This window comes from Oncorhynchus nerka, linkage group LG2, assembly GCF_034236695.1.
Source record: "Oncorhynchus nerka isolate Pitt River linkage group LG2, Oner_Uvic_2.0, whole genome shotgun sequence".
NCBI classification, from domain to species: domain Eukaryota; kingdom Metazoa; phylum Chordata; class Actinopteri; order Salmoniformes; family Salmonidae; genus Oncorhynchus; species Oncorhynchus nerka.
This window is the reverse complement of record NC_088397.1, coordinates 63,005,634-63,132,039: the sequence shown is the minus strand read 5'-3', so window position 1 is coordinate 63,132,039 and position 126,406 is coordinate 63,005,634. Positions and strand designations below refer to the sequence as shown.

The following is a 126,406-nucleotide window of genomic DNA, read 5'->3' as shown; positions in this document are numbered from 1 at the left end:
AAATGAGGAAAAGGTCATTGGGTCTGAATACTTTCCAAATGCACTTTATATGGATATCAAAACGTCATGCCCGAGTAAGCCTACACGAAACAGTGTTTCGAAATGGGAAAAAAATAGTTTGAAAAACAGTTGGAACCATTTTCCTGTTTGACCGCTAGGTTTCTATGGCTATTATGACACCTCAAACTGTGGGGCTCTATTATGTGACTTGTTAAGCAAATCTTTACTCCTGAACTTATTGCCATAACAAGGGGGTTGAATACTTATTTCAGCTTTTCAGTTTTAATTAATTTGTAAATAGTTCGAAAAACTGTGTGTGTAGGCCAGTGACAACAAATCTCAATTTAATCAATTTAAAATTCAGGCTAACACAACAAAATATGGGAGAAGGGTGACGTGTCTAAGCTGGGTTATCACTAGACCAAGGGCTCTGCATGACTTGCATTAATTATTATTAAGGGTATGTTTTGGAACTAGCTGGCCGACTGGCCGGACCTATTTTGCCGGCCGGACCTGCCTGGCTGGTCAATTAGTAGGTCAGACCAGCAAGATAGGTCCAGCTAGTTGGCCAGCTAGGTCTGCCAGATAAGTCCAGCCAGGTAGGTCCAGCTGGCCAGCCAGGTAGGTCCAGCTGGCCAGCGAGCTAGGTAGGTTGGTCGGGCCAAGTAGGTCCGACCAACCAGGTTGGTAGGGCTAGCAGGTCAGCCAGGTAGGTCTGGCTAGCCAGATAGTAAGGTCATGCTGGCCGGGCAGCCAGGTAGGTCTGGCTAGTCAGATAGTAAGGTCATGCTGGCCGGGCAGCCAGGTAGGTCTGGCTAGTCAGATAGTAAGGTCATGCTGGCCGGGCAGCCAGGTAGGTCTGGCTAGTCAGATAGTAAGGTCATGCTGGCCGGGCAGCCAGGTAGGTCTGGCTAGTCAGATAGTAAGGTCATGCTGGCCGGGCAGCCAGGTAGGCTGTGAACTTCTGTGAACTGTAACTCAGTAAAATCTTTGCAATTGTTGCATGTTGCATTTATATTTTTGTTCACTATATCAGAATATACACTATAACAATTATCCGGCCATGTAAAATCCTAATTCAGCCTACACAGATATTGCACATTTCATTAAAAAACAGACATGCTTGAGAGTAGCACAATCACCAGATGGTGTCGCAAAGTATTGGAAAAGTAGTATGGGTTGCACCTCCATCACTCGGTCACGTCATTGCAATTGTTATCAACACAGGCACATTGATGTCCAAAAGTAGAAAGGGAGCTGATAACTGTTTCGCCCAGTGATGTAGTCGAGTCACTAAACCTCGAGTCTGAAATCGAGTTCCAAGTCCCCTGTGTCCGAGTCCATGTAAGAGTCAACAATCATCGAGTCACATGTCCCTATGGCTGAAGTCCCCGTGCTCAAGTCCTGGTCCAAGTACTGAAGTCTGAGTCGTTGGGTCTGTAGAGGACTGCTAATTCCTATGTAGGTGACACTACATTACTATTAATTCCTATGTAGGTGACATTACACTACTATAGCTGAGACAACGTATTTTCATAGTAAAACAGGTCGGGCTCCATACAGGATATTTCTCACACACACACTCACTGTAATCATCCAGAACACTGTCACAACAGGATACTCCTAGCCACAGGTGCTAGCCGGCAGTTCGGCCACAACTCCCCTGAAGATAGGGACGCACACACATTACACACTGACCCCAGAAGATAGGGACGCAAATACAGTACACACATAGCTGCCGAGGACACCCAGATAAGACACCCACAGATTGGCAGAAAGCCTAGACTTAGTGACTGAAGATAGCGCACACACCAGATCTCCTTTTCAGCTGAACATGGTGTGACGACCAAGAACAGGCATGGCAGGATTCTACGATGACGGACAGGCAACAGAGCCAATGCCGGATGACTACACCCCAGCCTGATCCAATCCGAAGATCCGATCTCCTAGAAATCAACCTACTTTCTGTTCTGTATATGAAGCTTGTACCCACTGTTAGCAAGTGCCTTTTTGCTAGTCTCTGATGAGCTAACAGAGGGGCCCGTATATACGCCGTACCAGATATCTTCACTCTGAATAAACCTGTCGCTTGTCGTACAATCTACCACCTTGTCTGCATCGATCCTTGACCGACTCACCCTTTATCATATCCCATTATTAACAGGTCCACATGAACTCACCGTTTTCTCAGAGGAAAAGAGGGAGACTTGGCTAGTTCATTGGTTACAGAACCTCGCTATGACAAGCGGTGGGGAAACTACACAAGCGACAAGCGATAGAGACTACACATTTTTAAACGTTTCTACACTCAAGGGACAGAGACATAGTTAGACTGTTGTTTTACTCTTAAACTTAATGCTATTGTTTTTCATTTCGTAAAACAGCTTGTGTTTCATAACCAGGCTGCTGGTGACTGTTTAGCTACAGGTGAAGCAAGAGAGTCGCCTAAGTGATGTGTATAATAGGAGGCAGAGCCTGTCTGCTCACGCTCATCGCTTGCTCCCCAGCAGCTCACAAGCTGATATAGGCTAGGCTGTGTCCTTCCCACTGCTGAACGGAACTGTGTTGCGCATCTGTGCTGCAAATAATAATTGTGCTTATCACTGGAAAGCTCTCAATCTCTCCAAAAACTATTGTCCTGTCCACTCAGTAGTCAGATTTTAGTCACAGATCATTTAGTCTCCTCCTGTTTAAGTCAAATGAAAGATTTTTCTGGGTTTATTTAGTCAGTTATAACCTCCTCAATTGCAGCTGAAAAATAGGTGTTTGACATTTTTGTCACTATTATGTTTACAAAATGAACACTGCCCATAGATCTGGGAATAGTCATATGACACGCCATCATCCTGGGCATGGGGCTGCCACACAACACTGACAAATAAGGGGAAAAAACATTGTTACAAACAAAGGTACATAATCCATAAATGTGTTAACACTGGACATTTTACACATGCAGCACAGCTGGAAAACTGCAGCTCGCAGTTACCGCTTATTTTGCTCTGGGATAGACAAGAGGTGGGGGAGAGGTTGAGGGTAGGAGAAAGAGGTTGAAGGTGGCGTGGGAGCGAAGCAGCGAGCAGGGTGTGGGAGTGGAGAAAGAGGTTGAAGGTGGCGTGGGAGCAAAGCAGCGAGTAGAGTGTGGGAGTGGAGAAAGAGGTTGAAGGTAGCGTGGGAGCGAAGCAGCGAGTAGGGTGTGGGAGTGGAGAAAGAGGTTGAAGGTGGCGTGGGAGCGAAGCAGCGAGCAGGGTGTGTGAGTGGAGAAAGAGGTTGAAGGTGGCGTGGGAGCGAAGCAGCGAGCAGGGTGTGGGAGTGGAGAAAGAGGTTGAAGGTGGCGTGGGAGCGAAGCAGCGAGTAGGGTGTGGGAGTGGAGAAAGAGATTGAAGGTGGCGTGGGAGCGAAGCAGCGAGTAGGGTGTGGGAGTGGAGAAAGAGGTTGAAGGAGGCGTGGGAGCGAAGCAGCGAGTAGGGTGTGGGAGTGGAGAAAGAGGTTGAAGGTGGCGTGGGAGCGAAGCAGCGAGTAGGGTGTGGGAGTGGAGAAAGAGGTTGAAGGTGGCGTGGGAGCGAAGCAGCGAGTAGGGTGTGGGAGTGGAGAAAGAGGTTGAAGGTGGCGTGGGAGCGAAGCAGCGAGTAGAGTGTGGGAGTGGAGAACGAGGTTGAAGGTGGCGTGGGAGCGAAGCAGCGAGTAGAGTGTGGGAGCGGAGAACGAGGTTGAAGATGCCGTGGGAGCGAAGCAGCGAGTAGAGTGTGGGAGCGGAGAACGAGGTTGAAGGTGGCGTGGGAGCGAAGCAGCGAGTAGGGCGTGGGAGCGGAGAAAGAGGTTGAAGGTGGCGTGGGAGCGAAGCAGCGAGTAGGGTGTGGGAGTGGAGAAAGAGGTTGAAGGTGGCGTGGGAGCGAAGCAGCGAGTAGGGTGTGGGAGTGGAGAAAGAGGTTGAAGGTGGCGTGGGAGCGAAGCAGCGAGTAGGGTGTGGGAGTGGAGAACGAGGTTGAAGGTGGCGTGGGAGCGAAGCAGCGAGTAGGGTGTGGGAGTGGAGAAAGAGGTTGAAGGTGGTGTGGGAGCGAAGCAGCGAGTAGTGTGTGGGAGTGGAGAAAGAGGTTGAAGGTGGCGTGGTAGCGAAGCAGCGAGTAGGGTGTGGGAGTGGAGAAAGAGGTTGAAGGTGGCGTGGGAGCTAAGCAGCGAGTAGGGTGTGGGAGTGGAGAAAGAGGGAACGAACTTGGGAGTAAGGGAGCAGTAGAGGGTAGGATGGGGAGAGTGGTTTAAACGGTGGAGTGGTGATGGGATTGGGCATACCTACTAAATGTATCAAATCATACTACATAGCTGAAATGCGAGACTGTCAGTCGGACGGACAGATACTGAGGGAGAGAAAGAGAGAAGAGGAAATACAGGGTTTTGAATGAAACACATGGACCTTGACTAAAGAATATCAATCAAATGTATTTATAAATCCCTTTTTACACCAGCCGATGTCTCAAAGTGCTATACAGAAGCCCAGCTTAAAACCCCAAACAACAAGCAATGCAGCTGTAGAAGTACGGTGGCTTGGAAAAACTTAATAGAAAGGCCGGAACCTAGGAAGAAACCTAGAGAGGAACCAGGCTGTGAGGGGTGGCCAGTCCTCTTCTGGCTGTGCCAGGTTGAGATTATAACAGTACATGGCCAAGATGTTCAAACGTTCTTAGATGACCAGCAGGGTCAAATAATAATAATCACAGTGGTTGTAGAAGGTGCAACAGGTCAGCACCTCAGGAGTAAATGTCAGTTGGCTTTTCATAGCTGATCATTCAGAGTAAGAGACGGCAGGTGCAGTAGAGAGAGAGAGGACCGGGACAAGGTTGCACGTCCGGTGAACAGGTCAGGGTTCCATAGTCGCAGGCAGAACAGTTAAAACTGGAGCAGCAGCATGACCAGGTGGACTGGGGACAGCAAGGAGTCATCAGACCAGGTAGTCCTGAGGCATGGTCCTAGGGCTAAGATCCTCTGAGATATGGGAAAGAGAGAGCGAGAAAGAGAATTAGAGGGAGCATACTTAAATTCACACAGGACACCGGATAAGACAGGAGAAATACTCCAGATATAACAGACAGACCCTAGCCCCGGGCACATAAACTATTGCAGCATAATTACTGGAGGCTGAGACAGGAGAGGTCGGGAGACACTGTCTGACTATAACCCCAGACAGGGCCAAACAGGCAGGATATAACCACACCCACTTTGCCAAAACACAGCCCCCACACCACTAGAGGGATATCTTCAACCACCAACTTACTACCCTGAGACAAGGCTGAGTATAGCCCAATAAGATCTCCCCCACACCACGAACCCGAGGGGGGGGGGCAGGAAGATCACGTCAGAGAATCAACCCACTCCAGTGACGCACCCCTCCTAGGGACGGCATCGAAGAGCAACAGTAAGCCAGTGACTCAGCCCCCGTAATAGGGTTAGAGGCAGAGAATCTCAGTGGAGAGAGGGAGAGACAGCAAGGGTGCCTTTCCGTTCACCTTCACACTCCTGGGCCAGACTACACTCAATCATAAGACCTACTGAAGAGATGAGTCTTCAATAAAGACTTAAAAAGGTCGAGACAGAGTCCGCGTCTCTCACATGGATAGGCAGACCATTCCATAAAAATGGAGCTCTATAGGAGAGCCCTGCCTCCAGCTGTTTGCTTAGAAATTCTAGGGACAATAAGGAAGCCTGCGTCTTGTGACCGTAGCGTACGTGTAGGTATGTACGGCAGGATCAAATTGGAAAGATAGTTAGGAGTAAGCCCATGTCATTTTTTGTAGGTTAACAGTAAAACCTTGAAGTCAGCCCTAGCCTTAACAGGAAGCTAGCACTGGAGAAATATGATCAAATTTTTTGGTTCTAGTCAAGATTCTAGCAGCCATGTTTAGCACTAACTGAAATTTATTTTGGGCTTTATCCAGGTAGTCAGAATGTAGAGCATTGCAGTGGTCAAATCTAGAAGTGACAAATTATGGACTAATTTTTAGACAGAAAGTTACTGATTTTTGCAATGTTACGTAGATGGAAAAAAAAGCTGTCCTTGAAACAGTCTTGACATGTTCGTCAAAAGAGAGATCACGGTCCAGAGTAACGCCAAGGTCCTTTACCGTTTTGAGACGACTGTACAACCATCAATATTAATTGTCAGAGCCAGATCCAACCGGTGGTTGTCTTGCAAATAGGTTAGGCCTTAATGTCCTTTGGGGCACTCTTTTTAGAACGTTGACATGCTGTATGTTTAACAATATTAACACTGGATGGCGCTGGAGGGGATAGCTGTCATTTTACAGGCTCCTGACTAAGCGGGGCGGCAGGGTAGCCTAGTGGTTAGAGCGTTGGACTAGTAACCGAAAGGTTGCAAGTTCAAATCCCCGAGCTGACAAGGTACAAATCTGTCATTCTGCCTCTGAACAGGCAGTTAACCCACTGTTCCTAGGCCATCATTGAATATAAGAATGTGTTCTTAACTGACTTGCCTAGTAAATAAATGAAGTGTGGTATTTTGTGTTTTTCGCATTGATAAAAAAAAAAAAATGTACATAATGTTTTCTGCCATTGTTGCCTATGACTGAAAATATCTTCTGGACATCAGAACAGTAAGTACTCACCTCGATCTGGACAAGGATTTTTTCTTCAGTGATGCAGATGCGAAGGACGTACTGCTCTTCCTGGACCAGGCCCAAATCCCCATCATTAGTAAGAGAACGGTGAGTGGGATACCTGACGAGTGGATAATCTGCCTTCCTCTAATATTAGGGAAGTCTCAAGGTTTTGCTCGCCTGAGCTAGAGTACCTCATTAAAGGCAGTAGACAACACTATTTCCCAAGAGAGTTTTCATCAAAAATTTTCATAACTGTTTATTTACCAACCCAAACCGATGCTGGCACTAAGACTGCACACAACAAGCTGTATAGGGCCATAAGCATATAATAAAAAGGGATTTTAATGCAGGAAAACTGAAATCTGTTTGACCTCATTTCTACCAGTGTGCAACTAGAGGGAAAAAACTCTAAATCCACTTTACACAGAGACGCATTTGTAGAATAGTGAAGACGTCAAAACTATGAAATAACACATATGGAATCATGTTGTAACCCAAAAAGTGGTAAGCAAATAAAAATATTTTATATTTAAGATTCCATAAGTAGCCACGCTTTGCCTTGACAGCTTTGCACGCTCTTGGCATTCTCTCAACCAGCTTCATGAGGTAGTCACCTGGAATGTTTTTCCAACAGCCTTGAAGGATTTCCCACATATGCTGTGCACTTGTTGGCTGCTTTTCTTTCACTCTACAGTCCAACTCATCCAAAACCATCTCAATTGGGTTGAGGTCAGGTGATTGTGGACTCCGGGTCATCTGGTGCAGCACTCCATCACTCTCCTTCTTGGTAAAATAGCCCTTACACAGCCTGGAGGTGTGTTTTGGGTCATTGTCCCTCCCTTTTATAGGTTAAATGACAAACTGACCATTTGCTTCTACACTTTTGTTCTTGTTTTGTTCACTTCTGTAAATTATTTTAGTTCAACATGCTTTTTACAGGTTTACATGCTACTTGTCGGAGTGGTGCAGCCGTGTGTGTATGTTTGAGAAGTAGGAAACGTTTATAACGTGAGACTTAGCCCTGGAAGACTAAGCTTCTTATAAGTCAACAAGAGATTTGGAAGGCTGGCCCCGTGACACAAGTGTTTGAGGTAGCAGGGCCGGCCCTAGCCTTTTGGGGGCCCTAAGCAAGATTTGGTTGGCTAATTGAGTGACTGACATAACCAAATTTCAAAATTGCACCTTGTGTATTCATTCTACTAATCTAACTCAACAGTAAATTGAGACCCTGACGGAGTTCCGCCAAAAAATGCACACTTTTTATCTAGCAATGGCCCCGTGAGGTAACAACACCCACACCTTGCTCACATAGCATAGCAACACCATTTCTCCTCATGTCATTGCTTCACCTGAGTCACAAGGGTCATTGTCTACATTAAAGCTCTTTATAAGACACTGGGATTAGTCAAGGATCCAGCAGGATACCAGCTGACGTGAGTTTATAGAAGCAGCATGTCAATGGAGGAGGCTTTGGTCTCATGCTGTTCATGGCTTTACACTGTGTCATGGTCAGACAGCATTTAGAAAGACAAAGACATGAACAAGCACTGCTTTATCAATACACAAACAAGCAAACTTAACATCTACTCTCCAACTCCTAGTTTATGAATGCCACAGTCATTCAGACAGCTACTGTATAACATTTCCCAGTTCTAACATACAAAAATAACTCCAAACAGCTGATTTCTGGGTGGATAGACTATTGTAAGTATCTAAAGTCAGCTAAATCTGAATCAACCATCTGAGTTTGTGTTTGATCTGATCTGTCTTCATCTCTCTGTCCCTTGTTTCATCCTCACGGCCTCCATCACTAGCTTGAAGGCTTCTCTGTCATGGCGATTTCCTTACTAGCACCTTTGGCTGTAGAGAGAAATAAATAAGACCGTTTAAGTTTTTTACGAAAATAGTTTCCTCATAAACTGTATGTGTGTACCTGCTTGGGAGCTCCTGTGTAGGTGTTGAATGTAGAGTAGGTTGAGGAACACAGTGAATCCGATGTAGGATGAGATCATACTAACCAACAGGAAACTATGACTGCCTTTGCTGTGGATCAACTGAAGAGAGAAACACATTACACAGTGTACACCAGGGTTCCCCAACTAGTGGCCCGTGGGACAAATTTGGCCTGCGTGTGGTTGTATTTGGCCCGCAAGAGTTCAATCATTATTGAACATAAAAGACTAAAACCAACAAGAAATCAGCTCTGAGTGATTTTAATTTTGGAAACCCGTTCCTAAGTATTCCCACGCATAATAAAGAAACAAGTGATTGTATTCAAAAATGTAAGAAAAGTTTGAAATGATTGTTTTAGTAAAATATTATACATGTTTGGGCTTCTTTTGGTCACTTTGCAATCGACAAATGATTTGTCATTATGTTCTGGCCCCCTAACCATCTGCTCAATAAAGAATCGTCCCGTGGCGGATGGTCGTCGATGATCCCTGGTATACACAGTCTATTCATAAAAAGCAGTCAAACACACGCCCTCCTGTGTTCCTTACCTGTCCTGTGAGAAGCTGCAGAACCATCTCTCCCGTACCAGCACTGGTCACCAGGACTGTAGTGACACAACCTGAGGCAGGGAGAGGAGACCATCTATATTATCTCAAATATAAGCATTTTTACTGTGTGTGTACCTTTATAGTTGACCATATCTTCTGTGAGGGCCACCATGCAGGTTAACACACTGCTGATGAAGAGGCCCAACACACACGTCCCCATGAAGATAAACACATGGCTGGAGTACAGGATCAACAGCAGACACTGCACCACTATCATCCCCACTTGAAATAGAGGGAAGGGCAGGAGAGCAGGAGAGAGGTACAGATATTTATTTTGGTTATCATATGTTCATGCCCTTCTCTCTAAATACAGTTGTAAGGAGGACATCAGAATATTTACCATGTGTAATCTACCTCTAAATGCTTGTTTGACTTTATTTGAATTCAAACTGGGTTCCGTGCTCTTCACATTGTATGTGTGTGTGTTGTACGAGTGTGCAATGAAGACCTCTATGTAACCACCTGACTGTTTTAAAATATACACCAATCTCAAATATCTGATAATCTCTCCAATAATGTCTTTCTCAGACGCGTCATATAAAGCCGTTTCACTTCTCACTTCAACACTCAAACACTACTAGTTTACAAAAACAGAAGTGTGTCTGTACCAGGCTGACATTGATTAGTCGTTGTTGTGTGTATCTGTATGACAGATATATAGATGCCAGTCTGCCCGCGGTGACAGATGACCAGAACACATGGGTCAGATTGCCACACAAGATGGCTGGCTGAGAGAGGGGAGGAGACACTGCGTAGGTGTAAATGAATCCTGTGTAGGAACCCTGGGTTAAACAAACAGGAATTAGCAGGTTGACAGTGAGCAGTCGTGTGTGTGTGTGTGTGTGGCAAAGTTCAGTCTCACAATGATGCCGTCGGTGATGAAGAGCACGGCTCCACCCAGAATGTAGAGGAGGAAGTAAGAGGCGGGGCGATCCTTCATTTCACCATAGCAGCCAAGCAAACCACAGTGACCTGGATATACAGTACAGAACTACATGTTTAGTTCAGGGTTCTTCAACCCCATCCCTGGACAGCTACAGTGTTCAGGCTTTTATGCCAGCCCAGCACTAGCCATGTTTTAGTTGGAGAGACATTTGGAGTTGGGGCTGTAGTGTCTATGGGGTTCTACCCTGGCAGCTGTTGTGGATATTTTAGGGGGGGGGGGTCTTACATTGGGTTGGGTGAATGTGTGAGGTGTCTTACCCTGTGGTGGTGTGAGGGGAGAATTGTTAGACTTACCCCTGGGTTGGGTGAGAGGTGTCTTATCCTGTGGTGGTGTGAGGGGAGTATTGTTAGACTTACCCTTGGGTTGGGTGAGGTGTCTTACCCTGGATGTTGTGGTCCTGTTCGTTCTTCTCTGAGTTTTTCTCCTTGTCCAGCAGACGAGGGCTTTGGTTGGAGCAGGGAAACAGCCGCTCAAGGTACATCAACAAATACACTGCTACAGGTACAGGCAGCTAGAGAAAGAACATACACAATTGAAAATAAAAAAGCTGTGACTCGCTGGTTATTTATTATTTAAAAGAGCCATCTATCTCAGTGATCTATAGGAAGCTTGCCCCGCGGTACAATGTCCCTTTGTTTTGTTATTCAAATCAACCAGCCACTACTGCTAACCTGCAGCTACTGTATCAACCACAGCTACAACACAACATTCTAACTGCTAACAAAGTGCTTATACACTTACATTAATAAAAAGACATGATCCAGAATGAGTAGGAGATGTTGGTGGTGATGATGATGATGCCCTCTGTGTGGAGGTGGAAGTGGTGGGATACATTGTGCAGTGGGGTTGTCCCTTTGCCTGCCAGGGAGCTGCGAAGGTGATGGGGGTCAGTGGAGGAGTTGGCTGTCATGTCCCCCCAGAACACAACTCCCCTCAGACAGGAAAGGGTCTGCTACGAGGGGACTCACCAACGCACCCAGCCCTATGAAGAAATGCAGGACCTGAGGAGATAGGAGGGGAAAATTTGTGATTAAAATACCATTGACCCCGCTCACTTTCTCCTCCCCTCCCCCTCTCTGACCTGTAGGAACACTGCTGAATCTTTCTGGTAGAGTTTCACCAGCTACTGGTTGGCAATGGTGTCAATCACCCCCATCGCCATGACAGATATTGCCATGGCAACGTCAAGCATCAGCACATGGTGGCATAGTGGGATTATGGCAAAAACCACATCTCACGCCCTGTCATAAATTTAATGAGAAGAGGATTCTCTTTTCCCCTCCAGTATTGGTGAAAGGAATGTCCTTTGTTAACAGACTGAATGGGGAACTATAGAAAACTAATGTCATGCTGTTTTTTATTTTTGACGTCATTAAAAATTATGGACGAAATACTGTAACTTGGAAAGTATATCCCCTTTATCTGTAAAGTTTCCATCCAATACATTGTGCATATAATATGAAAAAGGATTAAAGTATTTTTGTTCAGAGATTCTCTTATACCTCCTAAAATCACATTTCTATCTACTATAAACTGTGCATAAGTAAGTAGCCACACCCCAATAAGGTCAGATACCCTGTCAGACTGACAGAACCGCTCCCTTCGGCCAGAGGGCATAAAAGGATTGTCAACAGAAATAAACATTAGACCAGGAAACGTGATGCAGGAGCTACACATTTCAAATGGGTAGAACTTTGAACTTCAACACAAGGTGAAGAAATACCTCACCTCTGAGACCAGAACATTGCCAGATTGCAGCTGTATGTGTAAAGTGGTCTGAATCCTGAACCCTGAACAATCAACACGAGGTGTAGGCGAGGATCAACTCCCAGACAATCACTGGTACGGCTGATTAGCTGTCCTAAGTCAGATTGAGGAAAGCGAATCGAAGAGGACCATTCTACAACGTTTCAAACCCTCCCATCCTATTACGAGTCTCAAACGACAAAGAAATACATTAATGATTTCTTATTCCAAATGGGCACCGGTTTGTGTGCAAAGTATTTGATTAAATGTGAGAATCGTTCTAAAATGTATCCACGATAAGTGTCCCTTTTTATCTCTCCCTCTCTTTCCCCCCCTCTGTAACAAGCCGTCATTTTCAGTCCGCTAGGGGCCTTCTCATGTATTAAGTGTGTATTTTATTCTGTTTTCTAATTTTAGTTAACTAGTAAATAAATAATTAAACCAATTGATGTAGTACTGAATCATGAGTAAGGCTGTGGTGTTTGCAGATGTATGAGGTTACGACTGTTCAGAATGATATAATAAGAGGTTCTGATTAATATGTTGACTGTTTTATGGGTGTTATAGGTAAAGACCTGAGTTTAATTTGGGAGATGGTAACTCTTTAAATAACCTCTTCCATGGTGCCCCAAATTTCTAATGAGTTAATTGTTACATCATTAATTTAAAAATCAGGTAACAATTAAACATACTTAGTGGATTAAATGAATAAACAGTCATCAGATTAATGAATGTAAAGTTACAACAAGGTAATTGAGCCCCCTTGCTGGCCTTCTCTCCACTTCTAGACACATCTGGTCTCCCATCCAGGAAGTGACTGTGCCCAGGCCTGCTTAGCTCTCCCTCTCTGGCCTTAACCCAGGGCTAGAGGTAGGGTAGCTGAGGGTTTGTTTCTCCAGCTCTACTAGCGTGGGCAGTATTGTAGCAGGAATGTCCCCTTGACCCAATCCCCACTGATAAATGCTACAGTCGTATTTACCCTGTTTGTCAGAGTTTCCGACCCCCGAGGCACCTAGTGTCCAGCAAGCCCCGCCTCATCAGCCACCTCTGCCCTGCCAACTTTCCACTCTCTCGCTCTGTGAGCTGGTTTGAGAACTAACGTTCCATTAGACTGGGTCCCTAATAAACACAGCAAGTTGCAATTAACACCAGAATATGTACATCTCTTTTTTTCCCTCTCTCCCTCCCCAACACCAGAATATGTTCTCTCTCTCTCTACCTGCCAATCGCTCTCTCTTCCCATCGCTCACTCTCTCTCCCTTCCTGTTTCTCTCTACTCCCCTTCTCCCTCTGTTTTTATGTTTTCTCTTCAGTGCTCAGCTCTGATACAGGTGTATGTGTAATTAAACCCCAGTCATGTGGCAGTGGCACTAACTTAAAAAAAAGTATCAGAGCAGAAAGATTGGACTGGAAATCTGTCAATGTCACACAAGGATAGACAGATACATTTGGTTCAAACAAACTTAATTGGTATGGGAACAATATTGGCAGTTCTTAGAGGGCAGTCATTTGTTATGTTCTGGGGTGGTGACTGAAGCAAAATACTCAACTTCCCAATTCATGAGCATCACTGAGACAAATTCACACTCAGCCTCCACAAGGCATTGTTGGCATCTTGGCAACCCATCCCATATCCTGAACACTAAATACACCCTGATGCCATCCAGTCAGCGCTTTGCCTAATGCAAGAACCAATGGAGCACTCAATTAATTTGTGCCAAGGAGTATCACACTTTTAAACAAAAGCAAAGCACTTTAAGCCTTGTCTGGTCTATCAAGTCTGTGGTATAATTGTAGATTCTTGACTTGGGCAATTCCACGGCAACAGAATTTTGGGGGGAATCTCAGATTGCGCTGGTAATTCTCATATAGGAACGTCATTGGGAGGAAAGAGTTTAAACAACTTAAGGATCAGACCCCCCCCACACACAATTTTAGCCAAAAATGACATACCCAAATTTAACTACCTGTAGCTCAACACCCGAAGCAAGGATATGCATATTCTTGATACCATTTGAAAGGAAACACTTTGAAATTTGTGAAAATGTGAAATTAATGTAGGAGAATAACACATTAGATCTGGTAAAAGATAATACGAAGAAATAAAAGTGTTTTCAATTTTTTATGTTCCATCTTTAAAATGCAAGAGAAAGGCCATTATGACTTAGGACTCTATGTGTAATTTTGGCCACTCGATGGCAGCAGTGTATGTGCAACATTTTAGACTGATCCAATTATCCATTGCATTACTGTTCAAAATGTTGTATCAAGTCTGCCCAAATGTGCCTAATTGGTTTATTGATACAGTTTCAAGTTCATAACTGTCCACTCTCCTCAAACAATAGCATGGTATTCTTTCACTGTAAATAGCTACTGTAAATTGGACAGTGCAGTTAGCTTAAATTCTTGTTAATCTTTCTGCCCATATCAGATAGGTCTATGTCCTGGGAAATGTTATTTTTTACTTAAAACATGCTAATCACATTAGCTCAACCATCCCGTGTGGGGGGTGGACAACATTTGTCACAAACCTTTGAGAAAATTATGAAATTGGCAATTTTAGGCTCTTTTTTAGACCTCTCCATGCCTCCTGTAAGACCCTATGATCTGTGAACAGTACAGTCATGGCCAAAAGTTGAGAATAACAAATATTAATTTTAACAAAGTCTGATGCCTCAGTTTGTATGATGGCAATTTGTATATACTCCAGAATGTTATGAAGAGTGATCAGATTAATTGCAAAGTCCCTCTTTGCCATGCAAATGAACTGAATCCCCCAAAAACATTTCCACTGCATTTCAGCCCTGCCACAAAAGGACCAGCTGACATTATGTCAGTGATTCTCTCGTTAACACAGGTGTGAGTGTTGACGAGGACAAGGCTGGAGATCACGCTGTCATGATGATTGAGTTCGAATAACAGACTGGAAGCTTCAAAAGGAGGGTGGTGCTTGGAGTCATTGTTCTTCCTCTGTCAACCATGATTACCTGCAAGGAAACACATGCAGTCATCATTGCTTTGCACAAAAAGGGCTTCACAGGCAAGGATATTGCTGCCAGTAACATTGCACCTAAATCAACCATTTATCAGATCATCAAGAACTTCAAGGAGAGCGGTTCAATTGTTGTGAAGAAGGCTTCAGGGCGCCCAAGAAAGTCCAGCAAGCGTCAGGACCGTCTCCTAAAGTTGATTCAGCTGCGGGAAGATGGCACCACCAGTACAGAGCTTGCTCAGGAATGGCAGCAGGCAGGTGTGAGTGCATCTGCACGCACAGTGAGGCAAAGACTTGGAGGATGGCCTGGTGTCAAGAAGGGCAGCAAAGAAGCCACTTCTCTCCAGGAAAAACATCAGGGACAGAATGATATTCTGCAAAAGGTACAGGGATTGGACTGCTGAGGGCTGGGGTAAAGTAATTTTCTCTGATGAATCCCCTTTCCGATTGTTTGGGGCATCCGTAAAAAAGCTTGTCCGGAGAAGACCAGGTGAGTGCTATCATCAGTCCTGTGTCATGCCAACAGCAAAGCATCCTGAGACCATTCATGTGTGGGGTTGCTTCTCAGCCAAGGGAGTGGGCTCACTCAGAAATTTGCCTATGAACACAGCCATGAATAAAGAATGGTACCAACACATCCTCTGAGAGCAACTTCTCCCAACCATCCAGGAACAGTTTGGTGACGAACAATGCCTTTTCCAGCACGATGGAGCACCTTGCCATAAGGCAAGAGTGATAACTAAGTGGCTCGGGGAACAAAACACCGATAATGTACACTTTTTCGCGTAAGTTGTGTTTCCATCGCATTTTCAACTCTACCGATAGTGATCACAAATAAATAGCAAAATGTGCCTTCTCTGGTCTTGGAAAGTGTGCTCTAGCCAACAGCTTGCAGATACAGTGCGGGTAGGCTGAGCGGGTAAGCTAGTCTACAAGATGATTATTGTGGATAAGAGCCAGAAAATTTGCATTTGTCAAACAGCAGTCAGGCATCGACAATCATGTCACCAGAATAAGACCCTTGATATTTATTGGAAAGGAGCATCAAGATCACCATCCTGTTTAGTTCATCATAACTTGTTTCAGCTGTAGCCTAATGAACTGCATGGTTTCCTGAGTCATGGAGGGAGGACCACACACCATATTATGACTCCAAGTCTACTTCGATATGGTAGATATTAAATCAATATTTGCGCATAAAGGAGTTTGTCATTTCTCGCATAATACAGACACAAGAAGATCCCAGGACCTTGTCCAGTGTATTTTGTCGACATCAGGAAAAATTTACAGAAAAAAATAAAATAAAAACGCTGTTTCCATCAGGCCTGTCATGACATTTGTTTTTATCAGACATGTGGTTGGTTGCGCAACCTTCTCCCCGAGCATTTCGTATTATTCGGTACTTATATCTGAGACACTCCATTTCGTATGCTACGTATTAATTTGTGGCTGTCCATCACATATTTCATATGATATGTTATGAATTACAATTAGTGTTATATGTTACGAATTTGCTAAATGTATGATATATTACGAATTCTAGCTAGGTGGCTAACGTTAGCTAGTCTAGGGGTTATGAGTTGGGTTAAGGTTAGGGAAAAGCTTAGCTAAAAAGGTTGAGGTGAGCGTTAGGTGAAGGGTTAGCTAAAGGGTTAAGGTTCGGGTTAGGAAATGGGTTAGCTAACATAGTAAGTAGTTGTAAAGTAGCAAGTAGTTGTAAAGTTGCTAATTAGCAAAAATGGTCGTGGTGAGATTAGAACTCGCTACCTTTGGGCTGCTAGACCTTCATATTATACGCCTACTGTTATACTTTTGATTTTGCCTTAAGTAACCATCTGTCTTATGTAACGATACCATACGTAAGATAATGTATCATACTAAATGGAGTGTCTCGGATTCTCGTACAGAATAACATGAAATGCTCTGAGACCACTTTACATTCATAAAAATGTTGGATGGAAACCAAGAGTTTAGCACAACTGTCTTACCCTATATCATAAACCACAATATAAAAAGTGTTTTTACTCCATCCGTTGTTCACAAATAACTGGAACTTGAAGGACAAAAATATATAGCTTCCAAACTAAAGATGTTTCAAAGTAGACTATCATGTGGATGTTATGACTGCCAATCCCTCTGCTGCACACCAAAACTAGTGGAGGGGCTGCTGTTAAAATTGCTGTTGCCGAAAAACAAATCCCAGGTTATAGTTTAAAAATCACTTGAAACTAAATTTACCCCAACCCTGGCTGGTACACATTGGCCACACCAGTAGCCAGACATCTGACACTCACATCTTCTTGAAGATTCCTCCCAGGGCGCCTGTTGGGCGAAGAAGAAGATCTCCTGCAGAGTGGACTGGGTCTGACACCTCAGGTCCAGGATGGTCGGCCCCAGGAACGCAATACACAGCCCGCCAGTGGCGCTTGAACAAAGCCCAGACCAGATCATCTACTAACATCTCGTTGTTGCCGTGACGAGCACTGGAGCTGTTTATCTAATTGAAACCCTCTAATTGAATTGAGACGAAGGTTATAAGGAGACCTTGACGTGCGCCGACAACAAGCCCCCTGAAGTTATTTAAATTTGGCTGGCGGAGTTGGGATGCCTACACATCGTTAGTAAATTGAGCTGTTAACCTGTTGTTTGTCTTCCAGTTACGTCACACTTCTAAACCTGTCAAACTCGCAGTGCCCTCCCCTGGCGACTGATGTCCATCACTGAACTCAACTGTGCCGCTCCGTAGGAGAGAAGGGCAAAAATATGATTTGTCCCCCCCCTCCCCCCAATATATCACTGAAAACATAACTATGTAATTTCAATAATATTAATAATACCCAATGAAAGCACTTGTGCTGTTATAGACACTTAATAGCGCGTTTTTAAGTTTCAAAAGATTACGACCCCCCCGCCCTTTGCCTCACAATGGTTTGATCCACTGCCAGTTCTTTAGCTGGCAAGGTGATAGACTCTATCAGATAGAGGGTTCGTATCCTACTGTCCGAAAGTCACGTAATTGACGTGAGGTTAATCCAGTCAATCGCGCCATATCAGTGCCGTGAGGTTAATCCAGTCAATCACGCCATATCAATGTTTTTTAAATGTTTTAAATGTTGGCAGGGTTCACACACTAGCTGAATTTGCAGAGCTAGCGTGCAAACTAAAGCAAACATTGACTATCAAGCTAGCTAGTACCTATTCCATTTATGTGGCGTTGTCAAAGATGGAATCTTTGCTATCGTCAATTTATTCCAAGATCAGCATGCAGCTGTAGTGCTTCAAAGTCCCTGTGATAAGGTTAGCGATAAACTTAACATAACTACACCCTCTTCTACCATTGTCTAAAATATATTTAATGGTATCGTTGCAAAAGCTAAATTGTCGCCAGGGAACTTTTAATTTTTTTATTTCACCTTTATTTAACCAGGTACATACTGGACTGATAAGGAACAGTGCTATAACTATTATTATTATTAGTAGTATTATAATGATTTAAACATTTGAACAAGTTGGGACAACCCTTCAGTTAACTACTGTACCTATCAATTATCCAGTAGTAGTGATTATGGTTCCTCAATATACATTTAACATATTACAACGTAGGCTGTGTTACAGCACTACTTTTGGTGTCCCCCTCAGGAATTGCTCTTGAGAAAATTTGGTGTAATTGTCCCCTCCAAAGTTGGTATCAGATTTTCGCGCCTGCATCTTCCACGCTAGATTTGACTGTTTAGCAATGATCTATGTTATGTGAAGTGCCCTTGTCGTTATTTTCCGTGTAATGCATTTTTATGGAATAGTTTTAAGCGTGCTGGGTTTGTCCATTGACTAGTGGTCTGTGTTGCGACTCCTGTTGGTTTTCCTCAATCGCATTATGACCACGAGATTCATGATCTTAATAAATAGGTTATGGTCAATATCTTAAAGTAGATCATGAGTGACGAAATATGGATGATTAAATGTCCAAATTAGTATGAAATGGTAGATTTGGAATTGTGACACCTATTGAACACTACATTTTCTTGCTTTCTATTTATTTTCCGTCATGATTGAAGACGCTCAGTCATAGACCGTATTGTGTATAAGTACTGAATCAGAGACGGTCATTGTGCTACAGAATGATATAATTTATTAATTTATCAGTTATTTATTATTTGATCACTTTTGGCTTCTTGGCAGTCACAATACATTCAGTTTCTCTTGTTTTAATAATAGTGCTGTAGATAAATCACACAAAATATTGAATATCACATTGTATACAAAATCTAAATATACTTTATCTTTTATAAAACATTTAGACATCATCTACAGTCATTTAATACAGTCATCACTTGTATCATCTGGCATAAAATTCACTGAGAAAGAAGAAAAACATCTCTTAAAGGTCCAATGCAGATGTTTTTATCAGACATCAAGTCATTTCTGGGTTACAATTAAGTACCTTACTGTGATTGCTGTCTATTCAAATTGTCAAAAAGAAACTAATATCTAAATAACCAGATAGCTTCTTAGCGAAGAGCAATTTCTAATTTTGCTAAGACTATATGGGAGTGGTCTGATTGAGGGGAAAACTGAAAACTATCTGTTATTGCCAGAGAGGTTTGGAACTCTCTTATTTGACTATTAACTAATGTACCGCCTGGCAGTAAACAGGTGGTATTTTCAAACAGCGCTTACACTAAAAGGGCATTATCATAATTTTCACAGTATTACTCAAACCTCAGTGTGGAAATATACATAAAACACAGGAATATCACATTTGACTGCACTGGGCCTTTAAGGTACATATATATGATTTATTTTCATTACAGTACAGTATTTAAAATATCTTTATTTACCACAGCAAAACATATACAGTAGGCTAATACTTCTGCCCCAGAGGTTGCTAAAATAAACAGAGGGGAAGTTTTAAAGTGTAATACACAGATCGCCATCTCTCCCAGTGGGTCCCAATGCTTTTGGCTTCCCATCCTTACCTTATTTCCTTCATGGCCACTGATAGGACTGGAGAAGTGTCCACCATATTGCTTTTACCTGTCCGTTTTTTCAGTTAGGTGGTGAGGAAGTAAAGGAGGCAAGGAAAGTTATCTCTAGAAGATTATTGGCGTTGTCTCCAGTGTGGGGTAGAGAGAACTGCATCTGAGTAGTCTATAGTGGCTCCCTCTCCTTGTTCCCTTTCTTTCATCAGATATAAATGTGCTGGACACACAGAGGTGTAAACAGATTGAATCCTAGTAGGCTTACCCCAAGTTGCTTTTCAGTGACCCTGTCTTTTTTTTTTATAACAGTTTAGATGAATGAGAGGAGAAGAGGAACCCCCTCAAGACTAGATGCACCCTAGGTTAGGAGAGAGGTAGGTGAGAGGTTAGGCGAGAGGTAAGGGGAGACTATGTTAAAAGAGAGGCTCGGTCCAAGCATAAAATGGAGACAGATTAGACAGTGATGTCCAGATTATTTAGGGAGTATCCTATACCTGCTCTGGGAGCCAATTGGAATCCCCAAGCCCATTTCACAGGGGGAGGAAACAACTGCACACTTCAGAGAGAAGTGGGGAGATCAGAATTTGTGCTCCAGTGAATGGAAGTGAATAAACCAATTGGAATAGTCAGTTTCAATTTGCAATTCCGGGTTCATTATGTAATGGTCTTTGTCTAATCCTTCTTCATCTTAATCTAGAGCCAGTCCAGGAACACTCTTCAGAGGTGATTTCAGGCTTGTGCAAATAGGAGACTCAGTGATACAAACACTAAATGTGTGTTATTCACTAATGCAAAGCAAATGCCCATAGGTTTCTTTATATCATATTTTGAAGAAAGAAATCTCAAGCACATTTTTACTAAGGCCATTTCAAAAACTGTAATACTGATTTGAATGAAATCCCCACTAGGTGAAATCAAGGGGTGGTTATGTAGAGGCAGGTTTTCCCAACCATTCAGATTTAGTTTGGATTTAGAGTTTTGGTCTCAGATGGTGGTTGTGTTGCAAGGTGCTAACTCTGTGTTATTTTATTACAAGGGGACATGAACAGAAGGAGAGGAGGAAGGGAAAGGGAGAAGTGGAGATCATTGAAACATGCAGAGTGATTGGTTAGCTTGGGTGTCTGCAGGGGGCTGAGTAGGAAGGGGATTGGGTAGGAGAATGGGAGATATTTCCTGGTCAGTCTCAGAATCATGACAGTAGAATGCTCATATACAGGGAACTCGGCTCCAAGACGTTTGAGGTGTAGTGCTAGTTTATTCTCAGAAACCCTGTCTGTATCCATCCTCTGTTGTGGGGAGGGAGAGGATTAGATGTGTGTGTGTGTGTGTGTGTAAATTTAACTTGAACCTTTATTTAACCAGGAAATATCTTTTAGGTTAGACTGATGTGACCTGGATGTTTGTGTTAGCATTTGTATTTCTGTTTGTATGAGGGATTGGAGTGTGTTTGTCTTCAAAGCCGATTCCTCCTTGAGGGTTTCTCTCGCCCTGTCTGCACTCCATCGGCTGGTCGTCCTTTAGAATATGCTCTGCCTTCTGTTCTTCCCCCGACCTGGGTTTGGTAAAGAGAACAGGAGGATCACATGAATGAACTGAACATGTTTCATGGTTTATTTGCAGTAGTTGTTATTTGTGTTATTGTGATGGTTCATGGGAGTAGTACTGTATTTGTTGTACTGTATTGTACCTGGAGGCTGGAACACTGAGCTGCGGTGGCCTGGGTCTTTCTGTAGTTTAATTTCTCTGAGAGAAAACACAGAGGAGGCTAGAGAAAGGTGAGATAGAGAGAGAGGTGAGAGAGAGAAAGTGAGAGGGAGGGAGTGAGATAGAGAGAGCATGAAGCACAAAACATAAATTGCAACTTAATACATCATTCTCACCACATGATTGAAGTCAAATACATTTAATGTGTGTGTCTTACTGTCTGCGAGGCTGTGGATGTTCTCTCCCAGGGTGAGGAAGTAGGGGTGTCTAAGAGATGCTTCAGCTGAGACTCTGGTCCTAGTGTCATACTGAAATAACACGGACATGCACACAACGCCAGAATAAAGGTTTGGTATTGAACACTATTGGTTACAGGTTGGTGTAAGTGTTTTTCTTACCAGGAGTAAAGCAGTTAGCATGTCAATCCCCTCAGTGTCCAGCCTGGAGAGGACAGTAGATTCTGGTTATGTTACTGGGTTGTGGTTTGTGTTACCTGAGCTAGTGGTTGGTGAGTGGTCTTATTGCGGTAATGCTGTGGTTGTGTTACCTAGGCACATGGTTGATGAGTGGCTGAGGTCTGTACTCGGGGAACATGTAGGATCTGAACTCATCATTATTGGAGATACCTGGCCAGCTGTCTTCTTTTGGGGTACCTGAGAGAGAGCGAGAGAGAGAAAGGTTCATGTAAATGCTTCATATTCTATGTCTGTATGGGGGGGTTGTCTGTATGTCTTTGAATCTACCGTAATTGCTGGACTATTAAGCGCACCTGAATATAAACCGCACCCACTGAATTATTAAAAAAATATGTATTTTGTACATAAATAAGCCGCACATGTCTATAAGCCGCAGGTGCCTACCGGTACATTGAAACAAATGAACTTTACACAGCCTTTAAACGAAACACGGCTTGTAACAAAAATTAAAACAGTAGCCTACCAAGAAAGTCATTGGTCACTATCTTCCTCCTCCTGTGCACTGAAACCACTGAAGTCATCTCCTTCGGTGTCGGAGTTGAATAGCCTCAGAATTGCTTCATCCAATGTTGGATCGTTTTCATTGTCGCTCTCGTCACTTTCATCCGGAGGCAAATACCCCGCTGAGCTCATGCTGCCCCTTCAACACACAGCAGTCCAGCCTTTCGAAAGACGTTGATGATAGTGGATTTTTTGACAATGCTCCACGCTGTCAGGACCCACTGGCAGACTTGACCATAAGATGCTCTTCGCCTGCGGCCCGTTTTAGTGAAGGATTTCTCCCCACTTGTCATCCAAGCCTCCCACTGAACAAGGAGCGCCACCTTAAATGCACGATTTACACTGATGTCGAGTGGCTGCAAATACTTTGGGCCATCTGCTTTTCTTCCCTCTGAAAGCTTTTGTTGTCTTTCTGCACTGAGTCAGTTCCTCACGCTGCTGTTTCCAACGTCTTATCATCGACTCATTAAGGCCTAGCTCCCATGCAGCAGCTCTATTTCCAACAGCCAGATTTATCGCCTTCAACTTGAAAGCTGCATCATATGCATTTCTCAGTTTCTTTGCCATGATGAGGGTGACAAAATTACTACCGTAATCAGAATGATGGGAAGTTTGAACGCGCTCGATTTACGTCACATTATGTGACGGTGCTCAGTTTTTTGGCGGCATGAATCTCGTGAAAGCAGGAAAAATCCATAAATTAGCCGCGTCATTGTATAAACCGCGAGGTTCAAAGTGTGGGAATAAAGTAGCGGCTTATAGTCCGGAAATTACGGTAGTTCCCAGCACAATTGCCCAGTGGTATAAATGAAAGAGTAGAATTACCAATGATTCTGAAGACTAAGTGCAGCTCCTCTTTCACTGAGGAGCCGGGGAACATGGGACGACCTGTCGCCATCTCAAATAGAATACAGCCCACGCCCCTTTAACACATACACAGGAAGCACAGACACAGAGGATTGAAATGGAAAGTAAAGGGTGCGTTTGACATAGCATATTATTTGTAGATCAGTCAGTCATTCACAATTGACCCATGATACATCACAGTTTTGATGTTCTGGAACATGTCCAGAGTGATCTTTGGAGACTAATGCCTGAAGGGAGGTGGTAATGCTTCACAGTGTGTATGGAAATAACAAACCCCTGGAGCCGCACACACACTCACACTGATGGACTCACATCACATGGTCTAGACCACCATGTACACACACCACACACGCACACAGACACATAAGTAAATATTTCACTGTTAGTCTACACCTGTTGTTTACAAAGTATGTGACAAATAAAACTTGATTTGATTTGACACAGAGCAGGAGATTCGTCAGTAGAACAGAGACACACACACAAATCTAAGAGCAGGCCTGTGTACAAGCCAAGGTGTAAGAGAGTACAATGATGTCCTCTGCTCTGATGGAGACCCATCCACTGATGAAAATAATGTGTTGCGAATTAGTTGCTGTATTGTGTTGTTGGATAACAGCATTTGAAGATTCAAGGTAAATTCATGTGATGCAGAAATGATCACCATGGTGATTACTCATATCAGGAGTGATGGCTTATATGCGAGTTAAGTGAAGGAACAGCTTAGCTATGTTGCTGTGATCATGTATAGTGTGGACAAGACATCTGATCAAAACATGCTTTCTCTCATTTAGGTTTCCATTGTTGTTAATGAAGGTTAATCAACGTGACGGACATGTAGAGGTTTTCTGAAAGGATTCTGTCTCTCTGAGTCAGAATGGAGGTCTGTGTGTGTGTGCATTTTTGTGTGTACCTGTGTAGTGTACTACTCACCACATGTCGATGGGTGTAGAGTACTCTGTGGTACCCAGAAGTACTTCAGGGGGGCGGTACCATAGAGTCACCACCTCGTTGGAGTAGGTCTTAGTGGGGACAGACTTGGCCCGTGCCAGACCTGACCAATCAAACAAACAGTCATGAGCTGGATCTCCGAGAGGGAACGTTATCTACTGATCTGGTCATCTACATGCCGAATGGGTGTTGAAAAGGTTGCTAAGTTACCAATGTCTGTGTATCTATCTGTATGGGGAGACTATCTGTATGTGTGTGCGTGTGTGCATGTCATACCAAAGTCAGCTAGTTTGAGCTCTCCCTTGTCGTTGATGAGCAGGTTCTGAGGTTTGAGGTCTCTGTGAAGGATCTTCCTCTTATGGCAGTAGGACAGACCACGTAACAACTGGAACATAAAGATCTACAGAGAGAGAGAAGAAGAGAAGATGAACTGTTTTCAGTAGGGGTGACAATAACCATATATTTAGAGTTAGGACATTGAGGTTTCTGCTTTATGATGCATTTACATGATACAATACAATCAAATAATTCCACACGTCCCCATGAGAAGTATTGACCAATAGCAATTCCTGCAATTTTTCTTAATTTTAAACAATGCTACAGAATGTTACTGAACTTCTAAAATTAGAATCCAAATTCTTGTCATGAATGGATAAATGGACTGCTCCTTGGCAACTACATGGCGTCTGTTTCTAAAAGGTGGCCAAACTCTCTTTTGCTCTGGGGACTAACCTTGACGTTGTTCATGCTCATCAGGTTTCCACAGTTGTCCAGGTACTGTTTCAGATCACTGTCCTGAGAGACACACCGACAAACACACACAATATTTAAGAACATGAAGCTATGTAAAAAAAAAAAAAAGATACTGATTATTAAACTGCTCAAAGTATTTGAAAGATGTTTGAACTACTCACCAGGTACTCAAAGACAAGAGTGAGGGAGCGTTCTGTGTGTATGATGTCATGCAGTGTGACAATGTTGGCGTGTTTTAGGTTCTTCAGTAGAGACACTGCAGAGAGACAGAGAAAATGGTTGGATGTACCTCTGGCTGCATGGATGACATGGTAATTACATTTTAGCTCCACTGGGTGGCGTCACATCCATTTCTATGGGCACAAGCACTGTTCATGACACAAACTGTTCACACTTCTTGTTGGCAGAGAGAAAATGAGCTACAGTAGTAAATCTCAGCCCTGTTGAAACACGTTTGTGGGTATGTGTGGTGTGATGAGGGGTGAGCAGAGGTTAGGAGAGAGGTTTGATGGTTGTATAGGGTGCTGTGTGTTACCTTCTCTGATAGCTGTACAGGGCGCACCCTCCTCGTGCTCTAGCCTAATCTCTTTCAGCGCCACCAGGTTCTCTGTCAGTTTGCTCCGACCCTTAAAAACGGTGGCATACGTCCCCTACACGGGATCAGGAAATAGGAAACAGGAAGGAATAGTCAATGCCAAATGTCTAACCCTGACCCTTTTAACTACTGAGTCTAACCCTATCCCATAACCTTACCCCTAACCATAACCTATTAAGAATAAGGTTCATTTTGCTACCAGGCAGCTTTATGTCATTGCTGTCTCTCTTGAAACAATGACTTGTTTCATGGCAGGATGTAAGGTATTTAAAGAGGACCACATTGTTATGTGGAGGAGCAGTCATGGTTGGCCATTCATTGGTTCTGTTAGTTTACTGTAAACACATGTTTTAACTCCCCCCTCTGGTTTGAGATGACCTAGACTGCAATACATTCCAGAACACTGCTCCCACCCTGATGCGGCCCATGTTCACTCCCCTTCACAGATTTGGCAGGACTGAATAGGTGTAAGACATATGAAGAAAACTAAGTAGGGGGATTGCTTACACCTATCCAGCTATTGTAGATTGGTGAAACCCAGTATGTCCCCAGAGAATGTGTTGACTCACTTGAGGTAAAAGGGAAGGTGAATACCCACACGCTGATAACACCCACACGCTGATAACACCCACACGCTGATAACACCCACACACCCACACGCTGATAACACCCACACGCTGATAACACCCACACGCTGATAATACCCACACGCTGATAATACCCACACGCTGATAACACCCACACACCTTTACTTTCAAGTTTCTCCTTTATTTTCACATGTTTTCTCTGTATCCTGCACCTATTCCATCAGCTGGATGTGTGGCTTGAACTGCAGCTGAAAGAGCGTGACCATAGCGACACACACTTACCTCTCCCAGTTTGCCCAGTTTCACGTACGTCTCCAGCTTTCCAAAGCCAATGTCAGACTGCATGGAAAAACACATTAGGTAGCCTACTATGGTTAGGGCAATAGGGTATTATTACAGTATTGGGATATTGGTTAGTTATGTGTAGGGTAACTGTGCTGTAGGGTTATGGATGGTAAAGGGATATATTTATGGTTATGACCATATGATTTAGGGATCATGGTATTGGGTATAGGCGGTAGCCTACTGGGTGTTGTGGTATGGGTATATTAGGCTATTGGGGTATAGGGAGGGTACAGGATACTGACCAGTGATGCCCGTAGGGACATGCGTCTGAGTGGTTTGATTTAGTGTATTGGGGTATGGGTGTATTATGGTATATAGTGGTACAGGTATGTGATACTGAACAGTGAAGCCCGTAGGGACATGCGTTTGAGGGGTTTGATTTAGGGTATAGGAGTATGAGGTATGGGGTACTAACCAGTGAAGCCCGTAGGGACATGCGTTTGAGGGGGTTGATTTAGGGTATAGGAGTATGAGGTATGGGGTACTAACCAGTGAAGCCCGTAGGGACATGCGTTTGGGGGGGTTGATTTAGGGTATAGGAGTATGAGGTATACAGTAGGGGTACGAGGTATGGGGTACTAACCAGTGAAGCCCGTCGAGACATGCGGCTGAGGGGTTTGCAGGGAGGAGAGTTGTTCTCACTCTCCATCTCTCTCTCCATCTGCAGCTTCTTGAGGAACTCCGGAGGAAGGCGGATGTCCATGGGCAGAGACATACGCTTACTCACATCCTGCAGACAATCAATAATCCGTCATCAATATGCAACACTCACACATAATCAATCAGTATTCGTCAATATACATACCATCATAAATGGGCAATATTCTCATATTATCAATGACACATTGCACCAGAATGTTCATTGCCAGAGGTGAGGAGGGATTGTGGCTATTTAAAGCTAGGGATGAATAGACAACTATTGGTTTGAGAATGTCATCTTCTCTCTGTGAGTCTATTCTGTATGAATGGAGACCTGTTTGAATATAGGCCGAGATTAATTAAACCTCTGTTCATTTAATCACTTCCCCCAGTCTCTCACCCTCTGACACAGTTTCTCCTGTGAGTGACTATCTCACACTTCCCCCTGTAATACACATCTGGAACTGTCTAAAATAACGTTTTTGTGTGTATGTACATTTCCCCAGGGTGTGTGTGTGTGCTCGTTTGTGCGTGCGTACACAAACATATGCATTTGTGACAGTCGCTCTTTGCAGTTATTTTTGTTGAAAAGTAATACGGCTGAATTCTCTCACTAAAGGGATCTGTCACGGCTGGGTTTAGTGGAAGCAAAAAAGAAGAAGAAATAAAGCGAGAGACGGTAAAGAAAGAAAATTCAGATGATTGTAATTCCCTGTGGGCTGTGTAGCAGCTACTGCTGTTCTGAGGCTGAGAGGAAGTTATGGCCACTCAGCCTGGAGAGGGAGGAGAGGAAACCACTCACTTATGATATCATAATGGTGTTATGACTGGTTTCATAACGGTTTTATGAATGCCTTATGTATACCCCCTTCAAGTAATGTGTTACCTGACTTGTACAGGAGGCTATATTTACTTAGTGTCTCTCTCAGTATAGCAGTTCCTTTCAGATTGGTGTTTTGAGCTATACTATACTAATCGGTCTGTCAATATGAACTTTATCACATCTAAACTCTCTATATTTGATATACATTTGTCTTTCTTCCCAACTCTCCCTCCCTGTCTCACTTCCATAGAGAAGCGTTGGTGGGGTGCTTTGCTGCGGTACTGGAGCTGGGAGGGGGACTGTGCTCCGGGTATGGCTGGCTCAGGGCTCACTGGACTGGGACTGGTCTCAGGGTGCAGAGACGGCAGAGTCAGGCTGTCTGGAGTCAGTGCTGCAGGTCAGACAGAGAGGGAGACAACATACACTTTAGTGTTATAGAAAACGTAACACACAGATACTGATAAATACATATTGTAGCCTCACACACACACACACACACACACACACACACACACACACACTTGCTTTAACAATCTATCCTCTTCAGTTTTGTACACAACATATTGAGTGGACAATTACTCTTTATGAAACAACAACACAGCACTCTTTCAGTCTGAACACTACACAAGGCTGTATCAGCTGTACCGTGTGGAAGTGTGTGAATGTGTAACTGTGTCAGGCCGTTGAACAGCTCAAGGTGGAGTGTTTCAGCCTTGGTTTGACCCTGTATGTGAATGGATTGTTGGTCTCACTGCTTTTGGATGTGTTTGGAGTGGATATGTGTCTCTTCCATCACACCGATTGAAACCTCTATGTATGTGTGTCTGTGCGCCTATGTGTGTATAGTGATTTGATGTGTGTGTGTGTGTGTGTGTGCGTACAGTAGCAACGCGCATAACCCACCCACTTGAGGATCTGTCGTTTTCAGCCATTTATTTTGATGGTTGTTCATTTTTTTGTAATTGAAAAAAGTAATGATTTAATACAGTTGAAATGTTTACAAATTAGATGCACTGAAATGAAGGCAAGTTCCGAAAATGAACACTTGGATTATAGTGTTATTGTAGTATGTCTGATCTCGCAAACAATGAAAAGTTTGTATAGGTACTGTCACGTTCTGACCTTAGTTCCTTTGTTTTAGTATGGTCAGGGCGTGAGTTGGGGTGGGCAGTCTATGTTTGTTTTTCTATGTTGGTTTTTGAGTTCGGCCTAGTATGGTTCTCAATCAGAGGCAGCTGTCAATTGTCGTCCCTGATTGAGAATCATACTTAGGTAGCCTGGGTTTCACTTTTGGTTTGTGGGTGTTTGTTTCGGTAACTTCACGTTGTCATTTATTGTTTAGTGAGTTTTAATTAAACATCATCGTGAACACTTACCACGCTGCGCTTTGGTCCTCCTCTCTTTCTCCCGACGACATCCATTACAGGTACAGTTGAAGTCAGAAGTTTACATACACCTTAGCCAAATACATTTAAACTCAGTTTTTCACAATTCCTGACATTTCATCCAAGTAAAGATTCCCTGTCGTAGGTCAGTTAGGATCACCACTTTATTTTAAGAATGTGAAATATCAGAATAATAGTAGAGAATGATTTATTTCAGCTTTTATTTATTTTATCACATTCCCAGTGGTTCAGAAGTTTACATACACTCAATCAATATTGGTAGCATTGCCTTTAAATGGATTAACTTGGGTCAAACGTTTCGGATAGCCTTCCACAAGCTTCCCACAATAAGTTGGGTGAATATTGGCCCATTCCTCCTGACAGAGCTGGTGTAACTGAGTCAGGGTAATAGGCCTCCTTGCTCGCACACACTTTTTCAGTTCTGCCCACAAATGTTCTATAAGATTGAGGTCAGGGCTTTGTGATGGCCACTTCAGTACCTTGACTTCGTTGTCCTTAAGCCATTTTGCCACAACTCTGGAAGTATGCTTGGGGTCACTGTCCATTTGGAAGATCCATTTCCGACCAAGCTTTAACTTCCTTCCTGACTGATGTCTTGAGGTGTTGCTTCAATATATCCACATCATTTTCCTCCTCATGATGCCATCTATTTTGTGAAATGCACCATTCCCTCCTGCAGCAAGCACCCCCACAACATGATGCTACCACCCCCGTGCTTCATGGTCAGGATGGTGTTCTTCGGCTTGCAAGCCTCCCCCTTTTTCCTCCAAACATAACTATGGTCATTATGGCCAAACAGTTCTATTTTTGTTTCATCAGACCAGAGGATATTTCTCCAAAAAGTACGATCTTTGTCCCCATGTGCAGTTACAAACCGTAGTCTGGCTTTTTTACGGCGGTTTTGGAGCAGTGGATTCTTCCTTGCTGAGCGGCCTTTCAGGTTATGTCGATATAGGACTCATTTTACTGTGGATATCGATACTTTGTACCTGCTTCCTCCAGCATCTTCACAATGTTCTTTGCTGTTGTTCTGAGATTGATTTTCACTTTTCGCACCAAAGTACATTCATCTCTAGGAGACAGAACATGTCTCCTTCCTTAGCGGTAAGACGGCTGTGTGGTCCCATGGTGTTTATACTTGCATACTATTGTGGCAAACCTCAAGGTTAGGAGCGTTTGTCACAAACTAAGTGGTAAACTGTCACCAAATCACCCAAGAATGAGAGTTCTTTCGAACAGGACAGTACCTGTGTGTTTGTTTCTCCGTCCTGGTCCACCCAGGCCGTAGGCGAGGTCAAGGATAGCAGGGTTCGGTACACGAATCGGGTTCTCGGTAGGTCCAGGTCCAAACGCCAACAGGTAAGTCCAAAACAATCCAGCTCATACACGGTAAATCCAGCCAATCTCTATAGTCTCTTTCTCTATTGTTCATAGCTCCTTCCAGCACTCTCTCTTCCTCTTCCTGGTTTTTCTTGACCCTTTATCTCTGGGTCGGCTCCACCTTCTGAGGGTTCCCCTTGCTTCTGGGACTTGTAGTTTTGGCGGTCGGCCATTTTGTGATCTGTAGTTCTGACAGGGGTGGCCATTTTAGTGATCGGGCAGAGCCCGTTTATTAGTTCTGCTCTCACATATCTGCCACTTATCACTCGACCCCCTTCTTTGCCACACTATTGTTTGTACAGATGAACCAGATTTGTGGAGGTCTACAATTTTTTTTAAATCTGAGGTCCTGGCTGATTTCTTTTGATTTTCCCATTATGTCAAGCAGAGGCATCAAATTTGAAGGTAGGCCTTCAAATACACCCACAGGTACACCTCCAATTGACTCAAATTATGTAAATTAGCCTACCAGAAGCTTCTAAAGCCATGGCATAATTTTTTTGGAATTTTCCAATCTGTTTAAAGGCACAGTCAACTTAGTGTATGTAAACTTCTGACCCACTGGAATTGTGATACAGTGAAATAATCTGTCTGTAAACAATTTTTGGAAAAATGACTTGTGTCATGCACAAATTAAATGTCCTAACCGACCTGCCAAAACTATAGTTTGTTTACAAGAAATCTGTGGAATGGTTGAAAAACGAGTTTTAATGACCTAAGTGTATGTAAACTTCCGACTTCAACTGTATACTCCGCACACAGAGACGCATAAAGTTCTCCCTGTTATTAGCTTCATCAATAAGTGCATCGATGACGTTGTCCCCACAGTGACTGTACATACAGACCCCAACCAGAAGCCATGGATTACAGGCAGCATCAACACTGAGATAAAGGCTAGAGCTGCCGCTTTCAAGGAGCAGGATTCTAACCCGGTAGCTGATTAGAAATCCCGCTATGCCCTCCGACAAACCATCAAACAGGCAAAGCGTCAATACAGGACTAAAGTCGAATTATACCACACCGGCTCTGACGCTCGTCGGATGTGGCAGGGCTTGCAAACCATTACAGACTACAAAGGGAAGCACAGTCGAGAACTGCCCAGTGACATGAGCCTACCAGACGAGCTAAACTATTTCTATGCATGCTTCGAGGCAAATAACACTGAAACATGCATGAGCACCAGCTGTTCCAGAAGACTGTGATCACGCTCTCCGCAGCCGGTGAGTAAGACCTTTAAACAGGTCAACATTCACAAGGCCACAGGGCCAGACTGATTACCAGGACGAGTACTGCGAGCATGCGCTGACCAACTGGCAAGTGTCTACACTGAAATGTTCAACCTCTCCCTGTTCGAGTCTGTAGTACCAACATGTTTTAAGCAGACCACCATAGTGCCTGTGCCCAAGAACACTTAGGTAACGTGCCTAAATGACTACCGACCCGTAGCACTCACGTATGTAGCCATGAAGTGCTTTGAAAGGCTGGCCATGGTTCACATCAACACCATTATCCCAGAAATCCCTAGACCCACTTCAATTTGCATACCACCCCAACAGATCCACACATGACGCAATCTCTATTGCACTCCACACTGCTCTTTCCCAGCTGGACAAAAGGGACACCTATGTGAGAATGCTATTCATTGACTACAGCTCAGCGTTCAACATCATAGTGCCCTCAAAGCTCATCAATAAAATAAGGACCCTTGGACTAAACACCTCCCTCGACAACTGGATCCTGGACTTCCTGGGTAGGTAACAACACATCCGCAATGCTAATCCTCAACACAGGGGTGCTTGCTCAGTCCCCTCCTGTACTCCATGTTCACTTATTTGACTCCAACACCATCATTCAATTTGCCGATAACACAACAGTGGTAGGCCTGATCACCGACAACAACGAGACAGTCTATAAGGAGGAGGTCAGAGACCTGGCCATGTGGTGCCAGGACAACAACGTCTCCCTCAACGTGACCAAGACAAAAGAGATGATTGTGGACTACAGGAAAAAGAGGACCGAGCACACCTCCATTCTCATCGACGGGGCAGCAGTTGAGCAGGTTGAGAGCTTCAAGTTCCTTGGTGTCCACATCATCAACAAACTAACATGGTCCAAGCACACCAAGACAGTCGTGAAGAGGGCACGACAAAACCTATTCCCCCTCAGGAGACTGAAAAGATATGGCATGGGTCCTCAGATCCTCAAAAGGTTCTACAGCTGCACCTTCGAGAGCATCCTGACTTGTTGCATCACTGCCTGGTATGGCAACTGCTCAGCCTCTGACCACAAGGTACTACAGAGGGTAGTGTGAACGGCCCAGTACACGGGCCAAACTTCCTGCCATCCAGGACCTCTACTCCTCTACTGCCATTCAGGACCTCTGTTGTCATCTAAGCATAGTCACTTTAATAACTCTACCTACATGTACATACTACCTCAACTAACCGATGCCCCCGCACATTGACTCTGTACTGGTACCCCCCTGTATATAGTCTCGCTATTGTTGTTTTACTGCTGCTCTTTATTTACTTGTTACTTTTATCTCTTATTCTTGTCCGTATTTTTGGTTGGGAGCTTGTAAGTAAGCATTTCACTGTAAGGCCTACACCTGTTGTATTTGATAATAATAAAATATATAAAGTAACAGTCAAAAGTTTGGACACCTATTCATTCAAGGGTTTTTCTTTTTTTTTAAACTTTTTTCTACATTGTAGAAAGTGAAGACATCAAAACTATGAAATAACACATATGGAATCATGTAGTAACCAAAAAAGTGTTAAACAATTCGAAATAGTAAATATATATGTAGAAAATAGTAAAAATAAAGAAACGCTGGAATGAGTAGGTGTTTGTGTGTGTGGACAGGTGTATGTATAGTTTGAGAAACAGACTCCTCACAATTCCTCAACTGGCAGCTTCATTGAAGAGGTGACTCCGGGATGCTGGCCTTCTAGGCAGAGTTGCAAAGAAAAAGCCATATCTCAGAATGGCCAATAAATATAAAATATTAATGTGTGGAAAAAAACGACACTGGACAGAGGAACTCTGCCTAGAAGGCCAGCATCCCGGTGTCACCTCTTCACTGTTTACATTGAGACTGGTGTTTTGCAGGTACTATTTAATGAACCTGACAGTTGAGAACTTGTGAGGCGTCTGTTTCTCAAAGTAGACATTCTAATGTACTTATCCTCTTGCTCAGTTGTGCACCTGGGCCACCCACTCCTCTTCCTATTCTGGTTAGGGCCAGTTTGTGCTGTTCTGTGAAGGGAGTACTACTCAGCGTTGTACGAGATCTTCAGTTTCTTGGCAATTTCTCGCATGGAATAGCCTTTATTTCTCAGAACATGAATAGACTGACGAGTTTCAGAAGAAAGTGCTTTGTTTCTAGCCATTATGAGCCTGTAATCTAACCCACAAATGCTGATGCTCCAGACACTCAACTAGTCTAAAGAAGGCCAGTTTTATTGCTTCTTTAAATCAGCACAACAGTTTTCAGCTGTGCTAACATAATTGCAAAAGGGTTTTCTAATGATCAATTAGCCTTTTTAAAATGATAAACTTGGATTAGCTAACACAACGTGCCATTGGAACACAGGAGTGATGGTTGCTGATAATGGGGCTCTATACGCCTACGTAGATAAGCCATTAAAAAAAATCAGGTGTTTCCAGCTACAATAGTCATTTACAACATTAACAATGTCTACACTTGTACGGGTTTCTCCTCCTCTGAGGAGTAGTAGGAAGGCTCGGAGGACCAAAGCGCAGCATGGTATGCGTTCATGATGTTAATATTTAATGAATCAAACTGAACACTGCAATACAAAACAACAAAGTGAACGAAAGAAACCGAAACAGTTCTGTCTGGTGCAGAATACAAACACTCAACAGAAGATAATCACCCACAACTCAAGGGTGAAAACAGGCTACCTAAGTATGGTTCTCAATCAGGGACAACTATTGACAGCTGCCTCTGATTGAGAACCATACCAGGCCAAAACAGAAATCCCAAATTATAGAAAAGAACAGACTGCCCACCCCAACTCACGCCCTGACCATACTAAGACAAAACAAAGGAGCTAAGGTCAGAATGTGACAACACCTTATTTCTGATCAATTTGATGTTATTTTAATGGACAAAAATGTGCTTTTCTTTCAAAAACAAGGACATTTCTAAGTGACCCCAAACTTTTGAACGGTAGTTCATATACACACACAAGTACATACATTTTTTTTGACAATATAATGCCTGAACTCCATTCATAAACATTTGAAAAATGTAGTGCCACAAGGCTGTTGGTAGAGCATGGTAATGTCAGGGTTGTGGGTTCGATTCCCACAGAGGACCAGTACGAAAAGGTATGAAAATGTATGCACTCAGTACTGTAAGTCACTCTTGATAAGAGTATCTCCTAAAATACTAAAATGTTTTTTTTTTTTAAGTGTTCATCCATTGTCCAACTGTTGCATTTATTAAAATAGTTTAAAACCTTTTAACAATTTCAATGACCGTTGCTAGGGTGTGTTTGTGCTTCTGCGCGTTCTTGTGTGTGTTCAGCCAATTGCCTCCTGAGGTGTTTGATGTAGTCTGCAGTGAGCTCTTTAACTCCTTGTTTCCATGGAGACACTGATTGCTAACAAAAGCATGTGAGGATAGGGCTAAACAGAGGGAAATATTCTCTCTTCGCACCCCTCCCCTATCTCGCTCTCGGTCTCCTCTCCCCCCTCTTTCTCTGTTTCCTTCTCTTGTCTCCTCTCTGACAGATAGCTCATCCATTAATATTTATTCCTGCACCCACAGTCTTCCTTTTATTAGTAGATACACTTGTGTCTGCAAACACAGATACCATTTCTGGTTTACATGCACGCAAATGATGATGATGGAAATTTAGATGGTAGATTTTAGTTTAAATAAAAGTGAATCATTCATAGGCAGAAGGCAAGTATCTAACCAGCTCACTTAAGTTTTAGAAAAATAAGGTGAAAAATTGATTGGGCAAAAGAGCGATAGAGAGATGGAATAGAGATCGAGAGATCAACGAAGGCGAGAGAGGGAATTGGATGGAATGAAGTAGAGGTCGACCGATTATGATTTTAACGCCGATACCGATAATTGGAGGACCAAAAGAAGCCGATACTGATTAATCGGCTGATTTAAAAAAATAAAAAAATGTTTTGTAAAAATGACAATTACAACAATACTGAATGAACACTTATTTTATCTTAATATAATACATCAATAAAATCAATGTAGCCTCAAATAAATAATGAAACATGTTCAATTTGGTTTAAATCGTGCAAAAACAAAGTGTTGGAGAAGAAAGTAAAAGTGCAATATGTGCCATGTAAGAAAGCTAACGTTTAAGTTCCTTGCTCAGAACATAAGAACATATGAAAGCTGGTGGTTACTTTCAACATGAGTCTTCAATATTCCCAGGTAAGAAGTTTTAGGTTGTAGTTATTATAGGAATTATAGGACTATTTCTCTCTATACCATTTGTATTTCATTAACCTTTGACTATTGGATGTTCTTATAGGCACTTTAGTATTGCCAGTGTAATAGTATAGCTTCTGTCCCTCTCCTCGCTCCTACCAGGGCTCGAACCAGGAACACATTGACAACAGCCACCCTCGATGCAGCATTACCCATGCAGAGCAAGGGGAACAACCACTCCAAGTCTCAGAGCGAGTGACGTTTGAAACTCTATAGCACCCCCTGCTAACTAGCTAGCCATTTAACATCGGTTACACCAGCCTAATCTCGGGTGTTGATAGGCTTGAAGTCATAAACAGCGCAATGATTGAAGCACAACGAAGAGCTGCTGGCAAAATGCATGAAAGTGCTGTTTGAATGAATGCTTACGAGCCTGCTGCTGCCTACCACCGCTCAGTCAGACTGCTCTATCAAATCATAGACTTAGTTATAACATAATAACACACAGAAATACAAGCCTTAGGTCATTAATATGGTCGAATCCGGAATCTATCATTTCGAAAACATTTATTATTACAATTCTGGCAAATTAGGCGACCCAAACTGTTGCATATACTCTGACTCTGCGTGCAATGAACGCAAGAGCAGTGACACAATTTCACCTGGTTAATATTGCCTGCTAACCTAGATTTCTTTTAGCTAAATATGCAGGTTTAAAAATATATACTTCTGTGTATTGATTTTAAGAAAGGCATTGATGTTTATGGTTAGGTACACATTGGAGCAAGGACAGTCCTTTTTCGCGAATACGCACCGCATCGATTACATGCAACGCAGGACACGCTAGATAAACTAGTAATATCATCAACCATGTGTAGTTAACTAGTAATTATGATTGATTGATTGATTTTTACAAGTTTAATGCTAGCTAGCAACTTAGCTTGGCTTACTGCACTCACACTGCATTCACGTAACAGGCAGGCTCCTCGTGGAGTGCAATGAGAGGCAGATGGTTAGAGCGTTGGACTAGTTAACTGTAAGGTTGCAAGATTGAATCCTCGAGCTGACAAGGTAAAAATCTGTCGTTCTGCCCCTGAACAGGCAGTTAACCCACCGTTCCTAGGCCGTTATTGAAAATAAGAATGTGTCCTTAACTGACTTTCCTAGTTAAATAAAAATTAAATGGAGGTGTAAATAAATAGGCCAAATCGGTGTCCAAAAATACTGATTTCCGATTGTTATGAAAACTTGAAATCATCTCTAATTAATTGGCCATTCCGATTAATCGGTCGACCTCTAGTATGAAGTGGTGATAGATTAATGGTGAGAAAGATAGCTATGATGATATCTTAGTTTGATTAATACTTCTGCTATGGGTGGGCACAGAGCGAGAGGGGAAGAAATAAAGGGAGCAGGCTGGTCATTTAAATATCACAGTTACAGAAACCCTTTGATCTGTCTGCTTGTAATTGGGGTCAGGGCAGGTGAGACACGTGCGCACACACACACACACACACACACACAAAAGGTATAAGACCGCCTGTTTGGAAAAGGACAATCTAATCAGTGGACCACAAGATGTCTTTATGTAAGGCCATGTCCACAAAGAAGGAGAGTTAGTGAGTGTGAGAGTTTGTCGTCGTGTTTTTGTTGCTGTGCGGGTACAGGAGGAAGAAAAGTGTTCACAATAATATTGTTCTTTATAATGAGAGGGTACAGAGGCTTCAGCCTATGTGTATATTTAAAAGACTGTGTTATAGTCCTATCCTATCTAAATTGGGAGATAATATAGACATCTGATGAAGTGAATAATGTATTAAAGGGCAGACAAAGGCTCTCACATGGCCAGGTAGGAAACTCAAATTCAAGACAGGAGCTGTCTGCTGATTGTTGGTTCCTCTCAGAGTTGCATTTCTAATGAAGCTTACTGTTGTAGGCTACTACGATGTTTTCTACCGATGGGGCATCCATTCTTCTCTAGCTGGCTCTGGTAAAAATTTGTATGACAGTGTTTAATGTGATGACCTGAACTAATTCAATTATTTCATTATGTTTATCTTTCCATCAGCATATAAAACTATTATTTAATATAGTGAAACTATACCCCTTGACTTTTTCCACATTTTGTTATAGCCTTGTTCTAAAATTGACTAAATAAATAATCCTCAGATATCTACACACAATACCCCATAATGTCAAAGCTAAAACAAGTTTTTAGAAATGTTTGCAAATGTATATAAAAAAAAACCAGATACCTTATTTACATAATTATTCAGACCCTTTGGTATGAGACTCGAAATTATGCTCAGGTGCATCCTGTTTCCATTGATCATCCTTGAGAACCTTTTTAGAAAACCTGCTTCCGAGCCCTCAGGACCTCAAAGTGGGGCGAAGGTTCACCTTCCAACAGGACAACGACCCTAAGCACACAGGCAAGACACCACAGGAGTGGCTTTGGGACAAATCTCTAAGTGTCATTGAGTGGCCCAGCCAGAGCCCAGACCGGAACCCGATCAAACATCTCTGGAGACCTAAAAATAGCTGTGCAGCAACGCTCCTTATCCAACCTGACAGAGCTTCAGAGGATCTGCAGAGAAGAATGGAAGAAACTCCCCAAATACAGGTGTGCCAAGCTTGTAATGTCATACCCATGAAGACTCGAAGGCTGTAATCGCTGACAAAGGTGCTATAGCAAAGTACTGAGTAAAGGGTCTGAATACTTATGGAAATGTGATAAGTTTTTGCTTTGTCATTATGGGGTGTGTAGATTGATGAGGGAAAAAACTATTTAATACATTTTAGAATAAGGCTGTAAACTAACAAATTGTGGAAAAAGTCAAGGGGTCTGAATACTTCCCGAAGGCACTGTAAACTAGGTTGCTCTATTCGATTGGCTTAAAGATTAGACTGGCAGGTGGATGGGTGGCCTCCCTGGTACACACACGTTAGCCTGTAAGGTTTGCTAATGAATTAATCTCTCACTCAGACGCGACTAATTGACTTTTTTTGCTTACCTACCGAGACAGGCGACTGAAGGAGATATTATGTTGACAAACTTTTTGTGTGTTCTGGTATTTCAGTGTCAGGGAATATGATTGAGCTGTATCTTGATGTGAAAAAACATTATTTGAGTCTAGGAAAGGTTGTGTTGCTGATGTTTTATCCCAAACTCATTAGGAGTTGAAAGGAATGTTAGGTTATGTGGTTAATTCTGGGAAAAATGTCAGCCAAGTCCGTCATTCCAAACATGGACAGAAAGTTGGACAGCATCGCCCTGATTCACTGTTGCAGAAATCAATGATTATTTCATGAAATCTTTGTTCAGTTGTTGTCTGAAACAGGCTGTGGTGGAATAAGGGGTTGCGAAGGGTAGAATGTCTGGATTGACAGAGAGCCTAAAGAACACTATGAACACCAGAGCACAATGGTTAAAAGGTTTTCTTTCACTGCTGCAGGGCAGACTAGTGCCAGATGAGAGGATGGTTGTTGCTCTGACCCAGTGGCCTACAACAAGGGAGATTGGCTTGTATAAATGTGTCTTGAACACTGCTAATCCCCATCAGCCTCAGCTCCCAGCACCCCGTCTCACTCTTCCACCCCTCCCTCTCTCTCTGTCTTTCTCTCTGTCTGTCTTTCTCCCTCTCTCTCTGTCTGTCTTTCTCCCTCTCTCTCTGTCTGTCTTTCTCCCTCTCTCTCTGTCTGTCTTTCTCCCTCTCTCTCTGTCTGTCTTTCTCCCTCTCTCTCTGTCTGTCTTTCTCCCTCTCTCTCTGTCTGTCTTTCTCCCTCTCTCTCTGTCTGTCTTTCTCCCGCCCTCTCTCTCTCTGTCTTTCTCCCGCCCTCTCTCTCTGTCTTTCTCCCGTCTTTCTTTCTCCCGCCCTCTCTCTCTCTGTCTTTCTCCCGCCCTCTCTCTCTCTGTCTTTCTCCCGCCCTCTCTCTCTCTGTCTTTCTCCCGCCCTCTCTCTCTCTCTGTCTTTCTCCCGCCCTCTCTCTCTCTCTGTCTTTCTCCCGCCCTCTCTCTCTCTCTGTCTTTCTCCCGCCCTCTCTCTCTCTCTGTCTTTCTCCCGCCCTCTCTGTCTTTCTCCCGCCCTCTCTGTCTTTCTCCCGCCCTCTCTCTCTCTCTGTCTTTCTCCCGCCCTCTCTGTCTTTCTCCCGCCCTCTCTCTCTCTCTGTCTTTCTCCCGCCCTCTCTCTCTCTCTGTCTTTCTCCCGCCCTCTCTGTCTTTCTCCCGCCCTCTCTGTCTTTCTCCCGCCCTCTCTGTCTTTCTCCCGCCCTCTCTGTCTTTCTCCCGCCCTCTCTGTCTTTCCCGCCCTCTCTGTCTTTCTCCCGCCCTCTCTGTCTTTCTCCCCCGCCCTCTCTGTCTTTCTCCCGCCCTCTCTGTCTTTCTCCCGCCCTCTCTGTCTTTCTCCCGCCCTCCTCTGTCTTTCTCCCGCCCTCTCTTTCTCCGTCTCTGTCTTTCTCCCGCCCTCTCTGTCTTTCTCCCGCCCTCTCTGTCTTTCTCCCGCCCTCTCTGTCTTTCTCCCGCCCTCTCTGTCTTTCTCCCGCCCTCTCTGTCTTTCTCCCGCCCTCTCTGTCTTTCTCCCGCCCTCTCTGTCTTTCTCCCGCCCCTCTCTGTCTTTCTCCCGCCCTCTCTGTCTTTCTCCCGCCCTCTCTGTCTTTCTCCCGCCCTCTCTGTCTTTCTCCCGCCCTCTCTGTCTTTCTCCCGCCCTCTCTCTGTCTCTCTCCCGCCCTCTCTCTCTCTCTCCCTCCCTCCCTCCCTCTCCGTCTTTCTCTCTCCCTACAGATGACTGGGCTGGTGGTTTGATTACAAACAGATCAAAGAATGGCCTGATCCATTAATAAAAGGATGAATAAATGAATGTATGGAGGAGAAAGTATAAGATCTGGGATCAGGATTTTGAGCTTCCTGTTTCTAAATATAGTCCCAAAACGCTGTCATCCATTAGCAACACTCATAACAGCAAGACCCACCGGATACAAGGAGGACAGAGGAGATGATTTGCTGTGTGTCATTGGACAGTGTTAGACAGGCAGTGCAAGGTAGTTAGAGGTCTTACCCTGAGTGTGTTGGATGTTGAGCTGGTTGATTTGCTCAGTGAACTCGTTTTCCTCGATGGTCTCAGTGCGAGGGACAGACAGAGAGAAACGTCGCTTAAAGTTCTTCATCTTGTTCATGGTGCTGAGAGAGAGAGAGAGAGAGCACAAGGCATACATGTATGTAAATGACTGGGTATCGAACTCTGTTTTTTTGCTGTATATCACTTCAGACTCATACTACACCGGCTCCGATGCTTGTCGGATGTGGCAGGGCTTGCAAACTATTACAGACTACAAGGGGAAGCACAGCCGCGAGCTGCCCAGTGACACGAGCTAAATCACTTCTATGCTCGCTTCGAGGCAAGCAACACTGAGGCATGCATGAGAGCATCAGCTGTTCCGGACGACTGTGTGATCACGCTCTCCATAGCCAACGTGAGACCTTTAGCACATTGGCTAACCGGGCTATCTGCATTGTGTCCCACCACCCGCCAACCCCTCTTTTTACGCATCTGCTACTCTCTGTTCATCATATATGCATGTCACTTTAACGATACCTACATGTACATACTACCTCAATAAGCCTGACTAACAGGTGTCTGTATATAGCCCTGCTATTTTTTTTTCAAATGTCTTTTTACTGTTTTACTTTTTATTTCTTTACTTACCTACACACACACACACACACTTTTTTTCCACACCATTGGTCAGAGCCTGCAAGTAAGTCATTTCACTGTAAGGTTTACACCTGTTATATTCGGTGCATGTGACAAATCAACTTTGATTTGATGTAAGCCCACTGACGTAAAAGTCATCCCAGCTTACAATTGGCTCATTCATCCCCCCTCCTATCCCCTGTAACTATTCCCCAGATCGTTGCTGTAAATTAGAATGGGTTCTCAGTCAAAGTACCTGGTAAATTAAGGGTTAAATAAATAACACAAGTTTTCAGATCCAAGGCAAAGTTACTCAAACAACACCATGTCCTTAACATTTTACAGGCTACGACCACATTATACAATTTGAACCACTAACCATAATCCCCGGGGTGAAAGAGCATAACGATCAGACTGTCTGGACAGAGGAAAGTGAATATGTAACTACCCTCTGCTGAACCAATGTTCTCTAACCTAACTGCACACCCTCCCATGGCACACCAAACAGAACAGCTCCCGTTAGTGATTGGGTTGTGGTCTTTGGTCAGAAACAGAGAGACAGAGAGGCAGTCTCTGTGTGTGGTGCTCCCTGGCTGTTAAAAATGCTAACATCAGATCACTGATTGACGGAATAATGAGGCAGCGAAATAGCAGGAGAGCATTTAATCAATACAGTCACCTCTCTGTCATGGCCCAGACACTGCTTTGTCAATACATCACATAACCATATAACCCTCTCCCCCCCACTCATTATATCGTTCTCCACTCTCACTCACTGAGCAGCAGTGCAGGTTGGTTGCTATGGTCTCCTACTTTCTAATTAGTTTCCTTTCAGACTGTGTGTGTGATGTCATTATTTTAAGACCTAAGAGTAGGCAGAACTATGTTCCTCAGTCGTACACATGCTTGTGCGTGCATGTGTGTAACGGACATCACACTGCTTGCTTAGAGTGCCACGTCCTCCTAATTTGGCTCACCCTGAGGCATGAATCCAGGACCTCTGCATTTCTAGCACACGTGACCACCCTCCTGAAGCATCTTACCAGTCGGTGCCACTACAAAATGTACAATTCGTCTGTGTAATTTCTTATTCCATTTTTCAATCCTTTGAACCTGAAGATGCACACTTCCCTTTAAAGTGACAATCAACAGTAGAAACAATATCAGCTCCTGTTTAGGTAAAAAGGCTGAGGGATGGGCCTGGAGAAATGTAACCACCATCCATGATATCAACATCTTAGTTCTGACCATGTTGAGGCTACATAGTGTTTGTTTACATTTACATCATTTACAAACATTGGAGTAAAACAAGCTTGTATTTTGGGTTCTGATGGGGTACAACAGTTGAACTAAGCTCATGAGAATAAGAATTCTGTTCATTGACTACAGCTCAGCATTCAACACCATAGTACCCTCCAAGCTCTTCATCAAGCTGGAGGCCCTGGGTCTTAACCCCACCCTGTGCAACTGGGTCCAGGACTTTCTGACCGGCCACCCCAGGTGGTGAAGGTAGGAAACAACATCTCCACTTCGCTGACCCTCAACACTGGGGCCCCTCAAGGGTGTGTGCTCAGCCCCCTCCTGTACTCCCTGTTCACCCACGACTGCGTGGCCATGCACGCCTCCAACTCAATCATCAGGTTTGCAGATGACAGCATTAGTGGGCTTGATCACCAACAATGACGAGACAGCCTACAGGAAGGAGGTGAGGGCACTCGGAGTGTGGTGTCAGGAAAACAACCTCTCACTTTACGTCAACAAAGCAAAGGAGATGATTGTGGACTTCAGGAAACAGCAGAGGGAGCACCCCCCTATCCACATCGAAGGGACAGCAGGGGAAGGTGGAAAGTTAAGTTCCTGGGCTTACACATCACAGACAAACTGAAATGATCCACCCACACAGACAGTGTGGTGAAGAAGGCACAACAGTGCCTCTTCAACCTCAGAAGGCTGAAGAAATTTGGGTTGTTAACTTCTTGCTCCTACCCTCTACTTTTTTAAACATTTTGTTAAAAATCGCGCAACATTTCAGCGCCCTGCTACTCATGCCAGGAATATAGTACGTTCATATGGTTAGAATGTGTGTATAGGAAACCCTCGGACGTTTTTAAAACTGGTTAAATCACGACTGTGGCTATTACATAACGTGCGTTACATCGGAAAGCGCAGGAAAACCTGATCACAGAAAATGGAAATAAATATCCTTGCGCCACTTCCAGCACTTGTTAACAGTGAGCCGAATTAGATAAGACCGAGCATTCAACTCCCACAGCATCCCCATGTAGTCGAGTATCTTGTGAATTTAATCCTCTTTGATTCTTGGTTGAACCGAAAGAGGGGCACGACGTACCTCCGGTCTCCGCCCAGATCATTCCGGAAGAGCTCTCTCCTGAAATTTTTTCCAAGACGACAGCTAATGATATGTACATCGCCTACGGATGAATTTTATCGCTTATTAACATTTACTAATACCTAAAGTAGCATTACAAACGTATTTCGAAGTGTTTTGTGAAAGTTTATCGTCTACTTTTTGAATTTTAAAAAATGACGTTACGTTGTGAAATCGCTGTTTTTTTTCGATTATCACACAGTCTACATATAACGATATCTTGGCTTTATATGGCCCGATTTAATCGAAATAAAGACCCAATAGTGTTTATGGGACATCTAGGAGTGCCAACAAAGAAGATGGTGAAAGGTAATGACTGTTTTCTATTTTATTGTGCGGTTTGTGTAACGCCGAAATGCTAATTATTTTGTTTACGTCCCCTGCTGTGCTTTTCTGTTGTAGTGTATTGGTGCATGCTATCAGATAATAGCTTCTCATGCTGTCGCCGAAAAGCATTTTAAAAATCTGACTTGTTGCCTGGATTCACAACGAGTGTAGCTTTAATTTGATACCCTGCATGTGTATTTTAATGAACTTTTGAGTTTTAACTAATACTATTAGCATTTAGCGTAGCACATTTGCATTTCCAGAGCTCTAGTTGGGACGCAAGCGTCCCAGGTAGAGGTAAGAGGTTAACCAAAACCTTGACAAACTTTTACAGATGCACAAACAAGATCATCCTGTAGGGCTGTATCACAGCCTGGTACGGCAACTGCACCGCCCTCAACCGCAAGGCTCTCCAGAGGATGGTGCGGTCTGCACAACACATCACCGGGGGCAAACTACCTGCCCTCCATAACAAAAAGATCATCAAGGACAACAATCATCCAAGCCACTGTCTGTTCACACCGCTATCATACAGAAGGCGAGGTCAGTACAGGTGCATCAAAGCTGGGACCGAGAGATTGAAAAACAGGATCTATCTCAAGGCCATCAGACTGCTAAACAGTCATCACTAACACAGAGGCTGCTACTGTATACATTGTGACCCAATTACTATTAGTTTTATTTCACCTTTATTTTACCAGGTAGGCTAGTTACACATGGAATAAACAAACAATACAGTAGAAAAGGTCTATATACAGTGTGTGCAAATGAGGTAAGATAAGGGAGGTAAAGGCAATAAATAGGCCATGGCGGCAAAATAATGACAATATACCAATTAAACACTGGAGTGATGGATGTGCAGAAGATGAATGTGCAAGTAGAGATACTGGGGTGCAAAAGACCAAGATAAATAAATAAATAAATACAGTATGGGGATGAGGTAGTTGGATGGGCTATTTACAGATGGTCTATGTACAGGTGCAGTGATCTGTGAGCTGCTCTGACAGCTGGTGCTTAAAGCTAGTGAGGGAGATATGAGTCTCCAGCTTCAGTGATTTTTGCAGTTCATTCCAGTCATTGGCAGCAGAGAACTGGAAGGAAAGGCGGTCAAAGAAGGAATTGGCTTTGGGGTTGACCAGTGAGATATACCTGCTGGAGGGCTTGCGACAGGTGGGTGCTGCTATGGTGACCAGTGAGCTGAGATAAGGCGGAGCTTAACCTAGCAAAGACTTGTAGATGACCTGGAGCCAGTGGGTTTGGCAACGAATATGAAGCGAGGGCAAGACAACAAGAGCGTACAGGTCGCAGTGGTGGGTAGTATATGGGGCTTTGGTGACAAAACAGATGGCACTGTGATAGACTGCATCCAATTTGTTGAGTAGAGTGTTGGAGGCTATTTTGTAAATGACATTGCCGAAGTCGAGGATCGGTAGGATGGTCAGTTTTACAAGCATGTGTTTGGCAGAATGAGTGAAGGATGCTTTGTTGTGAAATAGGAAGCCGATTCTATATTTGATTTTGGATTGGAGATAGTTAATGTGAGTCTGGAAGGAGAGTTTACAGTCTAGCCAGACCCCTAGGTATTTGTAGTTGTCCACATATTCTAAGTCAGAACCGTCCAGAGTAATGATGCTGGACGGGCGGGCAGGTGTAGGCAGCGATAGATTTAAGAGCATGCATTTCGTTTTACTTGTATTTAAGAACAGTTGGAGGCCACGGAAGGAGAGTTGTATGGCATTGAAGCTCGTCTGGAGGTTAGTTAACACAGTGCCCAAAGAAGGGCCAGAAGTACACAGAATGGTGTCGTCTGCGTAGAGGTGGATCAAAGAATCACCAGCAGCAAGAGCAACATCATTGATGTATACAGAGAAGAGAGTCGGCCCGAGAATTGAACCTTCTGGCACCCCCATAGACTGCCAGAGGTCCGGAACACACGCCCTACAATTTGACACACTGAACTCTATCAGAGAAGTAGTTGGTGAATCAGGCGAGGCAGTCATTTGAGAAACCAAGGATGTTGAGTCTGCCGATAAGAATGTGGTGATTGATAGAGTCGAAAGCCTTGGCCAGGTCGATGAATACGGCTGCACAGTAATGTCTCTTATCGAAGGCGGTTATGATGTAATTTAGAACCTTGAGCGTGGCTAAGGTACACCCATGACCAGCTCTGAAACCAGATTGCATAGCGGAGAAGGTACGGTGGGAATCGAAATGGTCGGTAATATGTTTGTTAACTTGGCTTTCGAAGACCTTAGAAAGTCAGGATAGGATAGATATAGGTCTGTAGCAGTTTGGGTCTAGAATGACTCCCCCTTTAAAGAGGGGGATGATGGCGGCAGCTTTCCAATCTTTGGGAATCTCAGACGATACGAAAGAGAGGTTGAACAGGCTAGTAATAGGGGTTGCAACAATTTCAGCAGATCATTTTAGAAAGAGAGGGTCCAGATTGTCTAGCCTGGCTGATTTGTAGGGGGTCCAGATTTTGCAGCTCTTTCAGAACAACATTCCAATCACTGGACACTTTAATAGATGGATCACTAGTCACTTTAAATAATGCCACTTTAAATCATGTTTACATATATTACATTACTCATATCACATGTGCAGTATATACTGTATTTTATACCATCTATGCCGCTCGGCCATCGCTCATCCATATACTTACAGTTGAAGTCGGAAGTTTAAATGTATTTGGCTAAGGTGTATGTAAACACAGTTTTTCACAATTCCTGACATTTAATCCTAGTAAAAATTATGTTTTAGGTCAGTAAGGATCACCACTTTATTTTAAGAATGTGAAATGTCAGCATAATAGTAGAGTGATTTATTTCAGCTTTTATTTCTTTAATCACATTCCAATTGGGTCAGAAGTTTACATGCAATCAATTAGTATTTGGTGGCATTGCCTTTAAATTGTTTAAGCTTCCCACAATAGGTTGGGTGAACTTTGGCCCATTCCTCCTGACAGAGCTGGTGTAACTGAGGTTTGTAGACCTCCTTGCTCACACATGCTTTTTCAGTTCTGCCCACACATTTTCTATAGACTTGAGGTCAAGGCTTTGTTTTGGCCACTCAAACACCTTGACTTTGTTGTCCTTAAGCCATTTTGCCACAACTTTGGAAGTATGCTTGGGTTCATTGTCCATTTGAAAGACCCATTTGCGACCAAGCTTTAACTTCTAACTCCTGACTGATGTCTAGATGTTGCTTCAATATATCCACATAATTGTCCTGCCTCATGATGCCATCTATTTTGTGAAGCGCACGAGTCCCTCCTGCAGCCAAGCACCTCCACAACATGATGCTGCCACCCCCGTGCTTCATGGTTGGGATGGTGTTCTTCGGCTTGCAAGCGTCCCCCTTTTTCCTCCAAACATAACAATGGTCATTATGGCCAAACAGTTCTATTTATGTTTCATCAGACCAGAGGACATTTCTCTAAAAAGTATGATCTTTGTCCCCATGTACAGTTGCAAACCGTAGTCTAGCTTTTTTACGGCGTTTTTGGAGCAGTGGATTCTTCCTTGTTGAGATGAACGTGGTACAGATGAACGTGGTACAGATGAACGTGGTACCTTTGGAAATTTCCCCCAAGGATGAACCAGACTTGGAGGTCTACAATTTGTCAAACAAAGATGCACTGAGTTTAAGGTAGGCCTTGAAATACATACACAGGTACACCTCCAATCGACTCAAATGATGTCAATTAGCCTATCAGAAGCTTCTAAAGCCATGACATACTTTTCTGGGATTTTCCAAGCTGTTTAAAGGCACTGTCAACTTAGTGTATGTAAACTTCTGACCAACTGGAATTGTAATACAGTGAATTATAAGTGAAATAATCTGTCTGTAAACAATTGTTGGTAAAATTACTGTGTCATGCACAAAGTAGATGTCATAGAACTATAGTTCTAGCAAGTCAGTTAGGACAAGAAATTTGTGTAGTGGTTGAAAAAATGAGTTTTAACCAATAAAATTAGATTGAGTCATTTATAAACTATATTCTTTAAGAATTGATGGGTATATGCCATTCATTTATAAAAAGATGTAGCAACTGGTGATTGCCCCTTTAACCTCTTCAGTCGACCCTCTACTTTTTTGAACATTCTGTTAAAAATCGCGCAACATTTCAGCGCCCTGCTACTCATGCCAGGAATATGGTATATGCATTTGCTTAGTCTGTGTGGATAGAAAACACTCAGACGTTTAAAAAACTGGTTAAATCACTGCTGTGGCTTTACCAGAACGGCATTTACATCGAAAAGCACAGGAAAAACTGATCACTGAAAATGGGGAAAATATATCCATGCGCTACTTGAACCCATTGATAAACGTGAACCACAATTAATTGACTGAGGTTGCAGTACCTACAGCTTCCACAGGGTGTCTAGAGTCTTTTTATTTTATTTTATTTTATTTCACCTTTATTTAACCAGGTAAGCAAGTTGAGAACAAGTTCTCATTTACAATTGCGACCTGGCCAAGATAAAGCAAAGCAGTTCGACACATACAACGACACAGAGTTACACATGGAGTAAAACAAACATACAGTCAATAATACAGTAAAAAAAAAAAAAAGTCTATATACAATGTGAGCAAATTAGGTGAGAAGGGAGGTAAAGGCAAAAAAGGCCATGGTGGCAAAGTAAATACAATATAGCAAGTAAAACACTGGAATGGTAGTTTTGCAATGGAAGAATGTGCAAAGTAGAAATAAAAATAATGGGGTGCAAAGGAGCAAAACAAATAAATTAATTAAATACAGTTGGGAAAGAGGTAGTTGTTTGGGCTAAATTATAGGTGGGCTATGTACAGGTGCAGTAATCTGTAAGATGCTCTGACAGTTGGTGCTTAAAGCTAGTGAGAGAGATAAGTGTTTCCAATTTAAGAGATTTTTGTAGTTCGTTCCAGTCATTGGCAGCAGAGAACTGGAAGGAGAGGCGGCCAAAGAAAGAATTGGTTTTGGGGGTGACTAGAGAGATATACCTGCTGGAGCGTGTGCTACAGGTGGGAGATGCTATGGTGACCAGCGAGCTGAGATAAGGGGGGACTTTACCTAGCAGGGTCATGTAGATGACATTAGGGTCTTGTCATTTCCCTTCGAGTTTTTTCTTGGTCAAACACATACAGGACACCGTATCTAATCCGGTCTAGGACCGGATATTTTCGTTGAGTTTCTAGCCGGACATTTTTCCAGACGGACAGCTAATGATCTTTACATCGCCTCCTGATGAATTTTATCGCTTATTAACGTTTACTAATACCTAAAGTTGCATTACAAACGTATTTCGAAGTGTTTTGTGAAAGTTTATTGTCGACTTTTTGAATTTTAAAAAATGACGTTACGTTTTGAAACGATGTTTTTTTCGTTTATCACACAGTCTACATATAACGATATCTAGGCTTTATATGGACCGATTTAATCGAAATAAAGACCCAAATAGTGTTTATGGGACATCTAGGAGTGCCAACAAAGAAGATGGTGAAAGGTAATGAATGTTTTCTATTTTATTGTGCGGTTTGTGTAACGCCGAAATGCAATTTATTTTGTTTACGTCCCCTGTGGGTCTTTTGGGGTGTTACATGCTATCAGATAATAGCTTCTCATGCCTTCGCCGAAAAGCATTTTAAAAATCTGACTTGTTGCCTGGATTCACAACGAGTGTAGCTTTAATTCGATACCCTGCATGTGTATTTTAATGAACTTTTGAGTTTTAACTAATACTATTAGCATTTAGCGTAGCGCATTTGCATTTCCAGAGCTCTAGTTGGGACGCAAGCGTCCCGAGTAGAAGCAACAGGTTAAAAGCAACGTCTGTTAGGCAGATGACCAGCAAACCTGGTGTTGCATTAAATCTTTCCCCCAAAGGTTGGGAGAGACAAGAGAATGATAGTTCTAGGTCCTTTGGATTCAACCTCTCGATTCATTGCTCTTCTCAGAGATCTGTATTCAATGATGAGATGCTCATGTCTCCGTGCCCTAACAATGGGAGTCATTGTCCCAAAGGCGGGAAGACAGGCGACAAGCTTAGATCCAAAATAAGCCCATAGAAACGCATTTGGCTTATTTTGCAAAGATTTGGGCAAGAGTGAAACATCTCGCTTCGCCTTTTCCTCACTGCTCTCCTCCCCCTTTCTCTTTCCAGCTCTCCAAAGCAGCTTGTGTGTCGTAACGTAAATATTTTGTATTTCTTACAGATCGCCATTAGTACCTGCCAAAGCAGCAGCTACTCTTCCTGGGGTCCAAAAAAGACTAAGGCAATTACAAATCACACTACTTTACCACATCATATTGTAACTGAATTCCTCTTCTTCAGAGGAGGAGTAGCAAGGATCAGACCAATGTGCAGCGTGGTAAGTGTCCATAATGATATATTTAATAAATCAACAGAACACTGAACAAAAATACAAACAAACAACCGAAACAGTCCCGTATGGTGAAAATACTAACACGGGATACAACCACCCACAAAACACAATAGAAAACAGGCTACCTAAATATGGCTCCCAATCAGAGACAACGACTGACACCTGCCTCTGATTGAGAACCATACAAGGCCAAACACAGAAATATTACAACAGAACAAAACATAGAAAAACAACATAGAATGCCCACCCCAACTCACACATGTTATTGATGTTAGCTCTCCGTGTACATTTAAGGGCCAGCCGTGCTTCTCTGTTCTGGGCCAACTGTTGTTTGCTTGTCCCTTTTTGTGGCACTTGACCATATGACTGGGCAGTAGTTCAGGTGCGACAAACCTAGTAGGACTTGTTTTGTTGATAGCGATACGAAGCGACCTCTCCCCATCTTAGCTACCGTTGTAACAATATGTTTTGACCATGACAGTTTGCAATCCAGGGTTACATCAAGCAGTTGTCTCCTCAACATGCTTGATTTACACATTAGTCATTACATGATTTAGTTGAGGTTTAGGGTTTAGTGAATGATATGTCCCAAATACAATGCTTTTAGTTTTTTTGCCACACATTCTAAAAATGACTGCAGCTCTTTGTTAAGTGTTGCAGTCATTTTATTTGCTGTAGTAGCTGTAGTGTTGAGTAATCAGCCTACGAAGTGTTCCTGAGCACAGAGTAAGTATGTTTGTGTGTTGTCAGGAAAGTGTTACCAATGGTGGTGTGCTACAAGAATCTTGTTTACAGACAACATATCCCTCTGTTTGGAGCAGGGTGCATTCTGGGAGCTCTATGCTCTGAGCCAATAGGATGGCTTTAACACTGTCAAAGAACATGGCGTCAGGCTCAGTAAATGTACAGTATGACTATGTGTGTGTGGGGGTGGGTGGGTGTTCAATGCAGGATACACAACTACAGAAGACCAGAAGATGCAGAGAAGATTGAGAAAAATAAGTTATGAGTGTTCTATGTTCAACACATGAAGGCTCAGTGGGGTTTGGTGTATTTGATTGGGAACACAACCCCCCCCCACACCACACACAGATAATGAGACGATTAACACACACACAATCAGAGGGCATCTGGTCATGTAGGGGTGCCAGCAAGGCTCAGTCCCGCCATTCATTCCCTCTGATCAGTCCTGGACACAGATAGCCTTAATGGTGCATCTTTCTCCTGAGAGAGCACTAATGGTCTCTGCTCCACTCCAGCAATACTCTCTCCTGTAAAGTTTAGAATGCATTAGAAGAGTTATAAAAGGAAAGTTGAGTCTATTAGCTGCTTGTTGTGTTTATCACTTCTGTCTTAGATGGATCATGATGATTCATTCAATTAACTATTGTTCAAATAGTCTTTCTAGCAAAAAGGACTTCCATAATAACTCCTGTCATATACTGTAAATCCACAACCCAAATGTCTGTAGAAATCAACCATTGTCCTGGATTAAACTTCTCTCAAGAATACAGCCTACTGAGGTAGATGATGTGTTGCTTGTTCACTTTGGCTTCATGGGTTTATGCAGGTCAGTGCACATCAGGAACATGACACACACACTCTCCAGCCCACAGAAATATCCCAAAACCACATGAAATAGGCTGAAATGTGTGCCTGGGCTCAATGGTAGGAAAATCCATTACAGTAGGAAGCAGTCTAATCTGACCAGTGTGATTTTCCAATCAGACCTCTGAACCTGGCAGGAGAGGAGACAGCAGTCACAAACAAACAGATACACAGATATTTCAATGGAAAAAGAAAGGATGAGAACATTGAAAAAAACATTCAAAGTACCATGGCAAATGTGCATCACAATCCTAAATACCAATACCTTGCCCTTGACATGGTTTGATGGGTTTTAAAAAGGAAGTTGTGGAAAGCAGATGAGCATGCAGTAAGAATGGCACATGCTGTGAGGAGAGGGGGATGTGAGAGGAATAGAAAGAAAGATTGAGCTGGTGTTTATTTTGTATAAATGGATTTAAGGAAGAACAATGCATGAGTGTGCCTTTGTACTGTGCAGACTTTGTTACTGCTCAGTAGTGAGGCCAACTCTGGGCCTGTGGTCATATTACCTCTCGCCCCAACAGTTCACACGCACCGAAAGACTGCTCATTCAAGCGCTGCCTGTGTAACCGGCGGTAGCTCTCCAAAACACACACAAACATACATACACACACATTGCACATGCACACTCTTTCATCCACACAAACTCGTTGTCTACGAATACACACAAATACAATGTCTCTACACACATCCGACAACATTCTCCTGGAGAGAATGTCCCGACAGGACTACAGACAGAAGGCACACAGGAACATTGAACATCTGTCCCCCATATACCAGAGTACAGAAGCACCATTGCACACAAGCAGGTACACGCACAAGCAAATTCACATCCAAACACAGCCGTTGACCAGTCCAGTGGAAAGTTTGTTATTTCCAGGTGCAAGAGACTAAAAGACAAGCTACTTTCAAGACACAAAACAATCCATTATACACAAAGAAAACAGAATTGGAAGCACTTATGTTCTTCAGTGAAATGTTAGGGCTGTTGTGGTAATTGTGTGTGAGTGACTGCAGATAATATAAGTACAGTACAGTGGTGAAGGACTGTTGTTTCTCCTCTGGTCATGTTCCAAAGGGACTACTGTTGTGTTCAACATTACAATGACACGTCTCATGGACTCAGACTCACCATGCATGGTGGGAGTTTTCCCCTGACCTGTCCCTCCTCCATCCATCCCTCTCTCCTCATCTGTGGTGAGACAATAATAAAGATAACCTTTTGTATTTTTCCTCGCCAGCAGCAGAGAGATGACTCGTAAGACAACAAATGCTCCTTTCTTTGGGCTCTGTCTTATCCCCCCTCTCGGTCTCTCCATCTTCGGTGTGTGTGTGTGTGTCTGGTGTGTGCATCTCTCTCGCTCTCTCTCTGAACAGAAGGCCGACTGTACATCATGGGCCTAAGTGAAAAACAAATATCTCACTCTGCTGGGTCAACATTAGAGTGCTCCATTGTGTTCCAGGCTTGGCCATGCAGCTTTATGTAATAGGACATTTATGTTATGCATTCTTATCTTGTTTGGTCATTTTCCTTTTGGTTGTAGTCATAATATGACATTGTGCTTGCAATTACAAAGTCTGTGTGCACTCAGTGTTTGCAAGTGTATATTGTAAAAAAGAAGTGTGTGTGTGTGTGTGTGTATGCTTGTTAATGTGCTTATGCAGGTGCATGTGATGTGATTGTACCTGGAACATCAGATGTCGACCTTGGCTGTGTTGAACTAAGTGTGCTGGAGAGTGTATGATTGCAGAGTGTCAATTACTATGTACTGTACTCACTCACACAGGTGATTTTGGCATATATACAGAAAACAGAGCAGGCTGGGCACTTTCCTCTGTCTGTACTTACAGTAAACACTCCTGCACAGTTATTGAATGATAATGTCTGTTTTGTCTCTACACATAACCTTTGGAAGGTATCTCAGTGAGCTAGATATCTAAAGGAAGAGTGGAGAATCAGGACATATTTAATCTGCTGCTGAGGTCAAGTTATGGTTAAGATAAATGTTATTTACATAATGTACAGTCATAGCCGCAGGAAGTAGGGAGGGGGGATTATTAAAGTAGTGCACTGGGCCTTTAATAGTCCTGTATAAGCGGAACCACACACCGACAAAACACACACGCACTACCCTCTGTAGTGCCTTGCGGTCGGAGGCAGAGCAGTTGCCATACCAGGCCATACCATACAACCAGTCAGGATGCTCTCGATGGTGCAGTTGTAGAACTTTTTGAGAATCTGCGGACCCATGCCAAATCTTCATAGTCTCCTGAGGGGGAATAGGCTTTGTCGTGCCCTCTTTACAGCCGTCTTGGTGTGTTTGGACCATGATAGTTTGTTGGTGATGTGGACACCAAGGAACTTAAAGCTCTCAATATGCTCCACTACAGCCCCGTCGATGAGAATGGGGGTGTGCTCGGTCCTCCTTTTCCTGTAGTCCACAATCATCTCCTTTGTCTTGATCATGTTGAGGGAAGAGGTTGTTATCTTGGCACCACATGGCCAGGTCTCTAACATCCTCCCTATAGGCTGTCGCATCGTTGTCAGTAATCAGGCCTTCCACTGTTGCGTCATCGGCAAACTTAATGATGTTGGAGTCGTGCCTGGCCATGCAGTCATGAATGAACATGGAGTACAGGAGGGGACTGAGCAAGCACCCCTGGGAGGCCTCTGTGTTGAGGATCAGCATGGCAGATGTGTTGTTACCTACTCTCACCACCTGGGGGCGTCCCGTCATGAAGTCCAGGATCCACTTGTAGAGGGAAGTGTTTAGTCCCAGGGTCCTTAGCTTATTGATGAGCTTTGAGGGCACTATGGTGTTGAACGCTGAGCTGTAATCAATGAATAGCATTCTCATATATGTGTTCCTTCTGTGGGAAAGGGCAGTGTGGAGTGCAATAGAGATTGCCTCATCTGTGGATCTGTTGGGGCGGTATGCAAATTGGAGTGGGTCTAGTGTTTCAGGGGTAATGGTGTTGATGTGAGCCATGACCAGCCTTTCAAAGCACTTCATGGCTACAGACGTGAGTGCTACGGGTTGGTAGTCATTTAGGCAAGCTACCTTAGTGTTCTTGGGCACAGTGACTATGGTGGTCTGCTTGAAACTAGAGGTCGACCAATTATGATTTTTCAACACCGATACCGACTATTGGAGGACCAAAAAAAGCCGAGACTGTCCCTCTCCTCACCCCTACCTGGGTTCGAACCAGGAACACGTCGACAACACATCAACAACAGCCACCCTCGAAGCATCGTTACCCATCGCTCCACAAAAACGTTTATTATTTCAGTGAAATACGAAACCGTTCCGTATTTTATCTAATGGGTGGCATCCCTAAGTCTAAATGTTGCTGTTACATTGCACAACCTTCAATGTTATGTCATAATTACATACAATTCTGGCAAATTAGTTCGCAACAAGCTAGGCGGCCCAAACTGTTGCATATACCCTGACTCTGTGTGCAATTAAAGCAAGAAAAGTGACACAATGTCACTTGGTTAATATTGCCTGCTAACCTGGATTTATTTTAGCTAAATATGCAGGTTTAAAAATATATACTTTCTGTATTGATTTTAAGAAAGGCATTGATGTTTATGGTTAGGTACAGTCGTGCAACGATCGTGCTTTTTTTTCGAAAAATGCGCTTTTGTTAAATCATCCCCCGTTTGGCGAAGTTGGCTGTCTTTGTTAGGAAGAAATAGTCTTCACACAGTTCGCAACGAGCTAGGTGGCCCAAACAGCTGCATATACCCTGACTCTGTTGCAAGAGAAGTGACACAATTTACCTAGTTAAAAGAAATTCATGTTAGCAGGCAATATTAACTAAATATGCAGGTTTAAAAATGTATACTTGTGTATTGATTTTAAGAAAGGCATTGATGTTTATGGTTAGGTACACGTTGGAGCAACAACCTTTTTATAATAATATGCAATGCAGGACACGCTAGATAAACTAGTAATATCATCAACCATGTGTAGTTAAACTAGTGATTATGATTGTTTTTATAAGATAAGTTTAATGCTAGCTAGCAACTTACCTTGGCTTCTTACTGCATTCGCGTAACAGGCAGGCTCCTCGTGGAGTGCAATGAGAGGCAGGTGGTTAGTGTTAGACTAGTTAACTGTAAGTTTGCAAGATTGAATCCCCAAGCTGACAAGGTAAAAATCTGTCGCTCTGCCCCTGAACAAGGCAGTTAACCCACCGTTGCTAGGCAGTCATTGAAAATAAGAATATGTTCTTAACTGACTTGCCTAGTTAAAAGGTGGATAAAAATGTATACAATTTAAAAATATATATATATTTTTAAATCGGCCAAATCGGTGTCCAAAAAATACCGATTTCCGATTGTTATCAAAACTTGAAATCGGCCCTAATTAAATCGCCCATTCAGATTAATCGGTCAACCTCTACTTGAAACATGTTGGTATTACAGACTCAGTCAGGGGCAGGTTGAAAATGTCAGTGAAGACACTTGTCAGTTGGTCAGCGCATGCTCGGAGTACAAGTCCTGGTAATCCGGCTGGCCCTGCGGCCTTGTGAATGTTAAACCTGTTTAGAGGTCTTCCCTTTGTAGTCTGTAATAGTTTGCAAGCCCTGCCACATCTGACGAGCGTCTGAGCCGGTGGAGTGCGATTCAATCTTAGTCATGTATTGATGCTTTACCTGATTGATGGTTCGTCAGAAGGCATAGCGGAATTTCTTATAAGCTTTGGGGTTAGAGTCCCGCTCATTGAAAGCGGCAGCCTGTAATCCATGGCTTCTGGTTGGGGTATGTACGTACAGTCACTGTGGGGACGACGTCATCTTATGCATTTATTGATGAAGCCAGTGACTGATGCCATCGGAAGAATCCCGGAACAAATTCCAGTCTGTGCAAGCAAAACAGTCCTGTAGCTTCTGCTTCATCTGACCACTTTTTTTATTGAACGTGTCACTGGTGCTTCTTGCTTTAGTTTTTGCTTGTAAGCAGGAATCAAGAGGATAGATTTAACATGCACATTTAACATGCTGGTAGAAATGAGGTAAAACGGATTTAAGCTTCTCTGCATTAAAGTCCCCGGCCACTAGGAGCGTTGCCTCTGGATGAGCGTTTTCCTGTTTGCTTATGGCCGTCTACAGCTCATTGAGCGTGGTCTTAGTGCCAGCATCGGTTTGTGGTGGTAAATAGACAGCTACGAACAATATAGATAAACTCTTGGTAAATAGTGTGGTCTACAGCTTATCGTGAGATACTCTACCTCAGGTGAGCAAAACCTTAATTAGATGTTGTGCACCAGCTGTTGTTTACAAATATACATTGACCACCACCCCTTGTCTTACCAGAGGCGGCTGTTCTATCCTGCCGATACAGAATAAAAACCCGCCAGCTGTATGTTACTCATGTCGTCGTTCAGCCACGACTCGGTGAAACATAAGATATTACAGTTTTTTATGTCCTGTTGGTAGGATTATACGTGATCGTAGTTTGTCTATTTTATTATCCAATGATTGTACGTTGGCTAATAGGACCAATGGTTAAAGGCAGATTACCCACTCGCCGTCAGATCCTTACAAGGCACCCCGACCTACGTCCCCGATATCTCTGTCTCTTTCTCCTGCGAATGACGGGGATGAGGGCCTTTTCGGGTGTGTGAAGAAAATACTTTGTGGCCAACTCCTAAAATAAAAAATCTTCCAGTACGCGGTGAGTAATCGCTGTCCTGATATCACAAAGCTCTTTTCGGTTATTAGAGACGGTGGCAGAAACATCATGTACAAAATCAGTTACAAATACTGTGGGAAAAAACACACACAATAGCACAATTGGTTAGGGGACCATAAAACGGCAGCCATCTCCTCCGGCGCCATTAATACTAGTCCCATGCGAATCTACATCCCTGTGTTTTGAGAAAAATGTCTGAGTTTGACAGGTGTTGGTCACAGTTTGAGCACGAAAACAATAACTGATTCGATAAATTGAATGTTCTGAGCATAGCCTATATATTGTTGTATGTCCTACGTGGAGTTGATCAGCCGTCTCCTGTTGCAATACCACAGTTGTTAGCTAATGGTAGCTAGCTACTGTACTGTAGTTCGATCAATGATCCTGGACCCCTGTCAACTACTCGTTGTTTGGAGGCGTGGAAAGAAGGCCACAACAACATTCTCTCTTTGGGCGTTTTATTACCAACTTGTAAATAATATAATGCACTAGACCAACTAGCTCCAACACAAGAACTAGCTTGGTTCCATTAAGGGGAAATATGTCAAGACACTTAAACCGGTGCGCAACAAATATAGCTGAATAACTCTCACATGATTGGCTGGTAAGCCATCACTCATACAATAACTATGTAGGTGGGATCTTCACTTACAACACCACCCCCCTCCAGCAGTGCCGAGTCCCTTGGGCACCCACAATAACTAACCATTTTTCCCACTATGAACAAACATACTGGTAAAAGTTAAATGCAAAGTTAAATGCATTTCAAACATTTGAGTGTCATCAGTAGTAACAGCAAACAAGGTAAGTATCTCTTTTCTCTCTTTTTTTACTGAACAAGTGACTACCTTGTTCAGTAAACTAAAGGTGAGTGTTAATGTCCTTTTCACAACTTCACTTTTCAGGATGACAGTAACAGTTCCCTTTCACTGAAAAACATCAGTAACTAGAGTCAATATTTGCTTGTTTGCTTGTTTTTTTCCAATGTGTCAGTCCTGATAACAAGTGGACTACTCGCCCTCTGTGTTTTATTCTTGGCTGATGGTGTTTGTGTTTTCTTCAGCAGCGACTGCGTGCAGCCGGACAGAGCTTTCTTTTTCTTTTCTCCAGTCATTTTCACTCTGTTCCACAGCTGTGGAAATTGGGTCTTGGTTGTCAGGGGTGTCTAGGCTTTGTGTGGGTTCAGTTGAGGTACTCCGGTGTTGTATGGTGACCTGATGTCTGAGTCGTTTCATCCGTCCTGGGACCACCTCCCCAGTGTATGGAGACAGGTGGTCATGTTGGAGGACCTTCTTTCCTCGCAGACCACTGATTTCGTACAGGACTGGTCCAAAACATGCACCGATGACAAAGGGGCCTTTCCTATGGTGCTTTTAGCTTAGGGCATAGTCCTTATTTTTTGGTGCTGTCCCGCATGTACACCAAGTCTCCCAGTTGGTAGGTTCACTCCATAGCACGTAGGTCATATGCTTTCTTCTGCCGGACCTGTGCTGCGCGAAGATGCACAAAGGCAGGTGTCTCTTTGTTTGTTTTGCAGTTCTGCTGTGCAAAGCCAGATGTCCTGCGGTTGATATAGCTCTGCCCAGCATCATTCTGTTGGGTGTGAACCCCATTGTGGAGTGTGGGACGCTGCAGTACTGAGTAGGGGTAAGTGCTGGTCCAGGTTCTTTTGATTCTCATCAACATAGAGGCAGGTCATCTACATGAGCGTGCGATTAAACCGCTCTACCATTTGAGGATGGATGGTAAGGTGTGGTACTTGTTTTTGTTATCTGTAGTAGGCGGCACACTTCCTAGAACAGAAAGCTGTGGAAATGTATTCCTTGATCTGTGTGGAGTTCGAGGGGACTACCAAAGCGAGCAATGAACTCCATGACCAGGGCTTTTGCTGTGCTCTCTGTACCTTGGTCTGGGAGTCGGTAGGCCTCAACCCAGCGTGCAAATTGATCAACCCCATTAACTGGGATTTGAAGGCTTGGGCCTCGGCTAGCAGCTCGCCCTATTCTCAGGACTTGTTCATGGTGGTGAGGTCTGGAGTTGGGCGTCTGTCTAGAGTTCTGGATGGGGTGGGGCTAGGAGACCTTGAGCAGTGTCTTCTGAAATGCCCCTACCGACACTGGAAGCAGGTGGTTTTGGCACCTTTGTTTGGGCTTGGGGACTGGAACGTGACTCCGCCTTGGCCGGACCTCCTTCTCCCCCGCTCAGTAGACAGCTCTAGGTAGCTGATGGGGCCGGACATGACAAACTTAGGGGGTGCAGGGGGTTGTTCGAGGCTTCTCAGCTCCACCCGTAACGGTTTAATTTCTTCCAGTAGAGACTCAAACTTATGTGGGCTCTTGAACCATGTGTGTCACTGGTTGTTCGTCTGAGTCAGAACCACGATAGGCTTCGAGCCCTGTGCCTTGATTTGCTGTCACGACCAACAGTTGCCTTTAAGTTGTGCTCGTGCACCTCCACGAGTTGCTGTGCTTGAGCCAGGGTCACAGGGGCACAGTTTATCACCTTGTATGCCACCTTTTGTTTTTTGAGTCCATTAAGGAAAGCGTCAGTGGCAAGCTGATCCTGAGGCACCAAGCTAACCCCAGGATAGGCAAGAGAAACCAGGCAATTGACCTCCTCTGCAAACTCAGCAGATGTTTCCATACCCTGCCTAATCTCCCCCAGTTTCCTCCTCACAGTCGTGGGTGGTTCCTTCTGACCAAACCTGGTCTGCAGGTGCGTGACCAGCTGGTCGTTGTCCTCCCTAACGTACTGTGGGAGGGAGCACACAAAATCAGGCACTCGTGCATCCTGTCAAGTTTCTCTGAGTTCCAGTAGTATTTCCGTGCTAGACATTCAAAATGAATGAATGAACCCCAATCCTCCTTCCCCTCAAACATAGCCAACTTGGTCTTCAGGCCATCACCTTCATAGAAGCGGCCCTCCTTATTAAAGTCAGTACTCATGGGGGTGCTGTGCATGGGCCTGTGCCTCTCCTCTGTGTTTCCTTCCCCTACCGGACGACTGGCCACGGAAGATCTGGACGTGGGCCTATTGGCAGTTTCATGGGTGTGTCCAGATATGTCATGTTCGAAGGCCATGGGAGAATTCTATACAAGCCTACAACCAGTTTCCCTCGGTCTGACTGGGTGGTTGGGGGACCTGAGCTGTGGGCATACTGGTCAATGACATGAAGTTCTGCTGCAAAGGGTGATGTGTTTGATGGAGCCCCATTGAAAAAGAGACCAGATGCAGAACCATGATAAGTGAGCAGAGCGGAGCAGACTCACATGAGCTTAGGATGACGTCTATCTTCCTGTCGATTCTCTTCTCCAGTTGGTCACATCTCTTCTCTGATTTGTCGCTTAGCTGCCGCAAAGTAGGAGAACAGCACATGCCTTTAAAATTACACTGTGATTATGAAAAATACTGTATATTCTGAGCTAGAAAAGGAAAAACTATATCTCAATCTGTATCCTGATGCACTGGTTCCATGCACTGACAGCGTCCTGCCACAGTGTATCACTTTCCAAAGTTGAAATGGTCCTCCTCAAGATGCAACATCTTATCAGGTATGAAGGTAAGAACTAGATGCAGACCACATCGAATAAAGAATAGTGTAATATTCCAACAGGGGCAGGCAATAGACCGGTCAATGCAGGCAGGGGTCAGTAAACCAGAGGTGTGGAAACGGTACCGGGTAGAAGGCAGGCTCAGAGTCAGGGTAAGGCAGAGGTCGGTAATCCAGAGGGGGGGCACAGGTACAGGTTGGCAGGCAGGCTCAGGGACAGGCAGAGTGGTCAGGCATGCAGGCTCGGAGTCAGGACAGGCAAGGGTCAAAACCAGGAGGGTGAGAAAAGAGAGACTGGTAAAAACAGGAGCTGAGACACAAAATGCTGGTTGACTTGAACAAACAAGACGAACTGGCAACAGACGAACAGAGAGCACAAGTATAAACACAGTGGATAATGGGGAAAATGGGCGACACCTGGAGGGAGGTGAATACAATGACAAAAACAGGTGAAACAGATCAGGGTGTGACAGTACCCCCTCTCTAGGGGCGCCACCTGGTGTCCTACCTCGGCGCATACCTGGTTGACCGGGGTGTCAGTGCTGAAAGTCCGCAATGAGGCCTGGGTCCAGGATGTTCCTGGCGGAACCCAGGACCTCTCCTCCGGGACATAACCCTCCCAGTCAACCAGGTAATAGAATCCCCTGCCCAGAGGTCGAACCTTCAGTAGACTCCTCACTGTGTAAGCCAGTTGGCCGTTGATGAGACGGGGGAAAGTAGTGGGCTTGGAAAGGGGAGACCAAGGGCTGTGAGATATGTGTTTGACTCTGGACACATTAAAGGTGAGATGTAGCTGGGGTCCGATGGCGATCCACTTGTCGTCGATACCTGGAGGTGGTCTTGAGGAGTGCCGACCGGGCTTTCCTCCATGTACGATGACAAAGGCGGACAAACATCTGGGCAGAAGGTATGCCGACTTCCTCTTGCTCAGGGAAGAGCGGGGGCTGATACCCCAGGGAACACTCAAACGGTGATAGGCCCATGGCAGAGCAGGGAAGGGTGATGCAGGCATATTCCACCCACACCAGCTGCTGGCTCCAGGTGGTGGGACTGGAGGAGAACAGGCAGCACAGGGTGGTCTTGAGGTCCTGGTTGGCTCGCTCCGACTGGCTAGTTAGACTGGCGGTAGAACCCGGAAGACAGGCTGGCCGACGACCCAATGAGGGTGTAGAGCGCCTTCCAGAACCGGGATGAGAACTGAGGGCCGCATTCGGAGACCATGCCCATGGGCCCGGAAGACGGCCCAGCTCATGGTGCAGCACGTCTCCTTGGCAGAGGGTAACTTGGGGAAAGGAATAAAGTGGACGGCCTTGGAAAAGCGATCCGCCACGGTCAAGATGGCGGTTTTGCCATCAGAATGGGGGGGCCCCTACTTATAGAGTGTCCAACCAACACTCTAATATCCACGAGAATGGAGAGGGGCTGAGTGGGGATGTTCAGCTCGGAAGCCAGCATGGCATTCAAAAAGCTCTCATCGGCCTCAGTCAATGAGGACCCGGAGAGATTTGGACTGGTTTCCCCACAGCAGAATGACATGAAAAATGGTGCGAGTAAGGGAAGGAAAAAAGTTCCCCATATGGCCACCAGAGTACTCGCTCTTATCGGTGAGCCTGGTCTTTTTTCCAGGCACGAGGACACAAAATTACCAAAAGTCCCGCAATACAGACAGCTCCTTGTTCTGATCCGGTGTTGCCGTTCCGCTGGCGACAGCCCAGCCCTGCCTATTTGCCTGGGCTTGGGAAACAGTGCCTTGGCCATCCTCGGTGACTCTCGAGGAAGGTCGGGAAATCTCGGGTGCTCTCGGTCATGGGACCATCGGGGACTTCCTGGATGACTCGGAGGCGAGGTGGAATCCCTGGACGTGCTAGTGAAATCGAATTTCCTCTCCATCCGTTGTTCCCACAATCACGAATCAATGCGGATGGTCAAACCGATGAGGGAGCCAAAATCTTTGGATCAGGATCAGGGTAAGGCAGAGGGTGGTAATCAAATCAAATCAAATGTATTTATATAGCCCTTCGTACATCAGCTGATATCTCAAAGTGCTGTACAGAAACCCAGCCTAAAACCCCAAACAGCAAGCAATGCAGGTGTAGAAGCACGGTGGCTAGGAAAAACTCCCTAGAAAGGCCAAAACCTAGGAAGAAACCTAGAGAGGAACCAGGCTGTGGGGTGGCCAGTCCTCTTCTGGCTGTGCCGGGTGGATCCAGAGGGGGGTACAGGTCAGCAGGCAGGCTCAGGGGCAGGCAGAGTGGTTAGGCAGGCGGGCTCGGTGTCAGGACAGGCAAGGGTCAAAACCAGGAGGGTGAGAAAAGAGAGACGGGAAAAAAACAGGAGCTGAGACACAAAACGCTGGTTGACTTGAACAAACAAGAAGAACTGGCAACCTACGAACAGAGAGTCCAGGTATAAATACACAGGTGATAATGGGCAAAATGGGCGACACCTGGAGGGGGTGGAGACCATCACTAAGACAGGTGAAACAGATCAGGGTGTGACATCTGGCTTCAGTTGTTTTTACAATTTTGTTATGGCAATGTGATGATCATCAGCCATAGAGAGATAGGGACGTTGGTTTCGCGCTAGCTAGCTACACCAATTGAGGGGAGTCTAATGTCTGTTTACTTATATAAACAGTCAATAAACTTGTAGCTGGACGGCACAATAATGTCTCTGAGTTTATAGTCGTTTCCGATTACCGTTAGTTGTCCAGAACTAGCTTGACTCTGTTCTGGGGCAATATGTCAAGTCAAAATCTGACACTTAAAACAGAGCCCAACAAATATAACAGAATAACTCTCATGTGATTGGCTGGTAAGCCATCAGTCATACAATAACTATGTAGATGGGATCTCCACTTACAACAATATGAAGGGCCACAGTGAATGATTTTGTTTATATGATATGTGCGATTGAATTGAACATAGGCAAATGTATCATAAAAAATTGTTACGGAGTCTAGTTGATAGGTAATCGACTAGCCGGACTGTTCCCCGGACTCCAGTTGTAGGGATTTGTACAATGCACAAACAAGGCTATTGAACCTGACATTAGTGTCTGTCTTTATTCCTTTATCTAACATATCATACTGAAACATAGTATCAGAAGTGGCTCGGAAAACACACGTTTGTTATTTTTGTAGCTAAGTACAGTATAGGCGCAGTTACGTTCCATATGCGAACACACGCCATTTCCTACTCACAACACTGATCAACTCGTTGTTAGCTGGCGAGCTAGCATCACTACCTACGTCGATGACTGAAGGCAAAGAAATCTCATATTCCATTGCTATGGCAGCGAACATTCCGCCACCAAATCCCATGGTTCTCACAGGGGACTGGAATACTAATTGGGACAACTTCAGGGATGAATTCGAGGACTATGCGCTGGCGACCGGTCTACATGATAAACCCAACGAGGTACAAGCGGCAACTCTGAGGAGTTTAATGGGCAGCGAATGCAGGCATATCTACCGGCACAATCTCACCCTCACAGCACGACAACAGTGTGATGCAAAGGCTATATTGGATGCATTGGAGAATTACTTCAAACCCGCCAGAAACGTAATTTATGAGCGGTTCGTTTTCGGAAGCTGTAAACAGGAAGAGGGTGAGTCAGTACACAACTTTGTAACCTGTTTGAGAGAGAAATCCGCCACTTGTGAATACGGGGGATTGAAAGATGAATTGATTCGTGACAAAATAGTGCTGGGAATTGCAAATGAGGATACACGCCGGCGTCTACTGAGAGAGAGAGACTTAACATTAGTAACTGCCATTGAAATGTGCCGCACTGCTGAAGTCACTGACATGAGAATGAGAGCAATGGAAATCGAAACCCCACGCGCCGACGTTGATACCGTTCACGCTGTTGCTAGGCAGACATTCAGACTAAACCAATCGAGGCAGAGCAATTCACCACGAACGGTGAACACCGAGAGCCCCGTAGCATGTAAATACTGTGGGAATACACACACGTGGCAAAGAGCACTGCCCTGCCTACGGAAAACCATGCAGAGCTTGTGGAACTAATAATCATTTTGCAAAAGTGTGTCTCAAAAGCAAAAGAAGGGTGAGTGAGGGCAAGATTCACTGTGTTGATGATGTCATTCAATGTTCAGAGCTGAAAAGTGAAAGTGACATTTACATGCATGAATCCATTGGGGCTGTACACTCGAGGGAAGAAATGGTTTGTGACACTACGATTACACAACAAGCAACAACAATGTCAACTGGATTCTGGTGCTACATGAAATGTAATGAGCTACAAAGACAAAATCAATCTGGCACCTGACACACATCTATTGCCCAGCGATACTAGACTAAAGCTCTACTCAGGAGAGCTAATGAGCTCTATGGGCACTTTTGAGACCGAATGTGTTATTCGGGGACGCAAACACAAGCTGGAGTTTGAGATTGTAAAAACCAGTCAACATCCTCTCCTCTCAGGCTCTACATGCGAATGCCTGGGACTGATGCAGTTCACTGTACCAAATGACCTGCACATTGTGGATCATGTCCAGCATGGACCCCTGTCCAAACAACAACTACTCAGCAGATATGACGATGTATTCAACATGCCCGTTGAATCAGTGCCTGGGGAGGTACACTTTGAAGTGGGTGAGAGCATCACTCCAGTCCAGTGTGCTCCTCGCAATGTGCCCTTGCAATGAAAGTGGCTGTGAAGGCCCAGCTGGACAAGTATGAGGCCGATGGCCACATGACATCTGTGACTGAACCAACTGACTGGATCAGCAATATGGTCATAGTGAAAAAACCAGAGAAGCTGAGGGTCTGCATCGACCCAAAGCATCTGAACCAAGCACTGAAACGATCCCACTACATCATGCCGACACTAGAGGATGTCCTCTATAAGCTTCCCAAGGCCAGGATTTTCACCTTGGTGGATGCCCGAGATGCATTCCTTCAATGCAAGCTGGATGAAGAAAGCAGCTTCATGACTACCTTCTGGACCCCCTGGGGTCGGAAACGCTGGCTCAAGCTCCCGTTTGGTGTCTCAGTGGCACCTGAGATATACCAACGTAAGCAGCACGAGTTACTGGCTGGGCTCAAGGGCATTGAACCCATCGCCGATGATGTCCTGATCGTAGGCTGTGGTGACACAGACGAAGAAGCAGTACGCGACCACGATGTGAAGCTCCTGGCACTGATGGAGCGCTGCCGATCAGTTAAGCTTCGCCTTGGCCTGAAGAAGCTGCAGTTCAAGGTGAAAGACGTCCACTTCCATGGCCACATTCTCTCGGCAAAAGGCCTGAAGCCGGACCCAGACAAGGTCAGAGCGATCCTCGACATGCCAAACCCGTCTGATGCAAAAGGAGTACAGCGTCTCATCGGCTTTGCAAACTATCTTGCAAAGTTCATGCCACACCTATCAGCAGTCTGTGAGCCTCTGCGCCGGTTGCTGGACAAAGACACACCATGGCACTGGCTACCCAAGCACGAGGCCGCAGTGCAGGAGATGAAATCTCTGGCTTCATCCATGCCAGTGTTGCGCTACTACGACGTCATGAAGCCTGTCACAATCCAGAGCGACTCCAGCCAAAGGGGACTTGGATGCTGCCTTATGCAGGAAGGCCAGCCCGTTGCGTTTGCCTCGAGAGCGCTCACCCCCACCGAACAAAACTATGCACAAATTGAGAAAGAGTGCCTCAGCATCGTCTTCTCCTGCCAGCGATTCCATCACTACTTATATGGGCGAGACCTGGTCATCGCTGAAACTGACCACAAACCACTCATTGCCATATTCAGTAAACCTCTCCTCAACGCGCCCAAGAGGCTTCAAAGCATGCTCCTGACTCTGCAAAACTACAGCCTGAAGGTCATTTACAAGCCAGGACCAGAGATGTACATCAGCGACACACTGAGCAGGGCAACAACACAATGTACAGGCAGAGGCACTGTCTATCAGCGGCAGGCCATCTGTTCGCTACAGCAGGAACAACAAGATGTTCAACAGATCAATCAGGCAGACTACTTAAACGTCACAGATCACCGCCTAGCCCAGATAAGGCAACACACTGACAAGGACGAACGCCTACAGTCACTGAAGTCCATGGCTCTCGCAGGTTGGCCATACCTGAAAGAGGAGACCCCTTTCACAGTGAGAGAATACTGGACCTTTCGAGATGAGATCAGCGTGCAAAATGGCGTCTTGTTCAGAGGTCAGAAGGTCATTATTCCCAAATCACTACGTCCAGAGATGCTTACCCGCATACACTCCAGTCACATTGGAGGTGATGCATGCTAACGCCAGGCTCGTGAAACATTATACTGGCCAAACATGCAAGCAGAAATTAAAGACTTTGTCAGCAACTGTACCACATGCAACGAGTACGCTCATGAACAGCAAAAGGAAACCATGATGTCACACGAACTGCCCACAAGGGCCTGGCAAATCGTCAGCATGGACTTATTCAGCCACAGACAAAAGGACTATCTTCTCATCGTTGATCACTACTCTGACTTTTGGGAAATTGAACTGCTCCCTGACTTGTCTGCAGAGACGGTCATAAAGCGCTGCAAGGCTCAGTTTTCAAGGCAAGGTCAGCCTGACAAGGTAATCACGGACAAATGGCCCACAATTCACTGCACAGTTCAAGCGTTTCGCCTCAGAATGGGAGTTTGACCACGTGACCTCCTCTCCAAGACACCCAAAAGCAAATGACAAGGCAGAGTCAGCTGTCAAGATTGCAAAAAACCTGTTAAGCAGGGCCTTGCGCGACAGCAACGACCCATGGAAAGCAATCTTACAGTGGAGGAACACACCCACCGAAAACATGGACAGCAGCCCAGCACAACGCCTTCTGTCCAGACGTCTGAAGACTACCATCCCCGTAGCTAACAAGCTACTTGAGCCTTGCGTCATGGTTGGCGTCACGGACAAACTGCATCACAGAAAGCAGCTCGCTAAGTGCTTCTACGACCGGACTGCTCGAGACCTACCAGAGCTGGAGTTGGGTGAAACGATAAGGATGAAACCGCTGCCGGGAGACCACACAGGACTTTGGAGGCTGGGCACATGCCTGCAGAGAGTTGCACCACGTTCTTACCTGGTGGATGTTGGTGGCTCCCTCTATCGTCGCAATCGGGTGGATCTGCGCGTAGCAGAGCAGACAAACCAGAACACGCCATACATTCACCTAGATGAGCTGGATCACAGTCCAGGCCTAAGGGTAAGGGGTGCAGAATTGAGACATGGGCCAACTGAAGATGAGGCTTCTACCCCACCAAGCTCTCCAGCTCGTGCCCCTAATCCTACCCCTGTCAGAGCCAATACTTACTCACGGGTGGGTCGGCTGTGCAAGCCACCGGACAGGCTTACTCTGTAAGCAAGGGACTGTTAACTTGCCCTCGGTTAATTAAAATCTATATTTTTTCTTAAATAATTTAATTGAAATTTAAAAAAGGAAGATGACAACTGAAGTAAAAAAGAAAATGTAATGCTTTTTCTATTGTTATGACCTGACTGTTAAAAATGTTATGTTATGCCTTTATGTTTGCACTTTCTATTGAAAAGGATGATGTTACGGAGTCTAGTTGATAGGTAATCGACTAGCCGGACTGTTCCCCGGACTCCAGTTGTAGGGATGTGTACAATGCACAAACAAGGCTATTGAACCTGACATTAGTGTCGGTCTTTATTCCTTTATCTAACATATCATACTGAAACAAAAATGTTTATTTATTGAGCCCTTGCTGTTAATAGATCGCAAAGCAGCATAAAATTGAGCTAAAAGTTTGGAAATGAAAACTTCACTTTCTCATTCATAGCTTAAAAATGCATATCAAGTGCACTGTTTAGCTCACATCTGAAGGCTGGAGGGCTTTTAGGACATCTTCTACTGCAGATTTAACATCAGAAGCCTCCTCCCTAATTTTGCTTTATTCACTGCTTTAGCACACTCCGCCAACCCTGATGTCCTAGCTGTGTATGAATCCTGGTTAAAGAAGGCCACCAACATTTCTGAAATTTCTATCCCCAATTACAACATTTCCCGTCAAGATAGAACTGCAATCTTCTGTAGAGAGAGCCTGCTGAGTTCTGTAATACTATCCAGGTTTATGTCCAAACAGTTTGAGCTTCTAATTCTAAAAATCCATCTCTCCAGAAATAAGTCCCTCATTGTTGCCACTTGTTATAGACCCCCTAAGCTCCCAGCTGTGCCCTGGACACCATATGTGAATTGACTGCCCCCCATCTATCGTCAGAGTACATGCTGCTAGGTGACCTAAATTGGGATATGATTAACACCCCGGCCATCCTATAATCAAAGCTAGATGCCCTCAATCTCACACAAATTATCAAGGAACCTACCAGGTACAACCCCAAATCCGTAAACATGGGCACCCTCATAGACATCACCCTGACCTACTTGCCCTCCAAATACACCTCTGCTGTTTTCAACCAGGATCTCGGCGATCACTGCCTCATTGCCGGCGTCCGTTATGGGTCCGTGGTCAAACGACCACCCCTCATCACTGTCAAACGGTCCCTAAAACACTTCTGCGAGCAGGCCTTCCTAATCGACCTGGCCCAGGTATCCTGGAAGGATATTGACCTCACCTCCTCATTAGAGGATGCCTGGTTATTTGAAAAACATGTGCTTTCCTCATCATCTTAAATAAGCATGCCCCATTCAAAAAATGTAGAACTAAGAACAGATATAGCCCTTGGTTCACTCCAGACTTGACTGCCATTGACAAGCACAAACACATCCTGTGGCATACTGCACTAGCATCGAATAGTCCCCACGATATGGAACTTTTCAGGGAAGTCAGGAACCAATATACACAGTCAAGTTTGAAAAAGCTAGCCTTTGCTTTCCTAACAGAAATTTGCATCCTGCAGCACTAATTCCAAAAAGGTTCTGGGACACTGTAAAGTCCATGGAGAATAAGAGCACCTCCTCCCATCTGCCCACTGCACTGAGACTAGGAAACACTGTCACCACCGATAAATCCACGATAATTTCAAAAAGCATTTCTCTATGGCTTTCCACCTGGCTGTGCACCCCCCGCAGCAACTGGCCCAAGCCCCCCCCCCTCTGTGTGTCAAATCAGAGGGCCTGTTGTTCGGACCTCTGGCAGTCTCTATGGGGGTGCCACAGGGTTCAATTCTCGGGCTGACTCTTTTCTCTGTATACATCAATGATGTCGCTCTTGCTGTGGGTGACTCTTTGATCCACCTCTACGCAGATGACACCATTCTGCATACATCTGGCCTTCTTTGGACACTGTTCTAACAAACCTCCAGACGAGCTTCAATGCCATACAACACTCCTTCCATAGCCTCCAACTGCTCTTAAATGCTAGTAAAACTAAATGCATGCTCTTCAACCGATCGCGGTCCTCGCCCGCACGCCTGACTAGCATCACTACTCTGGACAGTTCTGACTTAGAATATGTGGAAAACTATAAATACCTAGGTGTCTGGCTAGACTGTAAACTCTCCTTCCAGACTCATATTAAGCATCTCTAATCCAATATTACATCTAGAATCTGCTTCCTATTTCGCAACAAAGTCTCCTTCACTCATGCTGCCAAACATACCCTCGTAAAACTGACTACCCTACCGATCCTCGACTTCGGCGATGTCATTTACAAAATAGCCTCCAACACTTTACTCAGCAAATTGGATGCAGTCTATCACAGTGCCATCTGTTTTGTCACCAAAGCCCCATATACTACCCACCCCTGTGACCTGTACGCTCTCGTTGGCTGGTCCTCGCTACATATTCGTTGCCAAACCCACTGGCTCCAGGTAATCTATAAGTCTTTGCTAGGTAAAGCTCCGCCTTATCTCAGCTCACTGGTCACCATAGCAACACCCACTGGCAGCACATGCTCCAGTAGGTATATTTCACTGGTCAAAGCCAACACCTCTTTTGGCCGGCTTTCCTTCCAGTTCTCTGCTGCCAATGACTGGAACGAATTGCAAAAAAATCACTCAAGTTGGAGACTTATATCTCCCTCGCTAACTTCAAGCGTCAGCTGTCAGAGCAGCTTACCGATCGCTGCAGCTGTACACAGTCCATCTGTAAATAGCCCATCCAACCAACTACCTACCTCATCCCTTATATTTGTTTTTCTGCTCTTTTGCACACCAGTATTTCTACTCGCACATCCTCATCTGCACATATCACTCCAGTGTTTGAAATTCTGAATTGTAATTACGTCGCCACTATGGCCTATTTATTGCCTTACCTCCTTATTTCATTTGCGCACAATGTATACTGGTTTTTCTATTGCATTATTGACTGTACGTTAATTTATCCCATGTGTAACTCTGTTGTTGTTTTTGTCGCACTACTTTACTTTATCTTGGCCAGGTCGCAGTTGTAAATGAGAACTTCTCAACTGGCCTACCTGGTTAAATAAAAGGTGAATTATTATTTTATTTTTTAAATATTAAATGACATAACCAAAATTCTTTAGTAATACTAGTCCTGTAAGAATAGGGCTTACATTAGCATTGTGCAGTGATGTCACTTACTGTACCTTCCTGAGGCAGGAAATATTGTCTCCCTCCCTATACGTGGATTTATGGGTCAATGGTATTGAAGGGGACTTCAGAGAAGGGAACTCCTCACAGTTGGTATTAAGAGGTGTCTAGGGGTGGGAGCTAGGTGTTGGTTTGGAATTTGGGACATTTCATGGTGAGCTTCTCTGGTCATGTGTGATTCTTAGCTCCTGTTTCTCCTATACACTGTGTGTACAAAACATTAAGACCACCTTCTCTTTACATGACATAGACTGATCAGGTGAACCCAGGTAAAAGCTATGATCCCTTACTGAGTTCACTTGTTAAATCCACATTAAATCACTGTAGATGAAGGGGAGAAGACAGATTAAAGAAGGATTTTTAAGCCTTAAAACAATTGAGACATAGATAGTGTGTGTGCCATTGAGGGTGAATGGGCAAGACAAAACATTTAAGTTCCTTTGAACGTGCTATGGTAGTAGGTGCCAGGCACACCGGCTTGTGTCAAGAACTGCAATGCTGCTGTTTTCTTTAACGCTCAAATGTTTCCCATTTGCATCAAGAATGGTCCACCACCCAAAGGACATCCAGCCAACTTGACACAACTGCATTGGAGTCAACATGGGCCAGGATCCCTGTGGAATGCTTTCGACAACTTGTAGAGTCCATGCCCAGATGAATTGAGGCTGGCAAAAGGGGGGGGGATGCAACTCAATATTAGAAAGGTGTTCTTAATGTTTTGTACACTCAGTGCATACTGTTTAAAAATTACACTTAAACCTACAGCCCTGGTATCATACACACTACACTAACATGGAGTAAGTACACACCCTAATGCAATAACAGGATAACACAGATAAATTAAATCACTCAACACATGATCGCATTAACTAATTACATGCTATTCTACACATTTTGCCATGAGGCTGAGAGAAAGGTTTGTAGACAGTTTCCTCCTAGATCTGAGGTCTCCATCATATTCCGCATAATATCAGTTCTCTTAGTTCTCCTGAACTGCACAAAACAGGGTGCTACACATCAGCAAGTTCCCCCATTCAATACAAATCACTATTAGTTCAAGTGAAAGAAGCTTTACAATTGAGACTAGTTGCTTAGCCAGTCAAGTACTGCAAGTTTGAATTCTGGGCAAGTTTGAAATTCTAAAAAGTCAGGGCACCCCATTAACCTTGTAAATGGGTCATTCTTGAAATGTGGTGGTAAATAGTTGCACATCGTCACGTGAAAAAGTAAGTACACCCTTTGGAAAGTGGTCTTATATATATATATATATACTGTATATGGAATTGCATTTCTGTAGATTTTTGATGAATAAATTATTGCAAAGTATAAGTACCTTTATCCGTCAAGTGTTGAAGTGAAGGTTACATATTCATCTGTCCAAATAGAAATACTACTTTCCAGGGGGTTTACTTACTGTTTCACATGACTGTAATACATATTTTGTTTATATTGAACTGATTATCAATGATCAAACATAATGCAAGTCATTTATACCACAGAAGTCATTTAAAAATGTTCTGTTTGAACCCTATCCCAAAACTTAAAGACATGCTCTGGAAATTTTTGTGAATAGAAAAGTATTTTTTAATCCTCCCGCTTTGGGCTGGATGTGTCAATGTGTAGTTCATACATGCAGAATCTGCATGATCAGAATGACTATTTTTCCTCAATTAGCCATGAAATCTCTTGTTTGAAACTAGCTGGGGGTTTTTTGTCGTTTTTTTGCCATTTCCCCCCATGTGGGCCTGCCCCCTAGCAATTTGATTTCTAACCAAGCGCTTCAGTTCAGACCCTCGCCATTTGAGTGATAGCTAGCAAGAAGCACACACAGCAGAGCGAGAATAATGACGGGATGCACATATGACATTTTGTGATTTTCAGGGACCACGTTTGGCTCGTAAGTGCTACTTTTGGAACTACTGGCTAAAAAGTATACAACAGTACCAGAGGATTTTTAAAACCCATTCCTTAACTTGTCTGAATGCCTAAACTTAAACTTGAGTTTTGACGTTCCTCAATTACCTTAAATGGTGTTACTACTTTTACTGGTGGCACATTGTTATCATAATGGTAAAAATGATTTAAAGTCATTAAACTGCCATATTAGTTGATTTACAATTAGAGATATATGTTTTTTTTAATCAAGAAAAATTAACCATGCCCAAATGCCACCGCAATTCAAGATGAACCAAAATATAACAATCGGCTGGGAATGCCTTAAGTGAAACGTCTGCTTCCAACTCACACTCTCAAACACATAGATCCCCTGAACGCAGCTCAGCTCACTCTCTAGATCCCAATCACCTGAATTCTGATCACCTGTTCACACACCTGTATGTCATTTACACACACTATTTAGTTCACTTCTTTGCACCCCATCATTTTGAGGTATTGTTTGTTTTGATACACAATCTAGTCGAAGCTCTGTTTATTTCTGTATTAGTCCTCCTGTGTATCATAGTTTTTGGCCATCCTCACTAACAACGTCTTTTTGCCTATTCCCTTTCCTATCATCAACCTCTTGCCTGATCTCTTGGACTTCGTTATTAGCCTTTTCCCTGCCTGTACTGTTACCTTGTTGGAGTCCCTGTGTATGACCTTCTGCCTGTCCCTGGACCCTGCTACCTGCCTTCTGTGATCCTTTACTAAAAAACACCTGCTTGCGCCCTGCGCTTGAAACCAGCTCTCTGTCTCCCATCGTACTCATTACATTAAGCAAGCTGAACTATTCTCTTTCATAAAGTATTCATGAGCCAGGCCATCTAAATAGTACTGATGATGTCACCATCCCGGACAGCTGAGTGGTGATGTATTGGCTCTATTGATGGCTTCATCTAACCCTGATTTCAGAGTACTCTCAAATTACTCATTGCTGTTTGTCCCCCAGCCCTCTCACAATCAATGGGTGTGTGTGTGTGTGTGTGTGTATATGAGGCCAGAGAAGGTTGATGCTGACCTTTTTCCTACTCAGATACACAATTCGAGTTGAGTTCAGTAGGAAAACAGTGTTTCCAGTAGTAAAGTAGTACTCAGGTAGAGATTTTAACTACTTGATGTTGGTAGTAAATAAGTATTAAAAACACTAACGCTTTAGTACACACAGGCTTGTCAATAGTAATCAGGTAGTGATTTTACTAGTTGACATTGGTAGTAAATAAGCAGTCACTACAGCAGAAGAAGACAAAACAGGAAGTAGATAGTTGTTGTTGTTAGCTAGCTAGTAAGTATGTGTTTTTCTATCCAAATGTACAGTATTGTGACGGCCCTGAATTTTTCTGAACCGTCTCAGTGCAGCTCCTTCCAATAGGGCGCTTTCCCTTTAATTCCCAATTAAATAGCCAGCATCAGCTGCGCAAAAGTGGGGTTGTGATGGAGACGTGAATGAGGATGTGTTCGTCCCTCAGTTCCGAAGCTTCTCTATTCCATTTGTTTTGTTACCGTTAAACGTGTGTTTTGTAGCCTAATAGAGTTTACCCAGGATCGGATCCACTCTTTGCGTCCGTGGACTACACCTCTCCGTTCTTCTTGGCCTTTCTCCGCTGGAGATCTGTTGGCGGATTGGATTGTCTGACTACAACCTTTTTGTATACGGTATTTCATTTGTTTTGATGTGAGGTATACTGTGATGATTTATGTAGTTAGTTGTAGTTGAGGACTTAGTAAGAGTTGATACACTTTAAAGTTCTGTGGTAAAATTAGTGTTATATTGATTGTATGATTAATACTGGGTTTACGCTACCCTGAATGAACGGACAAACATTGCGTGACAGAAGTCACTTGAGTTTCCTGAACTCTACCGGGCAGGACTCTTTTTAGGCCCGAGGTACAGGACATTTCTGGAGGAACCAGAACTCATTGTGTTATATTATTATATGTGTGTGTAATCATTGATGTTGTTAATACAACCCACGCAAAAGAATATAGTTGTTTTGGAAGTTCTTTCCAATGTGTTAAGGGTTTATGAAAAGTTTATTTCCATCCTGACTTTTACATAAGTCCTTTGTATTGGTGTAGACTTGACGGACCAGATGGGACTCGTTCCCTCCCAACCCAAAAGGAGAAACCAATGTTTTCTCTGGTAGGCACAACCTACCTGGCACCCCTATAAATAATAACCTCAAGTCAAAACCGTTACATAAAAAATGGCACCCCAGAATATTTTGTGTGGAATTAAAACAATGGATTCACCCCAAGATAATGTGCTCATCCATGTCATACCTGTCAATGGGAATACACAGGGCCATTCTGACCATCAAGCTGACAATACAAATCATAATGTGAATGGAGATAATGGAGTTGATTTGGGCCAGAGCCCTAGGAATCTGAATGCTCGGTCTGAGCCACAGGCCACAGGAGGTCTAACCAGTTACTCACTTATTGACATGGATCTGTGTGGAAGTACTGAGCTAGTCCTCCCTCTGACACCCAACCTTCCTCCATTGTCTGGTTTATCTCCAGAGGTTGTAGTCTTACAACTTCAAGGTGACATCCTTGATATTCGTCGGACTCAACAACATCTCCAAACTCTTATCCACCATAATTTAAAATGTCTAAGGGAAGAGCAACAACAGAGTGCCATGGAATTCAGAAACTCACTGAGCACTCTAACCCACATGCTGACAGAGCTCAGTGAGAGTGGAAGGCGGGAAATGACTGGTGCCATGGACAGGCAGTTTGACTACCAACGAAACCAACTCACTGCCACTCTCCAATGGCGCCTGCAACATCATCACACTGAGGTCCTCAAGGACGTTAATTCTGTTTTTTTTCTCCCATGGTTAACACTGTAGGCCACTTGCAGACAGAACTCTCTAATTGTGTTAAAATGTTGGATGACATGTCTGTGGACATGGCCTCCATTAGGCACAACTCCTTACACAGAGTTTCTCTGGTGTCCAGTTCAGACCACTGAGGGCCAAGCTGGCACCTCCAGACAGCCAAGACAAGGCCATGCTGCAGCCACCCCTTGCAGGATGCAATCCAAGATGCATCCTGATGTTCATTTTCGTGGTCCGATAACGCCCTCCCCCTCTACTTCCTCAATCCCTCCTAGCTCGTTTGTTCATGGTGATATGAGTAGACGTCATGTGGGGGCGATGCCCATTAAATTGCAATTTCCCACCTTTGGGAAAAAAGATGACAGTCCTGATCCGCTAATGTATCTAGAAAGATGTCGTGACTTTCTTGCCCTCAATCCCCTGGCTGATGAAGAACTCCTTGCCACATTGAGGAATGTGTTGCATGGGACAGCTCGAGACTGGTGGGATGTGGCACGTCTCACCATTACCTCCTGGGCTGACTTTGAGGCCAAGTTTTCCTCTGCATTTTTGTCTGAGGACACACAGATGAATTGGCAGACAGAGTCAGAAATCGAGTACAAAGAGAGAAAGAGAGTATCCGTGACTTTGCATACGGTTACCACTCCCTGTGCAGAAGGTGGAAACCTGGCATTGAGGAGGAAGAGGTCATTAAATTGATCTTGAAGAACATCAACCCACTACTAGCCAGTCAACTCCGAGAACGAGTCACCACTGTCGATGGACTGGTTCGCTTGGGACAGCAGTTTGAGTAGGACAGAGAATGCCAACAGCAATATGACCAGAGAAAGAAACAGACACCCAAACAGTTACCCAAGACAGACCATCAACAACAGCCAGAGTCTCCAGCCAAGACCCCTCTCATGTTCTGTTGGAGATGTAGCCAAAAGGGACATTCTTCAGCTACATGTCCAAGACCGTATCAAGTAAACCCTTCCAGAAACCACAAATCACAACAGGCCAACACACCTAACTCTCTTCGCAGGAATGACCATCCTTCTCTGGGTGCTTTAACCAGAGCGGAAACCCCAAGAGTCACTGCCTACCCCCCCCATCGACATCCCCTTCCTTTCAGTTAATACCGCACCAACTGGTGTTACCCCTGTCCATAGGCCCATGGACAGGAAGAGCCATCCTGGACACCGGGTCATCCTACACACTGCTCAATGAGAAACTGTGGAAGGAGGTTAAAGGTCCACAATACAACTTGAAGCCGTGGACAGAAGGTCCACTCTATCTGGCTGATGGTAAGGCTAGACGACCACTTGGATGGAGTGAGGTAGAGTTCCGCCTGCGTAACCGCTCCTATATGATTCCTTCTGTTATCCTACAAACCAAGAACCTTGCTTTTCCTGTCGTGTTGTAATTGATTTCATGTACTTCAGTGGTGTCCAGATTGATATCGCACACAATTGCTACTGGTTTCCATACAATCCGAGCAAGAAGCATTTCTTCCAATCAGAAGCTATGAAGTTACATGATTGGGGTTCAAATGTGGCAGTCTTCTCTGCCATTGCTCCGTTACCACTAACCCTTGATAATCCTTCTGACGATCTCCTTTAACAGGCTGTGAGAAGAGCTCAGCTGGAACAGCCAGAGGAGTTAAGGCTGTTGGAACAGCTGCAGAATAATGCTGATGTATGTACTTCAAAGCTGGGACACACCGGGCTCCTGAAGCACAAAATATTCCTTACACAGGAAATGCCGATCAAGCAAAAGCCATATCGTTTGTCCCCAGCAAAGCTAATCATCCAAAAGGGACTCATAAATGATATGTTAACCCAAGATATAATAGAACGTTCCTCCTCTCCCTGGGCTGCTCCTGTTGTCCTCATCCCAAAAAAGACTGGTGGTCTTAGATTTTGTGTGGACTATAGGAAAACCAACAATGTTTCCCAGACTGATGCCTATCCTCTTCCCACCATCCATGAGATCCTGGAGTCATTGTCTGGCGCTGTTGTGTTCACTACCCTTGACCTCAATAGTGGTTATTGGCAGGTTCAGATGGACCAGGAAAGCAAGGACAAGACTGCTTTTGTCTGTGCTGAGGGCTTGTTTTCCTTTAAGGTGATGCCCTTTGGATTAAAGAATGCCCCTGCCACTTTCCAAAGACTCATGGAGATTGCGTTTAGGTGAGCTCAAAGGGAAGATCTGTTTTGTCTACCTGGACGATATAATTATCTACTCTCAGAACAGAGAAAGACACTTTCAAGATCTTCAAGCAGTGTTGGACAAGCTAAGAGAAGCTGGTCTGACCTTGAAGATGAAGAAGAGCAACTTCTGCCAAACCTCCCTGAAGTTCCTTGGCCATATTGTGTCTTTCGACGGCATTCATGTGGATCCTGAAAAGACAAAGGCTGTACAAGACTTCCCTGTGCCAACCACACTCAAGGCCCTTCAAAGGTTCCTTGGGATGGCTGGATGGTACCATCGGTTTGTGTCGAACTTCTCCCAGGTGGCAGAACCCCTCAACGTGTTGAAGCGAAAAGGAGTGAAATTCCAATGGACGGCAGAGTGCCAGACCTCCTTTGAAACCCTGAAACGACACCTTGTCACACCTCCCATTTTAGGTCATCCCAACTTTGATTGCCCTTTTGTTGTTTACACTGATGCATGTGATTTTGGACTTGGTGCTGTCCTAGTCCAACAGACTGGACTTGGCACTGAAGAAGTGCTAGCGTTCGCCAGTCGGACATTGAATGGAGCAGAACGGAACTACTCCACAACCGAGCAAGAGTGCCTTGCAGTTGTCTGGGCTTTGGAAAAGTGGAGGTACTACTTGGAGGGAAGACACTTCACTGTGGTCACTGACCATTCCTCCCTTGTGTGGGTGTTCAAGACCAACAAACCAACTACCAGACTCATAAGATGGGCTCTACGGTTGCAAGAGTTCACCTTTGCAGTGGAATACAGGAAAGGAAAATACAACACTGTTCCAGATGCCTTGTCCAGAGCTACTGCTTGTGATAACGGTGGCCCTCATCTTACATGTGATACTGTCCTGTCAAGCAGTCGAGACTCGCCCAAAACGGACTTTCCCATCTCTGATGAGGCCATATGGAAAGCCCAACAGGATGATCCAGAAGTACAGGCTTTGTACCAGACTATCCTGGAAGATGGAGAAAAGATGGTCAATCCTACCACAAAGCTGACCATCATTGAAGACAAAGTCTACCGAGTTGTACAACTACCTCACAGAACACTCTACCAAATGTACATACCTGAAACTCTACGCCTTCAACTGCTTCAACATTTCCATGAAGACCCATTAGCTGATCATTTGGGCAGGTTCAAAACCTACAAGCGGTTGCAAGCGTTACTGTACTGGCCACATCTGAGCATGGATGTGAAGTCACACATCCAAAATGGTCAGGTTTGTCAAATGTACAAACCAGAAGGTAGAAAGCCTGCTGGCAAGCTGCAGCAAACGGTGGTTACCCGACCCTGGGAAATGTTAGGAGTGGATTTGATGGCTCCATTTCCTAGAAGCTCCAATCAGAATGTGTACATGCTTGTTTTCGTTGATTATTATTCAAAGTGGGTGGAGCTCTTTTCCCTGCGTCAGGCCACAGCAAGGACCGTCTCTAACATCCTTACGAAAGAGATCCTGACTCACTGGGGAGTGCCTGATTACATCCTGTCTGATCGAGGTTCCCAATTTGTCTCTGATCTCTTTGAGGAGACCTGCCAAAGATGGAACCTGAAGTTGACCCCGGCCTATCACCCACAGACCAATCTCACTGAGAGAGTAAATCGAACCTTGAAGACAATGATTGCTTCCTATGTAGGGACTCAGCACAAACACTGGGACAAGCACCTTCACGAGTTTCGATTTGCCCTGAATTCTGCTGTGCAAGAGTCCACTGGAGTCACACCTGCAGAGCTGAACCTAAGTCGTCCTCTCCGAGGACCCTTGGATATGGTGCTACAGCCCCAGCAGCTTACTCCAGACGCTGCTTGCTATGACCAGGTAGTCCATCTCCATGACTTGAGAGCTCTTGTCTCAAAGAACATGATCCAGGCTCGACTCAAGCAGAAGAGAAATTATGATAAGAACCGACGAGACATGCAGTTCCAGCTTCGTGATCGGGTGTGGCTTCGCTCTCATCCTTACTCAAAAGCTGAACAATTCTTCTCGGCCAAGCTCGCTCCTAAATGGCAAGGACCCTATAGGATTGTGGAGCAGATGGGCCCTTTGAACTACCGAGTGGTGAAAGAGGACACAGGAAGATATGCGCATTGTCCATGACTCACGCCTTAAGGCCTGTTACCCCTCGACTGAGGAATTGGAGGCGATTGAGCGCCGCAAGGTCCTGGATATCTTTGAAGTGGAAAGTGAGGAGACTTTTCTCGGATTCCCAGACCCAGAAGTCTCACACCTTAAGGCCTGGGACCCCTCAGCTGAGGAGCGTGAGCTCCAGAAAGTCATGAATATTTTTGTAGAGGAAAGCGATGAGGAGACCTTTCTCGGTTTCCCCGACCAAGATGTGCCTTCCAGGGCAATGGTCGGCTTTTTCCAGGGGAGGGGGTGTGTGACGGCCCTGAATTTTTCTGAACCGTCTCAGTGCAGCTCCTTCCAATAGGGCGCTTTCCCTTTAATTCCCAATTAAATAGCCAGCATCAGCTGCGCAAAAGTGGGGTTGTGATGGAGACGTGAATGAGGATGTGTTCGTCCCTCAGTTCCGAAGCATCTCTATTCCATTTGTTTTGTTGCCGTTAAACGTGTGTTTTGTAGCCTAATAGAGTTTACCCAGGATCGGATCCACTCTTTGCGTCCGTGGACTACACCTCTCCGTTCTTCGTGGCCTTTCTCCGCTGGAGATCTGTTGGCGGATTGGATTGTCTGACTACATCCTTTTTGTATACTGTATTTCATTTGTTTTGATGTGAGGTATACTGTGATGATTTATGTAGTTAGTTGTAGTTGAGGACTTAGTAAGAATTGATACGCTTTAAAGTTTAAAGTATAAATTAGTGTTATATTGATTGTATGATTAATACTGGGTTTACGCTACCCTGAATGAACGGACAAACATTGCGTGACAGAAGTCACTTGAGTTTCCTGAACTCTACCGGGCAGGACTCTTTTTAGGCCCGAGGTACAGGACATTTCTGGAGGAACCAGAACTCATTGTGTTATATTATATATGTGTGTGTGTAATCATTGATGTTGTTAATACAACCCACGCAAAAGAATATAGTTGTTTTGGAAGTTCTTTCCAATGTTTTAAGGGTTTATGAAAAGTTTATTTCCATCCTGACTTTTACATAAGTCCTTTGTATTGGTGTAGACTTGACGGACCAGATGGGACTCGTTCCCTCCCAACCCAAAAGGAGAAACCAATGTTTTCTCTGGTAGGCACAACCTACCTGGCACCCCTATAAATAATAACCTCAAGTCAAAACCGTTACAGTATGTTCATATTGGTATACTTACCCATCCTACTTAGTACTTTTGACCTGTTCCCAAGGAAGCCCTCGACATAAGACTAGAGGCCGTTGTTTGTAAGAATAACATTGTTTATCAAATGTTTTTCTGTGTATGTGACCTCTGTTAGCAGATGATTGATAATGGCTTTTTAAAATGGTTGTCTCTTGTGCCTGTCTTTGTTTTCTAAAAAGTTATGTGGTGGAGAAATGTGGCTGCAACAAAAAAGAGGATCTGAATATATATTGAACAATAATATAAACGCAACATGTAAAGTGTTGGTCCCATGTTTCATGAGCTGAAATGAAAGATCCCAAGGGTGCTGAGGAATATTTTTGTCTGTAATAAAGCCCTTTTTTGAAGAGGAACTCATTCTGATTGGGTGGGCCTGGCTCCCCAGTGGGTGGGCCTGTGCCCTCCAAGGCCCACACATGGCTGCACCCCTGCCCGGTCATGTGAAATCCATAGATTAGGGCCTAATTAATTTAAATTGACTGATTTCCTTATAAGAACTGCAACTAAATTATATATTTGAAATTGTTGCATGTTGCGTTTAGATTTTTATATAGTATAGTTAAGTCAAAGCTGAATGAAGACAAAGCCTCAAAGGGATTAACAAAAGTATACATGTCATTTTATAATTAATTTCATTTTAAAAATGCAAGTACGTTTGTATAAGCATACTAGTTCTTGTTTGATGATATAACTACAGTTAGAAACTTAAGGAAATAACATGTGCACTACTCTAGTCCCTCAGTCTTCATGGTAGTGTACACATTTTTTATTTATTTAACCTTTTATTTTAATTATGGTAATGTAACGACATAATACAAACAGTGCTGATAAAGGCTGTTCGAGTTATTAATAGTTGTCTGTCTGTTTATCTCAGTCTGTCTCCCTCTGCCCTGCTGACAGTCTGCTGCCACAGAGCTTCCACACAACACACTGATGAATATTCAAAATATATATATTTTTTTTTTAAAGAAAAAGGGAGGTTCTATGTTGATTAGGTGATGCATAATTGCGATAATCCCAGTCGGTATTAGAAAACAACCTGTTGTTACCTAGGTTACCCCATTGGCTCACAACAAATAGTTTTTGTTTTTCAAAAGCAATTTTGTTGTCTGCTTGTTTTAGTCAAATACAAAACAACATTTAAGAAGTACAATATGTCTAATCCTTAACAGTCTAACGCACATGTGTGGTGTGTTTGTAAATGTACTCTGGCTATCTACTCCGATTTCAGAGCACTCTAGTCTGAGTGTGCCAGAGCGCAGAATAACTGGCAACACTTTCCATAGACTGACCAGGTGAATTCAGGTGAATCCAGGTCAAAGCTGTCATCCCTTATTGAGGTCACTTGTTAAATCCACCTCAAATCAGTGTACATGAAGGGAAGGAGGCAGGTTAAAGAAGGATTTTTAAACCTTGAGACAATTGAGATATGGATTGTGTATGTGTGCAAGAAAAAAGGGGAAGAAAAATGGTCAAGAAAAAAGATTTGTGTCTTTGAATAGGGTATGGTAGTAGGTACAACTCAATATTAGGAAGTGTTCTGCAACAGGGTGATTAAATTAAGATCCTACACCTGTACACACACCTTTACGCTCCCTGTTTCTCAGTGATTCCATCTTCACTCTCATTGTGAGACAGTTTTTTTAACTAGCTCTTAAACAGCTATCTTTAGCCTAGTGTCTTTGGAGAACCAAGCTGGCAATTATTTAAAATAAAAAATAAAATAAAAACATTGTGCAAGAGTGCCAGAGGTGAATATGTGTCACTGCAAAGGACACAGGGCAAGGCCTTACCGAGCCAGGGTTGGCAGATCTGTAGAAACCTCAAGCTAAAACTTTTAATTTAACTCTAGCATTTTGGATTTGAGATCAAATGTAGCAACACTACAGAATTTCACCTTTTATTTGAGTGTATTCTCATATTTGATCATATCCCCAAGACATGCTACGTTAATGTTCGTGTTACCGTGATTACTTGTTAGATATTGCTGCACTGTCGGAACTAGAAGAACACGCATTTCGCTACACCTGCAATAACATCTGCTAAACACGTGTATGTGACCAATACAATTTGATTTGATTATGGATCATCATGAATGAATCGTGACTATTGATGAGTGAGAAAAGAACACCAGCACCTCCGATGTTATTGGTAATGGTGAGAGGTTAGCATTTTTTTTAGGGCGGCGGGGGGGGTGTATGACACACAGAGAGAGAGAGAGACACAGACACACAAAGATTAGCAGGCATACTTTTTGAGGGGGGGGCATGATCTCTCTGCCTGTGTCATTTTCTCACTCATTAAATTTTCACGATTTATCCCTCAATATCCATAATCATGGAGGCATTTCACATTAATATAGAGGTGTTCAGAAACATATTTTCTTATTAACAATTTACCATTCTCTTCTATTGGACACAACAATCTGAAACAAACCAAAACAAACTGAAAAATGCATCCAACAAGTTTGTAGATTAACACGCTTGGTGTAGTCATTGCGTGCTAGGGAATATGGATACAACAAAGATTTGATTACTTTAATACACTGTCCAAATACATATGACACCTTCAAATGGGGGGACTAGATACATCAAGTGATTCCATTTGCAAACGGTAAAACAGATAGGTATGAAAGATAGAAAAAGAGATACAGACAGATACAGACAACGTGAGAAGTAACGTTACACACCGCTGCAGAGGGAGAGAGAGCAGCTGCAGTTGTACTTACAGGGGAGAAGAGGTCGCCCGCGAAGGGAAACAGAAGCCTCTCTCCTTCTGTTTACGGTATCCAGAGATTTCCCAGGTGTGTGTGTAAAAGTGTAATTCTGTGTTTTAGGCAGATAATCCAGAGTTTCAGGAATGTTATTCCGATGGTAGCAGGCAGAACACAAGCAAGAGAGAGAAATAGAGAGAGCGTAGTAGCAAGAGACAACCACTCCAATCTCCCCCTCTGACAGCACAGGACTCAGCCACTCCGTCCGCCTGCATGCAATGACCTGCTGATTGAAAAATAATAAACAGAAAAAAACAGAAGCTAACTCGAGATTATGAGAAGAGAGGGAACGCTACAGAAGAGTGTTATCGTCAATCTCTCTCTCCGCCCCCTACCGCATTCACCCCGCCCTCATTGTTATAGCAACGGCCAATCACAGCTCAGCATCGCACAAGCGTTCCACAGCTTGTGCTGTTGACATGATTCTCACTTTAACCAGCTAATGCAGGACAGCCATTTTTAGAAACAGGTTGAAGCAACTGAACAAATCATTGTATTTGTCACACGCGCCGAATAAAACCGGTGTAGACCGTACAGTGAAATGCTTACTTACAAGCCCTCAACCAACAATCCAGTTTTAAGAAAATACAAATATATGAAGAGATAAGTATAACAAATAATTAAAGAGCAGCAGTAAATAACAATAGCGGGGCTATATACAGGGGCTATATACAGGGGTTACCCGTACAGAGTCAGTGTGTCAAAGTCTTTGACCATTTTTAGGGCCTTCCTCTGACACAGCCTGGTATAGAGGTCCTGGATGGCAGGACGCTTGGCCCCGGTGATGTACTGGGCCGTACGCACTACCCTCTGTAGTGCCTTGCAGTTGGTGGCCGAGCAGTTTCCATACCAGGCAGTGATGCAACCCGTCAGGATGCTCTCGACAATCATCTCCTTTACAGCAGTTATGAGAACAACACATGCACCTTTTAGTCTCGTAAACCCGACCCAAGGCAAAAGCAGTGAATACCCAGCAAACCGGGAACATTCCCAGAACATTAGCTAAGATTCCCATTAAGTTCTAGCTAGGGTTTTATCTTGAGAAAATGTTTTGACAAAATATATTTGTTTATCAAAAATGTTTGAGATTAAATATCCTTGGAATGTTCTCCTAACATTCACTAAAATGTTGTCCACAACATCTGTAACAACCACCAAAGAACATTCCCCAAATGTTTGTATGTTTGCATAAAACATGTGCCTGATGTTGCAAGAATGTTCCTGTAACACATTTAATCTGTTATTTTAAGTCCACGAATGTTTCATTCGGTTGTGGGAACAGTCTGGTGGGAACATTGTGGGGACATCACAAAAGATATGTTCCCAAAACACAAAAACTGTCCGGTTGTGCAGAAGATTCTACAATGTCTCTTAGAGTGCAAAAAACATTAATCTGATGTTACAAAAATGTCTCCATAACACATTTTGTCTGTTATTTAAAGGTTCCCAGAATGTTTCATTAGGTTGTGGGAACATAGGGTTAACATGACTTGAAATACGTTCCCAAAACGCTAAAACTGTCCAGTTGTGCTGACGTTCAGAAAATGTTTGTATCAAGGTGCACATAAGTAAAGTGTTCACGGTAAGGTTGTTGTATTCAGTGCATGTGACAAATAACATTTGATTGTATTCCTTTGATGTTGCAAGAATGATAACATAACAGCCTTTATCAGTTCTTGAAAGGTTCCCAGAACATGTAAATACAGTGCATTCAGAAAGCATTCAGACCCTTTGACATGTTCAAATTTTTGTTACGTTACAAATCAATATACACAAATACCCCATAATGACATAGTAAAAACAGGTTTTTAGAAATGTGTGCATATAAAAAAACAACAACAGAAATATCACATTTACGTACGTATACAGATCATTTACTCAGAACTTTGTTGAAGAACCTTTGGCAGCGATTACAGTCTTGAGTCTTCTTGGGTATGACGCTACAAGCTTGGCAAACCTGTATTTGGGGAGTTTCTTCCATTCTTCTCTGCAGATCCTCTCAAGCTGTGTCAGGTTGGATGGGGAGCGTCGCTGCACAGCTATTTTCAGGTCTCTCCAGAGATGTTCGATCGGGTTGAAGTCCGGGTTCTGTATAGGCCACTCAATGACATTCAGAGACTTGTCTCGAATGCCACTCCTGCATTGTCTTGGCTGTGTGTTTACTGTAGGGTCGTTGTCCTGTTGGAAGGTGAAACTTTACCCCAGTCTGAGGTCCTGAACGCTCTGGAGCAGGTTCTCATCAAGAATCTCTTTGTACTTTGCTCCGTTCATCTTTCCCTCGATCCTGACTAGTCTTCCAATCCCTGCTGCTGAAAAACAACCTCGCAGCATGATGCTGCCACATGAAGCTTGGCATTCAGGCCAAAGAGTTCAATATTGGTTTCATCAGAACAGAGAATCTTGTTTCTCATGGTCTGTGAGTCCTTTAAGTGCCTTTTGGCAAACTCCAAGTGGGCTCTCATGTGCCTTTTACTGAGGAGTGGCTTCCGTCTGGCCTCTCTACCATATATGCTTAATTGGTGGAGTACTGCAGAGATGGTTGTCCTTCTGAAAGGTTCTCCCATCTCTACAGAGGAACTTTGGAGCTCTGTCAAATCAAATCAAATCAAATTGTATTTGTCACATACACATGGTTCGCAGATGTTAATGCGAGTGTAGCGAAATGCTTGTGCTTCTAGTTCCGACAATGCAGTAATAACCAACAAGTAATCTAACTAACAATTCCAAAACTACTGTCTTATACACAGTGTAAGGGGATAAAGAATATGTACATAAGGATATATGAATGAGTGATGGTACAGAGCAGCATAGGCAAGATACAGTAGATGGTATCGAGTACAGTATATACATATGAGATGAGTATGTAAACAAAGTGGCATAGTTAAAGTGGCTAGTGATACATGTATTACATAAGGATGCAGTCGATGATATAGAGTACAGTATATACGTATGCATATGAGATGAATAATGTAGGGTAAGTAACATTATATAAGGTAGCATTGTTTAAAGTGGCTAGTGATATATTTACATAATTTCCCATCAATTCCCATTATTAAAGTGGCTGGAATTGAGTCAGTGTGTTGGCAGCAGCCACTCAATGTTAGTGGTAGCTGTTTAACAGTCTGATGGCCTTGAGATAGAAGCTGTTTTTCAGTCTCTCGGTCCCAGCTTTGATGCACCTGTACTGACCTCGCCTTCTGGATGATAGCGGGGTGAGTGGTTGATGTCCTTGATGATCTTTATGGCCTTCCTGTAACATCGGGTGGTGTAGGTGTCCTGGAGGGCAGGTAGTTTGCCCCCGGTGATGCGTTGTGCAGACCTCACTACCCTCTGGAGAGCCTTACGGTTGTGGGCGGAGCAGTTGCCGTACCAGGCGGTGATACAGCCCGCCAGGATGCTCTCGATTGTGCACCTGTAGAAGTTTGTGAGTGCTTTTGGTGACAAGCCGAATTTCTTCAGCCTCCTGAGGTTGAAAACGATGCTGTATGTGTGAGTGGACCAATTCAGTTTGTCTGTGATGTGTATGCCGAGGAACTTAAAACTTGCTACCCTCTCCACTACTGTTCCATCGATGTGGATAGGGGGGTGTTCCCTCTGCTGTTTCCTGAAGTCCACAATCATCTCCTTAGTTTTGTTGACGTTGAGTGTGAGGTTATTTTCCTGACACCACACTCCGAGGGCCCTCACCTCCTCCCTGTAGGCCGTCTCGTCGTTGTTGGTAATCAAGCCTACCACTGTTGTGTCGTCCGCAAACTTGATGATTGAGTTGGAGGCGTGCGTGGCCACGCAGTCGTGGGTGAACAGGGAGTACAGGAGAGGGCTCAGAACGCACCCTTGTGGGGCCCCAGTGTTGAGGATCAGCGGGGTGGAGATGTTGTTGCCTACCCTCACCACCTGGGGGCGGCCCGTCAGGAAGTCCAGTACCCAGTTGCACAGGGCAGGGTCGAGACCCAGGGTCTCGAGCTTGATGACGAGCTTGGAGGGTACTATGGTGTTGGTCAGAGTGACCATGTCAGAGTGACCATGCTCAGTTTGGCCGGGTGGCCTGCACTAGGAAGAGTCTTGGTGGTTCCAAATTTCTTCCATTTAAGCATGATGGAGGGCACTGTCTTCTTGGTGACCTTCAATGTTGTAGCTTTCCCCAGATCTGTGCTTCGACACAATCCTGTCTCGGAGCTCTACAGACAAATCTTTCGACCTCATGGCTTGGTTTTTGCTCTGACATGCACTGTCAACTGTGGGACCTTATATAGACAGGTGTGTGCTTTTCTAAATCATGTCCAATCAATTTAATTTACCACAGGTGGACTCCAATCAAGTTGTAGAAACATCTCAAGGATGATCAATTTTATTTGTCACATGAGCTCAATTTCAAGTTTCATGGCAAAGGGTCTGAATACTTATGTAAATAAGGTATTTATGTTCATTGTTTTTAATACATTTCTAAAAACCTGTTTTCGCTTTGTCTTTATTGTGTGTAGATTGATGAGGAAAAATTTAATTTCATCCATTTTAACATAACAAAATGTGTAAAAAGTCAAGGGGTCTGAATACTTTCTGAATGCACTGTAGGTTGTGGGAACATTGCAAGAGGTAGGCTACCAAAACACAAAATATGCTTAGTTGTGATATAATTCATACATTCATGTTTAAGTTACGTTGCACAGAACATTCACCTTAATAGCATATTTGTTTTAGGTTTAAAATAATATTCCATTGATGTTCATGTCTTGGAGGTCCTCCAAACATTTAGAAAATGTTGTATTTAAGTTTGACCTAATATCACCATAACATATCACAGCAACCAAATTAAAGCATATTGGAATACATCCCCATTATGTTTCTCTCAAATAAAATCAAATGTATTTATATAGTCCTTCTTACATCAGCTGATATCTCAAAGTGCTGTACAGAAACCCATCCTAAAACCCCAAACAGCAAGCAAAGCAGGTGTAGAAGCACGGTGGCTAGGAAAAACTCCCTAGAAAGGCCAAAACCTAGGAAGAAACCTACATTCTTTCTAGATGTAATGTCAATGTGCATTTGAGGACTGTATTGTAGGTGATATAGTATTTTCATTTCATTCATAGGACATTTGAACAGCATTTAATTATGCAAACACGCCCATATTTATGTACACTTCATACAGTATATTGACAATCTGCACATGTGGGGTTTGAACCTGCAGTGTTTGGATCCTCTTGGAAGCTCTCTTTCATTGTCTTTTTTTTAGTATGTAGACATGGCAGTATGGTCAATTAGGAATTTCATGCTTATTTTTTTATCCTTTTTTGACATAACTAATCCAGGAAATTGATGGTAACTGGGTTATTCTCCATCATTTCACCCATCTTCTTTATATGCTATTAGTACTATTCTTTTTATATTCTTTTTATAGTACTTCAAGGCCCATATTTACAAGATTTACAAGATCCAAGAGTGCTGATCTAGGATCACTTTTGCTTTTCAGATTATGAAAAATGATTGGGGGACCATATCAAGCGTCTTAAAGTAGGAATTATATTGGGTGCTTTAAAAAAAAAGTTTAGCAGTCAATTTTTACATAATGTAAAAATATTTTTACAGTTAGTCTAAATTCTGCATTTCTGACTGAATATATTAATATGAAATAAATAAAGAAATCCTATCTTTTAGTACAGTATATTAGAGCCTCAATTTCATGGTTACAGAATATGTGGGATTGAATTTGCAGGACACAACACCATTTCTGAGTTATTCATAGGAAGAACCAGGATGAAAGTAACACTTTTAGTTTTTTTCTTAATCACTCAGAGATCGATAGATCTAGACACACCATATTTCAAGACAAACAACTTATCAGTCAAAAGTTTGGACACACCTACATTCAAGGGTTTTTCTTTATTTTTGTACTATTTTCTACATTGTAGAATAATAGTCAAAACATCATAACTATGAAATAATACATATGGATTCATGTAGTAACCAAAAAAGTGTTAAACAAATCTAAATATATTTTATATTTGACATTCTTCAAAGTAGCCACCTTTTGCCTGATGACAGCTTTGCACACTCTTGGCATTCTCTCAACCACCTTCATGAGATAGTAACCTGGTATTAATTTCAATTAACAGGTCTGCCTTGTTAAAAGTTAATTTGTGGAATTTCTTTCCTTCTTAATGCGTTTGAGCCAATCAATTGTGTACAGAAGATAGCCCTGTTTAGTAAAATACCAAGTCCGTATTATGGCAAGAACAGCTCAAATAAGCAAAGAGAAACGACAGTCCATCATTACTTTAAGACATGAAGGTCAGTCAACATGGAACAATCCAAGTACTTTTAAAGTTTCTTCAAGTGTATTCACAAAAACCACCATGCGCAATGATGAAACTGGCTCTCATGAGGACAGCCACAGGAAAGGAAGACCCAGAGTAACCTCTGCTGCAGACGATGAGTTAATTAGAGTTGACTGCACCTCAGATTGCAGCCCAAATAAATGCTTCACGGAGCTCAAGTAATAGACACATCTCAACATTAACTGTTCATAGGAGACTGCGTGAATCAGGCCTTCATGGTCGAATTGCATGAAAGCAAACACTATTAAAGGACACCAATAAGAAGAAGAGACTTGCTTGGGCCAAGAAACATGAGCAATGGACATTAGATCGGTGGAATTATGTCCTTTCGTCTGATTCTGTCCTTTGTGCCAAATTTGTGATTTTTGTTTCCAACCGCTGTGTCTTTGTGAGACGCAGAGTATTGAACGGATGATCCCACCGTGAAGCATGGAGGAGGAGGTGTGATGGTGTGGCGGTGCTTTGCTGGTGACACTTGTGATTTATTTAGAATTCAAGGCACACTTAACCAGCATGGCTACAACAGCATTCTGCAGTGATACGCCATCCCATCTGTGATGGGATGGTGCTGCGTCAGATGACCTGGTCTCCACAATCACCCGACCTCAACCCACTTGAGATGGTTTGGAATGCGTTGGACTGCAGAGTGAAGGGAAAGCAGCCAACAAGTGCTCAGCATATGCGAGAACTCTTTCAAGACTTTTTGGAAAAGCATTCCTCATGAAGCTGGTTGAAAGAATGCCAGAGTGTGCAAAGCTGTCGTCAAGGCAAAGGGAGGCTGCTTTGAAGAAACTGCTTGCGGGGAGGGAGTAACACAGCCTTGGGACGAAGGTAACATATGGCGAGAAGTGCACAATATCTGTCTTATCTCCGTGTTTCAGGTTTGTAATGCTTGTTACTTTAAAAAAATGTACTATCAGCCATAATTTCATGTAGGTGTCGATTTGAATAATTAATACTATAGTTTAAAAATGTATGAAAATGAACCTTGCATCAACATCGCAATGTTGCCCAACCACAGTATTTTGCCTTACAAGATTAATGGGACATAAATGGATGACGTAATAGCTATTTTAACCATCATTTTCTCATCTCACTTAAATGAGAATGTAGTAGGACATGTTTTTCACAATTTTCAATGGTTATTCATGTTTAGCCCTACCAATCAGGTGCGCTCCAGCTGTCCTTGTCATGCCTTAATGAATACATGTTTTGATTCTTGTCACGTCCTGACCTTAGTTCCTTTTGTTATGTCTCTATTTTAGGTTGGTCAGGGCTAGAGTTGGGGTGGGCATTCTATGTTTTGTTCTATGTTTGTATTTCTATGTGTTTGGCCTGGTATGGTTCCCAATCAGAGGCAGCTGTCAATCGTTGTCTCTGATTGAGAACCATACTTAGGCAGCCTGTTTTCGCCCTTGAGGGGTGGGTAGTTGTTTTCTGTCTTTGTGTGTCTGCACCGGACAGAACTGTTTCATCCCCCCCCGGTTTGTTTTTGTTTTGTTTTTTGTTCTAGTGTTCAGTTACTTTATTAAATTTACCATGAGCACGTACCACGCTACCTTGGTCCTCTTCACCTTCTTCCACCTACGACAACCGTTACAATTCTATTCAATAATTGGCAAACTGGCAAACTGATCATGCTTATCACATTTCTGTGGCTTGACACAAGGTATTTGACCCCCAGAATCATAAAGATATATATTTTTAACCACTAACATGTCGATATACATTTATGTGAGACAGCTGATCCATCAAGTCAATTAATTAAGACATAAGTCGTTCTAGGGATGTCATATATCATTTTCAAACATTGTCACTTGTTGATATTTTGCTAATATCAGAAATTAATCTGAACTAGAGGAGACAATGGCCTGTACGTTAAATATTTTTTATTTTATTCCAGGTCATCAGTTAACATTTACTTTTACATCCAGCCTGTCTCTCCTATAACTTCTCGCAGGCTATAACACCCAAGACTAGGTAACATGTTACTTGAAACCTATGCTGTCATTTAGTCAGATGGATTATGAAAATGACATGTTTGGAACCTTAAACAACTAAACACAACTACAACCAAACACGCCCGGGTCCATTTGATTTACTTATAGTGCCTTCAGAGCATTCACACCCCTTTACTTTTTCGATTGTTGTGCTACAGCGTGTGTAGGCCAGCATGTCACTGGCTTACACACAACACCCCATAATGTCAAAGTGGAATTATGTTTTTCAAAATATTCACAAATTAGATTTAAAAAAATCTGAAATGTCTTGAGTCAATAAGTATTCAACCCCTTTTGTCTTGGCAAGCCTAAATAAGTTCAGGAATAAAAATGTGCTTGACAAGTCACAATGTAAGTTGTATGAATTCACTCAGTGTGCAATAAGTGTTTAACATTTTTTTTATGACTACCTCATCTCTGTACCCCACATATACAATTACTGTATATGTTATTTTAAGTCCCTCAGTAGAGCAATGCATTTCAAACACAGATTCAACCACAAAGATAAGGGAGCTTTTCCAATGCCTCGCAAAGAAGGGAACCTATTGGTAGATGGGCAAAGTAAAATAAAAACAGACATTGAATATCCCTTTGAGCATGGTCACTAGGCATCAGCTCAGTTGGCTAATGTGGTCTTGAGTTGTGACATGTGACAGCAGATGCCAGATAGCTTCTATCACAGTTAGGACAGTAAAGCTGTATCATGGTCATGAGTTAACTGAAAGGAGTCATGCAATCATTCACAATGTATGTAGAGAAGTGAGGGCTGACCAAACCTGGTCCTGAATGGAGAGATAGGGCAAATAAAGTGCTGATTGTTATCTATAGCGCTTATATGGCTTAACGCTTAACATAGAAGTGGAAATTCCTTAGACAGACACAAACTACTCTCCCAGCATCTGATGGGGTTCAGGCCCTTTTGCATTCCATTGACATGGCAATGCCCACTCAAACACAGACGTTTGATGCCAACACAGGACTACTCTAATCGTCTGTGCCTGCTTCTGTCTATATTTACCTGGTACAATCTATTAGACAACTAACCAACAACAATAATAGACTGTTAGATATTAAGGTATTAAAGAACTCTGTGGCCGGTTGAACCTCTCTAATGGAGGAGTAGCAGTGTGAGCAGTGGTCTTTACAGCACATACGTTTGTTTTGTAACTGATGGCAATGGTGCTAAGGGGTCAGAGGTCAGGATCAGAGCGCTGGTGGGCCCAGAATCAGGCCAGGAAACAGGAAGTAGGGTACCAAAGGCTTGCTGCTGATTAGATGATTATTTGGATGAATTGGCTTGCAGTGGAATTTACACAAAACCCTCCAACTGTATTTGGCCTCAGTCCCACTAGGCAGGGCTCGAGAGAGAGAGGGGGAGATAATCTCTCTATTATCTACTACTGTTTACATCAGTATGTACATTGTGTGGCTGTGTCTGTTTTGTTTTCATATTCTGCATAACTGATCTGCTTTGGTGCTCCGCCTCAGCTGGTGAATTAACACAACCATCTCTAATTTATCTCACCTTCCACTTCACCCTCCACAGCCACCTCACCTTCCTCAAATACCTGAACTCATTTCAACCTCCACAGCCACCTCACCTTCCTCAAATACCTGAAGTCATTTGACCCTCCACAGCTCCCTCACCTTCCTCAACTACCTGAAGTCATTTACCCCTCACCTTCCTCAACTACCTGAAGTCATTTGACCCTCCACAGCCCCCTCACCTTCCACAACTACCTGAAGTCATTTGACCCTCCACAGCCCCCTCACCTTCCACAACTACCTGAAGTCATTTGACCCTCCACAGCCCCCTCACCTTCCTCACCTACCTGAAGTCATTTGACCCTCCACAGCCCCCTCACCTTCCTCAACTACCTGAAGTCATTTGACCCTCCACAGCCCCCTCATCTTCCACAACTACCTGAAGTCATTTGACCCTCCACAGCCCCCTCACCTTCCACAACTACCTGAAGTCATTTGACCCTCCACAGCCCCCTCACCTTCCTCAACTACCTGAAGTCATTTGACCCTCCACAGCCCCCTCACCTTCCACAACTACCTGAAGTCATTTGACCCTCCACATCCCCCTCACCTTCCTCAACTACCTGAAGTCATTTGACCCTCCACAGCCCCCTCACCTTCCACACATTTTCTGTTCACCCAGGGTCTATCTGACCCTCTCTATGGGAGGTGTCCTCTTCAACACCCCTCACATCAGGTAGAAGTCACAGAGGGAAAATCTGCAATGAAAACCTATAAGTAGATGACTTCCCTTGCGGAATAAGTGCCGTTTGACTTGAGAGACAGCCAAAGTAAACGCACAGGTATGACCTTGCATGAAATATCGCGTTTGCTAAATTTGTTGTCAGAGCAGAGAGGTTGAGCTAATGAAATATTTATTAAGGCCGATAGGGTGGCTCTCAAAGCGTCTCTCTCTCCCAGAATAGTCCATTATATTCTCTATTTAGAATCATCACTGGAACATTCTTCAAACTGATTAGAATAGCTGTGTCCTTCAGTACAGGGTGCACACACACACACATTAACGCACACAGGGGAAATGGGTGAGGAGAAGAACATAACAGAAAATGTAAATCCTTTCCAGGGAGATGCTGGCACCAAAGTAGTGGTTTAATATTTAATGAACAAACAGAGATCAGGACATGGAGCCGGGTCTCTCTCTCTCTCTCTCTCTCTCTCTCTCTCTCTCTCTCTCTCTATATATATATATATATATATATATATATATATATATAGAGAAACAGTTGAAGTCGGAAGTTTACATACACTTAGGTTGGAGTCATTAAAACTCATTTTTCAACCACTCCACACATTTCTTCACTTATAATTCACTGTATCACAATTCCAGTGGGTCACAAGTTTACATACACTAAATTGACTGTGTCTTTAAACAGATTGGAAAATTCCAGAAAATTATGTCATGGCTTTAGAAGCTTCTGATAGGCTAATTGACATCATTTGAATCAATTGGAGGTGTACCTGTAGATGTATTTCAAGGCCTACCTTCAAACTCCGTGCCTCTTTGCTTGACATCATGGGAAAATCAAAAGAAATCAGCCAAGACCTCAGAAAAGAAATTGTAGACCTCCACAAGTCTGGTTCATCCTTAGGAGCAATTTACAAATGCCTGAAGGTACCACGTTCATCTGTACAAACAATAGTACGTACACAAGTATAAACACCATGGGACCACGCAGCTGTCATACCACTCAGGAAGGAGACGCGTTATGTCTCCTAGAGATTAACGTACATTGGTGCGAAAAGTGCAAATCAATCCCAGAACAACAGCAAAGGACCTTGTGAAGATGCTGGAGGAAACAGGTACAAAAGTATCTCTATCCACAGTAAAACGAGTCCTATATCGACATTACCTGAGAGGCCGCTCAGCAAGGAAGAAGCCGCTGCTCCAAAACCGCCATAAAAAAGCCAGACTACGGTTTGCAACTGCACATGGGGACAAAGATCGTACTTTTTGGAGAAATGTCCTCTGGTCTGATGAAACAAAAATATAACTGTTTGGCCATAATGACCATCGTTATGTTTGGAGGGAAATGTGGGAGGCTTGCAAGCCGAAGAACACCATCCCAACCGTGAAGCATGGGGGTGGCAGCATCATGTTGTGGGGGTGCTTTTCTGCAGGAGGGACTGGTGCACTTCACGAAATAGATTGCATCATGAGGATGGAAAATGATGTGGATATATTTAAGCAACATTTCAAGACATCAGTCAGGAAGTTAAAGTTTGGTCGCAAATTGGTCTTCAAAAGGAACAATGAACCCCAAGCATACTTTTAAAGTTGTGGCAAAATGGCTTAAGGACAACAAAGTCAAGGTATTGGAGTTGCCATCACAAAGCCCTGACCTCAATCCTATAGAACATTTGTGGGCAGAACTGAAAAAGCGTGTGTGAGCAAGGAGGCCTACAAACCTGACACACACACACACACACACACACTTTTGGTGAGCAGGGGCAGATGACTAGAAACACATGAATCTCCCAGGCAGAGGGAGGAACCCTCCAGCCCAGACCAATTACACTGTCTCTGTAGAGAACAGAAAAGAGTTCCCCTCCAACAATACATCCAGAGGAGAGATAAACACACTGCGAAGTACCTTCATTCTTTATACTCAGCAGGAGTATAAATACATCTCTTTCTCTCTCTCTCTCTCTCTCTCCTCTCTCCCTTGCTGTTTTTTATATTCTTTCATTAGTTTAGTTTCAAGGATTAGTTTCTCATTATCATTATATAAACTCAGCAAAAAAAGAAACGTACCTTTTCAGAACCCTGTCTTTTGAAGATAATTCTTAAAAATCCAACTTCACAGATTTTCATTGTAAACGGTTCAAACACTCTTTCCCATGCCTGTTCAATGAACCATAAACAAAACATGTTTTATATATGTATATTTTTTATTTCACCTTTATTTAACCAGGTAGGCTAGTTGAGAACAAGTTCTCATTTGCGACTGCGACCTGGCCAAGATAAAACAAAGCAGTTCAACACATACAACAACACAGAATTACACATGGAATAAAAAAACATTCAATCAATAATAGAGTAGAAAAATCTATATACAGCATGTGCAAATGAGGTAGGATAAGAGGTAAGGCAATAAATAGGCCATGGTGGCAAAGTAATTACAATATAGCAATTAAACACTGGAATGGTAGGATGTGCAGATGATGAATGTGCAAGTTGAGATACTGGGGTGCAGAGGAGCAGAATAAATAAATACAGTATGGGGATGAGGTAGATTGGATGGGTTATTTACAGATGAGCTATGTACAGGTGCAGTGATCTGTGAGCTGCTCTGACAGCTGGTGGATTTGACAACGAGTATGAAGCGTGGGCCAGCCAACGAGAGCATACAGGTCGCAGTGGTGGGTAGTATATGGCGCTTTGGTGACAAAGCGGATGGCACTGTGATAGACTGCATCCAATTTGTTGAGTAGAGTGTTGGAGGCTATTTTGTAAATTACATTGCCGAAGTCGAGGATCGGGCAGATGGTCAGTTTTACGAGGATATGTTTGGCAGCATGAGTGAAGGATGCTTTGTTGAGAAATAGGAAGCCGATTCTAGATTTAGTTTTGGATTGGAGATGTTTAATGTGAGTCTGGAAGGAGAGTTTACAGTCTAACCAGACACCTAGGTATTTGTAGTTGTCCACATATTCTAAGTCAGAACCGGGCAGTTGCGGGCAGCGATCGGTTGAAGAGCATGCTTTTAGTTTTACTTGCATTTAAGAGCAGTTCCGTGGAGGCCACGGAAGGAGACTTTTATGGCATTGAAGCTCGTCTGGAGGTTAGTTAACACAGTGTCCAACGAAGGGCCAGAAGTATACAGAATGGTGTCGTCTGCGTAGAGGTGGATCAAAGAATCACCAGCAGCGAGAGCAACATCATTGATGTATACATAGAAGAGAATCGGCCCGAGAATTGAACCCCGTGGCACCCCCATAGAGACTGCCAGATGTCCGGACAACAGGCCTTCCGATTTGGCACACTGAACTGAGAAGTAGTTGGTGAACCAAGTGTGGCAATCATTTGAGAAACCAAGGCTGCTGAGTGTGCCAATAAGAATGTTGTGATTGACAGAGTCAAAAGCCTTAGCCAGGTCGATGAATACGGCTGCACAGTAATGTCTCTCATCGATGGCGGTTATGATATCGTTTAGGACCTTGAGCGTGGCTGAGGTGCACCCATGACCAGTTCTGAAACCAGATTGCATAGCGGAGAAGGTACGGTGAGATTCGAAATGGTTGGTAATCTGTTTGATAACTTGGCTTTCAAAGACCTTAGAAAGGCAGGGTGAAAATAGATATAGGTCTGTAGCAATTTGGGTCTAGAGTGTCTCCCCCTTTGAAGAGGGGATGACCGCGGCAGCTTTCCAATCTATGGGAATCTCAGACGACACGAAAGAGAGGTTGAACAGGCTAGTAATAGTGGTTGCAATAATTTCGGCAGATAATTTTAGAAAGGGAGGGTCCAGATTGTCTAGCCCGGCTGATTTGTAGGGATCCAGATTTTGCAGCTCTTTCAGAACATCCGCTATCTGGATTTGGGTGAAGGAGGGGGAGGTTTGGGCGAGTTGCTATGGGGAGCGCAGTGCTGTTGACCGGGGTAGTGGTAGCCAGGTGAAAGCATGGCCAGCCGTAGAGAAATGCTTATTGAAATTCTCAATTATTGTGGATTTATCGGTAGTGACAGTGTTTCCTAGCCTCAGTGCAGTGGGCAGCTGGGAGGAGGTGCTCTTATTCTCCATGGACTTTATAGTGTCCCAGAACTTTTTTGAGTTTGTACTACAGGATGCAAATTTCTGTTTGTAAAAGCTAGCCTTAGCCTTCTTAACTGCCTGTGTATATTGGTTCCTAACTTCCCTGAAAAGTTGCATATCACGGAGGCTATTTGATGCCAATGCAGAACGCCACAGGATGTTTTTGTGCTGGTCAAGGGCAGACAGTTTTGGAGTGAACCAAGGGCTATATCTATTCCTAGTTCTACATTTTTTGAATGGAGCATGCTTATTTAAGATGGTGAGGAAGGCACTTTTAAACAATAACCAGGCATCCTCTAGTGACGGGATGGATACCCGGGCCAGGTCAATTAGAAAGGCTTGTTCGCAGAAGTGTTTTAGGGAGTGTTTGACAGTGATGAGGGGTGGTCAGTTGACCGCAGACCCATTACGGATACAGGCAATGAGGCAGTGATCGCTGAGATCTGGGTGAAAACAGCAGAGGTGTATTTGGAGGGTGAGTTAGTTTGGATGATATCTATGAGGGTGCCCTTGTTTACGGATTTGGGGTTGTACCTGGTAGGTTCATTGATAATTTATATGAGATTGAGGGCATCAAGCTTAGATTGTAGGATGACCGGGGTGTTAAGCATGTCCCAGTTTAGCTCACCTAGCAGCAGGAGCTCAGAAGATAGATGGGGGGGGGCAATCAATTCACATATGGTGTCCAGGGCACAGCTGGGGGCAGAGGGTGGTCTATAGCAAGCAGAAATGGTGAGAGACCTGTTTCTGGAAAGGTGAATTTTTTAGAAGTAGAAGTTTTGGTACAGACCTGGATAGTAAGATATAACTCTGCAGGCTATCTCTGCAGTAGATTGCAACACCACCCCCTTTGGCAGTTCTATCTTGGCAGAAAATGTTATAGTTAGGGATGGAAATTTCAGGGTTTTTGGTGGTTTTCCTAAGCCAGGATTCAGACACGACTAATGTTGGCAGAATGTGCTAAAGCAATGAATAAAGCAAACTTAGGGAGTAGGCTTCTAATGTTAACATGCATGAAACCAAGGCTTTTATGGTTACAGAAGTCAACAAATGAGAGCACCTGGGGAGTAGGAGTGGAGCTAGGCACTGCAGGTCCTGGATTAACCTCTACATCACCAGAGGAACAGAGGAGTAGGATAAGGGTACGGCTAAAGGCTATAAGAACTGGTCGTCTAGCACTTTCGGAACAGAGAGTAAAGGGAGCAGGTTTCTGGGCACGATAGCATAGATTCAAGGCATAATGCACAGACAAAGGTATGGTAGGAAGAGAGTATATTGGAGGTAAACCTAGGCATTGAGTAATGAAGAGAGAGAATTAGTCTCTAGAGACATTTAAACCAGGTGATGTCATCGCATATGTGGGAGGTGGAACAACTGGCTAGGCTGAGAGAGGCTGGACTGAGGGCTTTTAGGCCTGTTGCAAGGCAGGTCCTCACTGGAAATCACCGGCAACAACGTCGCCTCTTGGCACAAACCCACAGTTGCTGGACCAGACAGGACTGGCAAAAAAAAAAGAGTCCCAGTTTTGTCTCACCGGGGGTGATGGTCGGATTCATGTTTATCGTCGAAGGAATGAGCGTTACACCGAGGCCTGTATTCTGGAGTGGGATTGATTTGGAGGTGGAGGGTCCGTCATAGTCTGGGGGTGGGGGGGTCACAGCATCATCGGACTGACCTTTTTGTCATTGCAGGCAATCTCAAAGCTGTGCGTTACAGGGAAGACATCCTCCTCCCTCATGTGGTACCCTTCCTGCAGGCTCATCCTGACATGACCCTCCAGCATGACAATGCCACCAGCCATACTGCTCATTCTGTGCTTGATTTCCTGCAAGACAGGAATGTCAGTGTTCTGCCATGGCCAGCGAAGAGCCCGGATCTCAATCCCATTGAGCACGTCTGGGACCTGTTGGATCGGAGGGTGAGGGCTAGGGCCATTTCCCCCAGAAATGTCCTGGAACTTGCAGGTGTCTTGGTGGAAGAGTTGGGTAACATCTCACAGCAAGAACTGGCAAATCTGGTGCTGTCCATGAGGAGGAGATGCACTGCAGTACTTTATGCAGCTGGTGGCCACACCAGATACTGTTACTTTTGATTTTGACCCCCTTTGTTCAGGGACACATTATTCAATGTATGTTAGTCACATGTCTGTGGAACTTGTTCAGTTTATGTCTCAGTTGTTGAATCTTGTTATGTTCATACAAATATTTACACATGTTAAGTTCGCTGAAAATAAACGCAGTTGACAGTGAGAGGACGTTTCTTTTTTTGTTGAGTTTATGTATTGACAGATACATTTTACATTTAAGTCATTTAGCAGACGCTCTTATCCAGAGCGACTTACAAATTGGTGCGTTCACCTTATGACATCCAGTGGAACTGCCACTTTACAATAGTGCATCTAAATCTTTTAAGGGGGGTGAGAAGGATTACTTTATCCTATCCTAGGTATTCCTTAAAGAGGTGGGGTTTCAGGTGTCTCCGGAAGGTGGTGATTGACTCCGCTGTCCTGGCGTCGTGAGGGAGTTTGTTCCACCATTGGGGGGCCAGAGCAGCGAACAGTTTTGACTGGGCTGAGCGGGAACTGTACTTCCTCAGTGGTAGGGAGGCGAGCAGGCCAGAGGTGGATGAACGCAGTGCCCTTGTTTGGGTGTAGGGCCTGATCAGAGCCTGGAGGTACTGAGGTGCTGTTCCCCTCACAGCTCCGTAGGCAAGCACCATGGTCTTGTAGCGGATGCGAGCTTCAACTGGAAGCCAGTGGAGAGAGCGGAGGAGCGGGGTGACGTGAGAGAACTTGGGAAGGTTGAACACCAGACGGGCTGCGGCGTTCTGGATGAGCTGTAGGGGTTTAATGGCACAGGCAGGGAGCCCAGCCAACAGCGAGTTGCAGTAATCCAGACGGGAGATGACAAGTGCCTGGATTAGGACCTGCGCCGCTTCCTGTGTGAGGCAGGGTTGTACTCTGCGGATGTTGTAGAGCAAGAACCTACAGGAACGGGCCACCGCCTTGATGTTATTTGAGAACGACAGGGTGTTGTCCAGGATCACGCCAAGGTTCTTAGCGCTCTGGGAGGAGGACACAATGGAGTTGTCAACCGTGATGGCGAGATCATGGAACGGGCAGTCCTTCCCCGGGAGGAAGAGCAGCTCCGTCTTGCCGAGGTTCAGCTTGAGGTGATGATCCGTCATCCACACTGATATGTCTGCCAGAGATGCAGAGATGCGATTCGCCACCTGGTCGTCAGAAGGGGGAAAGGAGAAGATTAATTGTGTGTCGTCTGCATAGCAATGATAGGAGAGACCATGTGAGGTTATGACAGAGCCAAGTGACTTGGTGTATAGCGAGAATAGGAGAGGGCCTAGAACAGAGCCCTGGGGGACACCAGTGGTGAGAGCACGTGGTGAGGAGACAGATTCTCGCCACGCCACCTGGTAGGAGCGACCTGTCAGGTAGGACGCAATCCAAGCGTGGGCCGCGCCGGAGATGCCCAACTCGGAGATGGTGGAGAGGAGGATCTGATGGTTCACAGTATCGAAGGCAGCCGATAGGTCTAGAAGGATGAGAGCAGAGGAGAGAGAGTTAGCTTTAGCAGTGCGGAGCGCCTCCGTGATACAGAGAAGAGCAGTCTCAGTTGAATGACTAGTCTTGAAACCTGACTGATTTGGATCAAGAAGGTCATTCTGAGAGAGATAGCGGGAGAGCTGGCCAAGGACGGCACGTTCAAGAGTTTTGGAGAGAAAAGAAAGAAGGGATACTGGTCTGTAGTTGTTGACATCGGAGGGATCGAGTGTAGGTTTTTTCAGAAGGGGTGCAACTCTCGCTCTCTTGAAGACGGAAGGGACGTAGCCAGCGGTCAGGGATAAGTTGATGAGCGAGGTGAGGTAAGGGAGAAGGTCTCTGGAAATGGTCTGGAGAAGAGAGGAGGGGATAGGGTCAAGCGGGCAGGTTGTTGGGCGGCCGGCCGTCACAAGACGCAAGATTTCATCTGGAGAGAGAGGGGAGAAAGAGGTCAGAGCACAGGGTAGGGCAGTGTGAGCAGAACCAGCGGTGTCGTTTGACTTAGCAAACGAGGATCGGATGTCGTCGACCTTCTTTTCAAAATGGTTGACGAAGTCATCTGCAGAGAGGGAGGAGGGGGAGGATTCAGGAGGGAGGAGAAGGTGGCAAAGAGCTTCCTAGGGTTAGAGGCAGATGCTTGGAATTTAGAGTGGTAGAAAGTGGCTTTAGCAGCAGAGACAGAAGAGGAAAATGTAGAGAGGAGGGAGTGAAAGGATGCCAGGTCCGCAGGGAGGCGAGTTTTCCTCCATTTCCGCTCGGCTGCCCGGAGCCCTGTTCTGTGAGCTCGCAATGAGTCGTCGAGCCACGGAGCGGGAGGGGAGGACCGAGCCGGCCTGGAGAATAGGGGACATAGAGAGTCAAAGGATGCAGAAAGGGAGGAGAGGAGGGTTGAGGAGGCAGAATCAGGAGATAGGTTGGAGAAGGTTTGAGCAGAGGGAAGAGATGATAGGATGGAAGAGGAGAGAGTAGCGGGGGAGAGAGAGCGAAGGTTGGGACGGCGCGATACCATCCGAGTAGGGGCAGTGTGGGAAGTGTTGGATGAGAGCGAGAGGGAAAAGGATACAAGGTAGTGGTCGGAGACTTGGAGGGGAGTTGCAATGAGGTTAGTGGAAGAACAGCATCTAGTAAAGATGAGGTCGAGCGTATTGCCTGCCTTGTGAGTAGGGGGTGAGAGGGTGAGGTCAAAAGAGGAGAGGAGTGGAAAGAAGGAGGCAGAGAGGAATGAGTCAAAGGTAGACGTGGGGAGGTTAAAGTCGCCCAGAACTGTGAGAGGTGAGCCGTCCTCAGGAAAGGAGCTTATCAAGGCATCAAGCTCATTGATGAACTCTCCGAGGGAACCTGGAGGGCGATAAATGATAAGGATGTTAAGCTTGAAAGGGCTGGTAACTGTGACAGCATGGAATTCAAAGGAGGCGATAGACAGATGGGTAAGGGGAGAAAGAGAGAATGACCACTTGGGAGAGATGAGGATCCCGGTGCCACCACCCCGCTGACCAGAAGCTCTCGGGTGTGCGAGAACACGTGGGCGGACGAAGAGAGAGCAGTAGGAGTAGCAGTGTTATCTGTGGTGATCCATGTTTCCGTCAGTGCCAAGAAGTCGAGGGACTGGAGGGAGGCATAGGCTGAGATGAACTCTGCCTTGTTGGCCGCAGATCGGCAGTTCCAGAGGCTACCGGAGACCTGGAACTCCACGTGGGTCGTGCGCGCTGGGACCACCAGATTAGGGTGGCCGCGGCCACGCGGTGTGGAGCGTTTGTATGGTCTGTGCAGAGAGGAGAGAACAGGGATAGACAGACACATAGTTGACAGGCTACAGAAGAGGCTACGCTAATGCAAAGGAGATTGGAATGACAAGTGGACTACACGTCTCGAATGTTCAGAAAGTTAAGCTTACGTAGCAAGAATCTTATTGACTAAAATGATTAAAATGATACAGTACTGCTGAAGTAGGCTAGCTGGCAGTGGCTGCGTTGTTGACTTTGTAGGCTAGCTGGCAGTGGCTGCGTTGTTGACACTACACTAATCAAGTCGTTCCGTTGGGTGTGATAGTTTCGACAGTGCTGCTAACAGGGGGCTAGCTGGCTAGCTAGCAGTGTTGATTACGTTACGTTGCGTTAAAAGAACGACAATAGCTGGCTAGCTAACCTAGAAAATCGCTCTAGACTACACAATTATCTTTGATACAAAGACGGCTATGTAGCTAGCTACGATCAAACAAATCAAACCGTTGTACTGTAATGAAATGAAATGAAAATGTGATACTACCTGTGGAGCGAAGCGGAATGCGACCGGGTTGTTGAGTGAGGAAGTTCAATTCGGTGGACGTTGGCTAGCTGTTGGCTAGCTAGCAGTGTCTCCTACGTTAAGGACGACAAATAGCTGGCTAGCTAACCTCGGTAAATTAAGATAATCACTCTAAACTACACAATTATCTTGGATACGAAGACAGCAAAGACAACTATGTAGCTAGCTAATCAGGTCATTCAGTTGAGTGTAATAGTTTTTAGTGCTGCTATTCGATAGACGGTGGACGTTAGCTAGCTGGCTAGCTGGCTAGCTGCTGGGCAGATAGCAGTGTAGACTGCGTTAGGACGACGAAATACGATAATTACGCAATTATCTTTGATACAAAGACGGCTATGTAGCTAGCTAAGAAGAAATTGCTAAGATTAGACAAATCAAACCGTTGTACTATAGTGAAATGTAATGAAATGTAATGAAAAGTTATACAACCTGCGGCCGAAGTGCAAATGCGACCGCTTGCTCCAACCCGGAAGTACAAAAGATACTTAGTCATGTGTTCACTGTATGCTTAAAATATTGTCTATTTATACAATAGTGTAACTCTCTGACAGCCACATACTGGAGAACTTCACTGTACTTTTCTTGTCCAATTGTTGACACCAAACACTAACACATCAAATCAAATCAAATTTTATTTGTCACATGCACCGAATACAACAGGTGTAGACTTTACAGTGAAATGCTTACTCACAAGCCCTTAACCAACAATGCAGTTCTAAGAAAAAAAAATTTTTTTAGAAAGTAACTAAAACTAAAAATAGAAAAATAACTAATGATTCCTCTGCTCTGTGTATGTGTGTGTGTGTCATCCAGTCCTCCCCATTTATACAAGTTACATTCTCACTGATTAAACAGCTCTTTGAATTATGCAATCCAGAGAGTTAGGCTTTAGATAACAGAGAAATGAAAGGAGGAAGAGGATAGTGAAAGGACCGTTCCTCAGACAGAGAGAGAAGGGTGTAAAGAGAAGGTAGAGAGAGAGAGAGAGACGAGAACCCCTGACAGACAGACAGACTCCAAACAACGGCTTCTCGGGCATTATCACTTAAATATGACAATGTAATAGAATATGATATAATATAATCACATTCTATTAGAACAGCAGGGAGATGGTCCTCAGGCAACTCCTCTCCATATGTTTCACTTTAACTTAAACCTATCCTATGCATTATATAATGTTTGTGTTCGATGATACATAATGTAGTACATGTCAATAAGGAACTATAGGACAGGTTAACATTTCATCAATTGTAGAGGATCTTGTAGGTACACACTGAATCCATGTTAAAATCATGTAAATCATTCTTTGATAGGTTTTCAGGGGTAAGTTAACATCTCTCTCTGTCTGCTGTGGTGAGGCTCAGGCTGCCAAAACAGGTGACTGTTCTTTCGTCTGCCTGCTAAATGTACTCCCAGAGAGGTGACATTAATTAGACAAACTGACAATTGGATATGCTGGAGGCTCAGGATATTACCATTAATTATCATAATTGACTGTAGAAGACATGTTTTCTCTGGTTTTCTGGCTGTGTTTGGACCGTTCTTTCCATGCCAGCTGCAGAATAGAGGTAGAGAGCTGAAGGGAGAGGGGGGAAATGAATGCTCCAGAGAGGAGCAGATAAATATATGGGCCATTCTAGCACAAAATGGCTGCCATGCCGTGCATCATCCAGGTAAGGTACTTGGAAAACCATGTGAGAAGCACTATGTAAATGTTATGTAATCCATTATTATATGGAGAAAGCATATGAATACCTTAAAAGATGTAAGGAAATATTCTGATTCAAACGATTTTCTCTTGTACTTGTTCTTACCCCTTTGTTACCATTTAAAACTAAAAGCCAAACATCCCCCAGTTGTACTCATGTTATTCACACTTCCCAGAGCGAACACTCGTAGCACTAACTAGTGTCTAATTCATTATACGTGCTATATCATGTTCTGTGCAGAATGGCTGTATGGAACATAGGCCTTCACCCTGGGCTGCATCGCAAGCTGTTGTGTATTGTGTGTTACACGCCGGTTGTTTTAAATACACCTCATTAACGTGGTGTGTTGCATATGTAAGTTACATTGTCTTTTATCAACACAGGGCTCTCCTTCACGCCTCAGTGGGCTTAGACCTCCCCCGTATACGCCATTCCACCTCCTTCCCCTTCCTCCCCTCTCCACTCTGCCTCCTTCTTCGTTCCACTTCCCTTCTTTTTTCTCCTTTTTTCTGCTCTTCCAGCCGAAGACTGCTGGCCACAAGCCAAGCAGATAAGACTGACCTTACAGAGACGGAGGTAGAAAGAAAGAAAGAAAGAAAGAAAGAAAGAAAGAAAGAAAGAAAGAAAGAAAGAAAGAAAGAAAGAAAGAAAGAAAGAAAGAAAGAAAGAAAGAAAGAGGCCACAAATGGAACATACAAGAAGCCTGAAAAGTTCAAGTTGATATACTATTAAGGATTTAGCTCAAAAGTGTAAAAAATACCTAAATTCAGAAAATAATACATTGATCAGCATTGCAGTAAATGATGGGGTCTTCCTGCCACACTCCACAATTAAGTTTGGCCAAATGTAATTATCACGTTAAGCCTCAGTCAAAGTAGGTCCGAATGGGGACGTCACATTATGTACTTCTCCAACACACCAGTAGATGGCAATGTTCACCCATTCTTATAGCTCGAGGAAAGACTATTTCAGATTTATTCACAATAATCTTATTTAAAAGAACAAGCTTTTATTGACCAGTTAAGATTCATCTCCTAAGATTTCAGAGACATCCTAAAATAATTTTTAATCAGGTCTTGTGTTTAGCTCTTGATGGAGAGAAGGCAGACATTTTCCAGATACAATACCATATGGGCTTGCCACTATATGTAAGACCAGAGGCTCTGCCAGAGCTATAAGCCACATTCACAGAGAACAGGAACACTCCTCTGCTCTGCCACACATTACATAATTCCTAGTATCAAATCTCAACAGAAAGGGGTTTACAGCAAAATCATTTAGGTAAAAAAAGGATTTAAACAATACCAAATACATTTGTTTCACAGTTTTGTGTATTAGCTACAGAAGTGTATGTTTAACATTTTCATAAAGAGTATCACAGATATGTAATGATGATATAATACGATTCTCTTTGAGATATACCAGGGAATCCAAACACTTTGTATTGCTCCTTTTAACTCCTTTGCCCCTGCAGATCCGCATTATCAGGTGTGCATTTTTATTTTGTGTCCTATGTTGAAGTACAGTACATTGTCATGCTAAGAGCCTCCTGTAATTTGACTGGTTTAACCTTCATCTTGTGGCTATGAACAACAACAAAAAAACTTTGCCCAATATCTATCATCTCTCATGATTCCATTCTTTCAAGTATTAAGATGTCTTCCTCAAAGAGATTGTATATATGCATGTTGTGATTTGAACAAAAATACCCTTTAATTCACACTTTATTTGTATTTACTCATTATTGCATTGAAGAAAACAAAGTGAAACATAAACAAAGTTACCCTTTTTAGATAAAACTATACTAAATATATTCACGTTACCAAATATTTGATTACGACACATTGTTTTGCAATGAAGGTCTACAGTAGCCTCAGCAACCCTCTGTAGAGTAGCACCATGGTGTAGCCGGATGACTGCTAGCTAATGTCCTCCTCTGGGTACATTGACTTCAAAACAAAACCAAGGAGGCTCATAGTTCTCACCCCATTCCATATACTTACACAGTAATTATGTCAACTTCCGGAGGATGTCCTCCAACCTATGAGAGCTCATGTAGCATGAACTGACATGTTGTCCACCCAATCAAAGGATCAGATAATTAATTTAGTACTGAAAGAATAAGCTACAGCTAGCTAGCACTGCAGTGCATAAAATGTGGTGAGTAGTTGACTCAAAGAGAGAAAAAGACAACAGTTAAACCTTTTGAACAAATTAATTTCTTCCAAAATTAAGGAGAAGCAAGAGAGAGCGAGAGACATCGAGAGAGAAAGAGAGAGCGAGCTATATTTAGTAGTAGCTATATATTTTCACTTTCATTTACTAAGCTAGGAATCTGGTTGATATCCCTTTCACTGCTCTATAGGGACACAAAGGAACGCAGAGGTTTCTAAATAAGAGTCACCTCCTGATTGGATTTTTCTCAGGCTTTTGCCTGCAATATCAGTTCTGTTATACTCACAGACAATATTTTTCAGTTTTGTGTTTTCTATCCTAAGCTGTAATTCTATGCATATTCTATTATCTGGTCCTGAAAAATAGCCTGTTTACTTTGGGAACGTTATTTTTCCAAAAATGAAAATAGTGCCCCCAAATTTCAAGAGGTTAACCAGAATTTAAGCTTTCTGCCTTTATCAGATACAGTGCCTTGTAAAAGTATTCATCCCCCTTGGCGTTTTTCCTATGTTATTGCATTGCAACCTGTAATTTAAATGGATTTTTATTTGGATTTCAAGTAATGGACAAACACAAAATAGTCCAAATTGGTGAAGTGTAATGAAAAAAATTACTTGTTTCAAAAATTCTAAATAAAAAGAAACGTAACAGTGGTGCATGCATATGTATTCACCCCCTTTGCTATGAAGCCCCTAAATAAGATCTGGTGCAAACAATTACCTTCAGAAGTCACATAATGTGTTCAATTAAGTCCACCTGTGTGCAATCAAAAGTGTCACATGATCTGTCACATGACCTCAGTATACAGTTGAAGTAGGAAGTTTACATACACTTACATACAGGTTGGAGTCATTAAAACTTGTTTTTCAACCACTCCACACATTTCTTGTTAATAACAAACTATAGTTTTGGCAAGTCGGTTAGGACATCTACTTTGTGCATGACACAAGTCATTTTTCCAACAATTGTTTACAGACAGATTATTTCACTTATAATTCACTGTATCACGATTCCAGTGGGTCAGAAGTTTACATACACTAAATTGACTGTGCCTTTAAACAGCTTTGAAAATTCCAGAAAATTATGTCATGGCTTTAGAAGCTTCTGATAGGCTAATTGACATCATTTGAGTCAATTGGAGGTGTACCTGTGGATGTATTTCAAGGCCTACCTTCAAACTCAGTGCCTCTTTGCTTGACATGCAAGTATAAACACCATGGGTCCACGCAGCCGTCATACCGCTCAGGTAGGAGACGCGGTATGTCTCCTAGAGATGAATGTACTTTGGTGTGAAAAGTGGAAATCAAACTGAGAACAACAGCAAAGGACCTTGTAAAGATGCTGGAGGAAACAGGTACAAAAGTATTCATATCCACAGTAAAACGAGTCCTATATCGACATTACCTGAAAGGCTGCTCAGCAAGGAAGAAGTCACTACTCCAAAACCGCCCTAAAAAAAGCCAGACTACGGTTTGCAACTGCACATGGGGATAAAGATCATACCTTTTGGAGAAATGTCCTCTGGTCTGATGAAACAAAAATATAATTGTTTGGCCATAATGACCATCGGTAAGTTTGAAGGAAAAAGGGGGAGGCTTGCAAGCCGAAGAACATCATCCCAACCGTGAAGCACGGGGGTGGTGGCATCATGATGTGGGGGTGCTTGGCTGCAGGAGGGACTGGCGTACTTCACAAAATAGATTGCAGCATGAGGAGGGGTGAATTTTATGTGGATATATTGAAGCAACATCTCAAGACATCAGTCAGGAAGTTAAAGTTTGGTCACAAATGGGTCTTCCAAATGGACAATGACCCCAAGCATACTTGCTAGCAGGGTTGTGGCAAAATGGCTTAAGGACAACAACGTCAAGGTATTGGTGTGGCCATCAGAAAGCCATGACCTCAATCCGATAGAACATTTGTGGGCAGAACTGAAAAAGCGTGTGTGAGAAAGGAGGCCTCATACCTGATTCAGTTACACCAGCTCTGTCAGGAGGAATGGGCCAAAATTCACCCAACGTATTTTGGGAAGCTTGTGGACGGCTACCCATTTACATTTACATTTAAGTCATTTAGCAGACGCTCTTATCCAGAGCGACTTACAAATTGGTGCATTCACCTTATGACATCCAGTGGAACAGCCACTTTACAATAGTGCATCTAAATCTTTTAAGGGGGGGTGAGAAGGATTACTTTATCCTATCCTAGGTATTCCTTAAAGAGGTGGGGTTTCAGGTGTCTCCGGAAGGTGGTGATTGACTCCGCTGTCCTGGCGTCGTGAGGGAGTTTGTTCCACCATTGGGGGGCCAGAGCAGCGAACAGTTTTGACTGGGCTGAGCGGGAACTGTACTTCCTCAGTGGTAGGGAGGCGAGCAGGCCAGAGGTGGATGAACGCAGTGCCCTTGTTTGGGTGTAGGGCCTGATCAGAGCCTGGAGGTACTGAGGTGCCGTTCCCCTCACAGCTCCGTAGGCAAGCACCATGGTCTTGTAGCGGATGCGAGCTTCAACTGGAAGCCAGTGGAGAGAGCGGAGGAGCGGGGTGACGTGAGAGAACTTGGGAAGGTTGAACACCAGACGGGCTGCGGCGTTCTGGATGAGTTGTAGGGGTTTAATGGCACAGGCAGGGAGCCCAGCCAACAGCGAGTTGCAGTAATCCAGACGGGAGATGACAAGTGCCTGGATTAGGACCTGCGCCGCTTCCTGTGTGAGGCAAGGTCGTACTCTGCGGATGTTGTAGAGCATGAACCTACAGGAACGGGCCACCGCCTTGATGTTATTTGAGAACGAAACGTTTGACCCAAGTTAAAGAATTTAAAGGCAATGCTACCAAATACTAATTGAGTGTATGTAAGGGTTTTCCTCCTCCTCTTCGTCTGAGGAGGAGAAGCGAGAAGGATCGGAGGACCAATGCGCAGCGTGGTAAGTGTCCATATCATTTAATAAAACATCAACTGAACACTCAATGAATACAAAACAATACACGTGAACAAAACCGAAACAGTACCGTGTGGCGAACAGACACGGAAACAATCACCCACAAAACAACAGTGAAACCCAGGCTACCTAAGTATGATTCTCAATCAGAGACAACTAACGACACCTGCCTCTGATTGAGAACCATACTAGGCCGAACACATAAAACCAACCTAGAAACACAAAACATAAAATGCCCACCCAACTCACGTCCTGACCAACTAAAACAAACAAATAACACAAGAACTAGGGTCAGAACGTGACAGTGTATGTAAACTTCTGACCCACTGGGAATGTGATGAAAGAATTAAAAGCTGAAATAAATAATTCTCTCTACTATTATTCTGAAATTTTACATTCTTAAAATAAAGTGGTGATCCTAACTGACCTAAGACAGGGAATTTTTACTCTGATTAATTGTCAGGAATGGTGAAAACCTGAGTTTAAATGTATGTGGCTAAGGTGTATGTAAACTTCCGACTTCAACTACATATACACCTGTTAAGGTGAAAGGTCCCAGAGTTTGCAACACCAATGAGCAAGGGGCACCACCATGAAGACCACGGGGCTCTCCAAACAGGTCAGAGACAAAGTTGTGGAGAAGTACAGATCATTGTTGGGGTATAAAACAATATCTGAAACTTTGAACATCCCACGGAGCACTATTAAATCCATTATTAAACATTAGAAAGAATATGGCACCACAACAAACCTGCCAAGAGAGGGCCACCCACCAAAACTAACAGACCAGGCAAGGAGCACATTAATCAGAGAGGTAACAAAGATGCCAAAGATAACCCTGAGGGAGCTGCAAAGCTCCACAGCGGAGATTGAAGTATCTGTCCATAGGACCACTTTAAGCCATACACTCCACAGAGCTGGGCTTTATGGAACAAGGTCTGGAAAAAAAGCCATTGCTCATAGAACAAAATAAGCAAACACATTTGGTGTTCACCTAAAGACATGTGGGAGACTCCCAAAACATATGGAAGGTACTCTGGTCAGATGAGACTCAAATTTAGCTTTTTGGCCATCGATGTCTGGCGCAAACCCAGCACCTCAATTCAACCCGAGAACTCCATCCCCACAGTGAAGCATGGTGGTGGCAGCATCATGCTTTGGTGATGTTTTTCATCGACAGGGACAGGGAAACTGCTCAGAATTGAAGGAATGATCGATGCCGCTAAATACAGGGAAATTCTTGAGGGAGACCTGTTTCAGTATTCAAGAGATTTGAAACTGGGACGTAGGTTCACCTTCCAGCAGGACAATGACCCTAAGCATACTGCTAAAGCAAAATTTAAATTTCTTGGAATGGCTTAGTCAAAGCCCAAACCTCAATCCAATCGAGAATCTGTGGTATGACTTACAGATTGCTGTACACCAGCGAAACCCATCCAACGTGAAGGAGCTGGAGCAGTTTTGCCTTGAACAATTGGCAAAAATCCCAGTGGCTAGATGTGCCAAGCTTATAGAGACATACCCCAAGAGATGTGCAGCTGTAATTGCTGCAAAAGGTGGCTCTACAAAGTATTGGCGTTGGGGGGGGTGAATGGTTATGCAATGTTTTTTTAAACGTTTTTTTGTTTCATTTCTTGTTTGTTTCACAATATTAAAATATTTTGCATCTTCAAAGTGGTAGGCATGTTGTGTAAATCAAATGATACAATCCACAAAAAAAAAAATTAATTCCAGGTTGTAAGGCAATAAAATAGGAAAAATGCCAAGGGGGGTTAATACTTTCACAAGCCACTGTATGTCTAAGTCCTGGGAATTTGGTTTCTTACAACCTCATGCATATCACATTAGCCTACGTTGGCTCAACCGTCCCGCAGGGCGGGACAACAATCCTGTAGAGGTTTTAACAAAGGGGCTGAATACTTATGCAATGACTATATTGTAGTTTTTATTCTATTTTGTTACCTAATTATATATTTTTTGTTTCTTTCACTTTGACATTTGGGTATATTGTTGACAAAAAAATGACAATTTGTAACACAATAACATTTCCTGAAACAGTGAGTGGAGAAGACATACCAAACAAAAGGTCCCCGGATACACCTGCATCTTTTGCATCATACCTGGAAGGCTGTTTTTATGGGTCTGCGTTCGGAATCCAGAATTTTAGAACATTCTAAGCTTTAATAAATCAGGGTTAAAGCAGTGATGTATGTACTGAGAAAGGGCGAATAAATAGCATTTCCGAACAATTAAGATGAAAGTCTGAACAAAGATCTGTGTGTGGATTCCAGAGATCCACCAGCCCAACAGTTTTTCATGGACTGTATTTGAATGAAGCAGTTTCTAATCCCCTGTCCAAATTAAGAGTTTAAAAAAGAAGAGTTAAAGCTGGCAAGTATAACTAGGGGACCCTAGAGAGGATATGCATCTTCGACAAGCAAAATGTGAACATTATGTGTACACAATACCTATTTTACTACATTTCTACCAGCATAATAAATGTGCAACCAGAGGGAAAAAACATCGGACTACCTTTACTCCACATACAGAGACGCATACAAAGCTCTCCCTCGACCTCCATTTGGCAAATCTGACCATAATTCTATCCTCCTGATTCCTGCTTACAAGCAAAAATTAAAGCAGGAAGCACCAGTGACTCGATCAATAAAAAGTGGTCAGATGAAGCAGATGCTAAGCCACAGGACTGTTTTGCTAGCACCTACTGAAATATGTTCCAGGATTCCACCAATGGCATTGAGGAGTACACCACATCAGTCATTGGCTTCATCAATAAGTGCATCGATGATATCGTCCCCACTGTGACCATACGTACATACCCCAAACAGAAGCCATAGATTACAGGCAACATCCGCACTGAGCTAAAGGTTAGAGCTGCCGCTTTCAATGGGGGACATTAACCCCGAAGCTTATAAGAAATCCCGCTATGCCCTCCGACGAACCATCAAACAGGCAAAGTATCAACAAAGGACTAAGATCGATTTGCACTACACCGGCTCTGACGCTCGTCGAATGTGGCAGGGCTTGCAAACCATTACAGACTACAAAGGGAAGCACAGCCAAGAGCTACCCAGTGACACAAGCCTACTAGACAAACTAAATTATTTCTCTGTTCACTTCGAGGCAAATGACACTGAAACATGCATGAGAGTATCGGCTGTTCTGGAAGACTGTGGTCACACACTCCGCAGCCAATGTAAGAACTTTAAACAGGTCAACATTCACAAAGCCGCAGGGTCAGATGGATTACCAGGACGTGTACTGCGAGCATGCCCTGACAAGTGTCTTCCCTGCCATTTTCAACCTTTCCCTGTCCGAGTCTGTAATACCAACATGTTTTAAGCAGACAACCATAGTCCCTATGCCCAAGAACACTAAGGTAACCTGCCTAAATGACTACCGACCCGTAGCACTCACGTCTGTATCCATGAAGTGCTTTGAAAGACTGGCCATGGCTCACATCAACACCATTATGCCAGAAACCCTAGACCCACTCCAATTTGCATACCACCCCAACAGATCCACAGAATAATTTGCATACCACCCCAATGATGCAATCTCTATTGCACTCCACATTGGCCTTTCCCACCTGGACGAAAGGAACACCTATGTAAGAATGCTATTCATTGAGTACAGCTCAGCGTTCAACACCATAATGCACTCTAAGTTCATCACTAAGCTAAGGACCCATGGGACTATACACCTCCCTCTGCAACTGGATCCTGGACTCCCTGACGGGCCGCCACGCTGATCCTCAACACAGGGGCCCCTCAGGGGCGCATGCTCAGTCCCCTCCTGTACGCCCTGTTCACTCATGACTGCACTTCCAGGCACGATTCCAACACCATCATTAAGTTTGCCGATGACACAACAGTGGTAGGCCTGATCAGAGGTCAGAGACCTGGCCGTGTGGTGCCAGGACAACAACCTCTCCTTCAACGTGAATAAGACAAAGGAGATGATTGTGGACTTCAGGAAAAGAGGACCGAGCACACCCCCATTCTCATCGTTGTGGCTGTAGTGGAGCATGTTGACATCACCAACAAACTAACATGGTCCAAGCACACCAAGACAGTCGTGAAGAGGGCACAACAAAACCTATTCCCCCTCAGGAGACTGAAAAGATATGGCATGGGTCCTCAGATCCTCAAAAGGTTCTACAGCTGCACCATTGAGAGCATCACTGCCTGGTTGCATCACTGCCTGGTATGGCAACTGCTCAGCCTCCGACCGCAAGTCTCTACAGAGGGTAGTGTGTACGGCCTAGTACATCACTGGGGGCCAAGCTTCCTGCCAACCAGGATCTCTACTCCAGGCGGTGTCAGAGGAAGGCCCTAAAAATTGTAAAAGACTCCAGCCACCCGAGTCATAGACTGTTCTCTCTGCTACCTCATGGCAAGCTGTACCAAAGAGCCAAGTCCAGGTCCAAGAAGCTTCTAAACAGCTTCTTTCCCGAAGCCATCAACCTCCTGAACATCTAATCAAATGGCTACCCAGACTGTTTGCATTGTCCCCCCGTTTACACCACTGCTACTCCCTGTTGTTATCATCTATGCATAGTCACTTTAATAACTCCACCATCATGTACATATTACCTTAACTAACCAGTGCATTGACGCTGTACCGGTACCCACCTGTGTATTATCTCGCTATTGTTATTTTTCTGCTGCTCTTTAATTACTTGTTACTTTTATTTCTTATTCTTACTTGTATATATATTTTTAAACTGCATTGTTGGTTATGGGCTCGTAAGTGGGCATTAAACTGTAAGGTCTACTACACCTGTTGTATTCGGCTCATGTGACTAATAAAATTGTATTTTATTTGAAGTCGCTCTGGATAAGAGCGTCTGCTAAATGACTTAAATGTAATGTAATGTAATACCAAGTATTCCATTTTTATTAGGATTTATTAGGATCCCCATTCCTCTTCCCGGGGTCCAAACATGGTTAAAACAGTGTTGTTTTATCTGTTTGTTTAAAATGAGATTTTACTGCTTGCTTGAGTTACTTGATGTGGAATAGAGTTCTATGTAGTCAATGGCTCTATTTAATACTGTTCGTTTTCCCCGTAGTCTGTTCTGGATTTGGGGTCTGTGAAGAGACCTCTGGTGGCATGTCTTGTGGGGTATGGACAGTTTGGTGCTTTCAATAAGTCATGCATGTTATTTTAAGGGCCAGCAGGTGTACATTTAAGGGCCTCCATGTACATTTAAGGGCTAGCCGTGCTGCTCTGTTCTGGGCCTACTGCAATTTGTCTATGTTGTTCTTTGTGGCACTTGATCATATAACTGGACAGTAGTCAAGGTGTGATAAACCTAAAGCCTATAGGACTTGTTAAGTTGATTGTGATGTCAAGAAATCGGAGCAGCGCTTTATCACAGACAGACCTCTTCCTATCTTAGCTACCATCGCATCAATATGTTTGACCATGTCAGTTTACATTCTAGGGTTACACCAAGCAGTTTAGTCTCCACAACTTGCTCAATTGCCACATTATTCATTGTAAGTTTTAGGGTTTAGCAAATGATTTGCCCCAAATATAATTATTTTAGTGTTTTATATAGGACTAGCTTATCACTTGCCATCCATTCTAAAACTGACTGCAGCTCTTTGTTAAGAGTAGAAGTGATTTCATTTGCTGTGGGAGCTGACATATATAATGTTGAGTTGTCAGCATACATAGACACACAGACCTTTCTCAGTGCTAGTGGTAGGTCACTAGTAAAGAATAACAGCATAACACATTTTAGCAGCAGACTATGATCGATAAAGTCGAACAAAGCAGCTCCCACAATCTTCTTATTATCAATTTCTTTCAGCCAGTCATCAGTCATTTGTGTTAGTGCCGTACATATTGAGTGCCCTTCCCTATAAGTGTGCTGAAAGTCATCCACAGCCCTGTACTGTGTATAATATTCCAGACAGTGCTTTCACAGCTCCAGACTGGTTACACTTCCATGGTACAGGCCAGAGAAAAGGAGAAGAGCTGTGAGACATCACACCTTCACACCTCTCTCTCCTCTCTCCAGACTCCTGTCTAAAATTAGGTCATCAGAAACTCATTACCCTCCACAGCCGCCCCATGATACCTACCAGCCCAGTGGAACTATCCCTCAATTTATAGAACTCTTTATGGGAGAGTACCATGACACAAGCAGGGGGAATCTGCACTAGTGACTCATCACTCACATTTTGCATTTTGCATGTCCAATAGATTGATTGATTTTGATAATGATTATTCACATATAGGGATTACCTCTCAATTTAATTTTACACATATTACAGTAATTGAAGAGAATTAACATGAATGTCAAGTGTCTTAGCATGGTTATGTTATTGTTAATACTGTGTGCTCATATCATGCATTTATTGGGCTCCTGTTTATATCACCACAGGGGGCTTTTGAAACATACTGAATTGTAAATCCTATATTCAGTAGAAAACTGAAATGTTATTGCCATATGAAGTTTTATGGTCATGTATTTATGGAGTAATCAGGTCTGGTTTTTATACCAATAAAGGTTTTTAGAACAGATTTGAATTGAACTGAATGCAGTTGAATTGAATTGATTAGAATGGACAGAGGGAGAGATAAGGACAGACTGTACCATGCTCATTCCTATTCTGTTCAAAGGAACAATGATGAACAGAGAAATCCACGCAGGTGCAGGAAAAACACTAACGGGGAGGAGGAGTGTGAGAGTGAGATAGAGAGAGATGGAGCTATCTGCTGTGCACGTATCAGGAGTCACCTGCATTTCTGTCTTTATGAATATAGAGAAATGAGTCAAATGAAGCCAGTTAAAGAAGTAGGCATGAGACATGTTCAGAAAACTAGAAGAGAAGATAAAGAAAGACAGGGTGGACAGAGTGAGAGAGGAGGGGGAAACAGAGCAGGAACATGGGGTGACACACTCCTCTATGCCCACGTTGTGTGTGTGTACGGGCTCACCCACCCGTCCCTCACCCAGGCTATGACACAGACAAACTGGGCGGAATGGGATGATATTTAGTGTGGAGGAGGCACAAGGGAACTTGTTGATGCACTGTATTTGTGCATATGTGATAGTGATGAAAGAGCTGCTTCCTGTGCTTGGCCCTCCTATGTTGAACACAGTAAACGGCTCTCTATCCACCGGATGTGTACCAAACTCCCTAAAAGTGGCAGTAATAAAGCCTCTCTTGAAAAAGCCAAACCTTCACCCAGAAAATATAGAAAACTATCGGCCTATATCGAATCTTCCATTCCTCTCAAATTTTTTAGAAAAAGCTGTAGCTCAGCAACTCACTGCCTTCCTGAAGACAAACAATGTATACGGGATGCTTCAGTCTGGTTTTAGACCCCATCATAGCACTGAGACTGCACTTGTGAAGGTGGTAAATTACCTTTTAATGGCATCAGACCGAGGCTCTGCATCTGTCCTCGTGCTCCTAGTCCTTAGTGCTACTTTTGATACCATCGATCACCACATTCTTTTGGAGAGATTGGAAACCCAAATTGGTCTACACGGACAAGTTCTGGCCTGGTTTAGATCTTATCTGTCGGAAAGATATCAGATTGTCTCTGTGAATGGTTTGTCCTCTGACAAATCAACTGTAAATTTCAGTGTTCCTCAAGGTTCCGTTTTAGGACCACTATTGTTTTCACTATATATTTTACCTCTTGGGGATGTCATTTGATAACATAGTGTTAACTTTCACTGCTATGCGGATGACACACAGCTGTCATGCCCTCTCTAGAAGCCTGTGTTTCAGACATAAGGAAGTGGATGGCTGCAAACTTTCTACTTTTAAACTCGGACAAAACAGAGATGCTTGTTCTAGGTCCCAAGAAACAAAGAGATCTTCTGTTGAATCTGACAATTAATCTTGATGACAGTCGTCTCAAATAAAACTGTGAAGGACCACGGCGTTACTGTGGACCCTGATCTCTCTTTTGACAAACATATCAAGACTGTTTCAAGGACAGCTTTTTTCCATCTACGTAACATTGCAAAAATCAGAAACTTTCCGTCCAAAAATGATGCAGAAAAATTAATCCACGCTTTTGTTACTTAGACAACTGCAATGCTCTACTTTCCGGCTACCCGGATAAAGCACTAAATAAACTTCAGTTAGTGCTAAATACGGCTGCTAGAATCCTGACTAGAACCCAAAATGTTGATCATATTACTCCAGTGCTAGCTTCCCTACACTGGCTTCCTGTTAAGGCAAGGGCTGATTTCAAGGTTTTACTGCTAACCTACAAAGCATTACATGGGCTTGCTCCTACCTATCTTTCCGATTTGGTCCTGCCGTACATACCGACACGTACGCTACGGTCACAAGACACAGGCCTCCTTAATGTCCCTAGAATTTCTAAGTAAACAGCTGGAGGCAGGGCTTTCTATAGAGCTCCATTTTTATGGAATGGTCTGCCTACCCATGTGAGAGACGCAGACTTGGTCTCAACCTTTAAGTCTTTACTGAAGACTCATCTCTTCAGTGGGTCATATGATTGAGTGTAGTCTGGCCCAGGAGTATGAAGGTGAACGGAAAGGCTCTGGAGCAACGAACCGCCCTTGCTGTCTCTACCTGGCTCTCTCCACTAGGATTCTCTGCCTCTAACCCTATTACAGGGGCTGAGTCACTGGCTTACTGGTGCTCTTTCATGCCGTCCCTAGGAGGTGTGCATCACTTGAGTGGGTTGAGTCACTGACATGATCTTCCTCTCTGGGTTGCCCCCCCCCCTTGAGTTGTGCCGTGGTGGAGATCTTTGTGGGCTATACTTGGCCTTGTCTCAGGATGGTAAATTGGTGGTTGAAGATATCCCTCTAGTGGTGTGGGGGCTGTGCTTTGGCAAAGTGGGTGGGGTTATATCCTTCCTGTTTGGCCCTGTCCGAGGGTATCATCGGATGGGGGCACAGTGTCTCAGCCTCCAGTATTTATGCTGCAGTAGTTTATGTGTCGGGGGGCTAGGGTCAGTTTGTTATGTCTGGAGTACTTCTCCTGTCTTATCCGGTGCCCTGTATGAATTTAAGTATGCTCTCTCTAATTCTCTCTTTCTCTCTTTCTTTCTCTCTGTCGGAGGACCTGAGCCCTAGGACCATGCCTCAGGACTACCTGGCCTGACCTGTTCACCGGACGTGCTACCTGTCCCAGACCTGCTGTTTTCAACTCTTTAGAGACAGCAGGAGCGGTAGAGATACTCTTATTAATGACCGGCTATGAAAAGCCAAGTGCTGACTTGCTGCACCCTCGACAACTACTGTAATTACTATTATTTAACCATGCTGGTCATTTATGAACATTTGAACATCTTGGCCATGTTCTATTATAATCTCCACCCGGCATAGCCAGAAGAGGACTGGCCGCCCCTCATAGCCTGGTTCCTCTCTAGGTTTCTTCCGATGTTTTGGCCTTTCTATGGAGTTTTTCCTACACCTACATTGCTTGCTGTTTGGGGTTTTAGGCTGGGTTTCTGTACAGCACTTTGAGATATGAGCAGATGTAAGAAGGGCTATATAAATCAATTTGATTTGATTTGATTTGATTGTGATATTTAATGTCTGATGGTGATGATCATGATATTTTTGTGTCATGGGGGGGAGGTTCTAGCGTTTGAAAATGTAATGAGATTTTTGAGTGTGTGGGGTTTTGCAAAGTGACGATTATACTATTTCTGTCCACTCTACACTCCCACACCCAACTGGTCTCACTCATACTATCATAATTCTCCCTGTCAAGAGTTTGTTTGTGTTACACTTACTGTGTGGAACATGGATGGTGTAACTTAAAGGGCTTGCCTAAAAGAGTGGCAGGTAGCCTAGCGGTTGGCCCAGAAACCGAAAAGGTTGCTGGTTTGAATACTCAAACTGACCTGATGAAACATCTGTCGATGTGCCCTTGAGCAAGGCATTCAACCCTACTTTGGTCCAGGGGCGCTGTACTACTATGGCTGACCCTGTAAAAAATGTAATAATACTTTGTGATTTTTTAAATTTTTACTCTGAAATGTTTCTGTGTGGCGTGTGTCATCCCTGAATTAGACACTGTTCCTGGATCCAAAAACATTAACTTCTGCTAATTACACCCTAGACAGCACCATTCATGTATAGTATGAAACAGATGAGTGTGGAGAGGAGAGGAGAGGAGAGGAGAGGAGAGGAGAGGAGAGGAGAGGAGAGGAGAGGAGAGGAGAGGAGAGGAGAGGAGAGGAGAGGAGAGGAGCAGCAGAGCAGAAGAGGAGAGAGGGTGACTCATGCATCTTAATTAGCCACTAACCAGCAGTGTGTTAGTGTTTGTGAGGAGAGGAGAAGCTGTCACTATGTATCAGCACAGAGCGCTCCCTCTGTGGTAAGGTAAACACCATACACACAAACATACACATACACATTCACCCAGAGCTGAAAGCCCAATTAGCTCCTTGAAAGAGGGAGAGGGAAAGAGATATAGAGAGAGAGAGAGGGGGAGAGAGAAAGAGAAAGAGAGAGAGAGAGAGAGAGAGAGAGAGAGAGAATGATGAGAGAGAATGAGACCCAGCTCCAGTCTTTCTACTTTGTGTTCCCTGGTTGCCTACTGTGTATGTTTGTGTGTACTGTATAACTGAGTATATGTGAGTATATACTTTTGTTGTATCAATAGCTGTGTTTGTGTGTGCTCTATCTCAGTTTCCCATAAAGGGAACCTATATTTTCCACACACATCTATCCAATGTTTGTCCTCCAAATGTCTGTTTGTGTCTCTGTGGTCTATCCAGTGTTAACCATCCCAGTTTCACCTCATGTACTGGAATATTACAGATATTTGGGTTAGTTTGTCTCCAAGGTAACAACCCTGGCTGTTTGTTTTGCTGGCGTTGGCGGTCTGTGGCATTTGGGGATAACGTTAATGCCACAGGGACTACATGACCTTAACGGGGGGCGGGGGTGTCCCTGTGTGATATGGACTGACCCATCACCATCACCTCACCTTAGCATCAGCCTGACACACACACACACAGACACACACACACCAAGGAAACATACACACACACCAAGGGAACACACACACCAAGGGAACACACCCACATCCCAATGGAACACTCGCACACCAAGGGAACACACACATCCCAAGGGAACACACACACACTAAGGGAACACTCACACACCAAGGGAACACACACACCAAGGGAACACTCACACCCCAAAGGAACACACACAAACACACACAAGAAACAAAAGACATGACGCACATAGAGCCACGTCTAACCAAGCTATGCAGTCCTATCTGGAAAGATTCAACATGCCTCATGCCTTGAAATACAGCACCAGCATCTTTTCTATCCCTTCTACTTTCTCTTCCTCCCATCCCTTCCCCACTCCCTTTATCCATGCTTTCTTCATTTCCTCACCCACCCCTCATCCTTTCCACCCCCCTCCTCTGTTCCCCTACTCCCTTTCTCTGTCTGTTCTCCTTACCTGTCTTCCCATCACCTATCCTCATCACGGATGAGCTGAGATCTGTCCCCATCTCTTCTCCTCACCACCCTGTCACCCTCCGCTCCTTGCCCCCTCACCCCCTGATTGCCTCCCCACTCGCTGTTACACTTGTAGAAATGACCTGACAGATCCAATCTGAGGTTATTACCCTGCTAGACACATCCAGCTGACTCACACACACACACACACACACACACACACACACACACACACACACACACACACACACACACACACACACACACACACACACACACACACACACACACACACACACACACACACACACACACACACACACACACACACACACACACACACACACACACACACACACACACACACACAGCCCTAGCATGTTCCCACATACCATGCACCCCATTACAGGACACAAATGAAAATGACAGATGTATTTTCTCCTGCCACTTGTAGAAGTATATGATACATCCCCTATTTTCCACACAAATGCACCGGTACAGGGCGTTGAACCACTCATCAATGTCCTGTAGTATTTGATGAAAATGGTAGTTCCACATTTTCACTGCTACCTGTTATCAGAAATGTCTACCTGTTATCTATACATTTTCAAACACACACAGAGACAAGAGTCAGACTTTTTGTGTGTGTATGTTAGTGCGTGCCTCAAAATTATTTATATTGTGCTACTGCTTGCTTCTCCATCCTTTTCAACCCTCCTTTATCCTCCTCCTCCCTCTTCCTCCTCCCCTCCTTCCCCCTTCTCCCCCATGCCAAGGGCATTGCCCTCCTTCCTGGTGTTAGCATTCCCCTCTTATCCCCATAATCTTCAGTGTTTGAGCTGACAAGTGTGTGATTGTGTGTGTGTGTGTGTGTGTGTGTGTGTGTGTGTGTGTGTGTGTGTGTGTGTGTGTGTGTGTGTGCAAGCCTTTGTGTCTAACACCCCTCAGAGTGTTTAGTATTCTCTCCGACACGCGTCCTTGCGTCCCTGTTCTGCTCTTTGGGAGGAGAATACCAACGCTTGACAGAGGAGAGGAAAGGAGAGGGGGAAGAGGAGAAGTAGGGAGAAGGGGGGAAGGGGAGGAACATGTAAAAAATATAATTATTTCCACTTTTCCAGAGAGACTGTTATTTTCCCTGGTGTCCAATAGGCCCCCCTTCATCCACAGTGTTTAACTGATAACCAGGTCTCCAGCTTGAACTGTGTGACTCACTAAATAGCTGTTGGGCTGTTTTGTTTGGTAGGACTGTGCCATTTGGGAAATGGACTGGAGCAGGGCTTACTATAATGGGAAGAGTGTGGATATGGGATACGGTTCATAGACTAGATATTGAGTTGGGTTTATAGGGAATTGATATGGGAATTAATTCTCAGAACACCATGGGATATGGATTGGTGAATATTCATAAGTAAAGGGTTTTGCAGAAACAATATGAATTTGTGGTTTGTATTTAGAGTACATTCACCTCAGGCATCTCGTTGTGCCTTTGTGTGTGTGTGTGTGTGTGTGTGTGTGTGTGTGTGCGAGCGTGCGTGCATGCAGGTAAATGTGTTTGCATGTGAGTGCGAGCGCATGAGTGTGTGTGCTGTATGTGGCTGTACCACGGGCTACTCTAGTGTGAAATCGTGTGGTGGTTCCTTCATTCCGCCACATTTCGCCACACATCACCCATCTCCCATTCCTGACAAGTTTCTTAACTGCTCTAAAATGGGTGGGTGGCGTGGCGTGGCGTGGCGTGTGTGTGTGTGTGAATGCATATGTGCTTGTGTGTATGCGTGGCTGCAACAAGATCTCACGGTCTCATTTCAGCATTCAACGGTTGTGGAAGGGGGGGGGGGGGTGACGCATTGCTTCTTGAAAGTCAAATATCTTGAAAACGTGACTGCTGACATGCAAAACATTTTGGAATTGTATCTACAGTGGACTAATGAGGAAAATACCAAAATAGGTTTGAGATAGTGTTAAGACAGAAAAATATTGACCATTAAGTTTAGCCATTTATTCCGACTGGTTAATGTAAGAGTGGAAGGGTAACATAAACATAACCACATGTAACATATGGATTTGCATTAGTATGTGCATCAAAAGTCCCAATCCAAAGTTACACCTCAAGTTTCTATTTTTCTAGTTCTTCCATAAAACCGTTCAGAATTTGAAAG

At 43.9% G+C, this 126,406-nt stretch overlaps 2 protein-coding genes across 3 annotated transcripts; both read right to left on the bottom strand.

The window, feature by feature from the left end:
• Window positions 1-8,145: 8,145 nt before the first annotated feature.
• Window positions 8,146-17,564, bottom strand: LOC115139316 (major facilitator superfamily domain-containing protein 4A-like). Of its 2 annotated transcripts, XM_029676549.2 has the most exons (6): window positions 17,148-17,564; window positions 10,857-11,116; window positions 9,245-10,626; window positions 9,110-9,180; window positions 8,542-8,662; window positions 8,146-8,468 (listed from the first exon to the last, which is right to left on the bottom strand). In XM_029676549.2, the coding sequence occupies exons 3-6, from the start codon at window positions 9,384-9,386 to the stop codon at window positions 8,419-8,421; spliced, it is 384 nt and encodes a 127-aa protein (XP_029532409.1). In that variant the 5' UTR covers window positions 9,387-10,626; window positions 10,857-11,116; window positions 17,148-17,564; the 3' UTR covers window positions 8,146-8,418. The 2 variants fall into 2 exon arrangements, 1 of the variants encoding a protein (XP_029532409.1); XR_010458666.1 differs by lacking the exons at window positions 8,146-8,468; window positions 8,542-8,662; window positions 9,110-9,180; window positions 9,245-10,626; window positions 10,857-11,116 and adding an exon at window positions 13,965-14,848.
• Window positions 17,565-18,959: 1,395 nt separating this feature from the next.
• cdk18 (cyclin dependent kinase 18) lies at window positions 18,960-85,778 on the bottom strand. Its single transcript, XM_029676536.2, has 16 exons — window positions 85,434-85,778; window positions 41,342-41,463; window positions 28,313-28,461; window positions 27,192-27,338; window positions 26,546-26,602; window positions 25,617-25,731; window positions 25,243-25,337; window positions 25,061-25,123; window positions 24,605-24,728; window positions 24,311-24,431; window positions 23,339-23,436; window positions 22,084-22,189; window positions 21,935-21,977; window positions 21,754-21,844; window positions 21,520-21,597; window positions 18,960-21,384 (listed from the first exon to the last, which is right to left on the bottom strand). Exons 2-16 carry the CDS (start codon window positions 41,457-41,459, stop codon window positions 21,350-21,352), a joined length of 1,440 nt encoding a protein of 479 aa, XP_029532396.2. The 5' UTR covers window positions 41,460-41,463; window positions 85,434-85,778; the 3' UTR covers window positions 18,960-21,349.
• Between the last annotated feature and the right edge of the window lie 40,628 nt (window positions 85,779-126,406).

Bases quoted from the DNA above. Each gene is read 5' to 3' on its own strand.
- LOC115139316 (XM_029676549.2), bottom strand. From the start codon at position 9,386: ATGATAGTGGTGCAGTGTCTGCTGTTGATCCTGTACTCCAGCCATGTG. The intron at 9,181-9,244 runs GTACACACACAG...TCCCTGCCTCAG, and splicing joins AGATATGGTCAACTATAAAG to GTTGTGTCACTACAGTCCTG. The intron at 8,663-9,109 runs GTAAGGAACACA...TTCTCTCTTCAG, and splicing joins TGCAGCTTCTCACAGGACAG to TTGATCCACAGCAAAGGCAG.
- cdk18 (XM_029676536.2), bottom strand. From the start codon at position 41,459: ATGAACAAGATGAAGAACTTTAAGCGACGTTTCTCTCTGTCTGTCCCT. The intron at 27,339-28,312 runs GTGAGACAGGGA...GATTGTCTGCAG, and splicing joins ACCAACGCTTCTCTATGGAA to GATGTGAGTAAGCGTATGTC. The intron at 23,437-24,310 runs GTGAGTAGTACA...TATGTGTTAAAG, and splicing joins TCTACACCCATCGACATGTG to GGGCGTGGGCTGTATTCTAT.